The 139,440-nt window shown below is 49.4% G+C and overlaps 9 protein-coding genes across 13 annotated transcripts; 4 read left to right on the top strand and 5 right to left on the bottom strand.

Moving 5' to 3' along the window:
• Window positions 1–10,160: 10,160 nt before the first annotated feature.
• Window positions 10,161–12,126, bottom strand: LOC309816697 (antileukoproteinase-like; the record flags this gene model as incomplete). The annotated part of the gene is made up of 4 exons (XM_082644484.1): window positions 10,161–10,248; window positions 10,827–10,976; window positions 11,207–11,365; window positions 12,045–12,126. 4 exons carry the CDS (start codon window positions 12,124–12,126, stop codon window positions 10,244–10,246), a joined length of 396 nt encoding a protein of 131 aa, XP_082500610.1. The 3' UTR covers window positions 10,161–10,243.
• Window positions 12,127–20,704: 8,578 nt separating this feature from the next.
• On the bottom strand, window positions 20,705–33,339 carry MATN4 (matrilin 4). 3 transcript variants are annotated; one of them, XM_082643988.1, is made up of 11 exons: window positions 33,028–33,339; window positions 30,524–30,606; window positions 29,226–29,795; window positions 28,470–28,592; window positions 26,310–26,432; window positions 26,098–26,220; window positions 25,882–26,004; window positions 23,632–24,045; window positions 23,380–23,532; window positions 21,328–21,470; window positions 20,705–21,248 (listed from the first exon to the last, which is right to left on the bottom strand). In XM_082643988.1, the coding sequence occupies exons 1-11, from the start codon at window positions 33,174–33,176 to the stop codon at window positions 21,189–21,191; spliced, it is 2,064 nt and encodes a 687-aa protein (XP_082500114.1). In that variant the 5' UTR covers window positions 33,177–33,339; the 3' UTR covers window positions 20,705–21,188. The 3 variants fall into 3 exon arrangements, with proteins under 3 accessions (XP_082500114.1, XP_082500115.1, XP_082500116.1); XM_082643989.1 differs by having other exon boundaries at window positions 21,328–21,434; window positions 33,028–33,333; XM_082643990.1 differs by having other exon boundaries at window positions 30,524–30,637; window positions 33,028–33,160.
• A 26-nt stretch (window positions 33,340–33,365) lies between these two features.
• RBPJL (recombination signal binding protein for immunoglobulin kappa J region like) lies at window positions 33,366–44,277 on the top strand. The gene is made up of 11 exons (XM_082643991.1): window positions 33,366–33,555; window positions 34,390–34,515; window positions 35,708–35,778; window positions 35,948–36,063; window positions 36,333–36,507; window positions 38,737–38,874; window positions 39,281–39,390; window positions 39,670–39,822; window positions 40,791–40,946; window positions 41,079–41,182; window positions 41,293–44,277. Exons 1-11 carry the CDS (start codon window positions 33,383–33,385, stop codon window positions 41,564–41,566), a joined length of 1,596 nt encoding a protein of 531 aa, XP_082500117.1. The 5' UTR covers window positions 33,366–33,382; the 3' UTR covers window positions 41,567–44,277.
• A 4,475-nt stretch (window positions 44,278–48,752) lies between these two features.
• On the bottom strand, window positions 48,753–69,499 carry SDC4 (syndecan 4). Its single transcript, XM_082643534.1, has 5 exons — window positions 69,404–69,499; window positions 56,509–56,647; window positions 55,350–55,396; window positions 54,336–54,528; window positions 48,753–50,826 (listed from the first exon to the last, which is right to left on the bottom strand). The coding sequence occupies exons 1-5, from the start codon at window positions 69,470–69,472 to the stop codon at window positions 50,675–50,677; spliced, it is 600 nt and encodes a 199-aa protein (XP_082499660.1). The 5' UTR covers window positions 69,473–69,499; the 3' UTR covers window positions 48,753–50,674.
• Window positions 69,500–77,833: 8,334 nt separating this feature from the next.
• On the bottom strand, window positions 77,834–78,328 carry LOC309816696 (developmental pluripotency-associated protein 3-like; the record flags this gene model as incomplete). Its single annotated transcript, XM_082644483.1, has 1 exon — window positions 77,834–78,328. One exon carries the CDS (start codon window positions 78,326–78,328, stop codon window positions 77,834–77,836), a length of 495 nt encoding a protein of 164 aa, XP_082500609.1.
• A 4,504-nt stretch (window positions 78,329–82,832) lies between these two features.
• SYS1 (SYS1 golgi trafficking protein) lies at window positions 82,833–110,578 on the top strand. 3 transcript variants are annotated; one of them, XM_082644148.1, is made up of 5 exons: window positions 82,833–82,909; window positions 83,595–83,742; window positions 83,959–84,200; window positions 85,535–85,602; window positions 110,489–110,578. In XM_082644148.1, the coding sequence occupies exons 1-5, from the start codon at window positions 82,877–82,879 to the stop codon at window positions 110,493–110,495; spliced, it is 498 nt and encodes a 165-aa protein (XP_082500274.1). In that variant the 5' UTR covers window positions 82,833–82,876; the 3' UTR covers window positions 110,496–110,578. The 3 variants fall into 3 exon arrangements, with proteins under 3 accessions (XP_082500274.1, XP_082500273.1, XP_082500275.1); XM_082644147.1 differs by lacking the exon at window positions 110,489–110,578 and adding an exon at window positions 86,756–87,977 and having other exon boundaries at window positions 82,855–82,909; XM_082644149.1 differs by lacking the exons at window positions 82,833–82,909; window positions 110,489–110,578 and adding an exon at window positions 86,756–87,977 and having other exon boundaries at window positions 83,666–83,742; window positions 83,939–84,200.
• TP53TG5 (TP53 target 5) lies at window positions 88,878–97,344 on the bottom strand. The gene is made up of 4 exons (XM_082645765.1): window positions 96,242–97,344; window positions 95,911–96,041; window positions 95,186–95,228; window positions 88,878–94,462 (listed from the first exon to the last, which is right to left on the bottom strand). The coding sequence occupies exons 1-4, from the start codon at window positions 96,440–96,442 to the stop codon at window positions 93,950–93,952; spliced, it is 888 nt and encodes a 295-aa protein (XP_082501891.1). The 5' UTR covers window positions 96,443–97,344; the 3' UTR covers window positions 88,878–93,949.
• Window positions 110,497–113,008, top strand: DBNDD2 (dysbindin domain containing 2; the record flags this gene model as incomplete). Its single annotated transcript, XM_082644156.1, has 3 exons — window positions 110,497–110,635; window positions 110,827–110,964; window positions 112,337–113,008. 3 exons carry the CDS (start codon window positions 110,497–110,499, stop codon window positions 112,540–112,542), a joined length of 483 nt encoding a protein of 160 aa, XP_082500282.1. The 3' UTR covers window positions 112,543–113,008.
• A 5,982-nt stretch (window positions 113,009–118,990) lies between these two features.
• PIGT (phosphatidylinositol glycan anchor biosynthesis class T) lies at window positions 118,991–131,013 on the top strand. The gene is given in 13 exon segments (XM_082643748.1): window positions 118,991–119,202; window positions 119,754–119,931; window positions 121,713–121,840; window positions 122,143–122,243; window positions 122,398–122,484; window positions 123,012–123,099; window positions 123,208–123,305; window positions 123,407–123,572; window positions 124,261–124,461; window positions 129,120–129,285; window positions 129,402–129,485; window positions 130,339–130,574; window positions 130,577–131,013. Coding segments are annotated over 13 exon segments (1,791 nt in total). The 5' UTR covers window positions 118,991–119,015; the 3' UTR covers window positions 130,648–131,013.
• Window positions 131,014–139,440: the final 8,427 nt, after the last annotated feature.

Raw genomic sequence — 139,440 nt, 5'->3', positions numbered from 1 at the left:
GATATGGGTTCAAATCCTGCATCCATAGATTACTGGCTCTGTAATTTTGGGCAATGACTTTGTTCCACTGAGCCTTAGTTTTGTCATTTATAATGTGGAAACGATAACAACAATGCCAATTTCATAAAGTTATGAGGATTAGAGGTGATAACATGTGAAAGGAATAGCTCAGTGATTGTCACATACTAGGGGTTCAATAAATGCTAGACTTACCTCAGGGTAAGCAAGGCACAAGGAGTTAAGAAAATGACTGGTTAAATTTGATGACATCAGTATCAAATCTGACAAACACAAGAGTTGAAAGATAAATGATAGCTTAGAAGTAAATATTTGGAATGATTATCACAGACAAATAAACAGAATGAAAAATATGTGAAGAATTTTTGCAAATAAGTAAGAAAAACAACCTACCTCTTAGAATAAATGAACTATGAATAGAATGGACAATCAAATAAGAGATTATTATTATAACAGATGGTATATAGACATATAAAGAGCTTCATCCTCACTGGTTACAAGGAAAAAGCCAATTAAAACAACCAAACACCATTTTTCATCGGTCAGAATGGCAAGAATTAAAAGTTTACAATATAAACACTCAGAGACTCTTAATAGTTTGCTGATGGAAGTGTAAATTGGTACAACCACTTCGAAGAGTGATTTGGTTATGCCTAATAAAACTGAAAATTCACATAAGCTATCATTTAGCAATTATCCTTCCAGAGACATAGGAAAGACAAAATACCTGCCAATGGGAACCTAATACATGTATTAGGATGTTTAGTGTAAGATTGTTCCAAAGAGTCAGAAATCGAGACCAGTCAAGATGGCTCTCATTTGTGAAACGGTTAAATTTTCATACTTTGATATGCTTGCTATGCTATAGAAAAATAAAAATAAATTTATATGAATCAACATGGAGACATATCACAGAAAACTTACTGGGAAAATCAGACTGGTGATATAAATGTGTAGTATGAAGTATTCATATATATTTTTAAATTACACATAAAATATCAAGCTGGTTATGGGTATATACCAAAGAATACACACCAAATGCAGGATGATGTCTTCCTTCATAGAAGAGGAATTAAAAATGGGACTGGTAGTGCTGACTATGGAAAGTGATGATTTATCTTCAGGATTTAATACTTGAACAAAATAATGCCATTTGCAGCAACATGGATGGACCTAGAGATTGTCATACTGAGTGAAGTAAGTCAGACAAAGACAAATATCATATGATATCGCTTATATGTGGAATCTAAGAAAAGGGTACAAACAAACTTATTTACAAAACAGAAACTGAGTCACAGATGTAGGAAACAAACTTACGGTTACCAAGGGGGAAAGGGCGGGGGAGGGATAAGTTGGGAGATTGGGGCTGACATATACACACTGCTGTATATAAAACAAATAACTAATCAGGACCTACTGTATAGCACAGGGAACTCTATTCAATACTCTGTAAAGACCTATATGGGGATAGAATCTAAAAAAGAGTGGATAAATGTGTATGTATTGATATAACTGACCTTGTTGTACAGCAGAAACTAACACAACATTGTAAATCAACTATTCTCTAATAAAAAATTAATTAATAAAAAAGGATTTAATACTTGAAAACAAAATGAATATATAATGTCCCCACTCTAGGTATTTCTAGGATAAAACAAATTCTTTCTCAAGAAACCCAAAACAAACAAACAAAAAAAAACTTTCTCTTTTTTTTTTTCTTCCAAAAGCCACACCCAACAACATGGAGAGCAAAAAACGAAAACTCAAAAACCATCTTGGGTGAAACTAGAAATCATTTGTACCCACTGGCTACAATATAGAACTGGAAATCAAATTCTTAAATTGGAGAAAGGTGAAAGCTAATGGTTTGCAGCAGGAGATATTTATGGGAAGCCCTGCAGAATGTTTAAAAGGCTCAGAAATTAAGAGTGGGAAAGAGAGGGAGATTGTTTCAAGGGAGGTGTGCTGTTTTAATATCTGTACAAAGAACAATTAGACTCCCAGGTCTATGCCCATATCTTGGGCAACTCCTAAAGAAGTTAGAGGCTTTGGTCTCTGTAGAAATTGAAAGGGAGGAGCCCTGGGTTCAGCCATCCCTGGCACGGGGAAGGAACTGAGACATGGTGCTGAGAATAAGAATCGAAAAGCTCTTGTGAATAGTAAGGTCTCACAGCAGTCTTCCACTCTGGCTAGAACTTACTGTCAACTAGCTTATCTAAAATCAAGTATTTGGACGACAAAGTTAATTTTCCTCTGAGACCCTCCCAAGGTCTATATGGAGGAATCCCATCTTATTGCATGTGGTCCATTAATTCTGCCTTATTGTTTTAAAAGAGCGTCTGCCTGGGCTTCCCTGGTGGCGCAGTGGTTGAGAGTCCGCCTGCCGATGCAGGGGACACGGGTTCGTGCCCCGGTCCGGGAAGATCCCACATGCCGCGGAGCGGCTGGGCCCGTGAGCCATTGCCGCTGAGCCTGCGCGTCGGGAGCCTGTGTTCCGCAATGGAAGAGGCCACAACAGTGAGAGGCTTGCGTACCGCAAAAAAAAAAAAAAAAAAAAAGAGAGCGTCTGCCCTTCCAATCCTCTTGGTAAGTTTTGAACCCATCCTTCACTGACTGACGGAGTTCTGTGCTCAAATCGCTTCTTCCTAGTCCCTTGGTTTCTCCCTTTTTAAGAAGATTGGGGGCTGGGGGGATTTTCTTTCATCCTGACTCTTCAAATAGCTCTTCTTTCAGGGAAGTTAGCTTGAGGGGGTACCTCTTACTTTGAACCAAAACAAGCCTTGACTCAGTCTCTCAAAGAACAGGCAACGTGGGTGTTGAGAAACCACTTGACTAGGTTTCGGGAGCAGAGGTTGATTCCCAATTTTGCTGCTGACTCATTCTGTGATATTGGCCATGTTCCTTGACTCCTTTGTATAATAAAAGGATGATCCAGTTGAACTTTAAGATTCCACTTTGCTCTGCTGTTTTACGAATTAATGATTCATAGAAGCACCTTTGAGGGAAAGCCCCAGTGGTATGGGCCACGTCCTTGAGTTTGATGAACTCCCTGTGTCTACAGGGTCCCCTCTTTATCTTTCAGCCTCATCTTCTCCAGCTGTTGTGGTCAGCTTCCAGGGCACCTCCTTACCTGGTGATTGTGACTTACGAGGGTCCCAATGAGTCTAATAACACCGTCTCAGTGTACAGATGGGAAAACTTAGGCCCAAAGAAAAGATGTGCCCAAGATCATAGAGTAAGTCACTGGTAGATCTCAATATCTTTATCTCCAAGCCCCATATTCTTTTTCTTTATTTCGAGTTTACTTTTTTTCAGATTACATAGTGGATACTGTAGTGGGCTGTCAGATTCCTTTAGGATGAAGGCACTCATGCCATCAGTTGCTGGGGTGTTGCTGGCTGCTGACACTGAGAGCTGAGTCCCTCCCTGGGAGTTTCCCTGGGCCATAGTGAGCTGTTTCAACCAAGGTTACACCCATTCCCAGGGGCAACCTGTATCCACAGACTGGCTGATGTTGGGGTACAAAGGCTCAGCTCCATAGTTTGATTAGGGGCACCTCTGAAGGACCCTCCCAGCTCCACAGCTCCCCAGGGGATTGGCTGAGCCTTTTTGCAGTGAATCACAATTCCACTTCTTCTCCCCAGCTGTGGTTCTCTTACTTCTCACAGGTGTTGCTTCTCAGAATACTCCCCAGAAAACCTCCTACACATAAACATCTGCCCCTAAGACCATTTCCCAGGAAATGTGACCTAAGGAAGATTATACAAGGTAATCATTGCCAAAAAAAAATTAATATGAAAAACTGCTCTGCAAAAGACAATGTTAAGAGAATGAGAAGACAAGCCACAGACTGGGGACAAATGTTTGCAAAAAAACACACATGATAAAGGACTGTTATCCAAAATAAACAAAGGGCTCTTAAAACTCAACAATAAGAAAATAAACAAGCAACTCACTTTAAAAATGTGCCGGACTTCCCTGGTGGCGCAGTGGTTAAGAATTCGCCTGCCAGTGCAGGAGACATGGGTTCGAGCCCTGGTCTGGGATGATCTAACATGCCTCAGGGCAATTAAGCCCACGCACCACAACTTCTGAGCTTGTGCTCTAGAGCCTGTGAGCCACGAATACTGAGCCCACGCACCACAACTACTGAAGCCCGCACGCCTAGAGCCTGTGCTCCGCAACAAGAGAAGCCACCACAATGAGAAGCCTGTGTACCGCAAGGAAGAGTAGCTCCTGCTCTCCGTAACTAGAGAAAGCCCGCACGCAGCAACAAAGACCCAAAGCAGCCAAAAATAAATAAATAAATTTAAATTAAAAAAAATAAAATTAAAAAATAAAAATGGGCCAAAGACCTTAACAGACACCTCACCAAAGAAGACAGATGGCAAATAAGCATATAAAAAATGCTCCACCTTGCATGTCATCAGGGAAATGCAAACAGGAAAAACAGTGAGATACCACTACACACCTATTAGAATGACCAAAATCTGGAACACTGACAACACCAAATGCTGACGAGGATGTGGAGCAACAGGAACTCCCATACATCACTGGTGGGAATGCAAAATTGTACAGCCACCTTGGAAGACAATTTAGTAGTTTCTTACAAAACTAAACATACACTTACCACACAATCCAGCAATCATGCTCCTTGGCATTTACCCAAAGGAGTAGGAAACATATGTCTACACAAAAAACTGCACACAGATGTGTATAACAGCTTTATTCATAATTGCCAAAACTTGCACGCAACCAAAATGTTCTTTAGTAAGCAAATGGATAAATAAATTGTGGTGTATCCAGACAGTGGAATATTATTTGACTCTAAAAAGAAATAAGCTATCAAGCCATGGAAAGACATGGAGGAAACTTAAACACATATGAATTACTAAGTGAAAGAAGCCAATCTGAAAAGGCTAAATGCTGTGTGATTCCAGCTATATGACATTCTGGAAAAGGCAAAACTATGGAGACAGTAAAAAGATCAGTGGTTGCCAGAGATTGGAAGGGGGAGATGAATAGTCAGAGCACAGAGGATTTTTAGGGCAGTGAATACTCTGTATGATATTATAATGATGGATATATGTCAGTATACATTTGTCCAAACCCATAGAATGTACAACACCAGGAGGGAACCCTACTGTAAATGGTGGACTTTGGGTGATTATGATGTGTCAGTGTAGGTTCATTGACTGTAACAGACGCACCACTCTGGTGAGGAATGTTGGTAATAGGGGAGACTATGCATGTGTGGTGGCAGGGGGTGTATAGGAAATCTCTCTACCTTGTTAATTGTGCTGTGAACCTGAAACTGGTTTAAAAACGTTAAGTCTTTAAAAAAAGAATTGGAGAAACAAGGAATTTCTGGACTTCTTAAATATTTTTAAACTCATTGATAAGAGTTTCATTTTTAAAAAGTGATCATTGTCAAAAAAGTGGAGAAGTAGAAAAAAAAAACCCTATCACCGCTTATTCAGCATGTGTGTAACCTAGGAGTTTATCTCCTTTCAGGGCTTGGCCTCCTCCTCCTGCTGCAAGGTGATACATGGGCTGGACTGTATTTCCCTGAGCCTGGGGTCCTTAGTCTGGAATAACCCTTGCTGGAGGTAAAGGAAGAATACAGCAGGATGGTCTGGTGAGGTCTTTGGCATTCCATGTTTCCCAAAATAATCCAGAGTGGGCATTGACACAACATGGTTAGTACACCTGCTGTGAATTGCAGATAATTTTCTTGATTTGTCCGCAGGTCAGGTGAATATTGGGTGGATGAGATGAGAGACAGACTGAAGGATAAACAACTCTCAGATCGCGTACAGTCTAAATCTACACAAAGAGAAACATTTTCCGAAACTGCCCGTAATTTGCAAAGCCATCCTCCCAGCCAAGTATTGATGCTATTTCACAAAGCAACCCTTTTGTTCCTTTTGAACTGTGGCTCTTGCAATCTATGGGAATAAGAAACACTTTATACAGAAGAAGAGCCAAGGCTTTCACAGGACCACGTGTCCAGGCTCATCCAAGGTCTCAGGCGGGCCTCTTGCCTCCTCCCCACGCTTTGTCTAGAGGCAAGGTGTGGCTTGTTCTTTCTGATTCAAGTGCGTTTTTTCCTTGACTGTGATTAGACTGTATATGCAATTTCATATCCTCTTTTCTGGTTTACGTTATAACACAATTTCCCGATGTCGTACAAACTGCATCAATATCTTGACCTTCATGAGAGCGGGGGCGTCAGCTCTACCAACCTCAGGTACAACATGCGCTTGGCTGGGAAAGGCCACTCAGGAAACAATTGTTTAGCTGAACTCAGCTAATGACTACATTGTTGTCCACTTCAAGGCTTTGTCATCATTTCTGTAACTCCACTGGACAAACCAGTCATTTCCAGTTCTTGGTTTCTTTTATAGATTATGTGTATATGTAAATCCTTGTGCATGAATCAGTTTTTCTTTAATTCAGATTTCTCTGCCGGGTCAGATGCCTAGAGGTGGAATGTATCGAGTCAAAGCATTTGGATATTTTTAAGGCTTTCAACACAAATCATCCCTACTCTCTGCTTCTCCCAAGGCCTTCAACAAAATCAAATGAGACAGAGGATACAAATGATTGTGTTAAGAATTTACAGGGTGCCTGGAATATAGTCAGCCCTCAGGAAATACTCCCCTCATCATACATGTAAAGACACGCATAGGTGTGCTTGTAAACATACAGATCTGCAATCCAATGCACCCAGCCTATGAGTACTGACCCTCTCTCCTAAATAAAGTATAAGCTCTCCTGGGCAGCTACAAACAAGTATGCCAGACCTGTCAAACTTGACTGTGCATGAGAATCATAAAATGCATATTCTGATTCAGTACGTCTCAGATGGGGCCAGAGATGCTGTATTTCTCCAGCTCTCTGGTACGCCAACGCTGCTGGTCTGTGGACCACACCTTGAATAGCAAGCAGGTGTGCCACAAAGACACAACAGGCACATAGAAACACACATGCAGGCATAAGTGAAAACCCACATATGCACATGAATTTGCAATTTCTCAGAAATACGCTAGGTAATAGGAGTCGGATCTCCAAAGGCATGGACCCACATTTCATGGGAAAAATTTGATCTGTTGGCATCTGTCCAGAACCTAAGAAATGTTAGGCTCTGGGAGTGCTAGGGCAGTGCTAGGGTGGGGTGGGACAGAAAAGGACAGGACAGGACAGTCTGGACATTCTGTCCCTGAAGTAAGTGCTGCTCCCATGAAATGGGGGCTTGAAGTCCTCCTAAACTGTCCAATCTAGACCTCTTTGGTACCTGGAAGCCTTCACTTCCCCTTTGGTAGCAGCAATCTTCATCTGCCCCAGCTTCCCCAGGGTCAGAAAAGCAGGGAGTATCCAGTGAACTTGTGGTTCACCTTTTCCTTTTTCTAACAGTATCTTTTGTTAAACAGAATTTTAATTTTTTTTTTCCGGGAGGGGGAGTGACAAGAAACAGCCTTATTTATTTATTTTTTTCAGCCAATCATTTAAAGTGAACAATTCAGTATCATTTACTACATTCACAGTGTTATGTAACTGCCACCTCTATCTAGTTCCCAAACATTTCCATCACTCCAAAGGAAACCCCCTTACCATTAAGCAGTAATTCCCCCACCCCCAGCCCCTGGCTACCTCCAGTCTGTGTTCCATCTCTGGATTTAGCTATTCTGGATATTTCATATAAATGCAGACATACCATACATGACCTTTTGTGTCTGGCTTCTTTATCCATGTCAGAGCATGTATCAGTATTTTAGTCCTTTTTATGGCTGAACAATATTCCATCATAGGGACACACAACATTTTGTCTATTCACCCACCGATGGACATTTGCACTGGCTACTATAACTAGTGCTGATAAGAACATGTATGTGCATGTACTTTTTAAAAATAAATTTATTTATTTATTTAATTTATTTTGGCTGCATCGGGTTTTTTTTTTAACAACTTTATTGGAGTATATTCGCTTTACAATGGTGTGTTAGTTTCTGCTTTATAACAAAGTGAATCAGTTATACATATACATATATCCCCATATCTCTTCCCTCTTGCGTCTCCCTCCCTATTTTACATTTGGTAGTGTATATATGTCCATGCCACTCTCTCACTTTGTCCCAGCTTACCCTTCCCCCTCCCCGTATCCTCAAGTCCATTCTCTAGTAGGTCTGCATCTTTATTCCCGTCTTGCCCCTAGGTTCTTCTGACCATTTTTTTTTTTAGATTCCATATATATGTGTTAGCATATGGTATTTGTTTTTCTCTTTCTGACTTACTTCACTCTGTATGACAGACTCTAGGTTCATCCACCTCACTACAAATAACTCAATTTCGTTTCTTTTTATGGCTGAGTAATATTCCATTGTATATATGTGCCACATCTTCTTTATCCATTCATCTCTCGATGGACACTTAGGTGGCTTCCATGTCCTGGCTATTGTAAATAGAGCTGCAATGGACATTTTGGTACATGACTCTTTTTGAATTATGGTTTTCTCAGGGTATATGCCCAGGAGTGGGATTGCTGGGTCGTATGGTAGTTCTATTTTTAGTTTTTTAAGGAACCTCCATACTGTTCTCCATAGAGGCTGTATCAATTTACATTCCCACCAGCAGTGCAAGAGGGTTCCCTTTTCTCCACACCCTCTCCAGCATTTATTGTTTGTAGATTTTTTTTTTTTTTTGCGGTACGCGGGCCTCTCACTGCTGTGGCCTCTCCCGTTGCGGAGCACAGGCTCCGGACGTGCAGGCTCAGCGGCCATGGCTCACGGGCCCAGCCGCTCCGCGGCACGTGGGATCCTCCCGGACCGGGGCATGAACCCGCATCCCCTGCATCGGCAGGCGGACTCTCAACCACTGCGTCACCAGGGAAGCCCTATTTTGTCTTTTTGTAAATCATTAATCTAATTAAGTTCTCAGTTTCCTTTAGAATCCATAGAGCACAGAAAAACTTCGAGCAAAGTTCCCTGCTTGGCTCCAGCTCTCGGAATTCCGGTTCTTGTTACTCTTTCCACTCCACTGAGACAAGAACAATATCACTCTCCTGTGGTTCTGGCCAAGAACATGTCATCAACATGACCTACCATGACAATACTCCTAGTGTTGGGAAAGGCAGTCTCATGCATGCATCCCCCACTACAAAAGAATGGGCCTTGGACCTGGAATACTTACTTACCAAGACATAAGGAGCCCATACAAGCTATGCCAGGCTTATTGTCATGAGTGGAAATATCTTTCCCTGTTTTAAGCTCAACACATGCTCCTTTGTTTTGTGTGTGTGCCCTCTGGCATCTGGTTAACCCCACTGCTGTATCTGCCCTCAGTGGGGAAGGGATGGGGTCCTTCTACCGTGTCGTGAAAGGAGTGCCTACACGTAAATTGCCCGGCATCAGCTGCCAGGAGAGACTCCCTAGCCATGGGAAATCGAAGCCCGCTGTGGAAGCGTCTTGTGTAAGTGAAGCCTTGTTTCATCCAGTGCTCGACTATGCTGTGCTTTCCTTGGAGACTCTGATACCAATATACAATGGACAGACAGATGTGTTTGGAGTCCTCCCTTGGGCCTGATAATCGGGTTCTGTTCTGTTCAACACTTATTTTAAGATAGAAGAAATAGTGTCTTGGGAGAGAAGAGAAACGAAAGAGGCTCAAGATCACCACAGAAGGAAAGTATCCACCATTTTTTGAGAACCTGCTATGGCCCCGTAACATTGCTCTTCATTTTGCATTGGATACCCCAATGCTCCAGACACCAAACACTGTGAGAAGTTGATTTTTATCATCACTTTGCAGGTCAAGAGATTAAGATGTAGGAGATAATGTCATTTGTCCCAAACCACAGAGCCAAGGCTTTTCAGACTCATGATGTAAATTCTGGTCTGTCCAGCCCCTAAGCCTCTTCCTTCCACTCCATATCTGTAAGAGGGAGGCCTCTTATTCAGACATTCCCTCATCGTCTCCCACCCAACTGATATTCCCCAATGAACCACAGAAGCAGGATGTACGGAGAGAAATATGATCATTTATTTATTGACCAATCAACAGGCATTTGCTGGCAGCCTACTGGGTGCCAAGCCTTTCTGCAAAGAAGATATTGGTGATAGGACCAAGGCTTCACCGCGGAGTGCCCCAGTGATCCAAGTGTGGGAGTAGAAGGGAATTCCCAGACTACACAGAGTAGGAATCCAGAGCCACTTCCAAGTGGCAGGAATCAGGCTGTGAGAGAAAATGAGATCAGGGCTTCAATATAGGAACCAGCCAAGTCATCTCCACATTCTCTCCCCAAGAAACCCCTTGAGATAGAGAAAATAGCAAGGTGCTGATATAGTTGTATGAGTCTTGGTATCAGGAGGCTGATTTCAAGTCTCTATTTTACTAGAAAACTCTAAGGTCGGAGCACTGAGCAAGATTATCCTCAAAATCCACTGATCTTTTGGGCTTTGACCCTAGACAACATCTTGGAAATAGCCTTAATAATACATACTTAGTGCACAGTGCTTTTGACAATGCACTTTCAAGTTCATTGTGTCCATTTTACAGATAAGGAAACTGAGACTCACAGTCACTTGCCCTGGGGCCCTTATTCAAAAAGGCTGGGATAGAATCAGAGCCATGAGCCATCCTATGGAAATCCTTGCCCTGGGAACAGGGCTCTTGAAAGACAAGGGAGTCAGGCAGAGGCTTTCCTTGGGGTCCGGATCAGGAGTCCCCCTGTTTATATGCCTGGAACTCCAGAGGGTTGAGACTGAGAGAGCCGGAGGGAAGGAGGTCAGCCTGCCCCAGCCCCTCCTTACCTTTCACAGGGGAAATGCAGGCTTTTCCACACGTGCCCTTGCAGCACTTTAATGTACCCAAGCACTCGCCGTCTTTCTCACAGTTATTGGGGGGGTTAAACATCAGACATTGACTGTCGACCACTGGACACTTCCCAGCCTTCTCCTCAACTGGTTAGAGTAGAGTCATGGGTTAGAAACCTTGTACCTTCTGGACCCCAGCCCCGGCCCCAGGCCCTGCCCCAGCCTGAGCCTCCCATCCCCATGACTACCACATCCTTCCTCAGGCTGGGATACCCTCTGAAGGTAGGCTCTGGCTCTCTTCTGACATTGGGTCCCCAGTCAGTGCAGGTGGCCAGTTGTCCAGTGCTGCGTGGCTGGTGGCTCTCCCACCTCCTCACCTGGGTTCAAGGTTAAGACAGGATCCATGCATTTGATTCCGCAAGTATCAGGGCAACATATCTTCTTCTCTGGACACTGCCAGTCATTCTTGCACTCGGGTTTCTCATATCTAAGGCACTGGGCAGATTTTCTGGTAGGGCAGGCTCCAGCTTTCAAAGCTTTGGAAGAGAAGATCAGGAGTTGGGGAGGAGGCTGGGTGTTGAGTAGCCTTCACGGCTCCTGGACAAAGCACCGCTTTCCAGTAGTGACCCTCATTCAGGTGACCATCCACAAAGTCCAAAGTGAAGTCCCTGTCTGACCTCCATGAAGTGACAGGCTTGATGAAATCACACACGTGGTCAGGAGAAAGGCATAGGGTTCCCAGCCAAGGTTTCTTTCCCCAGGGAGAAGCAAGGCTACACACAGGCAGATAGGCAGGCTGAGCATGATGGAGATGGAGGGAAATAAACAGAGATAAATAGAACCGACAGAGCAGGTGAAGAGCTGGAGCCAAAGACAGGAAAACAGAGATTAACGGAAAGAACCAGCAAGAGTCAGACTGATGATTGGAGAGCCACTGACCAGGAAATGAGACAGAGAGAAAGAGGGAGAGAAGAATAAGAACAGAAAGGGAGTGAGACCTGGGCTGACAGATGGCTGAGTAAAAGAAGAACTTCCAGATGCTCAGAAGCTTGCACAGAGACCTTGGAGCCCAGATGGACATGAACACACCCCCAGGGACGTCTTCTGAAACTAAGCTGAGAGATTACAGTCTAGAGAAGGGGCCATCCCCACACCACTACGAGCCCCCATCTCTGACCCTGCAGCCAGGATTATACCACGGTGACTCCAACTCACCATTTACACTACCTTCCACAGCCCAAGGTGCCAGGGTTCCCAGGGCAAGAAGCACGAAGGGGAAGAGGCCACTGTACGTCATGGTGAGGGCAGGGGCATCTCTGCTGGCCCAGCCGCCCCAGTTATACCTTCCCTAGTGGGTGTGGCCTCACGAGCATTTCCTCGGCCCCTCCCAGTTTCAATGGCATAAGCAGGAAGCTCGGCCAGAGACCAGGAAGTTTGAGACGGGAGAGACAGTGGCTCATTCCTGTCCCGAGCAAGACTGCTAGACCAACAGAGTAAAGGCCAGGGAAGAAATAGGAGAGGCTGGCCTGGGAGATGTCGCCAGGCTGATAAGGAAACCATTTCAGGTGTCCGTCTGAACGCTGAGCATCGTAGGGGCCCCAGGTTCCTTAGCCGTGTTAGTGGAGATGGGGGGTAAAAGGTCAAATGCAAAAATGCTATTTAGACCTGGATTCTGAGCTGAGACGTTGGGCAATGCACCCCCTAGTTCTCCCACTCCTGGAGGCACTATGCCAGGCCCTGGGGATACAAAAGCTAATGGGACACATAGATGCAGCACAGTGTAGTAGGCAAATGTATGAATGTTAGTGTTAACCTAATCTGGATTCAAACCTTGGTACCACAACTTACTATCTGTTGCCTTGGGCAAGTCAGAAGACCTTCTAGTGTCAGTTTCTGTAAAGCAGGCACCATTATACTTTTTCTTCTTATAATTGTCACGGGGAGTAAATGCACATCTGGCCCAAGGCCTGGGATATAGTAGACACTTAAAAATGGTAGCCATTATAATTATAATTATTATTATTATTAAAAAATAGTCTCTCTCTGATACACACACATGCGTGTGCGCACGCACGTATGCACACACACATACCTCGGAGCTCACAGAAATTTATCAAGTCTTCTGCTAACTCAGATTATTTATTATATCTCGAAAGATCTTAATCCAATTGACTGTCAGTGTAATCTACTTCTGTATTCTAGAGCCTCTGTCACTGACTCGCTGTGTGACCTTGGTCAGAACACTGCAGCTCTCTGAACCTCAATTTCCCCATCTGTACAAAGAGAAGGTTAAACTACGAGGTGAAGTTCTCATCTAGAACCGGTACTGCCATGACTCAACAGCCCAGCACAGACTGAGGGCACTGCTGGTAGGCTCTCCTATTCTCAAGGTCCATCTTGGCTACGCTCACAAGATGGCTTCTTAAGATCGAGGGTAGGAAGAGAGACCAGGAGAAAAACTGGTGGCTGTTCCTTCTTAAGGAAGGCTACCATACCTCATCTCTGGTTCTTGGCTGTAAGACTCATGGTCATGCCTCTGATTGGCTCTCTCTCTTTCACTCACAAATACCATCTGCCTTGCCATCCACTGGTGTTGGGGGAAGGGAGAGTAGGGGGTCTCTGACATCCTTTATGTTACATGCTCTTCTCTGGGCCTCGCTTTACCTACTTCTTTGCCTATTGATTTGTTTCCACACAAGACTATGATTTCTTTGAGGGAGAAAACATGTCATTAAAAGATCACAGACTTTGGAATTACACTGACCAGGTTTCAAATCCTGACTCTCCCACTTAATAAATGTTCCTTTACATAATTATAGCTAATAATTACTGAGCATTTGTTATGTTCCAGGCACAGTGCTGAGTACTTTGTATGATTCATTACCCTTAAACCTCATAACAGTATATTAAGTAGGTAATATAGTCATCCAGTTTGGCCTGCCATACAAGGTGAGAGGAAGACAAAATACTTTGGGTGAGGTTGATCAGGGACTGCCTAAGAACTGATGCTCCTTGCCCAGACATGGAAAGCAGCCAAGAGGTACCGTGAGTCCAAAGCTGGGGTCAGAGGAGAGAACCCCTGTGAGGGTCACATCTATAGTTTGTGCAATTCATGTGCCAGATGTGCAGATGATAAATGAGCTCCAGAGAGAAATATCAGTTAGCATAAACTCTGTTTTTGGTGTCATCTTTTAAAAAGGATAGGGAAATCTCTGGTGGTCCAGTGGTTAGGACTTGGCACTTTCACTGCCATGGCCCGGGTTTAATCCTTGATGGGGGAACTAAGATCCCGAAAGCTGTGTGGCATGGCCAAAAAAAAAAAAAAAGGATATATATTTTTATTTTGATGGAGTCAGTTTTACTCATCTGTCCTTCTATGGATTGTACTTTTTTTTTTTTGCAATATGCGGGCCTCTCACTGTTGTGGCCTCTCCCGTTGTGGAGCACAGGCTCCGGACGAGCAGGCTCAGCAGCCAGGGCTCACGGGCCCAGCCGCTCCGCGGCATGTGGGATCTTCCTGGACCAGGCCACGAACCTGTGTCCCCTGCATCGGCAGGCGGACTCTCAACTACTGCGCCACCAGGGAAGCCCTGGATTGTACTTTTTATGTCAAACTATCCTTACACATTCCCTTCCATTTTGTTTAAATATTTTCACAAGTTTTGTCTTCCACATTCAAGTCATTAATCCATCTGGAATTTATTTATTGTGAATGGTTTGAATTAGGGATCTTGTTTCCATTTTATCCTGATATGGAATGCCAATTGTTCCCCCGTATCATTGATCCCTTATTAATTTATAAAACCACATCTACTGGGGGGGGTTGTTTAGCTAGAAGACCTTATCAGTGGGAGCAGGGTGGAGAGGGGACCCTGAGGTTAGGACATTCCAGGTCTCCTCCTATCTTACCATATGTCAAGGCAACGCATCATATTGAATCCTAATTTGAAGTGTTGCATCACAGCTCCCTCGTACAAAATTGTTAAAGTGATGGAAGAAGGTGTTGAAGTTAGAAATGTCAGGTAGATGCTCTCCCTAAGGGTGAACGGGCAGGTGATCTCTTATCCATGGTCCAGGGCAACAGAGGTTGTGCTCACAAATGGGTTTTGTGTGAGGTCAGCCTCCTTTGATCTTTCACAATGGGGATACATGGGAAATACACACCCTTGCAATTGTGTGGGGGTTTGAGCATCACATACTGGCCTCTGGATACATCTAGGCTTGCATCACAACAGGGGAGCACAAAGCCACAGGTTATCTCCATCACTATGCTTCTACCCAGCTACTCCTGTAGGTGCAGTAGAGCCTGAGGATTACTTTCAGGCATGGGAAACCTAACTGTTGGCCAACATTGGACTTGCCCTGCCAGTACAACCTGTAACTTAGTCAGCTTCTGGCCTGTTAGCTTCCAATCAATGCCATGGACTTGCAAGCTTCTGGAAAGCAGCTGAATTGAGAGCACTCACCCCAGCCCTTCCCCCAGTCTCCTCTCTCCTCCCAGACCTCTGCCTTTTGGCTGCTGGTACTAAGTCAGGGGAAAGCCTCCCAATTTCACTCCAAACATTCTCCCCATTACTGATAAAGTGGAAAGAGCCCTGGACGTAGACGTGCTCCCAGAATGGCTTTGGGAACATCTCTTCCCCTCTCTGGCCTCAGTTGCCTTTTCAGTGAAATGGAACTGGTGATACCAACCTCACAATGTTGCCATAAAAATTACATGGGATCGTATAGGATAAAGAGCCCATCACCATCCCTGGAACATAGGATGGTCTCTGTTCAGGTATGTGACCCTGGCTGCCTGAAATCCCACCGTGAACAGTGTGCCCTTTGGGTGAGCCTTACTCCCTTCCTTCCAGGCTTCTTTTAAAGTGCAGATGCCCCTGGGAGGGGGACACAGAAGTCACTGGTCCCTCAAGGCATCAGAGGCTGTGCAGATGTTTCCTCCCATGCTGAACTGAGATGATGAAGACCGACACGGGGAGGGGAGGGGTCTGGGTATGAGGGGCCCAGGCTGGCTGCCCAAACACACCTGCCTTCCCAGAATCATCTGCCACTCCCTTTCTGGCCCACTGAGCTCCCTGCTATTCTAAATGTTTGGCCAATCCTGCCTTGATCAAACAGGCAGAGGATCACAGCCACCATGTGAGCCTGTGGATGAGGTTACTCCCCACCCAACTGTGCGCCTGTGGGGGTAGGGAGAGTGAGAGATGAGGTTACAAGGGCTGGAAAATAGGTTCTAAGAAGCATGTCATTGTGTCTGTCTGTGGAATGTCAAAGAGCTGTAAATTACCCAGATATCCTCCAATAAGGGATGCTGAAATGAAATATGACACGTACACAGAATGGAATACTATGCAGCCCTTACAAAGAATGAAGCAGGGCATGGCCAGAGGTCTTGGGAACAAGCAACAGACACACCAAGCCTGGCCCACTAAGCAGAAAGGGCTCTATTGGAAGGCTAACAAGAGGACCATTTCACAACGCTAGGGGGCACCATTCACATTGTGTTCTGAGTATATGCCTCTCTCCCACCAAGACTTTTGAAACCGTGCAACTTGGAAGCCTTGCCAGGATATCAGGTAGTTCGTGGAAATAAAAGTCAGAAACCAAGAAAATCAGCCAAGGTCACTAGCAAGAATCATCGGGTTAGGGTTCCATCAACGGACTCTCAATACAGTAAGTCCATACATACGAACAAGTTCCGTTCTGAGAGTGCATTCCTAAGTCCAATTTGTTCGTAAGTCCAACAAAGTTAGCCTAGGTACCCAATTAACACGATCGGTTGTATAGTACTGTACTGTAATAGGTTTATAATACTTTTCACACAAATAATACATAAAAAACAAACACAAAAATAAAGAAAACATTTTAAATCTTACAGTACAGTACCTTGAAAAGTACAGTAGTACAGTACAACAGCTGGCATACAGGGGCTGGCCATCTAGGGAACAGGCAAGGAAAGTTACTGACTGGAGGAGGGAGAGGAGGTGGGAGATGGTAGAGCTGAGTGATCGTCAGCAACAGGAGACAGAGGGCAAGCTGTAATTTCACTCACGCCTGACGTTGATGGCTTAGGTTCTGCTTCCTTGCTGGATTCAGTTCTATTTACCCTCTTGAAAAAACGATCCAGTGATGTCTGGGTGGTAGCTCTTTTTTTCTCGTCATAGATGACATGGTAGCAGTGGATTGCATTCTGAACGGCTGCTGCGACCTTTGTGTACCATTCTACGTTCGGGTCCTGTGACTCAAAAACTAACAGTGCCGGACTTCCCTGGTGTCTCAGTGGTTAAGAATCCGCCTGCCAATGCAGGGGACACGGGTTCAAGCCCTGGTCCAGGAAGACCCCGCATGCCGCAGAGCAACTAAGCCCGTGCGCCACAACTATTGAGCCTGTGCTGTAGAGCCCACAAGCCACAGCTACTGAGCCCATGTGCCATAACTACTGAAGCCCTTGTGCCTAGAGTCCATGCTCGGCAACAAGAGAAGCCACCGCAATGAGAAGCCCGCGTACTGCCATGAAGAGTAGCCCCGGATGGCCGCAACTGGAGAAAGCCCATGCACAGCAACAAAGACCCAACGCAGCCAAAAATAAACAAGTAAATTTATAAAAAAACAAAAAACAAAACAAAACAAAAAAAACTAACAGTGCCTCCTCAACTAAAGAAAATTCCCTTGCCGCTTCCTGTGTTGTGAATCTCTGGGGTTCTTCAGTTACTTCTTCTTCCTCTTGTCGCTCCACTCTCTCAATTATTTTCACTTTTGTTTCCATCATTATCACTTGGCACTTCTTAGCAGTACCAGCTACAACCCTGCTGCTTTTACGCTTGTTTCCGGACATCCTGGGCTACTGTACAATAAAGTACACAAAAGCACAACCACTTGTACGGGATGCACGCATGTGACAATGTGCGCCAGACGCGTGAACTGACTTACGTGATTAGACTTGCGAACACACGTTCGCATCTTTGAAAGTTCACAACTTGAAGGTTTATATGTAGGGGACTTACTGTACTATCACTGCACTGTCTTGAATGACTTCCCAACTGTCCCTGAACCTTTGCCTTGTTCCCTCAAGACTCATAGCCCAAGGAGAAAGCATAGAGTTTATTAAACCCCAGCTGTGCATTTTTGTTTTTTACATTTTGTACATACTATGTACCAAGCAGAGTTCTAAGAATATAAAATGGATTATCTCATTCAATCCTCACAAAAACCCAGTGGCATAGAGAATACTATCATCTCCATTATACAGATGAGAAAACTGGGTCTCCTTTGACAGAAGCACAGAGAAATTCAGAAACTTGCCTAAGGTCACACAGCTCATGGCAGAGCTGGGATTCGTAGAGGCAGTCTGGCTCCCATGTCTGTGCTCTTAACAGCTGCACTGTGCCATCATGCCCACATTCTAGCTTCCAAAGAATGGATAAAGGAGTTCTGGCTCCTGCAGCCTCCCCAAAAGAGAATCAGGAAATGGACAAAGGAACCATCCCTTGTTGACACCTACACACAGTTAGTAAATAGCAGGGCTGGTCTTCCAATCCAGGAGTGTGTGGTTACTGCCTAGGAAATGAAGCAGCTTCTCGGCTGGGGTGGTAGGGTCCGCCAGAGTGGGTGGAGGGGTGTGAAGGGGAAGGAGGGTCTTTCGGAGAAGGGCAGGCCTGGCTCAGCACAAGTGCCAGCCCCCAAGACCTGCAAGGGCTCTGGGACCCAACTCCAAATCAGAGGTCCAGGCGCCATCCAGTGGCTACTGTGGAGATTGCAGGAGAAGAGCAGGCGAGAAAAGAAACCTCACAGAAGACAGTCCTGGCCAGCACCAGGGAGGAGGGAAGCAGGAGGCCTCACCTTTGCCTCAGTGCCACCCCCATCGTTGAAGTCCCTGTTACAGTCAGACCCCCGGTTCTCTCACTGTGATCTTGGGCAGACAACTCTGCCTTCTAGGCCTGGTTTCCCGGCCGTAAAACAAAGGGGTTGGACAGACACTTTTGCTCATCTGACCCTCAGGTCCAGGTGAGACCTCAATCATCCTGTCACCCTGTAGGTTAAGGTTTGGCTGGAAGTCACCTCCTCTGTGATTTCTCCCTCCTTACCCACCCTTTGCTCCATCCCTTCACCTGAAGGGTCCTCTTTCTGTTATAGTCAGGTGGACTTTACCCCCTCCAGCCCTGGGCTCCCCCAGCTCGGGGACTTTTCTCAATCATCTTTCTCCCTCCTCACCATGGCCAGTGAGGGGCCAGGCATATGCGTGCTTAACAGTGCCTGCTCTGAGCTCTGTCCTCCTGGCTTCAAGCCCTGTGTGGTAGGCAGAATAATGCACACACACACACACACCCCAAAGATGTCCACATCCTAATTTCTGGAACCTGTGAATATGTTACCTTACATGGCAAAGACCGTTTGCAGATGTGATGAAGAGCTTGAGATGGGGAGATTATCATGGATTATCTGGGTCAGCCCAGTATAATCACAAGGGTTCTTATGCAACAGAGACAGGAAGGTCAGAGTCAGAGAAGGTGGTAATGATGCCAGAAGCAGAGGTTGAGGTGATGAGAGGAATTCGGGTAGTCTCTAGAAGCTGGAAAGGGCAAGGAAACAATTGTCTCCAAAAGGAATGCAGCCTTGCCAACCCCTTTTAGACTGCTAACCTCAAAAACTATTTGTGTGTTTTTTAAGCCACTAAATTTGTGGTGATGTTACAGCAGCCACAGGAAATGAAAACACACTGGTTCAGCTTTTTTTTTAATCATTTTTATTTGTTTTATTTATTTATGGCTGCATTGGGTCTTTGTTGCTGCACGTGGGCTTTCTCTAGCTGCGGTGAGCGGGGGCTATTCTTCATTGTGGTGCGCGGGCTTCCCATTGCAGTGGCTTGTCTTGTTGTGGAGCACAGGCTCTAGGCGCACGGGCTTCAGTAGTTGCGGCACACGGGCTCATCAGTTGTGGCTCATGGCTCTAGAGCACAGGCTCACTAGTTGTGGCGCATGGGCTTAGTTGCTCTGTGGCACGTGGGATCTTCCCAGACCAGGGCTCGAACCCGTGTCCCCCTGCATTGGCAGGAGGATTCCTAACCATTGCGCCACCAGGGAAGCCCTGGTTCATCTTCTTACTTGTCATGTGACTCTGGGAAACCTAACCTCTCTTTGACTCAGTTTCCTTGTCTGTAAAAGGGAATAATAAAGGTAATAATTCCTACCTCACAAGGTTGTGAGAATAAAATGAAAATACCTGCAAATCACTTTGAATAATGCCCAAGACTAAACATGTTAGCTATTAATAGTTAAAAGCTGCCATCTGAGAGCCTAATACGTAGTACCAGGCACAAGGTCAGATGCCTTAGAATAATTTCCTCCATTCTCACCATCACCCTTGGGCATAACGATTTCAATCACCATTTCACACATAAGGAAACAAACCCAGGGTAATTTGCCCATAATCACTCTAGGACTGGAAGCATTTTCATCTTTGCACTTGGGAAATTGTACCGGTTTGTGCTCTTTACCTAAAGGGGGTTCGTTTTTATTTTGTTTTTTTGGAGGTAAAGCACAGGCTGGGAGGGCTACTCTGGGCCAGAGGTCCTGGCTGACACCCCCTCCTTTTCCTATCTAGTGCAGGGAGATAAAATCCAGGCGAAACTCACCTATCCTCCCCTCTCCCGTCCCTTTAGGGGATTCGATTACTGCCTCCCGCTCCTCACCAACACCCCCGCCGCCGCCCCGCCCAGTTCGAACAGTTTTTGAGCCAGACTTGGGGACACCAGTAGATAGGCAAGGCCAGAGAGCGAGGAGTCCGATCCGCTGGGGGATGGAGGGGCGCAGACTTGCCCAGACCCCCAGTGTACCCGTGGAGCCCCCTCCCTTCCCGCAGCCTTCATAAGGAGCCATCTGTTCTCAGCTGAATAAACAAGCGGGGGGAAGCAGCTCCCGGTCCCCCGCCCCCCGGCCCGACCCCCGCACAATGCGCCTTTCTCCGAGGAGACGCCGCCCGGGCGCCGCCGGAGCGCGCTCCGTCTGGCCTCCCCTCCGCCTGGCGGCACAGCAAGACACGCACACCGACCCCGTGGAAACCAGATTTTTTTGTTCTTTTTTTTTTTTTGTAAGAAAAAGAAAACAAAAAAAGAAATCCTACAAAGAACTGAGCGCAGCACGCGTCCCCCACATCCCCTCCCACGATCCCCCGCAGTCCGGCTCCTGGTCCAGGCGAGGCCAGCTCGAGCGCAGCGCTGGGAGCCCGCCAGCGACTCCTCCCCGACAGCCCAAGCCTGGGGGACCCAGGTTCTGCCCGGTCCCAGCGCACGGAAGGGGCACGAGGGGGCCCAGTCCGCGGGGCCGCCCCCCTTGCCCGGGTCCGGGCCACCCGCGGCCCTCACTTCTGGGTGGCCAGTTGGTTCTCCACATCCTCCAGGCGCGCCGTCAGCTGGGCCAGTGAGCGGTTAAGGAAGCCGCCGGGGCTCGCGGGGGTCCCTTCTCCCCTCCAGCCCGCGCCCCTGGACCCAAAGGATATGATTCTGCGACAGACTCTCGAGCGCCCCCAGCGTGCGGCTCTGGAACTCCACAAGACTTTCGCACTCGCAGGGGCTCCGAAGCTCTGTCCCCGCGCTGATGCCCTCCTCTGGCAGCCGGGCACAGAGAGTTGGGGAGTGAGAAGCTGGAGGACCAACCAGCCCTGGCTGAGGCTCTCCGATACCCCTCCACCCGGCCTACGGCTGAGTGTTCGGGTTTGGGATTCAGACAGACCTGGGATGAGTACCAGCTAGGTAGCTGTGAGATATTGGAAAACCCCCTCAACCTTTCTAAGCCTTAGTTTCCTTACCTGTAAAAATGGATACAATGAGAACACCTATTCGTCCGGCGGTGCTCAGGATTCAGTGATTTTCGTGTGTGTATGTGTGTACACATCTTAGATGGTTTCTCAAACCTTGATGCTCATTGGAATCACCAGATCTTGTTAAAATATAGATTCTTGTTCTTAACAGGGAAGGGACTGGGACACTGCATTTCTAATAAACTCCCAAGTGATGCTGATGCTGCTGGTCTGTGGACCACACTTTGAGTAGCAAGAGTCCACAGCAGCACTGTCCAAATGAAACTTTATGTAGTGATGGAAATGCTCTGTATCTGCCTTGTCCAGTGTGGTAGCCACAAGACACAGGTGGTTATTTAACACTTGAAATGTGGCTAGTGCACCTGAGGAACTAAATTATTTAATGTAATTTAATTTAAATGGGCGTATGTAGCTAGTGGCTACCTTATTGGAGGGTGCAGATCTAGAGCATTTCCTGACGCAAGGAAACACTTTATAGGGTATTTCAACTAGGCCAATGGTTCTCCAAGTGTGGTCTCTGGACCAGCAGCATCAGCATCGCCTAGGAAGTTATTAGAAATGCAAATGATCAGATTCCACCCCAGACCTACTGAATCAGAAACTCTGGGGTCGGAGCCAACAATTTGTGTTTTAACAAACCTTCCAGGTGAGTCTGATGCACACTAATGTTTAAGAACCACTGATCCAGGGGACTTCCCTGGTGGTCCAGTGGTTAAGAATCCCCCTTCCAATGCAGGGGGCATGGGGTTAGATCCCTGGTGGGGGAACTAAGATCCCACATGTCGCAGGGCGGGGGGGGGGGGGACTAAGCCCGTGTGCCACAACTACAGAGCCTGTGTGCTGCAACAAAAGATCCCATGAGCCCCACGCAGCCAAAAATAAAAAATAAATATTTTTTAAGAAGACCCACTGATCCAAGTCTATTTCCTCATACATTTCAACATCTCTGAAATCAAAATAGTTGCCTTACAATTAAATTTGGCATCCTTTTTTTCTTAGCAGTATAGAAAATAATGAATCTTACAATGGATGGTATCTTAGATTCACTGAATTCTGTAAATGTGTGCCATTTTTAATATTGCAGTACAATGCCTGGCACTTGGCCTTCAATACAGAGTTGCTGTTATGATTTAAAAGTTATATCTTAGTCTGTATGTCATGTTTATCAATGATATTGATAACAGTTCCAGAAAGTCTCCTAACTTTGCAGATGGGGAAATCAAGGAAATAAATATATATTAAATATATATACTTAATACACATCTTTGTGTACCTGAAACACACCCAGTCCTGCCACTTTGCCAGGTCTGTAAAGTTGAATTCCAACAAGGTAAAGGGCTTATGATGTGGCTCCCCTTACCAATGCTGAGTTGGGCGTGCCTTTGAAAAAATTCCCCCCAAATTATTCTGAACGCCCACTAATTTGGGGAACAGGTAGTTTAGTCCAGTGCTTCTTACACTTTAACATAATACTAATCTCCTGAGGGTCTCGTCAAAGTGCAAACTGTATTCGGTAGGCCTGGAGAGCACTGGAAATGCTGTCGTTTTAACAAACCACTAGCTGACAGCCCTGCCGCCGGTCCCCGGACCACACTTTGAGTAAAGAGGCTCTGTCCAGCGAGCCCATCCCCTAGCTGTCACTCAACGAAGGGGGCGGGAACGAATAGGACCGGGAGATCTCGGAGGGTGGGCAGTGAGAGAAGGGGAGGGGTCCCGAGACCGACGTGCTCACCCGGGCAGATGCTGCCTTTGAGGTTCTCCAGCAGGTGCGTCATGGTGCTGAAGTCGGGGGAGTAGGACACGTGCAGCTCGGCTGGCTCCGAGGCGATCTCTCGCAGCTCCTCCTCCACCGCCTTGCCTACGCCCACGGCGTACATGACGATACCTGCAGGGTCGAGGGACTCAGGGGGCACCCTAGGCCTCAGGAAAGCCGCCTCCCCGCATCCAACCCAACCTCAGGCCAGTGGGCCCGCGCCAAGCCCACCTTCCTCCTTGGCGCGCGCCGCCCACACTGAGACGTCATCCTGGGAGCGGCCGTCGGTGAAGACCAGGCCCACGCGGGGCACGTTGAGCGCCCGGGGCCGCGCGCCCTGCGCCTCTGAAAAGCTGTGCTCCACCATGTGGCGCAGTGCAAGGCCGGTCATGGTGCCACGCTCCATAAACTCCACAGCCAGGACCGCCTGCTTCACCTCGGCCGCCGTGCCGTAGCGGCCCAGTGGGAACTCGGTGCGCACGCGGCTGGAGAACTGCACCAGCCCCACGCGCGTGCCTTCTGGGGACACGTCCAGGAAGTCCACGATCTGGTTTACGAAGCGCTTCACCAGCTCGAAGTTCTGCGGACGCACGCTCTTGGAGCCATCGACGAGGAGAACCAGGTCCACGTGGCCTTCCTGGCACCCTACACCCACCCGAGGAGAAGAGCTGGGATTAAGGGATCAGATCCTTGGCTGGCAGCAGCCACCTGCTCATTCATTCACTAGCAAACATTTATTATATAACAGATACTATGTGTGAAGTCCTTCCTATGCCAGGCACTGTGCTAAGTAATAATAATTATTATTATCATCAGTGGCATCATTATAATCTTTGCCATTTATTAAGTGCTTACCACAAGCCAGGCAATCTGCTAAAAGCATCTTTTTTTTTTTTTTTTTTTTTTTTGCTGTACGCGGGCCTCTCACTGTTGTGGCCTCTCCCGTTGCGGAGCACAGGCTCCGGACGCGCAGGCTCAGCAGCCATGGCTCACGGGCCCAGCCGCTCCGAGGCATGTGGGATCTTCCCGGACCGGGGCACGAACCCGTGTCCCCTGCATCGGCAGGCGGACTCTCAACCACTGCACCACCAGGGAAGCCCTAAAAGCATCTTTTTAATCATCATCATCACCACAATAGCTACCATTTATTGATCATCTACTATGTATCAGACAGAATTCTAAACACTTTACCACTACTAACAATAATAAATAAAAACAAAAACATTACTATTTGACAGCTTACCATGTACCAGGCACTGGGCTAGGTGCTTTATATATTTTTTCTCAATTCTCCCAATAACCTTGGGTATTATCTCCATTTTCTAAGAATCTGAGATTCTGAAGGATAAAGTCATTTATTTGCTCTGGATTCCACCACTAGTAGTGGCTGAGCCAGGATTTGAAGCCAGGTCTGTCTGACCCCAAAACCCAAGCTCCTAATCACTCTACAAGATTGCCTCCCCTGTTCTGAGACAGGGACCTTGCTAGGCCCTGAAGGAGGTTCCCCAATAAATGAAACATAATCCTGATCCGTAGGATATCAGGACAGAGCAGAGCAGTGAGGCATGCCATTTGCTACCATCAAGGAAAGTGCTTGAATAGAGGGGCTTGCAGGGAGCAAGGTAGGGGTAATTCATTCTTCCTGGAGTTAGTGAGGAAGGCTGCATGGAGGTGGTGACATGTGATTTGATCTTCAGGGATGAGTAGGAGTTCTCCAAGGCAGGAAGGGACATTCTAGATGTTGGGGGCAATGTGTGTGGAGGCATGGAAGCTGGGAGCCCTGCACACGTTTGGGAACGGCTCAAATGTTCAAGTTTGTCAGGAGACAGGCTGATGGGGTTGGCTCAAGCTAGATTATAATGACCTAAGGCGGTGGTTTCAAAAATTTGACCACAACCAACAGTAAAAAAAACAATAATAATAATTAATAATAATAATGTAACGATACATCATGATGCACTTATACTCACATATAATTAAAATTAAGTTTGGTGAAACAATACTTTTTCTACATCCACGCAGTAAACTCTATTTTCTCTTTTTTAAAAAAAATTCTGGTTTTTAACCCACTAATTTGATTTCGTTACCCACTGTGGTTACACCCACCATTTGTGTATCCACTGTGGTTACACCCACTATTTGTGTATCCACTGTGGTTATACCCGCCATTTGAAAAACTCAGGGGTAAGGCATTTGATCTTTATTTTGTAAGTACTGATGAGCCACAGAAGGCTTTTGAGCAAGGGAGAAATGTGATCAAATATGTATTTTTGAAATTAACCTTGGCAGCAGGGTAGAAGACTGAGGGGAAAGACATGGAGGCAGGGCATGGCACACCCTCCAACTCCACCACCACCAGCGTGCACACACACACTCATACCACATTCTTGGGCCGCAGCAAGGACAGGACAGAGTCAAGGATACTCAGAATGTGGGCTGTGGGTCAGAGGCAGACAGAACCCCCTCCCACCCATAACTCACGGCTGCAGCTCTTGCCATCTGCCTGGAGCTGCCACCGCTCAGGGCACAGGCAGCGGTAGGAGACGCCCTCACTCACGCACTGGAACTCGCATCCATGGTCTACGCCATTGCAAAGGTCCTGGGCTTAAAGGAGAGACAAGACAGAACGAGTCAGGGTGGACTCCACCAGCTAAGATCCCTCGTCCCTCTGCACAAATGCAGGAGACCCCTCCTCACCCTGACAGCTCCTGCCGTCGGGCAGCAAGTTGTAGCCCCCTCTGCAGCGGCACCGTGGCCCACCAAAGGTGTTAACACACTCATGCTGGCAGCTGTGGTTCCCAAAGCTGCAGTGGTCAATGGCTGGTGGGAAGGAAGAGACAGCAAGATGTCACTTCTGACTGGAGCCATCAGAGACCTTGGTCCAGGTGCTAACTGGGGGGTTCGCTCACCCCTGCAGCTCCTCTGGTCCTGCTGGAGTACAAAGCCAGCTCGGCAGCGACAGAAATAGAAGCCCGGGGAGCTGACGCAGTGATGCTCACAGCCATGGGTCCCTTCAGTGCACAGGTCGAGGGCTGAGGAAGAGGTGAGGTCAGGCTGTGCCCTGGGGATGCCCTTCTCAGCCCTGACAGCACAACCACCTGGGGAGCTTTTTAAAAATACCTATGCCTGGACCCCAACCCCTCAAAATCCTGACTTAATTAGTCTGGGGTGGTACCCAGGCATCTGTGATTCCTCCAAGCAAAGGCCCCCTTCCTACTAAGCCAAGCGGCCCTCCCACTTCAAGCCCCAGATGTATCCCAGTGGGCCCATGACTGAGCAAGGCATAAGAATGGGAATCCACAGTTGTAGAAGACAGGACCCCTGCCCTCAAGATGTTCACTAACCCACAGAGGAGGACCAGAGTTAGTGAGGCTCTGCCACTTTACCTGTCTGAGCCTCTATTTCCCCATCTGCAAAATGGGGATATAATGGAAGAGAACAGTTGCTATTTACAACTGCCTTCTGAGGAGGGTGAACTATTGCCCCGCTGAGTATCTTCATGGTTTTGATGTGCAAATATGTCCTAGAGCTGAGCTGGGGAATAGGAGCTGGAGAGAGACGAGATGCCCTGCATAAAAGTGTGAGAAAAAAAAAAAGAAAGAAAGCCATTCTTTCTTTGGGCTTCCCTGGTGGCACAGTGGTTGAGAGTCCGCCTGCCAATGCAGGGGACACGGGTTCGTGCCCCGGTCCGGGAAGATCCCACATGCCGCGGAGTGGCTGGGCCCGTGAGCCATGGCCGCTGAGCCTGCGCGTCCGGAGCCTGTGCTCCGCAACGGGAGAGGCCACAACAGTGAGAGGCCCGCATACCGCAAAAAAAAAAAAAAAAGTGTGAGAATGTGGGGTTCCTAGAAAAGAGATGGGGAGTGGAGAGAGGAAAAAAAGAACAAGAGAGATGGTGTGGAGATGATTTACTGTGGGTTGAGTTTGCCAATGGAAAATCCCCTATAGAGGGGTGACTGAGGACTTTCGGGATCAAGGGTGCCTAATATTCAATTATAAATAATGGGTGTTTCTTTTTCTGTGTGTATGTTTGACTTCACTTAGATGTAAGTCACACCTCTGTCCACCCCCCATCTTTAGTAAAATAGATGGATGCACGACTTAACATATACACACACATGCCCTTGTGTGCACAAGTGTGTCAACGAAGGAAGAGGCTGATTTACAGGCACAGGACAAGAACAGCATGTGTGGATTGAGAAATTGCGCGAGGACCCATAAATTGAATTCAGCAGAAGCACTTGGGGAATTCCCAGAGATCTTGGGAAGGGTTTTGAATGTTCACAGGTCATCAAATGGGGCTTCACGCCAGCCTTTTCTAAGCCCCAGAAACAAGAAGACCCCAGCTGACATCTGGGTTATTGGAAACACAGGACCTCTTTTTCCAGAATGCTGTGAGCTTGAGAGATGATGCATGTAACGCTCCTAGCTTAATGTCTGATGCTAACCTGGCATACAGTAAATGGCAGCTGCTGTTATGATCAAAGGATTGGACATATATACACAGGGGGAAAAATCCCAACTGTATAAGCAAGGCATTGTGTGTCATAGCTTTTCAGAAAGCAAAAATGAAGAACCAGGCCTTGAGAGATCTGCAGGTGCAAAGAGGAGTGGCAAGAGCAGCCCAGGTGAGCAGCCTGGAAAGAACTGAGATGTAGGAGCAGGAATGAGCAGCGTATATGGGGGTGGGGAATGCAGGGGATGTATGGAGACCCCAACTCTGTCAAGTAACAGAAGCAGTAAGGATATGCCTGTGAAATTACACCCGTTTGGGAGCTGTTTTGGAGCCAGGTAGGAGATGAGCCTGAAAGAGGGGGAGAGAAGGCTATAGAAAATATACTTAACTGTATTAACTGTATGACCTCTGTGAGGTCAAGATTTCTAGCCCTGGTCCCACCAAGGACTTACATGACCCCAAGCGACACCTTCCCTTTCCTAGACCTGTAAAGTGAGGGAGCTGGACTTTGACCTCCAAAGGCCCTTCCAGACTCATTGTACTGAGGCTAGGCCAATGGGGAGCCACAGAAGGCTCAGGAGCAGTGAGACTGAAGGGTGGGGGTAGTTCTCACCCAAACAGCTCTTGTCATCTGCTGCTAGCCGGTAGCCGGGGTTGCAAGCACAGTGGAACGTGCCGGGGGAGCTGACACATTGGTGCTGGCAGCCGTGTCCCCCCTCAGCACACAGGTCCTTTCCTGAGGACACACAAGAGTAGAATCAGCAGGGGACAGATGGGGAGAACCCTCCAACAAGAGAGAGCTGAATGCGGTCAGAGCAGACCCCATGCTCAAGGATGTCTTTAGATGGAATATGACTCAGTTGAGAGGGGCCAATACAGGTGGAAGGGCTTAGGGAAAGTATAGGGCCTCAGTGGCCCCTGTGAATAGGCTCGGAAGACCGGAGCACGGGGCCAGAGGTGTCAGTGGGATAAGGGAGGACTACACGGTGTAAAGTAGAGGAAGAAGAGAGATGCTAAATCAAGGTAAGCGGCATAACTCAAGGTGTGACGAGAACAGATCTTGCAGCATTATGGGAGGAGCTAAAACGAGAGTGGGAGGGGGTCACCCCAAGTGGGCGGGGCTTGACTCTCGAGTGGGCGATGGCTCTCAGCCTTGAGGGGTGGTGCTTGCCGAAGCCTGGAGCAAAAATGGGCAGAGCTGGAATTCCACACACCCCGCGGTAGGCCAAGGCAACTCCACGGCCTGTTGGGCGGGGCTAAAGATGGCGTGGGCGGGGCCAGCCGGGAGGGGGATGGGTTCACTGTGGTGGGAATGGGAATCGGAGCGGTTGGAGAGTTCGAGTCTCGCTCCAGCGCTCCCCTCACTCACGACACAGCCGGCGCTGGAACTGAAGGCCAAACTCCTGGATATGGTCGAAGGACTCGACGAGGAAGACGTGCTCGTCCAGCGGGGGAGACGCCATGGCGCGCAGGGAGGCCACGTCCGCGCGCTGAACCCCCACGGCGTAGATCTCGATGCCGCGGGCGCGCGCCTGCGCCGCCACTTCGGCCACGCGGTCCTGGGGCCGCCCATCGGTCACGATGACAGCGACTCGCGGCACGCGCGCCTCCGGCGGGCGCGCGCCCTCGGCCACACTGAAGGCCACGTTCATGGCGTACTGGATTGCCAGCCCGGTCATGGTGCCCTGCGCCAGTGGCACTAGAGTGCGGATGGCGCGCTCCATGTCCTCGCGGCGTGAGAAGGTTCCGAGCGGGAAGACGCTCTGCACTTGACTCGAATACTGGATCACGCCGACGCGCGTGGCGTTGGGCCCCACGTCCAAGCTGCGGAGGAGGCCCACCAGGAACTGCCGCATCGTCTGGAACTCGAAGGGGCGCACACTGCGCGAGCTGTCAATCACGAACACCAAATCCAGGGGCCCAGTACGGCACCTGGGACCTGCGAGGAGATCAGGGAGGACTTTCCTAGGTTAGCCAAGCCTCACCTCCCGGGAGAACCCCACAGAAACCCAGGGCGGAATGGGGCTCTCACGGTGTAACAGCGCCCAGCACAGTCTTAACCTACCAAATGCAGGTTAGCACTATCCACTCACGCAGCATTTGAGGAGGGCCTGGGCTGGGAGACTGTACCAAATCTCTATCCTACAGCTCTGAGGGCTATACTGAGGAGGTGTTATCCACTTGGGAGGAGGGCGAGGGGACGTCGCAAACTCAAATGCCTACAGGAGCTAGGCAGGCAACATAAATAAATGAGTGAATGTCATGGGATAGGACGGAGGACCCAGAGAGCCTGTATAGCTCACAAAGTGGGCAGCTCCAGACAAATGTTGCCTTGCAGCCGTGAGGACCCCATGTTGGCAGATCTTTGGTCTTTGCAAGAGAAGCCCGAAATTAGGGTTTTTATGTGAAATCTCCTGATGTTTTCCAATTTACTTTAAAAAATTAAACACCAACTGGACAGTTCTGCATGAGCCCAACTTGGGTACCTCCAAGCCACATCCTACAGATGGGAAAACTGAGGCCCAGAGAGTTGAAGCTGTGAACTCGAACCCAAGCCCTATGGTTCCAAAGCTCTTGTTTTTCTCTCCCCAGCAGGCAGTTGGCTGCAGATGGAGAACCTGCTTTTGCTCCCCTCCCCCTGCTTCTGAGGGCTGGGTTCTGGCTCACCTGCGAACTGGAGCTGGGTTTCCCAGGGTTGGAGAAGGAGCAGCAACATGGGCAGCGGCGAGCATAGAAGCCCCCTCATTGCCCTCGGGGAACAGAGAACAGAAGTATCAGAGCCTGAAGGGAGGAAGGAAAATAGCAAAGCAATAGAATTTGCAGAGCTCTTATTCTAGGTAATGGGCATTTTTACGGGGAGGAGGGTCATGGGTTTATTTTACTAATCTCTCTAGTTCTGTGTATGTTGAAATTTTTCGTAATAAAAAAATTTCATCACGGTGAGATTGCTGGAAACACAAGGAATTCCGCTTTGTAGAACTGCAGAATAGTAAATAAATAGAAAGTAGATTAAAAAGATACAGAATTTAAAAAGGAAAAGCCTTGGAACTTCCCTGGTGGTCCAGTGGGTAAGACTCTGCGCTCCCAATTCAGGGGGCCTGGGTCTGATCCCTGGTCAGGGAACTAGATCCTGAATGCCACAACTAAGACCCAGTACAGCTAAATATATAAATAAATATTAAAAAGAAAAGAAAAGAAAAAAGAAAAGCCTTTCCTTAATGCCAGCCACGATGTGAAACATTTTTCATGCATCGTGGCATTCATTGAACCCTCTCGACAATTCTACGGGTCTAAGGCTGTTGTTGTTCCCATTGCACAGATGAGGAAACAGGCTCAGAAAACTTCAGCGCTAGTACCCAAAGTCGCGCGGCAAGAAAGTGGCTGCACCAGGATATAATCCTACGCCTGTGGGGTTCCGAGAACCAGCCCGCGTGAACCTTTGCAGAAGGAAACGATTCCCCACCGCGCCCCCTCCTCTCTGCACACAAGGCGCCTCTGTGTGACTGTCCTCCCGCCCACCCCACCAACCCACCCCACAGCCAAACAGGCACCGTCCCAATGCAGGCCAGCATCGCGTTGGCCTTAAACCCTCCACGCAGATGAAGTCTCGACTTGGCGCCGCCCCTTCCCGCCAGCTCTCAGGAGAGGCCGCCAGGGGGCGCCTTCGCGCGTCTGGCTATGTTGGCTAGGTGGCCGTGGGAAGCCCACATCTGCCCAGCAGGTGCCCCTGCCCAAAGCAAATAGGGGGCTGGGAGCCCCAGGGCCTTGGAGATAAGGCCCGGGCAGAATATATCCGGCGCTAGGGCCAAAGAGCAGAAGTGCGCAGGGCTCCGGGGACAGTGGCATTGGACGCGCCCCGGACGCGAGCCGGCCCGGGCCTCGGAGCGCAGCCATGGACCCTGTGGGGGCAGGTGAGCGCTCACTCTCCCGCGGCCCTTGGCGACGCCCCTTGAGAGTCATGAAGGACTCCCATTGTACAGATGGGGAAAGTGAGGCCCAAAAAGGTGGCCCGCCGCGCTGCAAAGGAACCTAGGACTCCTGGCTTCCCTTCTCCCTTCTGAGCTGTCTGGCAACCTGGCCCCTAGGCGTCACCTCTTTTCCTTCCATTCGCTCCCTGGGGTCCCTACCCCACGCCCACCCCCGCACCCCCTACTGAAGCTGTGTTAGCCATTTTTCTGTTTCTGTTTCTTGGCAGAGGGGGCCAGCTGACCCTAATCCAACCGCAGCCCCGCCCCCCGCCCCAATTCCGTGAATGGTCCTATTCTGAGCAAGGTCGGGTGCCTGGAGGGAGCGACAGGCGCCCTTCCCGTCCTGGATCCTCACCGTCTTCGCCTTTCAGGCCTGGTAGAGGAACAAAAATCCCTCTGGCAGGACCCATCGTGGGAGGGTGACTAAGCCAGATGTGCCAGCTGGAGGTGGGAGGGTGTGGAATGCCTTCTCCAGCTTGGGCCACAGTCTAGGCAGGCGAGCACCCTTGCGGAATATGAGGGTAAAGGCACAAGGGGCCTTTGCTGCCTCCCATCCGTTCCTACCTGCAGAAGCCTCTGAGCCCCCAAACCTTAAGTTTCCCCTTATCCTGCTCTTGGCCTGAGCCAACATCTCGCCTGGCACCCCACCTCCACCCAATCCTAGAAAGTCGAAATAGCGCTTGCCTCAAAGTTCGTCACCTTTCCAACCCCTCATTCTACAGAGGAAGAAAGCAGGACCAGAGAGGGTAATGTCTTGCCCAGGTCACACAGCAACGTGGCAAGGTGACAAAGCTGACACTAGAACCCGGAGCGCCTCTGAGGCGGTTAATCATAGCTTTAAGAAGAAATGCCCTTAGGGTGGGGAAAGTGGACTCTTGAGGGAGGAGAGGTCTGCGAATAATTCCTCAAGAGTTGGCTGAAGAATAAACACTTTGAGGACGTTCCGGGGAGTGGCGGGGGTCGGGGGGAGCCTGGGGGAGGTTCCTGGAGGGAGGAGGTCAGGGAAAAAGTACCCCCCTCTCCATTTGGCGGCCGTGCTGGTGGGGCCTCAATTTGGAAAGGACCCTACATAGGTGGGGAAGGGCACAGCAGGTCGGACGGGGGCATCGTAGGCGGTGCAGCCACGCTTAAATACGGTCGCCTGGTCTGGCTGGATGCCTGCTCCCCGCAGACCCCTCAGCGCACCCAGGCCCTCTGACTCACCTAAGCCTGCCGGACAGCTCGGAGGCGCGGCCGCAGAGCGGAGCCGACGGGCGGAGCCTCCCGGGCAGTTGGACCAGGTAACGGCGCGGGCAGCGTGCCCAAGGTGCGGACGGCCAGGCAGCTGGAGCGAGCGGAGGCGGCGGCCGCATTTAACACGGGGGCTGGCGGGTGGGGAGGGGGAACGCGGGCCGCGACCCCTCCCACTGGTAGGGAGCGACCCCCCTTCCTCCGAGGGCTGGGGCGGGGCCAGCGCGGCGCCCCCTGCTCCCGCCACCCCTGGAGCCGCAGACGCCAGCTGCGGGGCCGGAACCGGGCTACAGTTGGAGGCTGGGCGGCTACGCTCTCCGCAGCTGGAATGCGTTGGAAACCTCCGAGGCCCTTCCCCGGGGAGAGCCCCAAGGGGCGGAGCGGGGCCTGGCTCGGCCGCCGGCTGTTTGGCTCCGCTTCCGAGGGCGCGGCCCTGCTCTTATCCCCCGCTGTCCCCTCCAGGGGTGGGGAGAGGTCCCGCACTCCGATCCTGCGAAGAGGGTAAAGGGTTCAGATGGACAGCCTCAGGGTTCATTGCTCTTCCCAGGTCCCACCTGGTAGTCCCTCAAATTCCGCCATCACCGACGCCTTTCCACGGTCTCTGCAATTACTTAGGTCTTGGGTCCATCACCCTCACCCATCAAAACTCCCAGGCAGAGACGCCACCAGGCCCCTAGGCTCTAACTGGCCCACTCCACAGGGCCGATGGAGGCCCTGTAATCAGGAGAAGGAAAGCTAAGACAGCAACAGGCGCCTTCTCTTGGGAGAAAGGGGGCTGAGAGTGTGGCTTTAACCTGGAAAAGATGAAAATATTCCCCCGGATCCCGGGCACACCGTTTGGGGGCCCGTCCATTTTCCCAGGCATCCGCAGGTAGGCAGGAGAACACTCTGGTCCAGGGGTCCAGCAAAAGCTCCCCCCCCATCACGACTGCACCGAGGTGGGTCCCCCCAGGGTGCAGGGAAGCCAGGCGCCCTCACAAACTCTGCCTCCATCACAAGACCGGCACAAGCGGGGCCTTTGTGCCTCTGGGGCCTCTCCCCAGTACTTCAGGCTGCAATGGGCATGGAGCCAGACCTGCGGAATGGCGCCTGGGTGGTCCCGGGTGGGCTCCAGGCAGACCTCAGTGAGCACCACGCAACCCAAATATTTAGCCCAGAGCTTGCACCCAAGTCCCCTCCCTTGCCTAAGGCTTCTTCTCTTTGACCCCCAAGGGGGCAGACCTAGAAAGGTCCCTTCCTCCCATTCATTGCATTCCACCTGCCCCCTTCGGGCGCTATGCCACCTCGCCCCTTGACGCTCCCTGCTGCGGGCGGCCGGTCTGTCCCCACTCCCAGGTCACCCCCAGAGCCCGCCGCGGTCCTGAGGGAAGGTGTGCGCCAGTGCCTACAGCAACAGTGCGAGCAGACGGTGTGGATCCTGCACGCCAAGGTGGCCCAGAAATCATATGGAAATGAGAAGCGGTAGGTCCCTCAGTGGCCCTCCAAGGTCCCTGCGACCCGACCTTTTGCCCTATGTGCCCCTCCCTTTTTAGTGTCTTTTAGAACCTGGAGAGGACTCAGGGCTCAGCTATTGGCCAATCAGGGGCCTTTTCCTTCAGCCACCATCAGCCCTCACTTTGGTTTATAGCAGAACCTCCCTGTGAATCTCTAGTCCCCATTCACTCACTCATTCACCCATTCATTCATTCCTTCATTCCACAACTACCTACTGAGTGCTTATCATGTGTCAGGCTCTCTGGCACTGCTGGGCACCGGGCATACAGTTGAACAAGACAGCTATGGTCCCTGCCCTCCTGGCATCTTCACTCTAGTGTGGGAGAGACAGACAATAAACTCCTCACAAATCAGTAAACAAGAGGCTTCCAGATTGTGATGAGAGCTAGAAGGGACACAGAACGAGGTAAGGTGATAGAAACTGAGGAGGGGGCATGTACTTTAGCTAGCAAGGTCAAGGTGGTAGAAAGACCCTTTAAGGAGGTGACACCTGAACTAAGACTTGAATGCGAAAATGGAGCCAGACATGAGAAGATCACGGGGAAGCGTGTTCCAATTAGAAGGAACAGAAAACACAAAGACCTTGACACAGTACTAGCTTGGCCTGCTCCAGGACAAAAGAAGTCAGAGTGGCTGGGATTAGAGAAAGAGGTGGGCATTGCAGGAAGTAAAGTTGGAGATGTAAGCAGGGGCCAGATCATGTGAGGACTTTGGATTTAAACCACTGGAGGATTTTAAGAAGATGAGTAACATACTCTAAAAAAAATTTTTTTAAAACACATCTGGCTGCTGTGTGAAATACAGGTTGAAGCGGGTAGGAGTGGAAGCAGAGAGACCAGTTGGAAGGCTGATGCAGAGGTCCAGGCAAAAAGTAATGGCAGTAGGGACTAAGGTGGAGGTGGTGAGAAGTCAGTGGATTCTGGATATGTTTTAAAGGTAGTGGATAGGACTTACGGATGGATTGAATGAGGAATGTGAAAGAAAGAAAGATTCGAGTGTTAATGGGGTTCACAGTCATGGAGAAGCCTGGAGAGAGCGGTGAGAAAGGTGTGTGTGGGGGGAATCAAGGATTCTGTCGAGTCTTTGCTACCTTTGAGACGCCTACAGGACACTCAAGTGGAGATGGATACACGAGTCCAGCGCTTACATGTCTCCGCAGGTTCTTCTGCCCCCCACCCTGTGTCTACCTCGCAGGTCCCGGATGGAGGGTGAAGCCAGTGCAGGGCCAAGGTGAGGGCGGACTCCAGGGATGCCGGGCGCCTCCCTCTGTAAGGGGACCCTCAGTAGGGCTCGGGAGCGGGGCGGTTCTCAGTCGCAGTCTCAACGCGCCCTCTGGCGGCGAGAACTAAGCTTGCCTGGCACTTGAGTCCTTCCAGACCCCACTCGCGTCCCTTTCCAGCCCACCAGGCAGGGGAGACCGGGCCCATCGTCTGCGGTTACATGGGACTGGACGGCGCGTCCGGCAGCGCTGCCGAGACGCAGAAGTTGAATTTCGAAGAGCAGCCGGACTCCAGGGTGAGAGCGCATGGGAAGGGGGTTCGATTCTTGCTCCCATCCTTGCCTCTCTCTTTGGTGCAGGGGGGCTCGTTTACTCCCCTGCAGAAGCCAAAAGATAGGTGGGGATGCCGAGAGACCGGGGTTCTGCCTTGAGAGTGAGCCCAAGAGCTTGGACGTGCAGCTTCATGTCACGTCCGACGGGGCGGACGTCAGATAACTGGGGAAGGTCAGTTCATCCAGGGACTGAGGGCTGGGGTGAGACAACCCCATCTCCGCCAACCCTGTAGGAATTCGGTTGCGCCAAGACCCTGTACATCTCGGACGCAGACAAGAGGAAGCACTTCCGGCTGGTGCTGCGGCTAGTGCTCCGAGGGGGGCGGGAGCTGGGCACTTTCCACAGCCGCCTCATCAAGGTCATCTCCAAGCCCTCGCAGAAGAAGCAGTCGCTGAAAAACACCGACCGTGAGCGGGGTGGAGCCTGGCCGCTGGGCGGGGCGGGGAGGTGCCCCTGGTCTGGAAGCTGCTAGGTTTGGGAGGGGGGAGGGGGAGATGCCTGGATTGTAGGGGTGGGGTCAGAGTGGGAGAGGTGGAGTTTGAGTCGGAAGGGGGCGGGGTCTGGGTAAGTAGGTGTGGCTTAGGTCGGGGAATGGGAAAAGTTGGAGAGGCAAGAGCAGAGGAAAGGAGACAGAGGCCGACTTCAGGTTGGGGGGTCCCCAAAATGGCCGTCAGGTGCTGAGCTAAAGATAGATTAAAAGTGATAATGAGGGCTTCCCTGGTGGCGCAGTGGTTGAGAGTCCGCCTGCCGATGCCACGGACACGGGTTCGTGCCCCGGTCCGGGAAGATCCCACATGCCTCGGAGCGGCTGGGCCCGTGAGCTATGGCCGCTGAGCCTGCGCGTCCGGAGCCTGTGCTCCACAACGGGAGAGGCCACAACAGTGAGAGGCCCGCGTACCGCAAAAAAAAAAAAAAAAAAAAAAAAAAAAAGTGATAATGAAAGAGCAGGGGAAATTCAGTTAAAAATATTTATCCAGTGCCTGATGTATATGCAAGTATCTGTTCTGGAGGAACGGACAGCCTAGCAGAGGAGAGAGACACACAAAGCTGATCAAGGAGACAGTTTGAGATGAGTACTGCCCTGGATGCCAAGTGACAAATCCCAGGGCTGATGGCTTTGAAAATACGAGGAAACAAAGCCTGAATGACAATGACAACATCACTGCTACCCTCGCTGGAAGATGGAAGGGAGAAGTAGGTGATGGGGGACATTCTTGGCAGGTATATACATACATCACCCTGTTTGATGCTCATCCTTGTAAGGTGAGTCGTAGATGAGGAAAATGAGGTTTGGAACATTCATCCATTCATTTAAGAAATATCTGGGCCTGGGACTTCCCTGACGGTCCAGTGGTTAAAACTCTGTGTTTCCACTGCAGGGCACGTGGGTACAATCCCTGGTCAGGGAACTAAGATCCCACATGCCATGCAGCGTGGCCAGAAAAGAAAGGAAGAAAGAAAGAAAGAGAGAGAGAGAGAGAGAGAGGGAGGAAGGAAGGAAGGAGGAAAAGAAATATTTGGGCCTGTCACCTTACAGGTGACTTGCCTAAGTTTGCCCAGCTAGAAAATGGCCCACCCAGGGTTTGAACTTGAGTCAATGTGACTGTGAAGCCCAGCTCCCACCCCTACACCTTACTGTCTGTTAAAAACCTTGAAGAATGTCTCAGGTCCAGGCAGTGCTCTGGCTGGCCCCTGGTGTCAGGAAAGGGCCAGGGAGGGGTAAAGTGGTATAGTGTGATGGCTTTGAGTGCAGATTCTGGAGCCAGGCAGCCTGGGTTTCAATCCTGGCTCTGCCACTGGCTAGCTGTGTGATCTAGAGGGAGTTGTTCTCTTGAGTAGAGATAATATTATCTACCTCAGAGGGTTGTTAAGAGAAGCAAAAGGACTAACACATTTGAAGCATTTAAAACAGTACCTGAAACACAATATGCATTAGCTGTCATCATTATGCAATGGATAGGAACTTGGGTTAAGTATACATTGCACATCAACAGTATGCCTAGCACTGTGAGGCGAGAGAGGGAGGTGAGCCAGTGCTTTCTCCCCAGGTGGTCAAAATCCAATTAGAAAACAAAGTGGCTGCTCTGAGCCTGTGTTAAAAGGCTGGAAGAGATCAACGTCAAGCCCTAGAAATATGCTGCTGTTTCACACCACGCAGCCTTTGCCTATGCAGCCCCCTGAGCAACTCCTACCTACTTCATGCTTCCCAGCTGAGAGTATAACCTCCTCCAGGAAGCCCTCCTTAACCCGGCCAGCCCTCACTATATCGTATTGAAATTTTATGTTTATTTCCCGTCTCCCCTCTGAGACTGTGAACTCCTCTAGAGCAAAACTGGGTCTAATTCACCCTTTGGCACCCAGTACCCAGCACAGTGCCAGCCACCAAGTAGGCACTCAGTAACTACTTGATAAAATTCTATTTATTGAACTGAAGGATGCCCAGGCAGCAAAAAGAGCCAGACAAAGGTACAGAAGCAGGATTACAGCAGGTGCTAGATAAATAGCGGTGACATATGAATGCCCAGTGTGTCTGGGAATTTGAGCCAGACAGGCTCAGGGGACAGAGGATGGGAACTTACCTGGCAAGTCCAAGGGACCAAGCCAGGCAGGGGCACTGATTCCACCTCCCCTCACAGTGTGCATATCCTCGGGCTCAAAGGTCTCCCTCTTCAACCGCCTGCGCTCCCAGACGGTCTCCACGCGCTACCTCTCTGTGGAGGATGGGGACTTCGTGGCCAGTGCACGCCAGTGGGCTGCCTTCACTCTCCACTTGGGTAATCCCACCAGCAGGCCTGGGGCTGGGCACTTCACACGCATTCCCTTTTTAAATCTTCATCACAACTCCTCAAGGAAAGTAAAATTTGCCCCATGGAACAGAGGCTCAGAAACACAAAAAGACTTGCCAAAGGTCCCCATGAGTTGGTGACTGATCCAAGCTATTCAGACTCCAGTGTCCAGCCCCTTCCCTCAACTCAGCCCCCCACCCCAGGGGGCAGACATTCACAAGGATGGCCACAAATGACATCTCCAGGCTGAGAATCTTCAGCCTGAGCTGCCTTCCTGTGTGCCAACCTTGCCCATAAGACCCATGTGCAATGTGAGGTGGAGCCAGAGGCAAGAAGGGTGGGATTTGGGGCAGAAGCTTGGGACCCCTGAAACCCTCCTTCTTTTTACTCCCAGCTGATGAACACTGTTCCCAGGGAGACTTCCCGCCTCGAGAGGGCTATGTCCACTACGGCTCCCTGGTGCAGCTGATCTGCACAGTCACGGGCATCACACTACCTCCAATGGTATGGGAAGGAAAGGTACAGCTGGAGGGGTCCCCCCAGATCCACACAGAAGGTGTGACCCACAAGTGCAGCGCTGGAGAGTGAGAGCCCAAAGCGTGATGACACCTCTCCTCACTTGGGATACTCAGTGCTTTGTGGGGCTGCATGGAGGTCGAGCGCTGGCGGGGGGGGAATATGCCAGTGTCCTGCCTGGCTATCGAAGTAGCAGAAAGAGAGAAGGGAAGCCTGTGGGCACCCAGGCAACTTGCTGCCACGTTTCCTCCCACCCTTTTGCTATAGATCATCCGCAAAGTAGCTAAACAGTGTGCACTCCTCGACGTGGATGAGCCCATCTCCCAGCTGCACAAGTGTGCATTCCAGTTCCCAGGTGGTCCTCCAGGAGGGGGTGGCACCTACTTATGTCTCGCCACAGAGAAGGTGGTGCAGTTTCAGGTGAGAAGCAGAGAACGTCAGCACCAAGGCGTCCCAGAAAGTCAGAATGCAGAGAACGTAGAATGTAAGGTCACCATCAGCATCATGGCTACTACTTACTGAGCAATACTGCCTCCTGTGGAATGTTAGAAACGTAGACTATCGGGACAGAATCAGAGAATGTAGAAAAAATAGTGATAATGGTGTTGAGCGATACTCCTTCCCAAAGGATATTAAAGTCATAGAATGTTGTGATATAAAATTGTAGAATAGGGCTTCCCTGGTGGCGCAGTGGTTGAGAGTCCGCCTGCCGATGCAGGGGACGTGGGTTCATGCCCCGGTCTGGGAGGATCCCACATGCCGCGGAGCGGCTGGGCCCGTGAGCCATGGCCACTGAGCCTGTGCGTCCGGAGCCTGTGCTCCGCAACGGGAAAGGCCGCAACAGTGGGAGGCGCGCGTACCGCAAAAAAACAAAAACAAAATTGTAGAATGTAAATTAAAATAATAATAAGTAATAGTATTGAGTATTATTGAGCAAAGACTATTAGAATCGTAGAATGTTAAGACAGAATTGTGGAAAATTACTATTATTATCATAGTAATAATATATTACTATAAATATAAATAAACTATTATATTATCATAAGAGAGAAAACCATAACATGTAGAAAATGACATTATTATTGAGCAATAATCCCTCGCAAAGAATTTGTAAATTTTGGAATGTTAGGGCACAGAATTGCACAATGTTTCAAAAAATGGAATTCTAGAATTCTAAGAAAATACACCTTTAGAAACCAGCTAGTCCGGCGAGCTGATCTAACTCTAAAGAGAGAACTTAAGGGTTTTGTCCAAGCTCACACGGCAGGTAAACCGCAGAGCCGGGGACCGGAACGCTAGGAACGCGGAAGCCTCTGCACCGCGCTGGATGGACGCGCTGACAGCCACCATCCTCGGTTTCTGCCCCATCCCTTCGGCTCTCCCCCCAGGCCTCCCCCTGCCCCAAGGAGGCGAACAAGGCGCTGCTCAACGACAGCTCTTGCTGGACCATCATCGGCACCGAGTCAGTGGAATTCTCCTTCAGCACCAGCCTGGCGTGTACCCGGGAGCCTGTCACTCCGGTGCCCCTCATCAGCACCCTCGAGGTGAATCGGGCGCTGGGGGGCGCTGGCGGGCGTGGATACCGACTGCGCTGGAGGGTGGGAGTGCAGGTGAGGGAGGGCTGCGGGCTCTCGGCCACCGCTTCGCTCACACCCCCTGGTCTCACCCTCCCCCAGCTGAGTGGCGGGGGCGATGTGGCAACACTGGAGCTCCACGGTGAAAACCTCCACGCGGGGCTCAAGGTTTGGTTCGGGGAAGTGGAGGCCGAAACCATGTACAGGTATGAGGAGGGGGGACTCCCATGGGTCCCAGGGAACGGAGCAGGTTAGGGGTGGGGGCGTGCATGCCATCAGTATCACTGCAGCCCTGACCTCGATGCCCCACCCCCAGGAGCCCGCGGTCCCTGGTGTGCGTGGTACCAGACGTAGCCGCCTTCGGCAGCGACTGGCGCTGGCTGCGCACACCCATCACCGTGCCCGTGAGCCTCGTGCGTGCCGACGGCCTCTTCTACCCCAGCGCCTTCTCCTTCACCTACACCCCCGAGTACAGCGTGCGGTCCGGCCCTCCGGGCGCCTCCGCGCCCGCCGCTGACGCCGATGCACTCCTGGAGAGCATCCATCACGAGTTTACACGCACCAACTTCCACCTCTTCATCCAGACGTAGGAGGCGCGGCCTGGACGCTGGGCCTGACCCCCGGCCGGTTTTCTGGGGCCTGGGCCCTGCCCTCTGCCCCTGTGCTGCGGAAGTGAAGGCTGCAGCCCGAGCAGCAGAAGCCTCTCGCCCTAGAAACCCGTCCCTGTGGGTCTAACACGGGTCACTCACTCGTCCTTTTCCAGCTAGGAAGACACGACCTGAGTGACGCTCCCTTTGTGTCCAGTCAGGAGTGTGGCTTTCCCTGTCTTTGTTTCTGGTTCACTCTCTAAATCAATCACACACTCCCTCTCCCTCAGTAACTTTGTAAATCTCTCTTATTTGTGCATCCCTATCCCTCCATCTTTGTCTTTCTCCATCTCTCTATGTGTCTTGCATACAGTTTCACACACTCTGAAAAGTGTGTGAAATTCCAAGCCTAGAGCATTTCCCCTCCCCGCAGCTGTGTCTCCCCTAGAAGAGGAAATCCGTAGTTTTACACATCCGGGCAAGGGGCAATGGGCTCCTGAGGCATGGCCTGCTTGCCCTGATGCACCAGGTCTTACGTGGAACACTGGATCCCACTCAGAGCACTGAGTCCCTTCTGGAGCATGGGGGCCCTGCCCTGGAGTACTGGGTTTCACCCTGCAATACAAAGCCCTAACCCTCCTTATTCTTCCTATGGCTGGAGCCAGGCACAGGAGCCATGCGGGCTGTTTGGTCTCTGGTCCACAATTTTGGTGGCTGGTTAGGTCCCTGGTGTGGTGGTCAGGTCTTGCCATCTTAACTGTCTACCCAGGCATTTCTCTCACAGGCCCAGTAAAATACAGTCCTGAGGGTCAGAGATTGCTCTGCTGTGCCAGCATCAACTCCTATCCAAGGCAGAATCTGATCTGTATGACCCATCTCCACACAGAGGGAGGTGCCCCAGTGTACTTCGCCCCCCATACACACAGAGGAAAGGACCACACGTGCAATGGAGCACATAGCTTACATTTGTGACCCTTTCTGGAGGAGGAATGGGGATTCAGAAGCAGCCAGCATCCCTGAGTCCCTGTCCCTGCCCTGGGGACCACCTGTTGCCTCTGGGGATAAGTTACCCTACTAACTATCCCTCCACCTCAAGCAAAGTTGCACCCCAGGCCCAGGGGCAACCACAGGACACAAAACAAAACTTTCCGAGGACAACTCCAGGCAGAACTCCTGGGATCGACTGGGCGATAAGCCAGCCAAGAAAGTAGCTTCTTTGCTTGGAGCCCAGAGACCAAATCAAAATTCATCCCTGCCCAGCCTTCCCACCCTCTGCCAAGTCCACGCTCTACAGGGAGGGTCCTGGCTCGGGCTGTTGGAACAATGAGACAGATCTCAGAGGTGCCAGCTACTTGTACCAGTCCCTGGGGGTGCTGAATGGGAAGAACTGGTCTGAAATGTGGGTTGAGAGCTCTCACCCCTCTGGGTCTTCCTTTGAACTCTAAGTTCATTTCCTGTGACACTCTCCCTTAGAACATGGAAACCCCCGTGAAAAAGAATAAGCTGACATTTCCCAAGGGGGCGAAATGGGCTTTGCTCTTAGGCTCCCCAAAGTCTTGGCTAAGTTCTGTCCTCTGCCATCAGCAAGCTGAAACCCATGATGATGGGAAAAGAGAAGCTTGTTCAAAGCCTGGCATGGCCCCTGAGAGTGGATCCTGGCTGAGGAACGCAGAGAGCAAATTGATAGGAAATGTCCTCGACGTGAGTGCCCGCCCTAGGAGAGTTTGAGCTCGCTGCCCCGTGATGCTGTTGAAGCAGGAAGCCACTTGTAAAGAGGCTAAGAGGAGTTTCATAGCACATCACACGGGGAGTTAGGGCTCAAGGGCCTTTCCAGCCCTGCCCTCAAGAACTTCCTCTACCACTCCACAAGGCAGGAGTCCTAGAAGCCAAGGACCTAGGTTGGCCTGAAAGCCCAGGCCCAGCCATGCAGCTCTGTCTTTTTTTGCACTCCCCTCAGGGCACCCCAGGACACTTGGTTCCACCTACGCACCCACCTGAAAGTCTGTGGCCTCAGAGCTCCAACCCTGGCCTGTCTTCTGAGTTCCAGCTGCTGGACTGTCCTTGGACGTCTTCCCTGCCGCGAGCCTGAATCCACCTAACAGCAAACTCCCCTCTCTCTCCCCCTCCCTTTGCTAGAATAGGTTTCTTCCTCTGCTCCACTGCTGCCCTGTTCTCCAAACTCAGCTCACAGAGTAACTTCTTCAAGATTTCCACAAGGCAAGACTGGCTACATAATTTGTAGGACCCAGGGCAAAATGAAAATATATGGCCCCTTGTTCAAAAATTATTAAGAATTTCAAGACAGCGATAGCAGAGCATGAAATCAAGGCAGGGCCCTGCTAAGCACAGGGCCTTGTGTGACTGCCAAGGTCATAAGCCCACGAAGCTGGCCCTGGCCCCAGGCTTTCCACCTCTTTTTCCCATAGAATCCCACTGGGACCATGTACTGCCCACCTTGGATCAAAGGGCTTTATATATGCGTCAATTGTCCCGTCTAGACTGTGACCTTCCTATGGAAAGGAGCTCATTCTGGTGTGTCTTAGGAGGTGCATTACAACGCCTTGAACACTGAGTCGGCGCTCAATAAATACCAAATTGCATGGCATTGCATTGGCAGGTATTTGGATTTTGCAAGTGCAAAGTGAAACCAGCAGATGGCACTGTTCTCCTCTCAAGAATTGAGTTTTTTTGGTTTTGTTTGGTTTTGTTTTTGCGGTGCGCGAGCCTCTCCCTGCTGTGGCCTCTCCCATTGCGGAGCACAGGCTCCGGACGCGCAGGCTCAGCGACCATGGCTCACGGGCCCAGCCGCTCCGCGGCATGTGGGATCCTCCCGGACCGGGGCACGAACCCGTGTTCCCTGCATCGGCAGGCGGACTCTCAACCACTGCGCCACCAGGGAAGCCCTGAATCCTACACTTTTAATGCTAAGTCTGGGGCTCTTGGGATTCTTTTAGCTTTCTACTTAATACTCTTAATTCCCTGGTACATGTAGGTAGAATGTGTGTGTTACAAGGGGCGGGGGGTGGGGGGATGGGGTAGGGTACATAGTGTACTCTCACTATGAATAAGGTCAAAATCTCCGTTCCAAAAATCTCCCAATTTACCAGCTCTCATGCTGCCTGAGACCCCACTGGGAAAAAGCTAATCTTCCGGTTTAAGCATTGACCTTTGGGTTTCTCTCTCTGTTCTGTTTCTTTTCAGTTGTTTCCTCAAGTAGAAAGTCATTATATAACCAGTGTGGGTAAAGTTCTCAGACCCCTCCTCCCTGAGGAGGATGCTGACAGCTGTGGGCACAGACCGTGAAGATGGCAAGGGAGAGAGGAATTAGCTTTAAGGGGAACGAAACCAGTAAGATGATATATATTAAGTTTTGCAACTGTCAGCCATGACCATATTCACCCAAAAAGGCCCCCCCAGGCAGACCTGGCTCTGTTCCAGACTCCGAGGGACAAAGGCAGGCCGGGCAGCGGTGCTACAATAATGATTTCTGTGGTTAAGTGGTAAACACCTGTTACGGCTGGCTGTTCGCCTCCTGGGGGGACGGGAGGGGCAGGTAAAGTTCAGGGATGGGGACGGGGGGTAAGGCAGATCCTTGTGACCAAGTTCTCTATGGACTCACTCTGGTTATAGGGCATCGAAGTGGGCCTCACTTTGCCAAGCTCATCCCCAAGCCCCCATCTGGTTCTAAGCATCCTCCTCCCGACCCTGGCTGGGGTCCATAAGTACACCAAGAGCACCTCATCCAGGGTGGGAGTATCCTGGGCTCGGCTGGTTGTGTCCAGGTATATACATATACAGACAGTCCCCAACTTACCATGGTTCAAATTACGATCTTTTCACTCTGCGATGGTGCAAAAGCAATACGTGTTCAGTAGAAACCGTATTTTGAATTTGGATATTTTTCCGGGCTGGCAAGATGCAGTCAGATTTTCTCTCCGGATGCTGGGCAGCGGCAATGAACCCCAGTTCCCAGTCAGCCACGTGATCGAGAGGGTGAACGGCTGATACACTGACAACCATTCTGTTTCTCACTTTCAGTACAGTATCAATAAATTACATGAGAGATTCAACACTTTATTATAAAATAGACTTTGTGTTAGATGAGTTTGCCCAACTGTAGGCTAATAGAAGTGTTCTCAGTACATTTAAGTTGGGCTAGGCTAAGCTAGGATGTTTGGTAGGTTAGGTGGATTAAATGCATTTTCAACTTATGATATTTTCAACTTAAAATATTTTCAATGTATGATGGGTTTATTGGGACATAGCCTCACTGTAAGTCGAGAAAGTATATACCTACACTATATGTATATACATACATTCCCTTCTCCTCACACTAATGACTCGTATGTATTTTCAGAGAAGTCACCTTAAAATGAAGGAATGCAGAGCTAACAGTGACATTTCAGATGACAGCCAAGCTGTATGTACTAGGTGGGTGAGTTTGTCTAGTTCAAGGCACTTAACCTCTCTCTGCCTCAGCTTCCTCTTCTGTAAATGGGGCAAATAGGACTGGTTTCATAAGATGTCATGAAGAATAAGATAATACATGGGAAGTACGTTCAACAGTGGCCCAGAGTTAACCACTTTATATGGGCTAGTTGCTGCCATTGTTACTCCAGAGGCACTTTTAGAGACGATCCAAACACTGAAATTTTCCTCCAACAGATGAGGAATTTGATGGCCCAGAGGAGGCAAGTGACCTTCCTGTATTCGTGTTCCATGTTACCTAACTAATTACCACAAACATAGCAGGTTGAAACAACATGGCTTACTGTCCCACAGTTTCCATGGGTCAGGAGTCCACACACGGCTTGGCTGGGTCTTCTGATGAGGGGCTCCCAAGGCTGTCATCAAGGTGTCAGCCAGGGCTGCAGTCTCTCCGAGGCACAGGGCCCTCTTCCAAGCTCACATGGTTGTTGGCAAAATCCATGTCCTTGTAGCTGCAGAACTCAATGGCAGCTTGCTTCTTCAGGGCCAACAGGAGGGCATCACTCTCAACAGGAAGGTCCCAGACCCTCTTATACATATCTTCAGCTGATTAAGCCTGGCCCACCCAGGATAATCTCCCTTTTTACTAACTCAAAAACCAACTACTTCAGGACCTTAATGGCATCTGCAAAATCCTTTCACCTGTGCTACCCAATGTGCCCTTACCATGGGGGTGACATCCATCATATTTAGAGGTCCTGCCCATACTCAAGGGGAGGGAATAGACAGGTTGTGTACTCCAGGGGGCAGAAATCTTTGGGGCCATCTTGGAATTCTGACCATCCCACTCCCCAAAACCACATAGCAAATTATTGGCAAGGGGGAATCCATTTGGCCTGTAGGCCTCCCTCTGCCCCAGGAAGGAACTGCCCCATACAGGGGTCAGTGCTTCGGGTGCTTCAGAAGATTGGCAGGATCATGAACAAAACTGGCCCAGTACTGTCCAAAACCACTTTGCATCCCCTGCCCGATTCTCAGAAATGATATTATACCAAGCTCCACTCAGAGGTAGCATTCCACATAAATTAACCCCTGGCCAGAGGTGACCAGCAATGGTGCTGTAAGAACCAGCCTTTAAGGTGGCTTCTGACGAGTCTTGCCTCCTGGTATTCCTGCCCTTCTGTAGTTCCCTCTCACAATGAATAGGGTTGACCCCTTTGATCAATGGGATTTAGTGGAAATGACACTGTGTGACTTCTGAGGTTCGTCCATAAAAGGTATTATAGCTTCCACCTGTCTCTCTTAGATCACTCTTTGGGAAGAGCCAGCTGCTGTGTCATGAGGACACTCAAATCAGCCCTATGGGGGTCCACATGGCAAGGAACTGAGGACTCCTGCCAACAGCCAGCACCAACTTGCCATGTACATGCACTATCTTGGAAGTGGATCCTCCAGCCCAGTCAAGCTTTCAGATGACTGCAGCTCTGGCCAACATTTTTTACTACAATTCCATGAGACTCCAGAACCACCTAGCTAACTCCTGACCCATGGAAACTATGTGAGATATTTACGTTGTGATAAATCCCTAAGTTTGGGGGTAATTTTACACGACAATAAAAGATACAGGGCCTTCTGGAACTAATACCTCACCCAAAAGATGCGTTTATGATGAGAATAAAGTGCCACTGTGGAACACTTCCTATGGACTAAGGTCTGACCTACCTCCCTGGAGCCCATTGGAGTCCAAAGTAACAGTTAATGAAGCTGAAATCCAAATCCTGGGATCCTGAGCTAATCTCACACCATCCAACCTAGCCCCACCATAGTCAATATGTTCTATATCTGCTCTATCCAACAGAGTAGGCACCAGCCACATGTGGCTATTGAGTACTTGAAATGTGGCTAGTGCCACTAAGGAACTGAATTTTAATTTTTTGAATTTCAATTAATTTTAATTTAAATATTCACATGTAACTAGTGGCCACTGGATTGGATAATGTAGATCGAACAGATGGGAGGGACTGGGACTTCCCTGGTGGTCCAGTGGGTAAGACTCTGCACTCTCAATGCAGGGGGCCCAGGTTCCATTCCTGGTCAGGGAACTAGATCCTGCATGTATGCCGCAACTAAGAGTCTGCATGCCACAGCTAAGAAGTCCGCATGCCGCAGCGAAGATCTCGCGTGCCACAACTAAGACCCAGCACAGCCAAAATAAATAAATAGATAAATTAAAATAAATTTTTTAAAAAAGGATCTTACCCACCTCAGAGGGTTGTTATGAGAATCGAGAGGCATCAATGGTATCTGACCAGAGCCCACCAGCTTCAATGCCCAGAGGCCAAGCAGGTGGACAGACTGTGGCAAAGCAGAGAACCTGCATCTAAACAGGCACCTGCCCATCAGCAACTCCCAGCGGTTGCCATGCAGCCTGAGTTGCCAAATCTTGACTTTTTCCCCCGAAGAGAAGTAGGGAATCAGTCTGGATTTTTATGGGAAACTTCCTCACTTCCATAGTTGGCAACTAATTCAAGGATTTCTGTGTTTGTTTTTTAAACACGGTGCCGCCTAAACAAAAGTCCGAGGTAGGCAAGACATGGCCCACAGGCCAGTGTGCACGTTCTGACTTTCCTCCCTCCTTTCCAGGCTCTTTCCTGGCATCTTACATCTCTGCCTCTGGTGTCTGGCAGCAATTACCTCAGGCTCCACTGAGATCAAGGGAAAGGATGTCTGATGAACTTAAAAATGATAGAGGCAGGCGATCTAGAAAGTACCAGGTTTTATTATCTTTTTATCAAAAAAATCAGTAACAGACAACAGTGTGAGGTGCTCACTCCCAACATGGCCAGAGGAAAAGGACACCAGGGGAGGAAGAGGACCCAGCCAGCTGGGACCCTGGGGTTATGGTGATGAAAGGTGAGGGAAGCAAGGGTAATATCCCCCCCTGCAACTCCAGCCAATGGGGTCAGGAGATGTGGCCTGCCTAAGCCACTAGGCCTCTCCAGCCTCTCCTCTCTGGAGAGGAAGGGTCACAGATAACAGGGCCCAGAGCCAGGGCCTGATCAGCCCTCCCCCGTCCCCCTTTGTCTAGGGAGACAAAGGTCATCTCAGCAAAACTGGGGCCGTGACTTGTTAAACCAGCTTAGTTCTTGAGCTGTGCTGTCCAACAGTTGCCAGTGGGCTCTGCCTACATGTCTGGTACACCAGCCACCAGCCACATGTGGCTGCTGAGCACTTGAAATGCGGTTACCATAACTGAGGAACGAATGTTTAACTTCGTGTAGTTTTCATTGATTTCAGTGTGGCTAGTGGCTGCCATATTGGATAGCACAGCTCTCCAATTTTCTCTTAAATTAGGAGACAGCAAATGAAGGAACCCCAGCTAAGCTCAAAGCAAATGCTAGAGAGAAGGTTTCCAGCCCAATCAGGAGAAGGCACCAAGGAACAGGACCAGAGAAAGAGGCAAAAATCCACTCAGCCACACAAAAATTCACTCACTCAACCACCCAGCCAGCTTTACATGGGAATATCATATCACACTATTTCCTGAAAAAATATATTTATCTATTTTGCTAGAACCAAGGAAGAATAATAATATATTACATGAAAAAGAGACACAAATATCCCACCATCCCCTAGGTTATGTTTTGGGATCTGCTAGAAAACTATATTTCAGCAAAAGCTTCTTAGAGGAAGCAGCTTTAGAAAGGGCCAAGGTCATAAGCAGGGAAGTATGAAGAATTAAAAAAACACAAAACACGGGGAGGGGATTTAAAGAAAAAGAGGCAAGAGGAAAGGAGAGGCCCTGTCTGAAGCTATAAATAGTAAAAAAAAAAAAAAAAAAAAAATTAATAAAAATTATATCTCCGACTCTTCTCTCTTTTTCGAGTAACAAAAACAAAAAAACATTAAATACAAACTTAGCAGGTACTGTGGAAAGGTGCAAGAGGGAGGAGAATGCCTCGGCTTCTGTGTACTCTTGCCCAGGTAGAGAGGCTCTGTACAAAGGAATGAACCATTAAAAAAAAATCCCACTAAAAATAGACTTATGAATATTCTACAAGTCCATTTCACAATGAACTTTCAGCTCTTCTCCCCACCCTCCCCAAATAAAAAAGGTTGATTTCCAAAAGTCACTTGGAAGAGCCTAGAATGGCCCAAGGTGTACCACAGACTCTCATAGTGTGGTTGCAGGTGCTCTTTGAGGGACACATCTCCAGGTACAGATAGATGGTTCTGGTTCCTTCCCCCAGCTCCTGGCAGAGGAGTCAGGCTGTGGAAGGAATGGAGGGAGGGAAGAAGGCCGGGGGTGGGGGCCGACCTCCAGCAGGATTCACATAATAGCTTAGAAAGGCTCTGGATGAGGCCTGTTCAGTACAGGCTCTCAGCTGGGCCTCGATTCTAAACCGGAAGATGAAGAAACGATCCAATCCCAGACTTGGCCTTGAGAAAGGCCAAGTTTAACCCTGTTTTTCTGCTGGGACAATGGAGGCCCAGAGAATCAAGAAGAGGCAGGCAGGAACAGTAGAAGATGATGTCTCTTCTGACACTGAAACCCTAATCGGAGCTGGAGATGCTGATAGATCAGGACTGGGTTGCCCTCCCCCTCCCCTAATGTCCACCCTTCGAAATCCTTCAGCGGCCCTCGCCCGTAGTAAAGTCCAAGCAGGTGCTCAGGAGGAAGCTTCAGGCGTAGAACTCGTTGGTGGGGGCTTTTTTGTAGATAGGTTTCTTGCCCAGGTCGTAGCTGCCTTCATCCTTCTTCTTCATGCGGTACACCAGCAGCAGGACCAGGAAAATGGCAAAGAAGATGCCCACGCAACCGCCCACAATCAGAGCTGGAGAGGAGAGAGGGGAGCGGTGAGGTGAGAGCTGGCTGCCCGTCGGGACCTCAGGGTACACTGGCCACTTCCGCCTGGTCGGTTCTCCTACCACTAGACGTCCTAGCCACCCACCCACCCCCGCCGGGTGTGCTCTGCTGGTGCCTTACTGAATTGGATTCTCACAACCTCATTAATGAGAAGGGGGTCACTGTAAGTCACCGAAAAAACCATAGAACCAGAGTGACAAAGGCACCATTCCAACCCACATCTGCTTGAGTCCAAAGCCAGGTTCTTTCTCAACACCAGGCCAACTCCCAGCTCAGCCCTGAGCCAGGAAGAAGAGAAACTGCAGGCTGTGGAAATCCCCCTTAAACCTACTTACCCCATGGTCCTTAGCACAGCGAGCTCTCTAGCTGACCCCGTGTGCATGCATCCCTGTGCAGACCTACATTTCTATAGACTGGTATATACATTCTATACACACGCAGGTATATGCTACCATACACAGTTACCACATGCGAATGTGTCCACACTCCTACCTTATAGATAATTATATATGTGGTTTGGGACTTCCCTGGTGGTCCAGTGGTTAAGACTCCACGCTTCCACTGCAGGGGGCACGGGTTTTATCCCTGGTCGGGGAACTAAGATCCCACGTGCCGCACGGTGCGGCCAAAAAAAAAAAATTATACATGTGGTTTATGTCCCTACATACGAACTCAGTGCTTAAGGCCTACGTTCCACTGCCCTCTCTGCCACTTAACTGGCTGCGGGATCTAAATAATAAAATTCCTTCATCTCTCTCATTGCAAAAAGGACACAATAATACCTTTCTCATAGGTTTGTCCCCAGGATTAAATAAATTAATCCACTTAGAGAGCTCAGAACAGTGCATAGCATATGCTCAATACTCATTAATGATGAACCTTCGTGGTTTATGTCTGTGTTCCTAGCACCCTGAATCATTCTGGCACAATAGTAGGTGTTTCATATATGACACAGTTTGGCTCAGAGAGGAACACTGGCTGAGGGCACCTGGTTAGTGTCAGGCAGATGTGGGCTTTTCAGGTGAACGTTATGTTCTCTGTACGACACCAGGCTGTCCGGAGGGCTCACTCCTGTTTGTTGAGTGGGCAGGGATATCTCCCAGAATCCTTTCTGTAGCAGATTGAGTCCCTTAATTCAGTCTTAACCTAAGAAGATTAATTTTCTGCCCCTGCACACACTCCAAATCCATGCACAGAATGGGGAGAGAGTGGCAGAGAACCAAATCAGGCTCTTTCTTGACTAAAATGATGAAAAAGCAGCAACAAAGTACCCCCAGGAAATACCAGAAAAAGGACGTGGACTATCAGGTATCAACCCCCTTCCCGTGTCTATTGCCTTTCCCTCTGATGACTCCTCTGTTAGACCCTTGGTCTGTGCTGGGATTCCCCACAAGGTCATGGCTCAAGGACTGTCTCAGAAGTGCCTGTGGTCCTAGGTTCCAATGCCAGGTCTACCACTGTCTGGTCTTGTGCCTTTGGACAAGTGACTAGGCTTCTCCAAGCTTCAGTTTCCTTATCTGTAAGAGTATAGATAACCATACCTATCAGATATGGTTGTTATGGGGACTCAATGAGGCAGGTGCATGAATCACAAGGCACATGACAAGCACTTGATAAAGTCCCAGGTGCTGTTTAAAAGCTACTGGAATGGAGGGTCCCACCTCAGCTAGCTCAACAATATAACTTTTCAACTGAAGATCTCACACTTGTGTAATTCTCCGTTGGAAGTATTGAGATGACCCGGTTCTCTCTTGCTATGCGACCCAAAGTAAGCGGTTTGCTTTCTCTGGGTCTGAGTCTCTCTATGTATAAGAAACAGTTGTTTGGACTAGATCAGTGGTTTTTACGTTTTTCTTTAAAAGCAGTAGAACGCTTAGTTGGTAAAAGCCAAAACCTTATGCTTATCCCACATCCACCAGATAAAAGTGAAACTCTGTGGGTGAAGAAAGATGGGGCAGGCTTTACCTCTGAACCTCCACCAGATAGTCTGAAACTTACAAAGACTAAAAGGTCTCTAAGGGCCCCTCTAGTTTCGACAGCATCCCTCACCCCACCCACATCACACGTAAAGTTCAAAGAACACTGACTCAGGGACCCGTGGGCCAGGGTCAGCGCTGAGCTGGGCCCAATATCCCCAGGGGTTATACCCTGCAAGATGCAGGCAAGATCCTTTATCTGTCCTGGTTGCAGGCAGCGCACAGGGCTCTTTCCTTGTACCTCCAGCTTCCTCGGAGCTGCCGGCCCAGCTGCTTGCCAGAAGACAGGAAAAACCCAGCCTGGGCCCAGGGTGCCCCTTCACCAGGCTGGTTCATCCAGGCTGGCCCTCGGCCTGTAGAACCTGGCCAGAAAGGGAGTTCCCTCTGACAAAGCCCCCCACCCGGCTTTGGAGACGCCCACAGCTGCCAGGGAAGAAGAGGAGCCAAATACCACCCCAGCTGAAGGCCCCATAGCCAGGCTAGACGGAGCCACTCCTGAAGTCTCTCCCCGGGACAGAGCTTTCGCCACACAGCACGTTATAGTCAAGAATGCTACAGCTCTTGCCAAACATGTACTCTCTCTAGGCCTCTGTTTCTTAATCTGGCACATGAAGTTTCCCTGGGTGCCACCTACTACTAGAATACTATACTATACCATCTACTATTGTGAACTATACTAACAAACCAGAACAGCCCTTTACAGTTTGCCAAGTTATTTTAGATTCTACTTTTTTTTTTTTTTTTTTTTTTTGTGGTACGCGGGCCTCTCACTGCTGTGGCCTCTCCCGTTGCGGAGCACAGGCTCCGGACGCGCAGGCTCAGCGGCCATGGCTCACGGGCCCAGCCGCTCCGCGGCATGTGGGATCTTCCCGGACCAGGGCACAAACCCGTGTCCCCCGCATCGGCAGGCGGACTCTCAACCACTGCGCCACCAGGGAAGCCCTAGCTTCTACTTTTCATGAAGTCATGAAACCCAAGGGGATAGCACTGTACCCATTTGCAGACAAGGAAGCTGAGGGTCACTTCATCAATTGAGGCTGGAAAGCTTCTCAGCCTAGGTCACAAGGCTGCCAAGTGACAGCAGGGGGAGGGGAAGACAGCCCAACCCAAAGGAGCCTCTGGGCTTTCAGGGGAAGTTTTCAAGGGAAGTTTTCAAGGGAAGTTAAACTTTTAATAATTGACTCCCCAGGTGCTAAACTCAGGCTGGGAAAGTGCTTTGTAAGTAAGAGAAGGACTTATGGCAAGTGAATGACTCAACATCTTTTTTTTTTTAGCCCTTGAGATGTAATTCTTCCTCTCTGTCCAGCAGGCTGCACACAGAGTCAGAGTCACCTCTTAAGGGAAGTGTCATCCTTCAAGGCTCCAGGGCACCCAGGGGTTGTAAGGAAGGGGTACCAAGTTGCCTAATGGGCTAGAGGCATCCTTGCCTGAAGCTCTATTCTGCCCCCATCTGAAGCCCTCTCCCCCTTTTGGGTATCTTGTGGGAAGCATGGGACCTTACCTGCCAGAACCTCTGTCCTCTCAAAGATGCTGCTGCCCTGGGCTGTGCTGGACATGGACACCTTGTTGGACACATCCTCGTCCCCATCAAAGGGTGACATCCTCTTGGGGATGACCTCATTCTCCTCCAGTTCCTTGGGTTCGGTGGGGACCCGGCTCCCTGTCTTTTCAGGGATGTGGTTATCTAGAGGCACCTGGATAGAGGGAAGGAAAAGAGACCAACACTCAGCGTGGTTTGGGGAGGGACCCAGGGCAGGGGACAGGGACATTCAGCCAGGTGAGGAATCTGGTTCTGCATCTCGCTGGCCCAACCACGTGGTCCTAGAGCAGAAATCAGCAACAACCTCTCAACAATTAGGCTGTCAACTTTTCTAGTAAATCTGTCCCAAAAGGGGAATGAATAATGTGACCAAGGGCACAGGGAAGCAGGTGTTCTAGAATATTCTAGAGTAACAGAATATTACTATTCTATTCTGGAGGGTGGTTTGGCAAAACTGCAGAAATAGCTTCTCCATTAAGGCAGCAAGTTTGCCTCTGGGACTCTGTCCTAAGGGGCTAATCAGAGATTTGTGTAAAAGATGCTTGCTGTAGTTTTGTCATTGAAGGATCAAAAAATCATAAACCTCTTTTCCATCAATGGGAAACCGGGTGAACTCTGATTACGCAGAGGCCATAAGAATGAACAGGAAAGACATTTAATTACGTGGGGAAATACTCATGATCACTTTAAGTGAAAAACGAAGTACATAGAACTGTATGTATAATTCGATACTCATGTTGGGAAATACCTAGAAATGCACACCAAAAAAGAGGCTGGAAACACATCTAAGTGTTTATCACTTACTGATTACCCCTGCAGAGAGGATGGCCTGCCCATGACCCACAGTTGTGCCTGTCCCAAGAGTCCAAGGCCACAAATAGAAGCCTTCTTGCAGAGTGAGGTCAGACTCCCACTTATTCTGCTTCACTCAAGAGGTACTAAGAACAGGAGAGGCAAAAGTGTGTAGCTGCTTACCAAGGGATGGATCACTTCCGGGAAGATCGGGGTGTCCTCTGAGTCATCTGTAAGGACAGAAAGGCCGTGTGAATGTGAGGTCGGTTACCCCCAGGTCAATGACCCAGGGCTGGTGGGAGTTCGAATTCACAATCGGCCCCCAAATGTTCAGTGTCCAGCAGGTGATCATTCCCACCCCAGCCACAGTCATCTCATCTGTAAAATGGGGGTCCTGAGACCTGCCTCCCTGGCTCTTTCACAGGAATGTTGAGCTGGTAGCTGGGCAGATTTTTTTGTCAGCTCCAAACTCTTGCTCCATATAGATCCCAGGACCAACAGCATCACCCGGTAGCTGGTTAGGAATGCAGAATGTCAGGGTCCACTAAATCAAAATCTGTATTTTAACAAGATCTCCAGGGGATTCATTTGAGAAGAATCTAGATTGCAATAGTAAATATTAGAAATTGCAATGTTCGTGTATTTCCTGAGTGTGTGGTAAATGCCGAAGGCTTTCACTCAGTCCCAAATCCACAACACAGACACCAATGCACTGTCTTTTCTATTCCCATCTTACAGACGAGGAAACCAAGGCTTAGAGGTCACCGAGTGGCAGTTTGAACTCGGGATTACGTGTCTCCAAAGCTCAAATTTCAAATTATTACACCACCTCACACATAGGAGGGATGCTTCTTGCAGCTCTGTCTAGCCTGGCAGCCAGAGCCAGGAAGTCACAGAAGACCAGGAGAGTTACCGGCCCCTGGTCTGGGCCCCTTCACTACTCCCAACCCCCTCTGAAGCAGGGGGTTTGTTCTCAGTTCCCACCCACACCTCTCGTCACCTTGCCCCCAGGCTTCTGAGCTGCTCCCTTTCCTTTTCAAAGGAAGAAAAACACTCAGCAGTCCTCCTCCCCACGCCCACCCCACCCAACCCTGTCCGAAGGTGGACAGGTTCGGGCTGGCGCAAAGAAAACGTAGAACTAAAATTGAACTCAAAGCAACAAACCATTTGCCCAGAGAGGGTCTCAGGGATGGGTTGATCCGGCAACTTTTGTTTCCTCCCTTTTTAGGGGGAGGGGCACGATAGGAAAATCCAAGCTTCAAGGTGGGGTCACCCTTGTAGGAGGAAGAGGATGGGTTCCCTCCAGCCCTGGGCCCCGGCCTGCCCACCACACCCTCCGTACCCAGATCTCCAGAGCCAGACAGCTCAAAGTCATGGGGCTCCTGCCCAGGTACCCCAACATCCTCGTCGTCCGGTAAGTCTCCGGAAAAGTGTCGGCCTTCTAGGAGGTCTCGGGGGTCGATGACCTCAGTTTCTCTGATCTAGGGTAAAAACAGGAGACACATCAGCCAGTCGCCCCCCAGTGCTCTGTAGCAGCCCCTGAACCCTGGAGAGGCAGTGAAGTGGGCGTTCAGGAAGGTGAGCTGGGATGCTGGAAGAGGATCAGGCCAGAGCCTGGAGACCTGGGTCCTGGCCCCCTCCTGGCCCCTAACTTGCTGTGTGACCTTAGATAAATCCCATTCCCATTCTGGGCTAATAAAAATATAAAGGTGGTCATAAACAGAATATAAATGTCTTAGGTGCCCTGTACTGAGGCACTTGCTATATGCCAGGCTCTGTTCTTAATAACTCTAAAGGCCAGTCTTTAACTCCATTTTATAACTGAGGAAGCTGGGTATCAAAGATATTAAATCATTTTCTCTTGGTGACGGGAGTAGCAGATGGAGAAGTGAGGACTCCACATAGGGCTGCCTGCCTTCAGAGCCAGTGTTCCCCATCCACACTCCAGGGCGCTATGATGCTATCACAGCTGAGTCACCCATGGCAGGGAGAGGGCCACTGGTGCTGGTCTCGTCCTGTCCAGGACAACTTTCCCAGCTGAGTCGGACTGGGCTGGGACAGGCAGGGCTGGCTCACCCACACCCCAGGACAGGTTCGGGTCAGGGCTCTGCCCGGAGCTAGGGACTCAAGAGTACATGAGCACACTCATGTATTCAGCCTTGCAAACATCTCCCAGAGTCATTCTGCGGTGTGCCAAGTAAGCCCTGCCTCTGCCCTCACGGACCATCCACTGCAGGACCCATATCTATCATTCAGCTGCCACCTATTGGGGCCCTAGCTGTTCACAGCAGAATCTTAGGTCCATCCCCACTGAGAAGCTTTCAGAGAGAAAGTATGAAAGATCCAGGAAGGCGAAGAACTTTCCCCAGGTCCTACAGAACATCAGCTACCCTGCTCCCATCCCCTCAAGTTGAGCTGAGTGGAAAACAAAGCTTCTTCAAGAGAGTCAGGAAATATTTGGGATGCGCACCACCCTTCCCCCTAGCTTCTGGGCTAAGCCTTCCTCTGCCCACTGAAGAGCAGCCCTGGGCAAAGTTCATTCTTTCACTAATGAACTCAAATGTTAAAGTGCCTACTATTTCCCAGAAGCGTCAGGGTTTCGAATACGTTCAGTACACACCCCTGCCCAAGACGTTCTACTTCCCCCAACCCCCTAACTGCAGGGGGTGGAAGGTCTCCTCAGAACCAGGAACACCAGCTGGAGCCCAGGGAGGTCCTGTCCTCCCATTTCACAGAATTTGCAAGATGAGCCCTGGACACAGCAGTGACTTGCCCAAGGCCACACAGTGAGTTAGCTACATAGCTCAGAGAGGAAAGAGGCCAGGGGCCTGCTTCTGACTGCCCCAAGCTGTCCTCCACCCAGCGGAGACTTGCCAGTGACACAGGGGAGAGCCTGAGAAGGAACATCCGTTCCTAAGACAAGGTTACCATCTGTGGGAGGGGCCCAGGCTTCCGGGGAGAGGTGGGCGGAACCGGACTATCATATCAGGTCCCCTTCCACCCTGTCAAGGGCAGCTGGATTCCCGGAAGGGAGCAGGGTCAGGCCGGGAGGAAGGCAGTGGGCAGGCAAGCCCCTCCCACCGCCAAGGCGAGAATCTCTGCTGAACACTTGGTACACGTTGGGGTGGGGAGCCAGAAGGGGTTAAGCCCTGGTGAGGGGTGACTTCATGACTCGGGAATCAGGAGCTGTGGGGTTGCCGCGCTGGAATTCCAGCCCCCGCACAGCCCCATGCCTGTGGCTTCAGTTTGGCAGCTCCTCCATGGTTGCGCAAGCTGCCTGTACCTAGGGTGGGGTCCCTGTGCTCAACCCCCATCTCCCGCTGCAAATTCCCCTGGGGCCCAGAATCAGAAACAGCAGGACCCCGGCAGCTTACCAGACTAAGCACTTAGCGTGAATGAGCTCCTCCTCATAACCCTGATTTGCAGAAGTATTAAGAGGTGGGGGGCGGGGAGATGCTCAGAAAATTAGTCACTTGCCCAAGATCACCCAGGCAAGAAAGGGCCCACACTGGACCAGAACCTAGGCATGGGTCACCTGAGCCTTTAGCCACATACGGATAAACACATGCATGAACACACGTGTACACAGAGTGCCCACCTACCTCGGTTAGGAGGGAGCCCTGTCAAGCGGAGGTCAAACCCAGCCCAGGAGGGAAAGAAGGTACTTTGACCAACTTGCTTATCTGGCCTGGAGACCAGTCAGAGCTCAAAGTCCTCAAGACGGGGGCTGGGGTCCCAACACTGTGTTGTTTCAGGCTGAGACCTTCCCCTACCTTCTCATTCCCAGGAGCCACGACTGGTTATTTATGAATCCTGCCTTTCTTTTAGTGGGTGAAAGTGCTGAGGAGTGTTTCAAAACAACCCATGGGATCAGCACGCTGACTGGTTGGTAATAGCTCTGTTTTACATCAGGAAATGAAGACCAAGTCTGCAGCAAAACCCAGGCTGAACACTAGATTGATTCTCAGTTCAGCCATCTTGGGGGTCACCGGGTCATCCCTAACCCTTCATTTTTTGTTGTTGTTCTTGTTGTTTTTGCGGTACGCGGGCCTCTCACTGCTGTGGCCTCTCCCGTTGCGGAGCACAGGCTCCGGACGCACAGGCTCAGCGGCCATGGCTCACGGGCCCAGCCGCTCCGCGGCATGTGGGATCCTCCCGGAACGGGGCACGAACCCGCGTCCCCTGCATCGGCAGGCGGACTCTTAACCACTGCGCCACCAGGGAAGCCCCTAACCCTTCATTTTTATACCAGGTTCCTTGAGAGCATGAATAACTTTTCTTAAGGTCAGGAATGGCCAGAATTAGCCAGGATTAGATCCCATCAGATACCTATCTCGGCTCTAAAAGGACAGGGATTGGGAATTCCCTGGCAGTCCAGTGGTTAGGACTCTGAGCTTCCGCTGCAGGGGGCACGGGTTCGATCCCTGGTTGGGGAAGTAAGAACCTGCATGCCATGTGGTGTGCCATAAATAAATAAATAACCAAGCGGACAGGGATCCCTAAAGGAACCTGCATGGCGTGTGGTGCGCCATAAACAAACAAACAAGCAAATAAATAAATAACTGGGCAGGGATCCCTAAAGGCTGCATTAGATGAGCCCAGATGCCCTCCTACAGCAAGTCAAAGGGCTTAGGAGGAGCTCTGTGGGGCGTACTGATGGAGGACACAGGAAATTAAATCCTGTCAACTCCAGAAGTGGCCCCTTCTCTGCCCAAGACCCCTGACAAGAGGGAAATTCCCAAGTGGGCAGAATCCCTAAGACTAGGCCAGCAAGACTCAACCAGGCTCCCTGGGATTGTGGGCAAGTATCCCTTTCTGTGTGTGTGTGGGTGGGGGGATGCCAAGAGACCTCCCTTCCCCCACCCTCTTTTCAGACAAGGCCCATTCAGTCTGAGGTGGCTTTGAAGAACCAGGTCCCCCAGCAGCCAGGCTGAGCCCTGACCAGAGAGGGACTCCACCCTGCACCTGGCTCACCCCATCCCTGCCCAGGGAGCGTGTGGTCACACGTGTGTGCACGCACAGGCACCCTCTCTGGGCCCTCAGGTCTCTCTATATCTTTGTCCTACTCATAGACACAAAACAGAAATCAGCAGCTGAATAAGCAGACCCTGGTGGGCACCTGGGGGTTGCTGCCTGGAGGTTTAGAGATACCGGATGCTTCCCCAGACTCTCCATAGAAAAGGTAGGCGCTATTTTGTGCTGTAAAGGCTAATGTCTACCTACAGAAGGTGTCTGAGGCCCAACCATCTCACTTTATTACCCAGATTAAAAGATAAGGGCCTTTGCCAAGGTCACCCAAGCAGAACTGGACTTAGAACTTAGGTCCCTAAAAAAAAAAAAAAAAAAAAGAACCTAGGGCAGAAATAGAGACACAGATGTAGAGAACAAACGTATGGACACCAAGGGGGTAAAGTGGTGGTGGGGGGTGGGGGTGGGATGAATTGGGAGATTGGGATTGACATGTATACACTAATATGTATAAAATGGATAACTAATAAGAACCTGCTGTATAAAAAATAAATAAAAATTCAAAAAAAAAAAAAGAACCTAGGTCTCTGGGCTCCTGGGCTGGACTTGTCTTCCTTTCCCACTTCTAGGGTCTGGGCTGCCCCTAAAGGTCTCAACAAATCCACGGGCAGCAGCTGTCACTCCAGATATAACCCACATCCAGTCCTTAGGCGATTGGCATGAAGCTAGGAAAAGTCACCAACCCTACTGCGAAGTCCTGCAGCTTCAGTCACACAGGAAAATCATGGGGCTAGGCACTAGTATCCACGACATGCCGGGCACCAAGCTGGGTTTTTCTCCGTTTGAGCTCTTTTTATTCGCACAACAGCCTTGTAAGGTGTTCTACCCATGTTGCCGGAAAGAGAGCTTCAGTTGGGTCATTCATGTAAAGTCACAGAGCTAGAAAGCGACAGAGCTGGGATTCAAACCTAGATCTTTCTCAAGACCATGTCTTAGCCACAACCAGACTTCTCACTGCCACCCACAATTTACCTCTCCACCCCAGTGCCACAGCCCAGAGCATACAAATTCCAGGCCAGGGCTCCAGGGCACCCCTTCCCCTGGTCAGGGAGTAAACAAAGGTAAAAGTGATATTGCTTAAACAAAAGAACAGAAACTTGGCTGGGACGCCGGGGAGAAGTTCAGGGTCAGAGCTTGCTTAACTGTGAACTGGTGGGAGGAAAAGAGAGGTGAGCCTTCCTCCACCTGGCCCTTCCCCAGGGGAGGAAGCCACCCCCAGGGGTCAGGGACACACTCGACCCTTCTTTTGGGGGGTGAGACCAGAAGGTCAATTGGGCAAGCCAAATTTGGGGGGAAGCTGGGACGCTGAGTACCCTGGGCCCTAACTGCTGAACCCAGCACAGTGGTCCTGGCAGGAGATCCCCAGAAGGGGCCACTGATACAGGCATGGTCCTCCCCCATCCTCCTTCTGAAGGGTCAGATACCCCCTACAATGAGCAAAACCTGGGTGCCACAATCAGGACTCTGCATGTTGGTAGAAATGGAAGGATCCACCACCAGAGTGATGACCTGTAAAGGCAGTTGCACCAGCAAACCACAGCCCTATCCCTCCCTAACTATACGAGCCCGGGCATTTATTTCACATCTTAAAGCCTCAGTTTCCTCTTTTTGTAACCAGGGCTAGTAGCACCTTGCTGAAGGATGAGGATTAAGTGAAACGCATTGGGGTGTGCAAGGGACCCAGCACGTGGCCTGGTACACAGCAGGTGCTCAGTGAGTAGCAGCTATTATTAATCCCCATCTGCCTTCCTTCTGGCTAAGGGGATTAGTGCTCAAAGGGTCAGAGAGACCTGGGAAAAGTTGTAGAAGCAGTTGCATTGCTAGAAAAGTGGTTGGTGGGTGGGGAGGTGCTTTGCAAACTGCGCAGGGACATACCCTATAACTTGTATTTATTTTGCTTCTGAGACCAGAGACTCTTTAACCACCAGTCAGGCCCCCTGATAGAAGAGAGAAAGGCCCAGAGATGGGCAGAGAGCTGCACAAGGTCACATAGCTTGGAGCACCTGTCCTAAGCAGATAGAGGCAGAGGAGAGACCAACAGCATTTTTCCAAAAAGAGCAAACGGCAGTGACCAGAGACACTTGAAGCTCTACTTGGGGACCTGTATCCCCAGGGTATTTCCTGACCTGCCTTGGGGATGAAAAAAATATCTAGAAGGCCAGAAGAAACCACACACAAATCCAGGACCTGGTGCGCTGGTATGGGAAGGGTTAAGCCAGGTCTGGGGATGGGGGTTCGAATGTCAGCCCTGCCCACTCCAAGGTCGGGTTACTAGGAACACAATCGCTCAGGAGAGAAGCCAGGCCTGGCATTGCCAGCAGCTTTTCACCAATCCCCCCTGCCCATCCAGGGCAGCTCCAGGACCCAGGGGTGCCAGCTAGTAATAGAGGCTGGAAGGGGAAGGGTGGGGGGAGCTTCTGGAGCCTCTGGACATCCCCCTGGCCAAAGCTGATGCGGCATCCTTGTCACTAACACCCCGGATAATCGTGGGAGATTCTCTCTCTGGGCCTCGGTTTCCCCACCTATGAAAGGCGATTCTCAAAGAGACAAGCCTTCCTCTGTCTGGAGGCCTGGTAACCAAGCTGGGGACTGCTCCGATTACCGGTGGAGACAGCCGGGAGGGGGCTGGTTCCCTCAGGGCCGCAGAGACAGAGGTGCATTGAAGCTGGGCTGGTAATCTAGGCAGCGGATCCGAGGTCCCTGCTGGATCCGAGGGCGGGGTATAAACAAGCCTCCCGTGTTCTCTAGAGCAGAGTCGATATAGCCTTGTCTCGGCCGATTAGATCAGCCCTGGGTGCTGGCTTCCTGCCCCTTCCCAGCCTCCCCCGCCACTCGGGGAAGCCACAGCTCCAGATCGGGTCAGTCTGTCCCACAGACGTTTCTTGGCCGGGCTTCCCCAGGGCAAGGAGTCTCCCAGCCGTTGGTCACCACTGCCCCCATGCCCCGAGGTTGAACAGTACAGCCAGTCCCCGCAGGCCTGGCCACCACCAGCGAGGCCCCACCAAGTCACTGTTTCCACACATACCAGCCTCTCCCTGCCTCCCCTTTCCATTACCCCAGGTGTCACCTGACTAGCAGCCTCTGCTACTGTGCCAGAGAAAACTGGGGCAGCCGAGCTCCAAGCCTGAAGGAGGGGGAGGGGGGGATGCAGAGTAAAGCGGGGGGAGGGGCTGAGTAGGAGGGCCTGGGGGTGGGGTGGGAGGTAGGGAGTCACAGGGGTGGGTGGGTGGGACCACAGAAGGCTGAAGCTGGAAAGAACTGTTAGGATCACAGAGTGATCTTTTGGGGGACTCCTGGAGCCCTGTGAGAGGGATAAAAAGTTCTGAACCCCAAGAACCATAACTACTGGTTTACGTTTCTCAGCGCGCACACAGACAACCACCTCCCCACGCCAACCTCTGGCCAGGTTAAGAACCCTTGTCTAGCCACTAATAATAAACTAAACTTAAACCAGAACTTCACAAGTTTGCCAAACACTGATGACGACCCCGGAGTATTACAGGTGTTTTATAGAGGACGCTGGGGCTCACACCGGCCAAATGACTTATTAACGAACTGCGTGTCCCTGGCTGAGCAGCAGAGCTGAGATGGGAACACAGGTTTTTCTGACTGTGAAACGTACCCATTTTCCAGTCACCCAGCCTCCAGGGGACAGGGCCAGAGGGGACCACGCCCAAAGATCACCAGTGAGTTAATAACAAACCCGCCCAAGTCAGGTGGCTTGAACTCTTAGGGTTAAATCAGGCCCCAACTGTTGACACAAGCCTTCTCCTCTCTCCCTCGGCATCACACGATGAAAATATCTGAAAACTGGCATTCCAGAACACTGTACCTTTTCTGTCCACCAACACACTCCCTCCCTCCCCCAGAGCCCAGGGCGTTTTTTTTTGCAATTCCCTCGGCCTCTGGACTGGAAACACAGGCCCTCCCCCTACTGCACAAGGCTCCTCCAGCCTGGGAGGCCAACCCCTGAGGCCTGGGCAGTGTCCTGGTTGTCTGGTCCCCCTGCCCCGTCTCTCTCCAGGCTGAAAAATTGCCCAGCAGGGGGATTCCTACCGATCCCCGCAGGAGGGGTGGGGCTGCCGGGAACTGGTTCTTGTTTAAATATCAACCCATCCAGATAATTAACAAACTTCTAAGACAAACAGATAGGAGATTTGGGCTCTGTCAGCCCCACCCTAGACTCCTCCCTTCCCACCTTGCAGCTGTTGGGGGGAGGGGAGAGAGCTCTCCTGGGGCCCCTGAGGGTGGGATCCTTTAAAGGATCAGGGGCGGGATCCTTTAAAGGAAAGGACCATCTGGCATCAACGCAGCCTGGGCAAAGCTGGGAACCTTCACTAAGAAGGCCTCCTGCCTACCAGGCGGGATCCTAAGAGCTTCACTTGCGGCCTTGTCATCTCCTACAAGCCTCCCCACAATCTCCATCTTCTTATAGACCAGAAAGCAGAGGCTTGGAGCGGTCCAGTGGCCTGTCCCAAGCCATGGAGCTAGTAAGAGGGGGGGCTTCACATCTCTGGAGTCAGGTCTGCCTAAATTCAAATCAATGTTCCAATCCCAAGAAGCAAGAGAGAGCGTCAGAAAAATCAGAATCCTGGGATCATATCTGGACTGTACCAGCTTTGCTCTGTAAACTCAGACCAATTGCAGCCTCAGTTTTGCTTTAAGGGAGCGGGGGAAAAAGCACTATCTGCTCTGCAGAGGGTAATTATTTTTTTCTCTTTTGCTCTAAGTAATCTTTTTTTTTTTAATTGAAGTACAGTTGATTTACAATGTTGTGTTAATTTCTGCTGTACAGCAAAGTGATTCAGTTATATATATATATATATATATACAATCTTTTTTATACTCTTTTCCATTATGGTTTATCAGAGGATATTGACTATAGTTCCCTGTGCTATAGAGTAGGACCTTGTTGTTTATCCATTCTATGTGTAACAGTTTGCATCTGCTAACCCCAAACTCCCACTCCATCCCTTCCCTACTCCCTTTCCCCCTTGGCAACCACAGGTCAGTTGCAGAGGTCAATTTTGAGGACTGGCTGAACTCTATTCCGTCAAAGGCCACACACAGGCAAGGCGCTGTGAAGGTCTGAGGCCTAGTACTAGTATTTCCTGTATGTCCCTTCAAGGCCCTGGACACTAGTTGACTATCCCTAATAGGCCCCCAAAGGACAAAGTAAAACTCTGGAGCCCATGCCAACATGCCCACTGCAGAGCCACCCTATTAGCCAAGAGGTTGAAAGGAAATGGGTGACTCAGGCAGGCCAGCTACCACTCTCCTCCAGTGACTCACAGAGCCCTGTCCAGCCCCTTCCCCCAATTTTAAGTCGTCACTTGGAAATCACACCCACCAGTCCAGGAGGCTGAGGACAGCTAGAAGCCAATTCCTCCCAAGAGGGACCTGAGGCGGGAGAGCCAGGCCAGTCTTCCCGCCCCCTCATTCAGGCCAGCTCAGCACTCCAAGTACTTGGGAAAGCCCTGTTTCCAGGAGCTGGGGATGGCAGGAGCTGAATGTCTCCACCACCTGCCTCCCCAACGTTGCCTCTTGCGCAGGCTCTTAACCAAGGATGCCAAGAAAGTTCCCCTCCTCCCGCCAGAAAGGACCCTTTAGAGGGCTTTGGCCCAACCTCCTCATTCCAGAGTTGGGGACACTGAGACCCAGAGGGCATGTTTGCTCAAGGTCACCCAGCGATTCAGAAGGAGGACCCAAGGCATCTACTATCGAACCCAGCCAATTTCCTCATCTGGAATGTTCTCCGAGGACCTGCAAATCAGACACCTTGTGTTACCTGACAGACCTGGTTCTGGCCTTGGCAAGCCCCTACATTCCTCTGAGCATCACTTTCCTGTAAAAAGGGAGATAATAATACCTACCTCACAGTATCACTGGGAGGCAATCATGTTAGTAATAAATAACCTCAGTGCACCTTTTAGAGTGAAGTTACATGCATACATTTATTTGTTCATTCATACTAACATTTCCTGAGTACTAACTACGGGCCAGGTATTTCACTGAAAGTGAATAGAGCAGAGTTCCTGGCCTGGGTGTGTCGGGCTGGAAGAGGAAGGGCTCAGAATTTGATGGGGTATGTTAATGCCCTCATGAACCATAAGTTTCTTCAAGGGAGGGAATGCCTTAGATGTCTTTATGGTTTCCACAACCCTTTCAAAGAGTAGCTACTTAATTATTAATAGAATATCCGAGCTGGAAGGGGCTCTCTATTCTGTTCAAACTCCATTTTACAGATGGGGGATGTCAACCCAGAGAGAGAAAGGGACCCAGTCTCACAGAGTCCTCCAAAGCATGGCCCAAATATTTTCCTTTGGTAGCTCTCTGGGCTTCTAAGAATTCCAAAGAACTCTCTCTGGCCACTCAAGGGTCCTAGACCCCCTGGGCTTCCGTCCCCACCACTACTTCTGTGCAATCAAGGAGAGAATTCTCAAGAAGACCAGAAACATCTCTTAGCTAAAGTACACGGGGTGCATGGGGGACACTTCCCCAGAACTGACTGGGCCTGGTGCCACGTCTGTGCCCCTGGGCAGCAATACCACGGGGCGGGGGTCCAGCTCCCAAAACAAGGCTGCCTTTAATTGGCCAGGGAGGGAGTGGCAGGAAGGCAGATCAGGGGAATGCTTCCAGCTGGACAGGAAGAACTGGTTTAGGAAGGCAAGCCCCACCAAACAGAGAAGAGTCTGGCTCAGCCTGGGTTCCCTTCCCAAAACCTGTGGCACTGAAGGGGCAGAAAGGAGGGCACTACCCACGGGGAGGACAGGCCTTTGGCTTAAACTTAAAATTTGGGCAGTGCCCCCAATAGCATTATTGGAGGAGGACTACAGGACAGAGATTCTGATGGCCTGGGAGCTCTCTGCTACCCCAAGATGGTACCATTTTACCTCATCTGTAAAGTGGGCATAATATAATCCCCACATGCTAGGGTTTTTATGAGAATAAAATGCACCAGACCTGGTATATGGAAAGCACTCCATAAACGACAACTGTTATTACCAAAACCCTTCTCTCTGGGCCTCAATTTTCTCCGCCTGCAAAAAGAAAAGGGTCGACTGGATCATCTCTGTGGTCTAATCCAACTGTGCCTAGGTCTGATTTTTCTGGCCACAACCTTGGGAGGAAAAGTGCTGGGAGCAGGGTGCGGGGGAAAAGGGGGGAAGCCCTGTGACTCAGTTCAAGGTGGAAGATCTCGTAACATTAGCCAGGAAGGGAGCGCTGAGGTCAGGCTGAGAGAGACGGACACCCCTCTCAGGAAGCAGCTGCCTAGGGCTCACTTCTCCAGCTGATGGGTCACCACATACCCTCCCCCAAACCATATCCTTCTGACTGTCCCCAGGCACAGCTGCCTGCTCCTCCCCCGCCCCCCCCAAGCACCTGCAGGCTTGGCAGCCCCTGAACCGAGACTGGCATGTTACCTCTCAACCACCAGGGTCTTTCCCCTTTTCCCCACACCACCCAGGCCGATGCGACATGCCATGCCATTCCTTCGGATGCCTCCACAACTGTGACGCCAACACATCCTTCAGGGGCCTAGTTTAGAGCACTGCACGGGGAGCAGCAGGCTTGGGTTCGAGTCCTAACTCAGCCACTCACCTTTTGGCAAGGTTGCCCTTCTTAGTTTGGGGAAGTCATCACCTCACTCTGGCCCTCGGTTTCCTTCTACTCCACAATTCCTTGTGGCTGGCCCACCCCAAATCTTTTATGGATTCTAAAGAGTGACTCAGGGATGAGACATAAGAGCAGCCACTCAGAGTAGCATCAGACTACACGTCAAGATACGTGCAAAAGAGAAAAAGAAAGGGAAGCCTGTCTGCTTCATTTGCATCTGACTCAGCCTCTTATCAGCTGTGTGACCCTGGGCAGGTTAGTTGACCTCTGTAGCCTCAGGACCAGTTTAAAACAGTAAACAGAAGGGCTGAATTAAACTAGCTGATGGAGCCATTACAACAGCTATTAGAAAGTTATTAGAACAATATCATAAGCACTAAATGTTTGCTGTCATCACTCAGGGCTGCAGTTGTATGTGGGGATGGGGTCGGGGGTGGGTATAGCTCAGGGTCTCACCCATACCTCAGATGAAGCCTGCCAGGCAGAAACGAGCGCCCCTAAGTAATCCCAGAGGAATAGGAGCCCCATAAAGAATGGACATTAATGATTAGACGCCACTGGACTTGCTCTCCCCAAAACCGAGGTTTAAGGGCACCAAGGAAGCACAAAGCCCAGGCTTTTTTGGAGGGCAGGGGTCAGATTGCCTCTCAGCAATTCCTGCACCCCAACTTCCCAGATGTGACTGGCTCACTCCTTCCCAGCTGGCTGCTGGGACGAACGGAGCTTCTGGTGGGCCCCAGGCTTTGTAAACTACAGCAGGGACCAGTAAGCGGTGAGAGGGAGGCTCCTCGGGGCTCACTGAGACCTTCTCTTCCCCCAGCCCCCCTTCACCCCACCCCAAAGTGGGAGCTTTAGGTGTCCCCAGCGCTAAACGCTCTCCTGGCGGAGAGCAGAGGCTTGACTCCTGGCCAAGTGGTGAGCCTAAACCGTCTCCTCCAGTCCGCCCTTGAAAAATCAGCGTCCCAACTTTGTAGGGACCCTAAAGAAGCACTGGTCACCTCCTGTCCCAGTCCCCCATACGTTTTGTGCCGATGGGAAAATCGAGACTCAGAAGGGGCAGGGCCTTCCTTGCCCGGAGCCACAGGCCAGTGGCAGGGCTGCGGCCAGAACGGAGGTCAGGGCTCACTCCTTGCCCCGGTGTGTGAAACAAGGCCCTGCAGAACCCTAAACCCCTCCCCATTCCTAGTACAGGCAGCCCCCTTCACTCCCAGGCCATCTCGGATTCTAGAGGGTGAGAAGGGGCGTCAGGGCTCCGAGCCTGCCCCAGGATCACCAGGGAAGGGGCGAGAGGGTGAGGGGAAACGAGGTGACACCAGCTTAGTCACGTCCGAGCCTTGAGCCCGCGGCGGGGCTGAGGCCAGAGGGAGACGGGAAGCGCAACAGGCTGGGGGCGCACGGCGCGCGAGGGAGCCCCCCACCCCCCTCTCCCCGGAGCCTCCCTGGGACCCTGGAGCCAAGTTTCCAACAAAGTGTCCCTGGCCTCTGCGTCTAGCTGGGGGCGGCGCATCCCCCTCCCCATTGCCCCCGCATCGCAGGATCCCAGGAACAAAGGAGGCACCAGTCCGCCCCCCCGGGGATCTCCCAGGACCCACCGACTCGGCGGCGACGGCAAGGGCGCCTACGAGGAGCCACAGCAGCGCGAGCAGGCGGGCGGGGGCCATCGTACCACTGTCCGGAGAGAGCGCGAAGGCTGGTGGCCAGGGCTGGCGCGCGTTCCCTCTTATAGGCGGTGATCGGTCCCTCCCCGGCCCCGCCCCGGCCCGCCCCCGTCGCCCGCACCCCTCCCGGAATTCCCCAGCGAAAGCTGGGCCTCCGGGGCGCTACGCCTGCCGGCCCAGCTGGAAACCCGAGGGACCCGCCCCGTGGACCGGGCCGCTCAGTCCACCCGAATCCCTGGCCTCCAGCAACCCGGATCCCCGATCCCCTGCTAGGCAGGTGACGGGAGATCACTGTGCCTAACCCCATTTTACAGCTGGGCAACTGGGGAAACTGAGGCCCACGGAAAGGAAGGACTTGTCCAGGGTCGTGAATTTAGATTAGCGCCCTTCCAACCGGGTACGCTGCCCTCTGAGGGACAGGAGACTTTCCAAATGGGCAGTGAATGCGGGTTGTTTTAAGGCAGGGGTCAGCCATCATTTTCTGTAAAGAGCTAAATATTTTAGGCTTTGCGAGCCAGATGGTCTCTGTCACAATTACTCAAACTCTAGCGCTGCAGCTCAAAGGCAGCCTTAAATATTAATACTTAAAAGAAGGACAGTGGCTGTGTCCTGATAAAACACTATTATGGACTCTGAAATTTGAATTTCATATAATTTTCACGTGTCACGAGATATCATACTTCTTTTGATTTTATTTTCCCCCAACCATTTAAAGATGTAAAACTATTCTTAGTGGGCTGAACACAAACAAGCTGCAGAGCAGACTTTTTAGTCTTAGGGTGGCTGACCTCTGTTTTAAGGGATTTGTTTTCCAGATTTTGAACTTCTTAAAAAGTTTGATCTCTTTGAGAACTGGTGGACAAGTTTATCTTAATTCTGAGATCTGCTCCCACCCTTTGTAAAAGATAGTTTCATGTTCTCCTTTTCCCCTGACTATCCTCCTTACAGTGTGTATGTGTGTGTGTGAGTGTGTGTGGGTGGGGGGAGGGGTTTGGTAAAATTCTCTGAGGCCCCAAGTACAAGTACTGTTGGAATTATTAGGGGAGAGTATTCTATGACAATCAATCAAAGTGCCCAAAGTGCCTAGACTTGTCTCTTTCTGATTTAATTTTGTGTGTGTGTGTATATATTATATATATATATATATATATATATATATAAAATATATACACACACACACCTGTATATGTACCATAAAGATACATAAAGATATATGTACATATAATACATATATATCTATCTTTCTAAGGCTGAAGCATGGCTTCAGAACCAGGGTATTTGGCCTCTGTTGGCACATTATGAATTCATACACAAAGTGGAGACTTGGGAGTAACTTTCCCTCTTCCATACCTTAATTATTATCAAAGGATGAAAATCTTTTGCGGCAGTGAACCTTGACAGTAAAGCAAGCTTCCAACCCTGATCATGTTTTCCCCTACAGGTTTACAGATGAGCAATTATTTTCAGCTCTTCTCAATACTCTTCCTTAGGATTTGGAAATAAACTGAGAAAATAAATGAATTTCAGGTCAGAATAAGAAATCCTTTTGCAAGTCAGATGGTTTTTGCAATCCTTGATTTCCACAGAATGGAAGGAGGGTCTAATCGAGTTGTCAGTAGATAGATCATTAAAAATAATTTTTGATGATAGGTCACTATGCAATTTCAGTTATCTGTCATCACATCACTGTAACAACACTCCTTTTGTTCCCATCAACTTCATTAACTGAAGAAGGTTTCTCAGCACTTACAGCCAGCCCTGTGCTGGTAAATGTGTAACAATAGGTTGGGGGAGGCGGGTAGTGCTAATTTGTACCATTGGCCAATTTCTGTGGTGTAAATACTCCCCCAGGGCTGATTTCAAGCTACCAATGTGATGTCACTGAACGCAGAGTTGGTTAGAGATGAGCAGTATTTCTACCACACAGACACAATAGTTGAGATAATATCAAGAGCATAAATAACAGTAAAATGTAGGGAAATAACGAGTAAGTGATGAGTTTTGAGTACTTATTTCCTTTGTTTTAAATACAGTTCATTTAACTGTAAGTTTATATGATTTAATTTTTAGTAATCATTATGTGTTACAACTACCCACAAAATTTCCCCAAATTGAACCAGTACAAGCTGGCTTTGGCACACCACTGTTTGACGGCAAGAAAAAAAGAAAAATGGGCATAAAATTATTGCTACAAACCTGTCTCATTCTAGCACAAGCAATATTCATTCAGGGATATTTGACTCATGGAGCGGGGAACCTTACTTTTTGTGCTAATTATCTAAGTTTGTAGGACAGGTTTCACAAGTGTATACATATGTCAAACGGTATGCTTTAAATACATATCGTTTATTTTATGTCAGTTATATCCTTATAAACAGTTAAAATTTTTGTAAAACCTTTTTTTGAATTTTATTTTATTTATTTTTTTATACAGCATGTTCTTATTAGTTATCCATTTTATACATATTAGTGTATACATGTCAATCCCAATCTCCCAATTCATCACACCACCCCCCACCACCACTCCGCCACCACTTTCCCCCCTTGGTGTCCATACATTTGTTCCCTACATCTGTGTCTCAATTTCTGCCCTGCACACCGGTTCATTGGTACCATTTTTCTAGGTTCCACATATATGCATTAATATACAATATTTGTTTTTCTCTTTCTGACTTACTTCACTCTGTATGACAGTCTCTAGATCCATCCATGTCTCTACAAATGACCCAATTTTGTTCCTTTCTATGGCTGAGTAATATTCCATTGTATATACGTACCACATCTTCTTTATCCATTCGTCTGTCGATAGGCATTTAGGTTGCTTCCATGACCTGGCTATTGTAAATAGTGCTGCAGTGAACATTGGGGTGCCTGTGTCTTTTTGAATTATGGTATTCTCTGGGTATATGCCCAGTAGTGGGATTGCTGGGTCATATGGTAGTTCTGTTTTTAGTTTTTTAAGGAACCTCCATACTATTCTCCATAGTGGCTGTATCAATTTACATTCCCACCAACAGTGCAAGAGGGTTCCCTTTTCTCCACATCCTTTCCTGCATTTGTTGTTTGTAGATTTTCTGATGATGCCCATTCTACATAGTTTTTCAATAATCATTAGCGAGTAACTAGCAGAAAGGATTGAGGAGTGCTAAGTTGAGACAGTGAGTGGAAACTCTTCTGTAAATCTATCCTAACTTTCTGAAATTAAGAAATTAATCTCAACTAACCATCAAAAAAAAAAAAAAAAGAAAGAAATTAATCTCTGCTTGTCCAAGTTCTGAGAATCTCTCTGAAGGCATCTAGCATGTTTGAATGTAGTTATTTGTGAATTTGTGGGATTTTAAACTGTGCTCCTTGAATTGGGGATAAAAGTACGTGGATGGTCCCTACTTCTGTTGGGTATGTGTCTCTATGTAAAGTTTTCTGGGGCATAAAATTTGAGTCTCTCTTCAGATCCACAAAGAAGTCCTGACCCCCGAAGAGTTAAAAACAATTTGACCGGAACCTGGGCCCCTTTAAAAAGTTCTAATAGGTTTTTTCTTGGCTCTCACAAAACAAAATGCAGTAGTCCAAGGTTTGTAGAACTGAACTGAAGTCCCCAATTCCCTGCACCAGACTGAGACGCCAAGCTCAAGAAGCTATGACCAATTCTGTGCTTAATGACCCACCTCCAAGGCCTCCTCCTCCAGGAAGCCTTTGCAAATCCCTCATTCTTTCCTTCTACCTCTCATCTCTCCTTCCCCTGAGATAACTTGTATTTCATCTGTCCCTCTCCTTTGGCAGACATCCCTTTCTCACTCGTGTTAGAGTTAGAAATTAAGATCCCAGGCTTCAGGGTCAGAAAGATCTGGGCTGTAATCCTGGCTGTGTGACCTGGGGTAGGATACTTTACCTCTCTGTGTCACAGTTTCCTCATTTGTAACTTGGGAGTTGTTATAGTTCCCATATCATGAGTATTGAGAGTATGGTTCTTAGCACATACCTTGCACATAGATGTTACCCGTGGTTATGATAACAGAGGTCTACCTGTGAGAGTCTCGAGTTGGGAAGCTCCCTCCCCAACAGGTCTTCACACACAGTAAACAACAGGGAATCATGTCACTATTTTCAGAACATCTGAGAGAGTGAGTCATGGGGCCTTCTCTCTCCCAGAATGGCACCAACCCTCTCTGGTCTTCTTTGCTCCATGCAAATCTCTCTTCAGCTCCAGATAATGACAACCTGGGGTTTCCAGAGGCTGTGGAATGTCCAGCCACTGCCTTGCATAACCACAGAAACTGGAAACACTGGGCTCAGAAGGATTCTCCCAGCCCATTCAATCCAACAGCACTCCCATTGTGAGACAGGAAAACCAAGGCCCCCACAGTGAGTCAGCATCCACAAGGTATTTTAAAGAATTCTCAAAACAGCCCTCCCCTCTTTCAGTCACTCTTTTTCCTTGCTTTGCTTTACTTTTTTTGTCATAACACTTCTCTTACCTGACATCATATATTGATCCTTTTTCTTGTCTATCATCCACGTCAACTCCAGACATAAGCTTCACAAGAGCAGGGGTATTGTCTTGTCCACGGAGAGATCCCTACCACCTTGCCCAAGATCTGGCACAAGTGGATATTCGGTGACTCTTTGCTCTTTGCTATGTGGATAAATGGATAAATGACATTTGAATGTTTTTCCACAGGGGCTCAGACATAGAAATTCACTCATTTGGTCATTTATGTAATAAACTTTTTTTTCTTTTCTTTTTTTTTGGCTGCGTTGGGTCTTCGTTGCTGCGCGCAGGCTCTCTCTAGTTGTGGCGAGTGGGGGCTATTCTTCGCTGTGGTGTGTGGCCTTCTCATTGAGGTGGCTTCTCTTGCTGTGGAGTACGGGCTGTAGGCGCGTGGGCTTCAGTAGTTGTGGCACGCAGGCTTAGCTGCTCCGTGGCGTGTGGGATCTTCCCGGACCAGGGCTCAAACCCCTGTCCCCTGCATTGGCAGGCAGATTCTTAACCACTGCACCACCAGAGAAGTCCTGTAATAAACACTTGACGAACATCTTCTATGTGAGAGGCCTTTTGAAAAACCATGGTGGATGAGACCCCATCTCTGCTCTTAAGCAGCTCCCTGATTAGTGAACAGTAGCTACCAGGGGCCAAGAACATACTATATGCCAAGCTCAGGGCTGGCAACTTTATATGCATCTTCTCCGTGTTAGTGCAATGCTTCCAAGTGCAGGGAGCAATGTCTCACTCAGGACTCCTTAAGAAAAAAGGGCTTGGGGGTTATTAGAGGGATATAGGGGGGCCAAAGACGGAAACTGAAAGGAAGATATCAATAGCTGAGGTGATTCCAGGGGCTGGCAGACTTATCTTCAGCTCTTGAAGCCTGCCTGATCTTTATTTGAGGGTATCTCCTCTTCCTGGATGTGTGCCTCTGTCTCTTTTACTGACTTACTGGCTCTCTATTCTAGTCTGAATTTGGGGGACAGCCAGTCTGATTGGCTTGGCCAGTAGCCTTCATTGTCTCCTAGAGTGAGAGCTTTCAGGTCAGACCACTTCTTGGATTACTAGTGGGTCTAGAGGGTGAACATCATCTAGCTTCTAACATATCCTGAACAGAGGGTTTGTTTAGTTAAAAGGGAAGGTTGAACATCATCCTCACTCTGGCCCTGTAAAGTAGTATTACTTCTATTTTACAGATGAGAAAACAGGCTCAGAGAGGAGAAATGATGGCAAACCTGTAACAAAGCTGCCCTGGCTGACCTACAAACCCACCATTGAGAAATACATGCTGATTGCCCCTGAGATTTGAGGGTTGTTTGTTATGCAGCAACAACTGACTAATACACGATTGAAATCAGGTTTCATTGATTCTGTCTCACTGTGTTGTCCCACTGAGTTTGCAGCTCTCATTCCTGTTCTCCCCGCAAAAACATCTTTGAAGTATACTGTCCCCAAGGGAGCAGAGAGGAAGATGCTAGAAAAGAGGTTGAGAGATTGGTCCCTGAGAACCTCCTGCATACTGCTTCCCCTGCAGTCCCCTACTCTGACAGCTAAAGAAAGACACAGATGTTAATAATTCCAACCATTCACAGAGTGTTATGTAGTTCTTCAAAGAGATTTCATCTAGGTTATTGCATCTATACACCCCAAACAGTCCTAGAGGGTAGCCAGGGCTGGTGTTACTATAACCATTTAAAAACGAAAGCTCGGAGAGATGAAGTGAGTTTCCCAGGTTACAAAGCTTTCATCTAAACCCAGATCCCTTGGTTTCTATCCCTGGGCTCTTTCCACAACATCCTATTGCTTCTGAGTCCTTGATAGAGAGCATCCTCTGAGTACTTAGATGTGGTTGGCTTAGTGCCATGTGATTCACACCCGGCAGCGCCAAGGGCTGGAGTGCAGCGCAGAGAGCAGGGCACTTCCATCCTCAGCCCATCACCTCCCTTCACCAATCATTCAGCTCAACTTTCCATTTTCTCCCATCTCTCCTTGTTTACATGAGATCTTTTTCCCCAGCCTCTAGCCACATCTGGTCAAGGCAGAAATAGCACAATTATTTTCTAGATGCCACAGCAATCAGAATCTGCTCTTCGCAAACAGCAAAAGCTATTGGTGCAACAGAAGGTAACAGAGCAGGGAGGTAAAGAGCCTCGGTGGAAGCCTGGCTTGGCCATTTGATTTATCACATGGGCGATTTACATACCATGTCTCGAGTCTGTTTTCTCCTTTAATAAACGAGAATTATTGTGTGATGACATAGGGACTGGTATAAATGTGCGGACACATCCTTGTCCTGGCTAACTCCACTCATCTTTCAGGGGTACTCCTTTCATACTACTTCCTCAAACAGACCTTCCCCTGAGGCCAAATTATGTTCCTGCCCACATTCTTTTACATGGCTTCTTTTATCATATTCACTGCAATTTATCTTTACTCAATTATTTCTTGATTTTCCTGCTTTATTGTGTATCTCCCCCGCTAGATCAGAAGATCCCTGAAGGGAGGAACTATGTCTGTTTTGGATACCTATAGGCTAACACAGTGCTTGCTACATAGTAAGCACTCAATAAATATTTGTGGGGACTTCCCTGGCAGTCCAGTGGTTAGGACGCCAGGCTTCTACTGCAGGGGGCCTGGGTTTGATCCCTGGTCAGCAAACTAAGATCCCGCAAGCTGTGTGGCACGGCCCACCCCCAATTTTTTTGTTATTAAAAAAATAATAAATAAATATTTGTGAATGAGTGAATCTGCCCCCCTCTTCCCATCCCTCCCACCTACCCCCACCCAGCTACCCCACTCACCTCCCAGGGGTGTTGTAAGTTGAAAATAAATTGTAAGCTGTCAATTCTTGGTCAAGGGTGATGGTGTAACCTCTGTTCCCCGCTCTGTTCACTCAGATCCTGCCACACTGGCCTCCTTGCTCTCCCGTGAATATGCCAATCTCATTCCTGCCTGAGGGCTTTGCACTTGAGTTCCCTCTAACTGGAATATTCTCCCCAGATATCCAGTTGGCTTCATCCTTTGCTTCAGCCAGATCTCTGCTTAAATGCCACCTCTTCCGGGAAGGCTTTGCTGACTGCCATTTCTGAAGTGACAGCTCTCACCCTCCATCCTCTACTGCCTCTGTCCCCTGACCCCCATTTTTGTTCATAGTGATTCTCACTGCTTGATGTTCAATTTTACATTGTTGGTTGACTTTATTGTCTCTCTCCTCCATGAGAAAATAAATTCTACGAGGGCAGAGATTTTCTCTTTATTCTTTTTTGGCTGCACCGCACGGCTTGCAAGATCTTAGTTCCCCAACCAGGGATTGAACACACGCCCTCAGCAGTGAAATGGCAGAGTCCTAGCTGCCAGGGAATTCCCCATTTTATTCATTTTTTTTAATTCATTCCCCATTTTATTCATTTCTTTTTTTTTTTGGGGGGGGGGATAAGTATTATTCATTTAATACATAGCCAGCAAAGACAAGTCTAAACTAAGAAGAATTATTTTAAAGGTACTCAAATGTCTCAAATTTTAATAAGATCCTCTATAAACACATTTATTTGCTACTGAAAATTGAAACAGCACATCAAAAATTTTTATTGCAATTCAACACGCTGTTCTAACAATGCTGTGGCCAAGCCACCCAACCTGGTGTTCTTCACTTTCCTTCCACACAAGTTAATTTGTTTCACAAAGTGGAACTAAAATATATTCAAGTCATTCAAATGCAAGCTACATAGATTCCTTATAAGTTACTGTATTAAGGTAGAAAAGAGATGCAAGAAGAAAAGACTACACAGAACTTATAGGTTATCAAAATGTTGGTACACAATCTTTCCCAAGCTTCATAATGATCCTAAAATTACCAGCACGAAAAAATAGTACAAGGATAAAGTTTATGATTCCTTCGACTCCGTGTCATAATTACTGTAATACTTATTGTTGTCATAATTCTCATAATTATCCTCAGAAGTATCTCTATGAAACCGGCAAAAACGACAGCTACATCTAAATCTTTGCCCTCTTGACTGAATCTCAACATCATTCTGCCATGGTTCTCTTTCAGAGTCAGACCGAGGAACTCCTTTGCCGTAGCGTTTTTTAATGGATTGAATCAGCTGTTCCATCTTATCTCTCCGATCCGTTAACAGGGTCCTCACCCCTCTCCTATAGGGTATGTTTTCACCAAGTAACCGCCCAGTTGGTTGAGGTAGACATTCTGGTAGAATGAATGGCAATTTGATACTAGGGTTGAGCGTCAATTTACTGAGGTTCTTTATCAACACTTCAGACATAGGTTCAGAGGCAACTGGAATTGCCTGGGAATTTTCATCGATGGACATTTGAGGAGACTCCAGGGTCCAGGTTGGGTTAACCTCAGATGAATCCATTGGGAGTCTTTTCACAGCTTGAAGCTTCTCCTAGACCTTTGGGTTCCAGTGGAAGGTGATGCTTTAGACTCAAATTGCTACAAAGTAGCCTGGAAGAACTATAGAGCTGAGAAAGAGGGAGAAAAATCCAAGCTAACACCGTGGTGAGAGAAGTATCCAACCTCTTATTCATTTCTATCTGTATACTCAGACCGGTTCTTGGCACATAGTAAATGCTGAATGAATGTTTATTAAATGAATGATTGAATGACTGAGTGAATGAAAACGAAAAGGAAAGTGAAGAAAACATCTTTTCTTCTCAAAATAAAGCCCTGAATCCTTCAAGGTCAGAGTAAGGAGCAATTTCTAGGGAGGGGCAGAGAGTATAGTACACGGTGGGGTCAGAAAACCTGAAGGGCTGGGGCAACTGTTTCAGAAAATCTCACTTCTCTCCAGGGTTTCTTTGGCCTGGGTAACCAATCCCTGGAAAAGAGTTCTTGATTCAAGAGAAACAACACCCTCTGCTCGGAGGCCCAGCCACCCACTGGAATGCTTCGCATTGTCCATCCTCCACAGAGAGGTGATTTGTAGAAACCACTGACCACTGAGCACAGAGCACAGAAAACCAGTTCCTCGACCCCCTCTGGTGTAAAGAAGTGGGAGGCTGGAGTGGAAAGATTAAAGCTCCAGAGGCTTCTTAACTCTGATCATTCCAACTGACAAGACCAACCACACCTCAGCTGTATACTGAGCTGAGTCCCTTCTTTCTCTGAGCCTCAGTTTCTTCATCTGTAAAATGGGGAAAATGTATATATCCACCTCCCCAGAGCTGTTGGGATGATAAGATCATGTAGTTGAAAGCTCTATGTAAACTGTAATGTCCAGTGCACTTTCTATTGTGCACTGGGAAGAGGTATGTGTGGAGTCAGGCTAACCTGGGTTGGAGTTCAAGCTCTACCACTCACTGGCAGTGTGGCCTTGGGTAAACTGTCCTTTTCCTCAGCCTCAGGTTCTTCATCTGTTAAGTAGCACCATTCGTTGTACCTACAATTCACAGGCTTGTTTTGGAAATTAAATAAAGATTAAATGGGGACTTCCCTGGCGGTCCAGTGGTTAAGACGCCGGCTCCCAATGCAGGGGGCATGGGTTCCACCCCTGGTCGGGCTGCTCAGCGTGGCCAAAAAAAAAAAAAGAAAAGATTGGGCTTCCCTGGTGGCGCAGTGGTTGAGAGTCCGCCTGCCGATGCAGGGGACACGGATTCGTGCCCCGGTCCGGGAAGATCCCATATGCCGCGGAGCGGCTGGGCCCGTGAGCCATAGCTGCTGAGCCTGTGCATCTGGAGCCTGTGCTCCGCAATGGGAGAGGTCACAACAGTGAGAGGCCCGCGTACCGCAAAAAAAAAAAAAAAAAAAAAAGAAAAGATTCAATGAGATAATATGTGTCTGGCACACAGTAGGTGCTCAGCAAATATCCTTCCCCGGAAACAGAGGCACACGCAGCCCTTAAAGCAGTGGAGGTAAACAAGGGTTCTCAGTTCAGAGGAAAAAACAAGCAGGCAATGAATGAACTCTGTCTGGTTTCCCTTCTAAGAGAGTGACTCACTGGCCAGAGCCCAGGATGATCACCAATGCAGAGGACAGGCAGCCAAATGCTAGCCTCCCACGTGGAGTTTCCAAAAAATGTAAGCACAGAGTTGCATAAGCTGAGACACGTGTCTCCCTTAAGTGTTTTCCTGCAAACCTTCCCTGAAAAAGATCACGGAGCGAAGGTTGTAGGGCAGCCTTGGGGAGGAAGAAGGGAGAAGTGGGGAGGGGGGGAGTGTTGGAGAACTCAGGGGTGGGATGGGATTAGGAAGAGAAGGTACCACATTTACTGAGCTCCTATTATGTGCCAGGTAGTAGGAGCTCACTCTGTCTGTTATCTACTTAGATCCTTGCCATAAATCTGAGAGAACAGCTATTACCACTCCCACATTCCAAGGGAAGAAATAATAACAGTAATTAATATTGCTAATGTTTACATAACACTGACTACATATCCGGCAGTGGGACAATTCCCAACACACATTTGATTCTCAGGAAAGCCCAGGACATGGGTAATATTCTGACCCCCATTTCATAGAGGAGGAAACTGAGACTCAGAGAGATAAAGTAACTTCCCTAAGGTCACCCAGTAAAGACAATAGTAGAGCCAGTGTTCAAAGACAAGAAGGGTTCCAAAGTCCATAGACCTCTAAGAGGGCATTTCCCAAGGGATTTACGGGGGTGGATCTAGAACGTGACCCCAGCAGGAGTTGTCTTTATGTGCTCACAGTGGGAGCCCAGTGTGAGAGTGACGTCAATGACCAAGTGACCAGAGGCAGTCTCTTCCTCTGCGCCCAGAGGACAGTTTGTCCCAGCTTGTGGCTTTTTGTCACTCTGCCTCTGACACAAAGTTTAAAATTTCATTCATAAGTTTGAAAACTACAAACTTGGCAGCGTGGGAAAGGCCCTTGGAGATCAGATATTTTAGTCCAACCCACTCATATTACAGACAGGGGAAGAAAACCCTGAGGCCCAAAGAGAGCCTTGGACATGGCAAGGTCACAGCACAATTTTCTGTTAGCAGGAGAGTTAGTTTGAGGTCAATTACAGATCATCTTGTTCTGTAATTATCAAATGCGGATGTTCCTCTGAATCACTTGGGGAGCTCTTTACAGATTTCTGTACTCTGCTTCTGGAGATTCAGATTTCGGTTTGCAGCAAGGCTTGGGAATCTGACTGTATATGTTCCTCAGGTGACTCAGATGGCTCAGGGCCATGGACTGCATTTGGAAGTTGGAGTCCAACGAACCTCTTTGATTTTATAGTTTGGGATACTAAGATCCAGCGTGGGACTTGCCCAAGGTCACATGGCAAGTCGGCGGGGCCCTAGCACAGGCTTTGTGGTCTGAACCCAAAGCTCATTTTCCTTTTCCAGGCCACCTGTAGTCAAATTCTCAAAATGGGTCACGAAGACCGGCCAAGAGTATTACCGTGGTTTTCCTCAGCTTAGTTTCCTTCTTGTAGCCAAATTAAGACTTGGGACACTGCCCATTTCCGGGGTTTGGAAAGGTAGGAATTCAAGAGCTGAAATTCTACAGGGAATAGGAAACTGCTGTCTGGCAAGCCCATGGGGGTTTCCCAAAGCCGAGCTCCAGGATTCAGGGATGACTCAGACACCAGCTATCCACCAGTCCCAAAGCCTCAGGGCTACCTGCATTTTCCATTTCAGGAGAAAGGGGAGGGAACGTCTTCCTTCTGTGGGAGGAGATGGGGTGGAGAAGGCCCAGATGTGACTTGAGGGGGCCCAACTCAGGAAGAGACACACCATCTAGCACCTGGAAAAAAGAGGAAGCTGCCTGCCGAAACTAAGTTGAACCTCTCAAGCACTTTTCCTGAGCCTCTCTTCCAACCTCTCCTTAATCCCTCACCCTGAACAACTTAAGCCTAGGAATTCACTGCTCCTTTCCCCCTTCCCACTATCCCACACATATTTCACTGTCTTCTTCCTTTCTTTCTTTTTTCTTTTTTAAAATTCTGGAATGGTATCTTGGTGTTTGGAGTCGGGTGTCCTGGGTTTGAATCCCAGCTCAGCTTCCTATGAGCTCTCTGACCTAGGTAGAGTCACGCCCCACTCTCAGAGCCTCACTTTCCTCACCTTTAAAGTAGGGGATAATATCTATCTTCTCTGATGATGATGATGATGATTTTGGCCGTTGTGGGATCTTAGTTCCCCGACCAGGGATCGAACCCAGGCCCTCGGCAGTGAGAGTGCAGAGTCCTAACCATTGGACTGCCAGGGAGTTCCCATACCTTCTCTGATTATGAGGATGAAACAAGATCACATAGATACTTAATAAACAGAAGATGTTTTCTCAGAAGCACTAGATCATGTGAGTCATTAATACACCAGGGAGATTTGGTGAGCTGAAATGAGGTGCCAAAAGAACAGTTGAACTGGAAATCACCTCAGAAATCTTTGAGCCTTAATGACTTCCAAGCTGGAGTCCAAGTGAACTGTTTACAATATTTCCAAATGATAAGGGAAATCACACACTTACTCTTGATAGCGTCTCAGGTTTCTTTACCTTTGTCTGGAATTGTAACAACTCAAGGTGATAACATGGTTAACACATGCTGTTCAGAAGTTCTGACTGGCAAGTTACATAGGTCTTTGATAAGCTTTTTTTAATGGGAAAATAATTAGTGGAGGGTACATTAAATGATGGAAAACATTAATATTGTCTAACTCCTCACTTCATAAACAGGGAAGCTGAGGTTTAAAGAAGAAAGTGGCTTGCTAAGCACACAGCTAGTAGAGCAGGCTAGAAAACCTGGACTCTTCCTGGAACCAGTTACTTCCCTTCTTTCCATTCCGGAGAAGGGGAACCTAGGATCAAGGAAATCAATGGGTTTTGGTCGGCTGAGTCAGGAGTGAAATGACTCATCAATTTGCGGTTGCCCTTTCTCTATTCTTGACTCATTCAGCACATATTTACTGACTGTCCACACTATTTGGACTCAGAAGAGAAGGCAGAGAGAAAGAGCTATGGCGGCAGGCAGCATCGGGATCTGCTTCCAGGTATGACTTCAGAACCTGGGCTTTTTCCCCCCATTTTAAATATATATAGATATATAAATATAAATGGATATCCACATTATAAAACACCCACTACTCTGCCTTCTAATACAGTTAGGTTATGTCTGAGGGCAGGGGCTGTCTCATTCGAACGTGTGCAAATTTTCCTGGCACTCAGTAGGGCACGAAATCAGTGCTGTGGTATTGGAAACACTTGAAGTCTAATTCTGACTGCCACTAATTCTATGTCTTTGAGACAGTATATTCCATCTGTAACCCGGAAACGGTGGCAAAATCATGTGTGGAATTGCTGGCAAGTTCATTTCAAGTTATCCCAGGATTTAGCTAGGAGAAAGAAAACGTTGGGAATCTAGGCTGAAAACAGAGTCGACGTTATCACGTCCTTAATTCCCAAACATCTTTCCCTCGCCCTTAACCACTCCTCTATCTTCTACCCTAGCCGTCCTCCTTTTCTTCAAGATTTCCCTCTAGAGGGCACGCTAGCTCTACCGTTCTGGAGCCCCACTTCCGTTCGCCTTCATTCTTTCTTCTGCGCATGTGCACACTTCGCTTCCGGGCTTCCAACCCTCATTTAGGTGGTTCAGCCGAAGACTGCACCCGCTACGCCTGCGCAATATCAGCCCCTCCCCTCCACCGCTGTCCCCGGAAACGCTTCCTTCCTACGCAGCCGCTACAGTCGCAGCAGCAGCTGGAGCTTTGCCTCTCTAGGCCGGTAGGGCCTCTTCTCCATGGTCCTGCCTGTCAGCACCGTTTCGGGGGCCAGTCGGTGAGGCTGGGCTGCGCTCGGAAGCTTCGATCCTCGAGTCTGTCACCCGGTGAGTGAACCCCACAGGAACTCGAGTACGAGCGGGGCCCGAGCAGCTGCTGGAACGGGCAGGATTTCCCCTCACTCCGGGAATGGGTCTGTCCGCCCCGGCCTCCCCCCCACTCCCGGAATGGGCTCGCCCCCTCATTCCCAGTCCCTCCTCCCGGACGGGGCGACGTTGCCATGGTGACGGCCGGCGGGCTGAGGCCCGGCGTGTGTCCTCCAGGTGCCGGGGCGGCCCGGGGCCCATGGCGCGGCGGTGGCGCTGACCCAGGCCCGGGCGGCGGCCGGGCCCCGCGGGCCGGCATGGCGGGCCAGTTCCGCAGCTACGTGTGGGACCCGTTGCTGATCCTGTCGCAGATCGTCCTCATGCAGACCGTGTATTACGGCTCGCTGGGCCTGTGGCTGGCGCTGGTGGACGGTCTGGTGCGCAGCAGCCCCTCGCTGGACCAGATGTTCGACGCCGAGGTATGGTCCCCGGGCCGGCGCGGGCGGCGTCTCGGCCTCACCGGGTGGTCTGACACTACTGGGCTCTAGACCTGGCTGGGCCACCTTCTCGCTTTGTGGCCCTGGGAAAAGGATATCACCTTTCTGAGCCTCGGCTGCCTTATCCATAAAATGGAATGACAGGGAGGCAGATTAGTACAAAGGAAGCGGCCTGCGTTCCAGGCAACCTGATACATCTCCTTTCTGACACTGAAAAAGTGACTTCACTTCTCTGAGCCCCAGATTCTCGGGTGCCAAATTGGGGACGGGGGGATGGATAAAAGAGCATTCACGGAGTATAATGGGAACTCCCTGGACTTTGGAGTCAGGTCTCTAAGTTCCATGTACGAGCTGTGTGACCTGGGGCGAGTGTTGTCATCTCTCTGAACCCCAGTTTTCTTGTCTGCAAAATCATGAGACCGCTGGCATAGAGGTGGTGGACTGCAGTACAAAGAGCCTGGCTTTGGATTCAGAAATGCTTAGTGTCCAGTGTAGGCTGAAACATACCAGCTGTGGGATTTGAGGCAAGTTGCTTTATCTTTCTGAGCCTGTTTTCTCTTCTGGAATAGAATAATCCTCCGCAAAATGTTATGAGGGCCAGAGGGGCCTAGGAGTAAGAAAGTGCCTTATAAAGTGTAATGGGAGGGTGGAGAGGTGTCTTGCTTCAGAGAGGCAGCTGTGGTATATGGTAATAAGCACAGTTCTTGGAGCCAGGAGATCTGGGATGGAATCTTTCCTCCTGCTTATTCTCTATGTAGCCCTTGGGCAAGTTATTATCCAAAAAGAGGTAATAATAAGCAAGTTATTATCCAAAAAGGGGTAACAATAACAACTTTATGAGGTTGTTGTGAGGATAATATGAGATAACGAATGTCAAGGCCTTTGAAAGCCGAAAGTGTGCAGATGTTTGGTATTGGATAGTACCACATGGACAGTGGTGGAGGTCACTCACCCACCAGGTGCCTAGTATACTGTACCTTCTTAGGAGCCTTGCTGAACCCCGATCTCACTCTTTTGCTGTTTATTTACCCTGTCACTTTGGGCAAGTGACTTAACTTCTTTGAATTTTTATTCCTCCTTTGTAAAATGAGGATAATGATCCCTTCCCGGCTGCTGTGAGGGGTCAGATGGGATACAGTGGTGGATGTCTGTAAAAGCAGCTTGGTGGAAGTAGGCTGCCATACAGATGAAGAGGCCTATTGGCTTCTGTGGTCCTGGAATGATGTTTGTTCCTGAGCGGGGCTGCTGGGGTCCTGGAGCCTGGGGCTCTGCCAGGTCACTTCTCCAGCATATTTCCATTTGTGATTCCCCCTCAGATCCTGGGCTTTTCCACCCCTCCAGGCCGGCTCTCCACGATGTCCTTCGTCCTCAACGCCCTCACCTGGTGAGTATCACCAGTTTTGCTATCCAGCTTTTGGGGTCTTAGCACTGGAACTAACTTACTAAATTCGGACATGAAACAGGCTGGCACTTGTTCCTGGGCAGTGGTGGACTAAAATGGGTGGCAGAGGCCAGTTCTGGGACTGGCTCCACTATAGGGTTTCTTTGATTGCTGTTTTGATTTAGCTGGAAAGCTCTTATGTCACTCTGTGCATGCTGCCTTGGGACAGCTTTCATCTCAGATCACTTCCCTGATGTGGAATCAGATGAGGAAAGGATTGGACGGGGAGTCAGTCTATTCTTGGCCCATGTGCCATTGGCCAAGTTCCTTCCCTTCTCTCTAGGCCTTGGGTCCTCATCTGTACCCTGAGGGCTTTGACTGAGAGGTGGTTTAGGGAAGTGATTAAGAGCTTAGGCTCTGGAAGCCGACTCACTTGGCTTTGACTCTCAGCTTTACCACTAGTCTAGTGACTGTGGACAAGTTAATCTGTCTAAGCCCCAGTTTCCTCATCAGTAAAATCAGGCTAATAATATTACCCACCTCATAGTGGTAAGGGTTACATGAGTAAATTCACAAGAGGTGCTTAGAACGATGCCTTTCACATTACTGTTCTTGACCTTACACTGCAGGTTGAAAGCTGGTGGGGTGACTTTGACCTGAATTTGGCTCCCAGATATGTTCTGTTTGGCTTACACAGTTGTCAACCCATGCAGGGTGTTTAAGACTTTTTTCACTTAGTTGAAAATCAGGATATTTTACATTAAAAATACAGATTTCTGGCTTCTCTTAAAAAATGGGATGATCGATTGATTCCAGGCCAGCATTCTAGCATGGTGACTTGCCTAGCTGCAGGCCCCACTTTAGATGAAACATGTATGCTTCATGCTGCCCCAGTCCCCGCCAATCTCTGGGATCCCTTTGAGTGGCAGCTGCATTGATCATCAAGCTCGTACTTTTTTCTTCTCCCCAGCCTGATCCACTCTCAGCATTACCTGCCAGGTTCCTCTGGGCATCTGATAATGTAACCCCTGCCTCCCACTTCTCTCGCTTGCTTCTGACCACTATGCTGTCATCCTAATTGTCCCTGCTCCCCCAAATAACCTAATCTAAGGCCAGGACAACCCAGTGACAACTCACTGCTGTCCTCTCCCCACAGTGCCCTGGGCTTGCTGTACTTCATCCGGCGAGGGAAGCAGTGTCTGGATTTCACTGTCACTGTCCATTTCTTTCACCTCCTGGGCTGCTGGTTCTACAGCTCCCGTTTCCCCTCGGCGCTGACCTGGTGGCTGGTCCAGGTCGTGTGCATTGCACTCATGGCTGTCATCGGGGAGTACCTGTGCATGCGGTCGGAGCTCAAGGAGATCCCCCTCAACTCAGCCCCGAAGTCCAGTGTCTAGAGTCGGGTCCTTTGGACACCCAGCTGGGCACTTGACACCTTGGGCTGCTCCGACTGTCCAGATGAGGTCCAGCCCAGGCCTGAGAGGAACCCGGGAAATGTGAAGTCTCTGTTGGTGTGGGAGAGAGAGTGAGGCCCCGTCAAGAAGGCAGGTAGCAGGCAGGATCACAGCTGCAAGAACAGCCTCTGTCCACTGAAGCCTTGGTATCTGGGAAGTCGGCAAGGGGGACCTCTTTCAGGGTAATAACAGAATCAGAACCATGTCACTCTTGAGCCACCATACCTGTCACCAGCCTGTTATTTTAAAAAGGAAAAAAAAAAAGGATATCTGATCACAGCGAACCACTCTTCTAGCCATCTGTCTTACCTCCCTGGGCCAGCTGTTAGTTTTGCCATGCCGCTGAACTGCAGCTATTCTGTCTGGAGCAACACTTGGTTTCTGGATCCAGAGCCACAGAAAGAGACGTAGGCGCAAAGTAGCAGGCTGCTGTCAGGGAGAGGATGGCAGGTGGAGGCATCAAGCAGAAAGAAAACGCACAACCTGTGTCCTGCTGCACACATGTGTGTGTACAACAATGAACCCGTGACTGACTTTCTTCCGGTTCTCTCTACTGGGTCTCCACCCTGCTGCCAGCTTTCAACATAGCAGGCCGTAGGACCCAGAGAAGAATCTTAGCGTCGCTCCCCATCTAACCCTCGAACTAGAGTCACTGCCTGTTCTCTAGGAATGACTGGGCATCCCAGCTCCCACGACCTCCGTTTTGGCAATATTTCCCTTTTCCTGCCTTGTTTGGAATTACACAGTGGGAAGGGTACAGTGGGCGCCCAGACACAGGAAGCCCAGCCTTCCAGCTTGAGGTACACTTGATAGTGCCGAGGGAGATAGGAATTTGCTACTCAGATTTTTCTTTGGGGTGGAGTGGCCTCTGTGAGGGGCTTACAGCTGCCCTTCCTGTGTACATAAATACAGTGTTTTCCACGGCTCTGCCTGTGCTTATTTTGTAATGCTGTGCTCGGGACTGGGAGAGATCAGCATAGCCAGACATTCTTTAGAGCCAGGAGCTGTAAAGAAGGATTAGGCCACCTTCTTTTATTCCTGAACCCGAGTATTCCTCCAACTGGTTAAAACACTAAGTGCCGGGGACACCTGTGTCCCACCCCCGCCTGCAGCCTTCTCCGCCACGCCTTGGGCGAACTGCCATGACTCGGTACCTTTCCCGTTTGCCAGTGACTTCTGAACATGCCCAGTGGAATGCACTGGTCTAGACCCATTTCTGCCTGGAAACCGTTGGTGCTCCCCTTTGGGTCCTCCAGAGCCTCCCTGAGAGAGCTGTCAGTGTTCAGCTTTCAGTGTTAGGGCTACCCAGTTGGGGACTTTTGCCATCTCCCCAGGAAGCCTTTCTAGCCTCCTGGCTCCTAGCCCTGCAGAATAGGAAGTTGAGGCCAACAGGATGAAGGTTTAAGAGTGAACATGCCTGGGCAGAGGCTGGGAGAATGCTTGGGTGAGCCAAGCTGGGAGGAAGCAGGTTGTTAATGGGATTCTAATCCTGGCTGCGGGGTCCAGGAGGTATGACCAGCTGAAATGGCTTCCCCTGGGTGGATGGATTTCCCCCCAGACACCCCAGACTCTAAAGGCAGGTGACTGACTTTATTTTGAGGCAAGCCTCAGAGCACTCACATCATGTGGCCACAGGCTCCCGTGGCCACAGGCTCCCGTGGCCAGCTCTGGTGGTGGTAGCTCCAGCTGTGTTGGCATACCTCTTTGGGAGTTTCCCATAAAGGCTGGTGCTGTCCTGCACATCTTCGATGACAGATCTCTGCCCCTTGAGTGTCAGTTGGATTTATGAAAACTGCCAAAGGTCAGGGGAGCCAAGGTGGGGTTTTTTTGTTTTTTGATACTATCATGACTAAGCTGAATGACAGTTGGGGGTCAAAAGTATGTGAGTTTCCTGAGATTTTTATGAATTCTAAAGTGACAAAGCAGTGTCTAGTCTAGAGGCAAGTTCCAGAGAGGACTGGGCAATGGAAGTAATAAATAATATCCACTGAGTGCTTCATAAAGAGATGTCCAGCAGTAGACTAAGTGCTGTACATCTCCTTGCTCACTTAATCTTCACAACAACCCTCTGAAGCAGGAAATAGCATCATCTGTATCTTACAGATGAGGAAACTCTAAGGAACTTGCCCAAGGTTAATGTTAGGAGCTGGCAGAGCCAGGAGTTGGGTTCCGGTAGTGACATTAATAAACTCATTCTGAAGAGATTAATAGTTAAAGATGTTTAAGTTCTTAGTGGTTAAACAATCTGCACCTTATAATCATACTCTCTCATCCTACTGTATTGTTTTAAATACTAAGGATGTAAAAAGCTTTATAACTATTACTTGCTTTCCAAGAAAAACTGATAGGCAGTGCATTAAATATGGCCACAGATTTCCAAGTGAACATAGGAATGTTGGAAATATTTTTATTTCCAAAGGATAAAGGAAAGTACCTAGATCAGAAAGTTACCGCCACCCTACCACTGAGTTGGTGTAGCTCTTCACTTTCTAGGGGTCTGACGTCTAGAGCCACCCCCCCCCCCGCCCCGCCCCGCCCCATCCCATCCAGTACCATTTGGAGAGACAAGTGGGAGACTAGTGCATAGCTGGTACTCAGAATAGTTTATAACCCGCAAGAAGAACGGGAAAGGAGAAAGGGATGTCTAGCTCAGAGGGTGCCTCTAACCCCTAGTTCTAGGCAAGCCTGTCCAGATCAGAGCCAAATGGGGGCCAGAATGGCAGCCAGCAGGCACCAGTGAGGCGGGAAGCTCCAGGTCCCCGTGAGTCTTATGTGAGGCACAGCTCAAACAGTAGGTTCCCCTGGAAGCAGAGTCTTAGACTCTCTTCAGCAACTCCCAGATCAGGGTAGCTTCCCTCTCGCATTCCCGGGGGGCAGTCAGCCTGTAGCCCAGGGACTACAGCCTCAGGGGCAGGGGGAGGAGAGGCCAGTTCCGGGCACAAGAGAGGTTCTTTGTGGAGAGGGAATTAAGAGCTACTGCATGCTTGAGGTTTTCTGTAGGAAAGTAGCAAAGGATGGTGGAACAACATTGAAACAAGGGGAGTAGAGGGAGCTGGGAGTTTTAATCCCTGACCTGCCTACCCGGCCAAGCCAGGGAGAATTCTAGGGGCTTTAGAGAGCTGCAGTGGAGTGCGAGGTTAAGTCTTGGAGTCCCATTACCAGCTGTGAGACCTTGGATAAGCTACTTAACCTTCCCTGGGTTGAAGTTCCCTGAGTTTTTGTGAGGATTCAGTGAGATGTCATAATATAAAGCATTTAGTGCTGTGCCTGACCTATAGGAAAGTGATCCATGAATCTCAGCAGTTAGAATTATGGGACCACTGCCCTCTTCCCATTTTACAGAGGAGATATCTTTCTTCAAAGCCTCAACTGTTAGGTGGGGGACAGGCTTGCCCATGACCTAGGTACAGCCACCAAGTATTGAGCTCCTATGTGCCATGCACTGTAAAGTGATTTATGTTTCTAACTTAATCCAATGAGATAGGCACCACCGTTTTCCCTATTTTGCAGACAATGAAACTGAGGCTTAGGAGTAAACAGCTTTCCCCAGCATCAAACAGCTGATAAGAAGCTAGGCCTGTCTGCCTCAGCAACCTCATCCCCATTCATATACCAATCATGTTTAAGTGGTACATGGCCCAGATTGGGAGAGGGACAGTCTCTGGGATCCAGATGCTATTTTGTGAATGTGAACATAAGATTGGCTTTTTAGGGCTTCCCTGGTGGCGCAGTGGTTGAGAGTCCGCCTGCCGATGCAGGGGGACACGGGTTCGTGCCCCGGTCCGGGAAGATCCCACATGCCGTGGAGCGGCTGGGCCCATGAGCCATGGCCGCTGAGCCTGTGCGTCCGGAGCCTGTGCTCCACAACAGGAGAGGCCACAACAGTGAGAAGCCCGCGTACCGCAAAAGAAAAAAAAAAAAAAAAGATTGGCTTTTTAAACAAGCAGCTAGTTCCCTAAAGGTGGGCAGTTAGGCAGCTGCTCGTAAGTGAGAAACAGTGCCAGTACTGGCTTTATTACAGCAAGGAGGCCTGGAAAAAAGGCCGAACGTTCAACGTCCCACAAACTGGTTTCAACTACATCAAGCCTGATTTGCCCAAAGCCCTCTGGAATGGCTATTAGTATCCCTCTTTTAAGAAACAGATGGAATAGGCTCCGAGAGGTCGTGTGACTTGTTAAAATTCAAACATTAAAAATTTTCCCCAGTTAACTGTTAGGGAGCCATTTCTCCTGCGGTCTCTTATCCCTGAGATTATGGGTTGCAGCATCCTGCCCAAATCAGGATCTGACTGAGCCCTGAAGAGGGGCCTCAGGTTGAAGTGGTTAAACAATGGGAGGATGGTAGTGGGGAGACCCTAGTTCTGGGATTATGGGAGGCAGGTTGCCTGAGCCTAAATGCCAGGAGGTGGAAGGGATAAGGCTGGAAGGAGTGCACTGCTGGGAATCATTCACATCCTTGCTTCCCCAGCGGCACCCGGGCCACGCTGGGTTCCAGCCTAGGCACACAGGCTTCTGTCTGCTCACTTGATGGCATTGCCCATGGGCAGCTGGGGCCCAGCTCTGGCTTCCAATTGGGCAAAGCAAAAGTTGCCAATCTCGCCTAGGCTCAGGCCATTCGGGCCCCCACTTGGGGCTCCCCGGGGAAGGTTCCCATGAAGACTAGTGCATGCCCCCCCCCTCCCCACCACACACACACAGGGTTTGGTTTTTTGTTTGGGAGCGTGCTACCCTAATCGCCCGCTGATAGAGCACGCTGGACAGAAGTTTACTTGAGGGTTGATGGAACGGAAGGTGCTTGGGAGGAAAGATCGAATAGAAGGTTGATGTGATTGATGATGCCCAGCAAGGGAACTGAAATGGAGACGACCCAGGAAATGGGCTGGATTGTAAGCTTAGCGGGAAGACAGCTTGAAGTGAAGGTTACGGGAGTGGAGGTTGCGCGGAGGGGGCGGGGCGAGGTGCTCGGGACGGGAGCGCCGCGCCTGGGTGGCCGCAGGTAGGGAGCGCGCTGCGAGGGCGTTAGGTCGCCGTTCCGAGGCTGAGCTGCGCGGTGCAGAGCGGTCCAGCGCCAGGCCCCGCTCAGGCTGTTCTCCCGGCCCGGTTTCCGCTGGCGGCCGCTTGGCGGATGCACAGTCAGGGTGCTGAGCCCCATTGGAGAGGAGGGGTGCGAGCCGGCCGGTTTAGCGGGAGCCTTTCCCATCCTTCTCTCGCCCTCCCAATCTGAGGATCTCCATCAGTGCCCTGGCTCCCTGGGAGTGAGGGTGGAGGGCTCTGCGCCCCTCGATGGCTCTGCTGCTCTCCCGAGGGCGCCCGCTGCACACAGCCTGTCTCCAGGGGAATACGGAGGATCAGGATCATAGTCTTTGTCCAGAGAAAGCCTGGGCCCCCTCTGTTTTCCTCTCCCCAACTGCATATTCAGGGCTCTGTGGCTCCTATCGACAGAGGGTGACCCCGACCGGACTTGGGGTTGGAGGATGGACGCGCTGTGTCCCACGGGAGCAGTAGGACGAAGTACCAGTTCCCCGCCTGACTCGGTGCTTTCCGTGACCCAGGCGGGGCATATTTCACATTTCCGGTTGGCATTTATTGACACCCGGAGCCGTGATAATCACGGCGCAATGCACGTGCGTGACGGGCTGGATGCTGCGTTGCATCTTTTCCCCTTCTTCGGGAAATGGAACGGGGAGCAGCCAGGAGACCTAAATTAGAGTTCTTGCTGTGCCACGTCCCAGCGGCGTGAGCCTGCGCAAGACCTTAGCTTCTCGGCGCCGCGGTGGTTTCCTCCTCTCCTTGGCCTGCAGGGCCATTGTGAGGCACCTGGCACCCAGGAAGCGCACAACCAACGCCCCCCTTCTATGACTTCATGGAGAGCACCGCTCAGGAGGCCAGCTTGCAGAGGCGGGGGAGGGGAGCAGCCCGCTTGCTTCTTTGTTACTGCTTCTGCACTGACTGTAGGGACGGAGTAGAATTAACCTGAAGTGATTCACACTCTCCCCCCTGCCCCACCTTATCTCCGTGGAGGGCCTCTTTCCTCCATCCTTTCCAGCCCCAGATAAAGAGGCAGAGCCAGCGGCAGTATTCTTCCGCGCCATATGGGAGATTTTATTTGTAGACTCGCGAATTTTTCCGCCCACCCCTCCCGTTCAGATGGTTGCGCGATCTCCGCCCTCTCCGCACACCTCTGGCTCCCATCCAAGGTCGCACCTGCGAGCAGAGACCTCAGCGTCAGTTAGGAGCTAAGACCGCCCCCAGAGGGCGCTGGCGTCCAGGGAGAGGGCTCAGGGACCAGGGCGCTGCGGTGTCTGGCCGATTGGAGATGCCCGGTTTGCTGAAGGGGCAGCTTCCCATTCAGCTGGACCCCCAGGCCCACCACCTCCTTCCTTTCTTGGGACCTCAGTGGAGGGGCTGGAGTGTTTCTACTTTTTCTTTTGCTAGGGAACTTTTGTTCAGAGTAGGTCTTATTTGAGGCACGAATAAATAAAACAAATGGAGAGTTTATCTAAGAGGGGATGAGATGCAGAAGAGCCTTACTTGACCACGCCCCCCCCTTAGCCCCACATTTGGAAACCCCTAAACTCACTTACTCAGACTTCTGTGAGATTATGAGCCATAGCAGATGGCCCATCCTGAGGCCTCCAGGCAGTGGATGACCCACCTCAGAACCACACTCCCAGTGCCCTACTTCCCCAGAGCCCCTACCTGGGTCCTGAGAGGACCCAGCCTGGCCACTGCCCTGCTGTGTGGACTTGGTCAATGGCTTCCGCCTCTCTGGGCTTCCCTCTCTGGGCATGAAGGTAGGGCCTCCCAGCACTGCCAGCCACAGCCCCCAAGACTCTGGGCCCAGCTCAGGGCCTGGCTTGGGGCTTGTGTCTCACCCTAGCCTGGCAGTGGCATTTGTCACATCTTGTATGGACGGACCATTGGCAGCTCAAGTGACGCCGAGCAGAGGCGGGTGCAGCAGCGCTTGACCCAGCGCAGGGGAGATGATCTGCACATCACCCGGCGCCCTGGGAGGTGGACTCGTGTGGGCAGCCCCTCAAACCAGATCCGCTGGTCTGCTGTGTCCAGCTGCTTCATGTCCTCCATGGGAGGTCTGTACTGGTGGGTCTTCAGGAAGACAACCCTGGGGTCCGCAGTGGGTGATTGCCTCTCCTGGGCTCCAGGGCCGGTGGGCAGGCCGCGACCCTTTGACGTCACGGGGACCTCCCGCAGTGCCGCCTTGGGCCTTGACTGCTCCGGGTCCTCAGGCTCCCTCAGGGGCTCTAATTTCTTGGAGTCCAGTTTCTTGTTGGGACACCCAGCCTCCTGAAGATCTTTGTTATTTTGTTCTACTGTATCCCAGACATCTTCGTGCCTGGCAGGGAGAGGAACGGCAGTCAGCAGAGCAAGACCCAGGCCCTGGTCCTCCAGCTAGCCCCGAGACAGCTGTTCTGCAGTCAGTTCAGGGAACCTGTCAGGAAAGCTAGAGAGAGCCTGAAAAGAAACTTCTCTACCACTCAGAGGTCTTGTTCCTGGGGGCAGGGGATGTGGTGATAAGTACTGGCAGAAGGGACGTGAGAGGTTGGAAAGGCCTGAGGCAAAGGCTGGTAGTTAGGACACCTAGAAATATATATTGCCTGCGTCGGCCACTAGGTTAGGGTTCTGCCTCTTTGGATTTCAACTGATGGAGCGGACTGGTCCAGTGTTTTGTTTTCTGTTTTTTGTTTTTTTTTTTTTCAAACTGTGTTCCAAGAAATCTTAGAAAGTATCTCAAATGACCACCCCCCACCCCTGGAGGGGCAGGGTGAGGGGCAGGATAGCTTCCCTCCAACGACACAGTTGGGGCTTGGGGACAGAAATTTGAAGAGAGGCTCTGCTGCTTTAAAAAGGGTTGGAAATCTCTGGGACTAGATGATCCTGACCCTTCTGGCTCAGTGTTTCCTGAGCGCCTGCATGGAGGACGCCAACTCAGAGGGAGGAGCCAGAGGGGTGGAGTTAACTAGAGGGGTTAGGAGACTTTCCCCAGGGGTGTCTGTCGTAGACTGAGTCCCCTGCAATGTGGCAGCCCCTGTCCTAGCTGAGTGTGTGTGGAGAGAGAGAGGCCTCAGGCTCAGGATAATGACCATACTGAGGATAATAATGGCCACCGCTGACTGGGTGCCCACTGGGTGTCAGGCCCAGGACCCTCACAACAGTCCTGCAAAGCAGGAGGCAGGGAAGTGGCGGAGCGGCTTGGAGAGCACAGGCTTTGGAGACAAACTGGGGTTCAAATTGGCTTCTGCCTCTTAACCATCTGTGTGATTTGGGGCAAGAAACGTAACCTGTCAGAGCCTTAGTTTCCTCATCTGTAAAACCGGGGTAATTCCTTCTACCTAATAGGATTTTTGTGAAGAATAAACTAAGTGAGAAAATGCTTTGTATGGTACCTGGCCCTTAGCGGGTGCCTCATGTCAGCTTTCTTAGCATCCTGATGTGACTTGTGAGGAAACTGAGCCTCAGCAGAATGACTAGTTTGCAGGTGAATCTCTGCGTGGTGTTGACTTGGGAGAGGCAGAAGGGGTGGCCCCTCTCGCCACACTAACCAGGTGGCGGTTAGTCCCGTGGTTGGATGATTATGACCAGGGTTATGACAACAGCTCTGATATCAGCTGGGAACCGCTTCAAATCCTAGCTCTGCCACTTACCAGTCCAGTTAATGGGACAAGTTACAACATCTCTTGAGGCTCAGCTCCTCATCAGTAAAATAAGGCTAATAAATAACTACCTTTCTCCCAGAGCCTAGTCAATAGGCAGGTTTCGAAATTCCTTAGCATAGTGCCTGTTCCTAGTAAAGGTGGCTGTTGGGCCCATGATAGGGGCCATGGGCGGGCCATGCTCACCCAGAGGAGACCCTGAGGATCTTCGGAACTCTGAAAAGTGAATTCCAACACCTTTTGGCCAGGTTCTGCAGTTCTTGGGTCCGAGGGTTCGAGATCTTGAGCAGCTTCAAGAGCGACAAGTTTTTTAGCACCTGCCAGGGGTGAAGAGCCAGAAAAACTGAAGCTTCAGCTTTCCTGGGATAGCGTCCCACCCTGCCACCCGGACTTTGGCTCAGCTCAGCTCAGGGCAGGGCCAGGTGACTCCTTCCGGGTCACTTGGCCTGGCAGCCAGGAGAAGCACTGCATGGGGGCCCAGGCTCTCCTAAGCAGACACCAAAATGGGGCACCTCACCGCTTTAAGTCGGTTCCGCTCAATTACTTTGCTGACAGGCTGCTGTATCTTGTCCTGTGGTTCCTCATGTTGCCTCTGACAGAGAGAGAGAGGGGGCGGGGGGAGAGAGAGAGAGAGAGAGAGAGAGAGAGAGAGAGAGAGAGAGAGAATGCTAACACAGTAGGAACCACCCCCCCGAACGCCTCCATAATACCTCTCCATTGGGCTGGGCTTGGTGTGACCAACCCTAGACTGGGAGTTTTGTTACCTTGGTTTGGGGGTGGAAACAGGGAGCCCATTCTAACTCTCCTGACCTCCCTTCACCCTTCACCTCTCCCTCTTCCCCCCAGTCTGGAAGGCCCCATCCTGGGCATGGTTGGACTCTTTGTTGAGACCCCCACTGGGTCTAGTCCCAAATCCAACCTTGGAAACCACTCTATTCTTGAGCCTCTTCTTTGCTGATGGACTCATGCTGGAGCTGTGAGGCCTCAGAGACAGACGGAGCAAGACTGGTACCAGGCACCGCCTGCCCCCTGCCTCTCTCAGCTCAGCCAGCGCTCAGGCTGGGCATCAGGATGATTGTGCTGGGGCTCCCAGGGAAGGGACTGTGACATCACTGAAATGTGTGACAGTGGCAGGGCTGAGTCTCCGAGGAGTATGTGGATGGCAGGGGTGGAGGGTGAGGAGGAAACTCCTGTCTGTGGAGAAACGTAGTAGGTGCCAGGCAGAGACATATATTGTCACCATCTCCCTGTGAGGTAGGAAGATTCCCCTGTCTTTTTTTTTTTTTTTTAATAAAGAAGCCAGGGTTCAAAGAAATAAATAATTTATCCACACAGCTGGATAATGTTGGAGCTGGAAACGTAAGGTCTGACCGTCAACCCATGAAACATAGGTTCCCAACTATGCTCATATGTTCATTCATGTCACACATGTTGACTGTATATCTGCTATGTGTTAGGTGTGTTCTAAGCGCTGGAATAAAAAAAAGACAATTCCTACCATCAAGGAACTTACATTCTAGTGGAGAGTGTGTGTGCTTGTAAAGGTTTAACAATGGACTCTCTGAAACAAAGTGTGTATATGTGTGTGTGTGAATGTGTGTTTATCATAAATTTTACTGAAAGAAATCTAATAAAATTCTACAATACTCTTTATTGTGAATTCTGTATAGCCAGTTTATTCTTACAGTATACTTTTCTTGAATTTTGCCTAACTCTCGCATCCATAGTCAACCTATGGTTATAACTGATGAACAAGTGTAGTTCCAGCATGAATGTTGATGTAAGAAAGTGAAAAAGTGAAAGAACAAAGATGTTGGAATTCAACTCATTTCTCAATGACCTGATCGACTTACTCGCTGTATTAGATCACAGTTTTCAAATACCGGGAGTATATTTGCTCAGCTATTTTTGCATGTGCGTTGCTATTTACAGTGTACAGGCATACCTCAGAGATATGGCAGGTTCGGTTCCAGACCACTGCAATACACTGAGTTACCTGAATCTTCTGGTTTCCCAGTGCATATGAAAGTTATGTTTACACTATACTGTAGTCTATTAAGTGTGCAATAATATCATTATGTCTAAAAAAATGTACATACCTTAATGTAAAAATACTTAATTGCTAAAAACCACTAATCATCATCTGAGCTTTCAGCAAGTCGTAGTAGCAACATCAAAGATCACAGATCACCATAACAAGTATAATAGTGAAAAAGTTTGAAATATTGTGAAAATTACCAAAATGTGACACAGCGACATGAAGCAAGCAAATGCTGTTGAAAAAATGGTGCCTATGGACTTGTTCAACTAGGGTTTCCACAAACCTTCAATTTGTAAATACCGCACTATCTGTGAAGTGCAGTAAAGTGAAATAAAATGAGATCTGCCTGTAGCAGCTGTAGACAGGACATATTTACATTTAATCTACATTATTAACATTTCCTCCATTACTTTCTTCAGGCTAGACCGGGGGTCGGCAAATTTCTTCTGTAAGGAGCAAGATAGTAAATATGTTAGACTTTGCAGGCCATGTAGTTGCAACTATTCAACTGCTCTTGGGATGTGAAAGCAGCCACAGATATGGAAATGAGTGGGCCTGGCTGTGTTGCAATAAAGTTTATTTACAGAAAGAGTTGGTGGGCTGGATTTGGCCCATGGCCAACTGCTGGTCTAGACAATCAACAGAACAATAAGTCAAAACCTGACTTATCATACTTACCTATTTCTGTGGTGTAAATACTCCTACCAGGGCTGATTTCAAGCTACCAGTGTGATGTCACTGAATGCAGAGTTGAAAAGAAATGCACAGTAGCATGCCATTATATATTATATATTTGTACCATATTTCTACAGCTGTAAAGATTCTCAAGATCATAGATAATAGCAAAAGGTAGTAAAAATTAGAAAGTGATGAGTTTGAGCATTTTTCTCCTTTGTTTTTATCTTTTTAAAATTCATTTATTTTTTATTTATTTATTTATTTTTGGCTGTGTTGGGTCTTTGTTGCTGCATGAGGGCTTTCTCTAGTTGCAGTGAGCGGGGGCTGCTCTTCGTTGCAGTGCGTGGGCTTCTCATTGCGGTGGCTTCTCTTGTTGTGGAGCACGGGCTGTAGGTGCTCGGGCTTTGGTAGTTGTGGCACGTGGGCTCAGTAGTTGCGGTGCACGGGCTTAGTTGCTCTGTGGTATGTGGGATCTTCCCGGACCAAGGCTCGAACCCGTGTCCCCTGCACTGGCAGGCGGATTCTTAACCACTGCACCACCAGGGAAGCCCCTCACCTTTGTTTTTAATATCATTAACTTAATGAAGTTGGTATAATTTAATTTTTAATGATGGCATTGCTTAACAACCAGCCAGCCAAGTTCCTAAAAATGCCATAGGCTTTTGTAAGCCCTCAGTGTCGGTTCCAGCACGCTTCTGTTAACGTTGGATAGGAGTAAGTGTGTGGAGAAAAGTAAACAGTGTGGGCCGGAAAGGGAGAACAAAAGTAGAAGCTTTGCTGTATTAAAAAGGATGGAATGGGACCATTTCACCGACAAGATGAGATTTGAGGAGAGACCTGGAGGAGGTGAGGGAAGGGGGAAGGAGTGGCGTCAGGAGATGAGGGCGGAGGCGGAGTCGTGGTGAAGGGCTGGGGACAGATCATGGGAGATTTTAACAGCTCAGGCTGCTCTGAGTAATCTGCCCAGCTGGCTGCATCTGAATAATCAGAAGAGCTGGCGAGATCCAGCTTCTCGGGCACCACCTCACTCAGTCAGCCAATCTGGTACCTAACCCAGTGTGGGAGCCAAATCCACACCATACCCGGGCGGAGGGGTGTGCGTGCATCTGGGGTGCTTAGCTCTGCCTTTTAGGGGTGATGGACCAAGACCAGACTACCGAACAGCTTCTTACATGCACATGCCCTTTATTATTAGGGCAAAGATAAGCGGGTGGTAAAACACGCTGTGGACCAGGGGAGAAACCGAGGAGGTGACTTGGGAGGGAAGGCACGGAGCGCAGCCCCGCCCCTCTCGCTCTGTCTGCCTCAGCGCTCTCCGTGGTTCCTCTGCTTCCCCCTCCCTGCGCGATTTCAGCTCTTCCTGGACCCTGCTGGACTCTGGTGGGCTGCATCAGGGTCATCTACCCCCGCCACTCAGCACCTGGGCACCAAGGGCTGGGGCCCCGCTGTGCGCTCCCCACTGAGGATGGCACACAGGCCCAGGGGAGAGGTCCTTCTAGAACATGGGTTCCTCAGGGGCAGGGACTTTTGGCTGTTCTCTTCATTGCTAACCCCTCAGAGCCTAGAATAGTACCTGGCTGACAATAGGTGCCCACTAAGTATTTCGTGAAAAAGTGAAATAAATGGCATTACCTATGATAAGGGCTGGGGGGCGGGCGCTGCTGGAACACAGAGGAGCAGTGTGGGGAGGCCAGGGAAGTCTTCGCAGAGATGGTGACGAGGAACAAAGGAGGAGTATGGTCTCCAGGCAGAGGGCTGTGGGCTGGGCAGGGCACTCTCAAAAGAGGGGATTTTAAAAGTACAGGTGTGGGAGGGAATTATGAACTGGTGTGTGTGCTGGAGTAGAAAGTAGGAGCCCAGAGCGGCGGTGACCAAACCCGGAGGAGTGAGCAAGACACGGACCGCTAAGGGCTTGATCACAGGCTGAGGGGCTTGGAGTTTGTCCTGAGGGTCAGAGCATCCTGGGAGCGTTCCAGCAACCGAGGCAACGGGGCTTGATTGAGCTCCAGGGGCTGGCGCGCGCCTCTGCCGTTCTGTTCTAGTCTGTTCTTTTCACCGTCACTCACTTCCCTCCCTTTGGAAGCTTAGGGAGTTCATCCCCAAGGGGGCAGGGCATTCTCCCTGACCAGACATTGTACCCCAGCAATGGCTCCTAAAGCAAATTCCCATAGTCTGTCTTGTTTGTCTCTTCCGTTTACACAGGAAAAACCATTTATGGGAATAGCGACACCCAAGGACACACAGCTGGTCAGCCTTTTGGACCAAACCCAAGGCACTTGAGTGAGAAACCGCCACTCTGTTTTTCTTAGTTGTGGTAAATACACATAACAAAATTTACCACTTTAAACATTTTAAGTGGGCAGTTCAGTAGTGTTCACTACATTCAACTGTTGCGTAACCATCACCGCCATCCATCTCCAGAGCTCTTTTCATCTTGCAAAACTGAAACTCAATACTAATAACAACTCCCCATTCCCTACTCCCCCTCAGCCCTGGCAACCACCTTTCTACCTTCTGTCTCTATGAATTTGACTGCTCTAGGGACCTCATGTGAACGGAATCATACAATATTTGTGTTGCTGTGATGGCTTATTTCACTTAGCATAATGTTCTCAAGGTTCATCATGTTATAGCAGAATTCCTTTCCTTTAAGGCTGAATAATATTCTGTTGTACGTATAGACCATATTTTGCTTATCTACTCATCCATTGGTGGGCATTTGGGCTGCTTCCACCTTTTTGGCTACTGTGAATAATGCTGCTATGAACATGGGTGTACAAATATCTCTCTTTTTAAATTTTTTTTAAAATTTTTTATTTATTTTATTTATTTATTTTTGGTTGTGTTGGGTCTTCGTTGCTAAGCGTGGGCTTTCTCCAGTTGAGGCGAGCAGGGGCTACTCTTTGTTGCAGTGCACGGGCTTCACATGCAGTGGCTTCTCTTATTGTGGAGCATGGGCTCTAAGTGTACAGGCTTCAGTAGCTGTGGCACGCGGGCTCTAGAGCGCAGGCTCAGTCGTTGTGGCGCACGGGCTTAGTTGCTCTGCGGCATGTGGGATCTTCCTGGACCAGGGCTTGAACCCGTGTCCCCTGCTTTGGCAGGCAGACTCTTAACCACCGTGCCACCAGGCAAGTCCTGCAATTGCTTGACGAAGCATTTGTATAATGACTGTTTTTCAATCCCTGTCAGGTCATTCCAACAGCACTGTGACCCACGAGCATCTGTTGATTGTCTTTACTTGTCCAAGTTCAGATTTTCCTGGTTCTTGGTGTGGTGAATTATTTTCATTTATGACCTGGATATTTCAGAAATTTCGTGGTGAGACTCTGGATCTCATTTACCTCTTCTGTGTTGGTAGGCTTCTACTGTCCTGGGCCAAAGAGATAGGGGCACCAACTTTTTACCACCAGATGGGAGTGCAGAAAGTCCAGGCTGCCCACATGGCCCCCACTGACACCACCCTGTAGGGGGAGGGGAGGGTTGGAAGGTTGGTTGCCTCATTACTGCTGGGTGGAGGTGAACATCTAGGCTCCACACTTGGCCACCTTTACATTGAGGGAAGGGAGCGGTGCCTCCTTACTGTTGGATGGGGAGGGCAGCCTACCTCCCCACATGCCCTCCACTGACATCATGGAAATTGTGGGGAGGGGTACTTGTTACTGCTGAGCAGTGATGAAGCCCAGGCTCCCCCTTCCCCCTCTTCTCATATCACACCATCTGGAGGTGAGAGGGAGAAGTGCCTTGTTACCATGAGACAAAGACTGGGAGTGAGGTTTTTCCTCTAGTATTTTGCTGGAGGGGGCACTTCCTGTCAAAAGATTTCTGTCTTGCTAGGGTGCCTCTTTCCCAATCCTTTGACAAGAGAGAACAGGCTTTTCATGGGGGCGATTTTTGTCTGTGCCTGTTTGGCTTCTTCAGAGCCCTAGCAAAAAGAAAACCCAGGGACTCACTGCTGTGTCATTTGTGTTCTCGGGTTCCTAGCTCGTCTGCCAACTATGTTTACGTTTGTTTTATATATATAATGCCCAGCATGTTAAGCTGCACTTAGTGGGAGGGAAAGAGAGGAAGGCATCTACTCCATCTTGTTCAGAACTAGAAATCCTTTTTTCATTTTATACTCTCTTTATCCCTCTAAGTCCAAGTGGAGATGTTTCTGGATATAGAATCCTTTTAAGAACTTGTGGGTCACTCTGAATCTTATTCAGATCCACACTATTAGACAAAAGCCATGCCCCAAATTTCTCCGAGATAACCCCTTCTCTCTATTAGGCTTCTGCTGAATTGGCTAAGGGGCAACACCCTTAAGGTTTCTAGAATCCTTCTTGCTTGATTAAAAGGATCTGTGAGGCACACCCATCATTTCTTTAGAGGTCTTTTATCTGACTGAAGACTACTCTGATGCACTGTCTTGAATCTTCCTGAGATGCAAACAAAAGATTTGATAGTCACATTCTCGGACCATGTTCTTCTGGTAATGCTCTGGATTTGAGCTTTGCTAGGAAACCTTTTTTTTTTAAATTAATTTTTATTGGAGTAGGGCTGCTTTACAATGTTGTGTTAGTTTCTACTGTACAGCAAAATGAATCAGCTCTACATATACATATATCCCCTCTTTTTTCAATTTAGGAAACCATTTTTTAACTTTACTATCATTTGCCATTTAGAGAGAGTGAGAATTTTCTACCATGAAGTCCTGGCTCCTTCATATTTAACAGTCCTTCCTCTTAGTTCAGGATTTCTCAATCTCAGCACTACTGACATTTCAGGCAGGATAATTCTTTTTTGTGGAGGGAGGAGGTGGTGGGTGGTAAGAGAGTTTTGTCTTGTGCATTATAAAATGTTTAGCAGCATCCCCGGCCTCTACTAATTAGATGCCAGTAGCAACCTCTCCAGATGTTTTTTTTTTTTTTTTTTTGGCCTTGCCATGCGACATATGGGATCTTAGTTCCCTGACCAGGGATCTAACCCACGCTCCCTGAATTGGAACCACGGAGTCTTAACCACTGGACCGGCCAGGGAAGTCCCCTCTCCAGTTTTGACAACCAGAAATGTCTCCAGACGTTGTCAAATGTCCCTACACACACCCACACTCCCCCCCCACCCCCGCCTCCCCGCCCCAGGCGCCATCACTCTCATTTGAGAACTGCTGCTTTAGTTTCTCTTTCCCCTCTTGCGTTTTACTATAAGGAGCAAGACACCAGGTGGCACCTTCAACACTTGATTTGGAAATATCCTCAGCCAGATCCCAACTCATTGGGCACGTTTTCTGCTTTCCGCATTACCACAGGCAACAGGGTTGCTAAACTGTGCCACAGCATAACAGGAATTCCTCTTTCCCCAGTTCCCAATAGTGTTTACCTGACTTTCCTGTATACCCTGGCTGCAATCTTATCAAAGGCACGAGGCTTCTATGAAGAGCTTTTTCAAGGCATTTTGGGCTTTGGGTACACTCTTCCCAAGTCTATGGCCAGGCCACTGCCAGTCCCATATTTCAGAGTGCTGTGATAGTGGCACCCTGTTCAATACCAAAATCCCTATGTGTTATCTATTGCTGCATAGCAAATTATCCCCAAATTTAGCAGTTTAAAAAAAAGAAGTATTGGGGCTTCCCTGGTGGCGCAGTGGTTGAGAGTCTTGTCTGCCGATGCAGGGGACACGGGTTCGTGCCCCAGTCTGGGAAGATCCCACATGCCTCGGAGCCTGTGCGCCCGGAGCCTGTGCTCCACAACAGGAGAGGCCACAACAGTGAGAGGCCTGTGTACCACAAAAAAAAAAAAGAAGTATTATTGTCTCAAAGGTTTTGAGCATCAGGAATCCAGGACTGCTCTAGCTGGATGGTTCTGCCACAGTCTGTCGCGAGGTTACAGTCAAGCTGCTGGCCTGGGCTGCAGTCATTCCAAAGGCTCTACTGGGGCCAGTGAATCTGTTTCCATGGTCACTCATGGGGTTGCTGGCTGGCCTCTGTTCTTCACTGGCTGTTGGCTGGAACCTTCAGTTCCTTGGTACATGGGCCTCTCTGTAGAGCTGTAGACAACATAATAGCCTGCTTCCCCCAGAGTGAGTGATCCAAGCAATAGAGAGAACACACACCCAAGATGGAAGCTCTGGGTTTTCCAATTTTTTTAATCCTAATTTTGGACGTGATGTACCATCATCTGCCATGTCTTATTGACCACATAAAGTAACCTTGATACAGTGCAGAAGAGGACGACACAAAAGTATGAATAAACAGAAGGCAAGGAACATTGGGAGCTTTTTTGGTGGCTGGTTGCTACATTTCAATTTTATTCAGTCAAGGTATTTCTCTAATTTCCTTTCGGACTTCATCTTTGACTCATGGGTTATTTGGAAGTGTTGTGTTTTATTTCCAAGTATTGGGGTGTTTTCCAGATCTCTTTCTGTTTTTATTTATATTTTCATTCTTTTATAGTCATAAAACATATTTTGTATGATTTAAATTCTTTTAAATTTGTTGAGGTTTGTTTCATGGCCCAGAAGATGTATCTTGGTGAATGTTTTATATGCAGTTGAAAAGAATGTTTATTCTGCTGGTAAAGTGCTATAGAAGTGTCAATCAGAACAAGCTAGTTGGTAGTGTTCAGGTTTTCTGTATCCTTTTTTTTCTACTTGTTTTATTGATTACTGAGAGAGAAGCGCTGAATCCTCTAACTGTATTATGGATTTTTCTCTTTCTTATTTTAGGTCTATTTTTATCTCGTGTTTTTGAAGCTCTGTTAATAGATGTACACATACACATTTATGATTGTTAAGTCTTCTTGGTGAAATGAACAACCTTTTATCATTATGTAATGTCCCTCTTCATCCCTGGTAATAGTCCTTCTTTTGAAGTCTACTTTTTCTGATATTAATATCGCTACTCCAATTTACTTTGATTAGTGTTTGCATGGTATGTCTTATTCCATCCATTTACTTTTGACTCATATATTTCCTTATAGTTAAACTGGGTTTCTTGTAGACAGCATATTATTGCCTCCTGCTTTTTTTTCCCCAGTCTACTAACCTGTCTTTTAATTGGTTGCTATTCATTCACACAATTGGATAAAAATCTTCCATCGCACTATTTATTTTCTATTTTTTCATCTGTGCTTTTTTTTTGTTTTTCCTCCTTTTTCCCCCTTACTTTGGATTAATTGATTATGTTTTGTCAGAGAAAAACCTCATGGGTACCAAAAAGAGACAATAAGACTTACTGCATCCAATCAAGACAGTTTATTACTCATAGAACATCAAACAACATGAACATCAGCATAGTTTTGTGTTGATTCCTTCAGCCCAAAGTTCAACAAGTGATATGGTGGTCCCAGATGCACGGTACACACACAGTGGCTTTGCATCATGGCTGAGGAACCCAGGCCCAGCACTTTTATAGCAAGCAGTCAGCAAGCCTGCCTTTGTCTGAGAAAGACCTGATCTTATTTCTCAGAGCTGCCAGCTGTATGAATCCTGAGCAAGGGCCCAGGTGAAAGAGAAGTCAGGTCCTTGCAATCTTGACATGTTGAACACAAAGAGGCCCGGGGAAGATGCCGCCCAATACTTTTTTTATTTACCTGTTTGCATGGAAACCTTGCCTTCCTCCTACTTCAGAGGTGTGCTAGTGCCTACATCCTATTTCTTCTTGGAGGTGCCTGTCCTTCTTTGGAATTCAGGTTAATTGGTTGCTCTGCAGCCTTAGCTCGCTGATGGGTTTGACGAAAGTAATAATTTTATAATTACCTAACAGTTTTAAAAAATTGTTATTAGTGTGGTAATGATGCTCTTCCCAGCTTTTGGCATCCTAGATGGAACCCAGAAGTCTAAGCCATCTACTTTTTCACTGATCCTTTCAACTCCTTTTGCCATCCACCCTTGGGTCTGCTTCCTGGGCCTTTCTCTTGGTTGATACCCTTCCAGCTTAACCCTGTGAATTATTTCTAACTTGGATGCTTTTCCCCCTTCCACCCTTGTATGTGGCAAATATCTGGCAAAGGGACAGAGAGGTTCCTGATCTGTCACCATCTTGGGGACGGCTCAAAATAATCCATGCAGTCCTGTTCCCAGGGATAGGCCTGAAAAGGGGGGAGGTGACTTTGGGAGCTGAGCTGTCATCCACTGTACTTTTGACTTGGCCTCATTCCTGTGCGCTAGAAAACGGGACCAAATATCTACTCCATCCATTAATGAGGAATAAGAATCAGACTGACCAGAACATTTCTCGGATGATGAAAACTGCAACGGGATAAAAGCGGAGCAGGCTGGGAGCCATGGTTATAAGCACAGTCTCTGGAAGCAGCCTACTTGGGTTTGAATTTCTGCTCCATCACTTAGTTGCTGTAAGGCCTTGGACAAGTTCCTTCACCTCTCTATATCTCAGTTTCTGTATCTGTAAAATGGAAGTAAAAATAGTATTTACCTCACAGGATTATTAAGAGGATTAAAAGAGTTAATACATGCAAAGCACTTAGAACAGTGACAGGCACATAATAAGCTCTGTAGAAGGTTAGAGCCTACTTCCTATAATTTCAGAAATTCGTGGAAGAAAGCAGTTTTCTCCCTTTCTCAGAACAGATTACAGTCAAAACAACTAGTGTCTATTGTTTACTGAGCATCTTCAGAGTGTCCAAATCCTGTACTAAGCATTTTATATGAATTATCTCATAGGAGGTGGGGATTAATTATTCCTACCTAATAGGCAAAGAAATCAAGGATCAGAGAAATTGTTTACACAGCTGGCTAGACACCAGAGCTAGGTTTACCACCCAAGAGGGCCTGACTCCCAGGCCTGTGCTCCTAACCACTGCACTTTTTGCCTCCCACAAACTGGCTTCCTTGCTTATAAAGTAATGGGAAAGCTGCTTGCTGTACTTATCTTACAGGATTGTCTAGGGACCTCAGTAACAATAGAAGAGCAGAACTTTAGGTGTTTGTACTGAGTGCTGGTCCCCTGACAGGGAAGCCTGAGTATGTCCGGACTTTTCACACCTCTGTCCCTCTGTACATGCCCTTCCCCCTCTTCTCTGCTTGTTGAACTCATTTCTTTAAGACTCAGCTCAGATATCAGCGCCCGGAGTTCATTCTAACAAAGGAGGGATTTAAGCAGGGGGTGGCACATCGGATCTGCGGTATTGAAATGACTGATGTGCGGTTCCATGGTTAGCACTCTCGATTCTACAGTGACGACTAAGTGCTGTGGGGATGGAGCGCAGCAGGACCAGAGTACAAGAAAACCAGAGAGAAGGTTTCCGTAGGAGCCAAGGGAGAGATGGTGGTGGAAACGGAGAGGAACGGCGGATTGGAAAGATATTTAGGAAGGAGAATCGACGGTTAATGGAGATGTGTTTTAATGTGGGCAGCGAAGGACAGGGAGATGCCAAGGATGACTCCTAGTGTCTGGCTTGCTCGGAGTGACCCCACGGCAGAAGCATCTCCGACAGACGCCCCCACCCCCACCCCGCCACCCCGCGGTTTCTGGAGCTACGTACGGACACAGGGTGGAAGGGAGGAGGAGGAGAATGAGCACAGAGCCTCGGTCCAGGAGACTTCTGGCCCTGGTGTGAGCCAGGAGGCACTGCGAGAGGGGCAAGTGTTTCCCCTCTGGGCCCACAGTTTCTGCTTCGCTCCTCCACCCCCGCCAGCCGGGACGCGCAGCGCCCCTCTTGGCACCCCGGAGGAGTTGGCTCCCCGCCGGCGTCCACCCCCCAACCCGCCCCGTCCCCGTCCCCGCGCCCACCCCGCCCAGTGAGCTGGAAGGCTGGACGGCGGCCCTGTCCATCCCGGAGCCGGGAACCGGGGGCTGCGGGGTGAGTCCCAGGGTCAGGGGGCCTCCGCCGCAGTGCACCTGCCCTGATGGGCGGCAGCGAGTCCCCAGCCCCTCTGACCCTGCATATATGCCTTCTCGAGAGGTGCGCGCCTAAGCGTGCCGAGAGTGGCCGAGGGTGCTGGGGAGTCCGGGTGCCAGCGCGAGGAGCTTGCGTCGGGGCTGCCCGGGGGTCGGGGAGCAGCCGGGCGCAGGGGCTGAGAGCCCGCGTATGGGAGCGCGCGGAGCCAGGCGGAGCGCCGAGGGGCCCGACGGGTCGCGGGGAGGAGGGATGCGTGCCGGGAACTTTTTGCCCGCCCTGGAACTACGAACGATCGCGCCCGCAGGGGCTCCTTGCGGCCGCCAGGCGACCGGCAGAAGCGTCTGTGCCCGCCGCCGCCCCTCCCCCACTTCCGCCTCCCGCCTCTTCCTCGTTCCCGGCTCCCAGGGCCCGTCCGTCCCGGGGGAGACCCGGAGGCGCAGCCCCACCCCGGCCGGCGCGGCCCGCTACCACGCCCCCACCGCCGTCGCGCCGCAGAGGACAGCCTGAGTCAGCGGGGGCTCTGGGCGCGGCAGGTAGGGGCTCCGCTGGGCGGGCGCAGGTGCAGCGGGAGGCCGGGGGGTACCGGAGCGCGAGCGGAACGGCCGGGGGACCCCTCCGCCTTCCCCCCTTCCCCCGCGGTCGCGGCGTGTCCCCTTTTAGGGAATTCTTTCGCTCTCGCTGACTCCAGTGCGGGTGGGGCAGGACGAAGAGGGAGCGCTCCATCCCACTGGCCGGGCCCCTGGCCGCCTCCGGCCCCCCAAATCTCTTCAGCTCTCTCCACCCCTCTCCCCTGCACCTTCAGTTATGTAAACAACCCCCTTCCTCTCCCCGGCGCTCAGCTCCGCACCTCCCCAGGGGGCAGCCCCTCCAGTTTCCTGAGGTTGATGGGGTGAGGGGGAAAGAGAGGGGGCGTCCCGGAGCCCGTGGCCCCCTCCAGCTCCCCGACCCCGACGCTCTTTGTCGCCCTTCCCCGCCCCCAGACAGCCCCAGAGGCCCTGGGTATTTTTAGTATTGTGACCTGGGCGGCAGCGCTAAGAGCCTTTCCCAGGAATCGGCGTCAGCGCCTCCCTCCTCCGCTGCCAGCCCCGGCCACATGCTCTCCCCACACTTCCTTGGCCCTGCCTGGCCCACTTGGGTTCGGGTCTCTCGCGGCCCACCCCAGCGCCGGTGGAGCCGGCCAGGGTCTCAGATATGCCAGAGTCCAGATGAGGTGGGGAAGGCAGTAGGCGGAGGATGATGATCTGGTCCTCAAGCTTGATACTCCCTTGCCTCCGGTGATGGGCTCAGGAAGGGAATGGAGCGAATCCGAGTGAATGGTGTTCTGGAAAGCTCTCAGCACTGGGGCCCAGAAGGCCTGGTCTGAATTGCACCCTTCCGATTGCTACTCGATGCCTAGTGGGGAGATGAGTGAGATGTGTCAGAGGAGAGGAGCTCAAATAAAGAGCTGTGGGGGGCAGAGAAGAGATGATGTCCTCTAAATAGCACGGGGACCAGAGCTTTCCGTTTTACAGAGAACCTTCACCGGCTGTGTCTTGTGCTGGACGCAGGTAGGAGGATGATGCCATTTTCAGATGCGGAGACTGAGGCTGGAAAGCTGACTTCCTTAGGGGCAGAGCCAAGTCTAGAAGTCAAGTCTGTGATTAAAGAGCAGGGTTTGGAGGGGATGCTGGTGGGGGTGTGTGTGTGTGTGCGTGCGTGTGTGTGTGTGTGTGTGTGTGTGTGTGTGTGTGTAGAGAGGGAGAGTAGGGGAGGGGGTACTTTAGCTTTCGTCTGGGTTTTGAAGAACGGCCAGGAACCAGAGCTGCAGCCTGGAGGAAGGGACCTTCTTCTCTGTCCTCTTCCCCAGCCTTCTAAGGAGAGGCTGGGTCCATTAAGCGGAAAAAAGTGCCTCCCCCATTTGAGCTGAACCAGCCCTTCCAACCCTTCTCCGAAGGGCATGATGCTGAGACTTGGCCATTGACTGCGTTCCCTGAATACAGAGGAGCCTCTTTTGCTGTGCCTGGAACTGGCATCCCCTTTGTGGAGCTAGCGTCAGCCCCGCCTCTGCGTGAGACTTGAAGTTTGTAGTAATGGACTTTGTTTTAGGAAAGGGGAGGAGGTAGTCAAGTCCAGAGGCCCTAGTGCTGGGATGTTGGCTGCTGCGGGGCTCCCCAAGCCCAGGCCCCCACAGAATCCCCTCTCAACTTCATAGCTGTACTTGCTCTTCCAGGAGCTGACATGGACCCAAATCCGCGGGCAGCCCTGGAGCGCCAGCAGCTCCGCCTTCGGGAGCGGCAGAAATTCTTTGAGGACATTTTACAGCCTGAGACAGAGTTTGTCTTCCCCCTGTCCCACCTGCATCTCGAGTCGCACAGACGTAAGTTCTGAGTCCTGGGGAGAGGGACTAGGGTGGGGCAGGGAGGAAGTCCTATAGGTCCTGAATCTTGGTACCTCCCCCCTGGTTTTCTTGGCCCTCTAAACGTCTATCTCCAGACCTGACATATGTCTCTGACCATCCTATCAGCTCTGTCCTGGCTCCTCCTGACTTGCCCCCTTCTTGATCTGCAGCCCCCATAGGTAGTATCTCATCCATGGAGGTGAATGTGGACACACTTGAGCAAGTGGAACTTATCGACCTTGGGGATCAGGACGGAGCTGACGTGTTCTTGCCTTGCGAAGATCCTCCACCGACCCCCCAGACGTCTGGTATGCCCCTCTACTTCGGGCACTTGGGCACCGGTTAGCCAGAGCCAGATGTCAGAGCTCTGAAGTGAGGTTGCAAGGCTGGACTGGGGAAGTATGCATGTAGGGGCTGGGAGTGGGCATTTCTACCCATGAAACAGCTGTCTGTTCTGATTTTAGGGAAGTTGACCTTGAGGGAAGCTGGGTTACAGATTCCTAATCCAAAACTCTAGGAAGGCCCAACCCCCTTAGCCTTTGTAAATTTTATATTTGTGAAATTAATGTAGTTAATTAACATAATTAAAATAACATAAAAATATGATTTTTTAGGGCTTCCCTGGTGGCGCAGTGGTTGAGAGTCCGCCTGCCAATGCAGGGGACACGGGTTCATGCCCCGGTCCAGGAATATCCCACATGCCGCGGAGCGGCTGGGCCCGTGATCCATGGCCGCTGAGCCTGCGCGTCCAGAGCCTGTGCTCTGCAATGGGAGAGGCCACAGCAGTGAGAGGCCTGCGTACCGCAAAAAAAAAAAAAAAAAAAAAAAAAAAAAAAGATTTTTATATTAGACAACTTAAGCAGTTTTAGTCATCTTAATATTAATATTTATTTAGCACTTTATTAGGTTTCTAATACTGTGCTAAGGTATTTTACATATATTATCTCAGTCCTTACAATGTCCTATTAGGGCAGGTGGGATTATTCCCATCTTATAAAGAAGGACATTAGAGGGACTTTCCTGGTGGTCCAGTAGTCAAGACTCCAAGCTTCCAATGCAAGGGGCATGGGTTCGATCCCTGGTCAGGAAACTAAGTTCCCACATGGCATGTGGCCAAAAAAAAAAAAAATATATATATATATATATATATATATATATATGTATATATAAAAGAGGGACATTAGACTCAGAGAAATTGTTGTCACATAGCCAGAAAGTGGAAAAGCTGGATTCGAACCAGAGCTATCTGATTCCAAAGCCCACATCCTTAACCTATAAGATAGATATTCTCTTACTTAAAACTGCTATTTATTGGTGGTCTATGTGCCAGACAGTTTATGAGCATTCTCAGATTTCATCCTCAAAACCCTCTGGAATGTCGGGGTTCCTTTTTTACAGAGGAGGGGCAGAGTCCTTGAGAGGGAAAGTAAGTGACTTGCCCAAAGCTACTCAGTAGCAAGGAAGTGACGTAGGTAGAATTTGAACTCTGGACTTGATTGACCTGACTCTAGAGCCCAGATGTGATGCGGTGAAGTGGAAGGAACTGGGAGTCAGGAGCCTGGCCGGGTGACTGGTCAAGTCCCTGCTCCCCTCTGGGCCTCAGTGTCTCCTGGCCAGAACGCCTCTAAGGGTCCTCTGAAGCCCTGTTCGTGGCCCTGACGGGCTCTTCTCTCTGGGCAGGGGTGGACGACCGTCCCGAGGAGCCGAGCCTGCCGATGCCCACGGCAGACAGGACCACATCCCGCGCTTGCTCCTTGTCCTCTGACTCCTCCACCAATCCGCACAGCCCGGATGTCAGTGACAGCGGAGCAGACACGCCCTTGGCACAGTCTGACGAGGAGGAGGATGGGGGAGATGGCGGGGCAGAGCCTGGAGCCTGCAGCTAGCAGTGGGCCCCCACCTACGGACTGATTGAGCTGCCTATTCTCCACTTGAGACCCCAGGCCCAGCCAGAGCGCTTCGGAGAAGACCAGCCTCTTTACCTGCAGCAGGCACCAGAGGGAGGAAAGGATGGTGGGTGGTGTACCTTTCTGGGAATTAACCCGCTCCTGCTTTACTGCTAACCTTGCCCTGCTGCAACCTTCCTGCCAGGTTTTGGCTTACTCCTGAGGTAGGGCCTGCAGGTGAGGAGATGGAAGGTGAGATAGGACAAGATGCCACTGCTTTTCTTAGCACTCTTCCCTCCTCCAAACTATCCTGCACTCTCCTGATAGAGTCTCCTAAACCAGTGTCTCTCAATGGCCGTGAACTCCTTAACACTCGCAGTGAGGTGGTACTCCAGCCATTCCGCTTCCTTACATCCTCTTTGGAACAGGGCACGGTATGAATAATAAACAGATAATAATATGCCAACCATTCCACTTCATCTGTTCACATTGTACAGATATCAAACCCAATACATTTCTTTAGCTCTCTAACCAATACCATATTCCCATGACTCATTTACTCCATTTATTCAAGAAGTCGTTACTTGGAATTAGCTGCAGATTTGGAATACAGTTTTGAACAAGACAGGCTGCCTGCCTTCATGGAGGAGAAAATCAGGTAAACACCACAATTCACAGCATCATAAGTAGCATGCTGAGGAACTGTTCTGTTACCAGAAAATGGGCATCTTAACCGAGCTTTTATGGTCGTTGAAGAGCTGACTTTTAAGCTGGGATGCAGAGGATGAGTAGGAGTTAGCCAGGTGGGGCTGTAACCCAGGCAGAAAGAGCAGCTTGGAAAGACTTTAAATGGAGAGAAAAGTCCTGAGGAACTGAAAACCATTCAGCTTGACTGAATTGTTGAATTTGAGCAGATGAAAGGAGAGGCAAGATTGACAAAGGTCAGGTCATGAAATGCTTTGAAGCCTGTATCAAGTTTCAGTTTGCTAGTAAAATATCAGTGACTTAAGATATAAATTTGGTTTCCTCCTATAAAAGAAGTCCAAAGTACAGGACTATATGGTTGTTCCACAGTTATTGGACACCATATTAGAAAAAATAAATCACCAGGGTCCTTCTTGGCTCTTTTTGCTCAGCCATCTAAGGCCCATGGCTGGAATTCTCATTGATACCTCATGGCTAAAATGGCTGTTGAGGCCCCAGCCATCATGTCTCTGAAGCTGGTAGAAAGCAGGAGAAGAAATTAAGGATGGGCCAAAAAGGCACGGCCTGCTGCCTAGTCCCACTTCAACAAGCATTTTTGGAAGTTCTAACCAATAACGTCCACTTACATCTCATTGGCCAGAAGTTGGTAACCTGAGGGATGTTTCATTTACAGATGTTTTATAGACATAGGGACACAACATTATCTAGAAGAAAGGGAATTCTGGCGTTTGGAAAGACAATAACCCTTCAAGTTTCAATTACCAATGCGTCTGATTCCTATACTTCCTGTCAAACCTCTCAGAAGCACCCTGGCTACTGCAGAGGCTGGGGTAGTCCTTTGGTAGGGCACCCTGCTGTCTTGATAAAATCAGGGTTATGTTACTGAGAGATAAGAGGACAGCAGTCACTGGGTAGATAACTAGCAGTTTACACGTTTCGACTTTGAACTTTATTGGGAGTAATGAAGGATTACAAGTGGTTGATGTTGCTTGTTAAAGAGATAATTCTGGGGCTTCCCTGGTGGCGCAGTGGTTGACAGTCTGCCTGCCAATGCAGGGGACACGGGTTCGTGCCCCGGTCCGGGAAGATCCCACATGCCGTGGAGCGGCTGGGCCCGTGAGCCGTGGCCGCTGAGCCTGCGCGTCCGGAGCCTGTGCTCCGCAACGGGAGAGGCCACAACAGTGAGAGGCCCACGTATCGCAAAAAAAAAAAAAAAAAGAAAAAAGAAAGATAATTCTGGCTGCAGTGTAGAGAACATACTGGAAGAGGACAGGCTCCAGACAGACATAACACAGTAATCCAGGCAAGGGACAATGGTGGCCTAGAAGATAGTGGGGATGATTAGCTTAGCTGGGTTGAGGCAGGGTATGAGCAAATAAATGACATTCATTCAATAAATATTAAATGTCAGCGTTTAACATGTGTAAGACACTGCCCTTGGCCTTGGGAATGTGGTAGTGGCACAAAAAAAGAAAAAAAAGACCCCGTCCTGCTCTTGTGGAGTTCAGGGTCTATTGGGGGCCCAAGTGTAAAACTGCAGTTAGAACTAGTGCTAGGAAGGAGTTAATAGCCGATTAAGAGAGGTCATGAGGTGTTTGCCTGGAGGAAGTGGTTTTGAGCTGAGATCTGAAGGTGGAGTAGGAGTGGTTTAGGGGGAGAATGGCTGCAAGGACTCCTGGTAGAGATGTACTGATTGGAGGGGACCAGAATGGATGCCTGGAAGCCAGGAGATGATTGCAGCCATCTAGATAAAAATGGAATAGGGTGGAGGTGGGGTGGGTTGTAGAAAAGTGGAAGGAATGGAGAGAGATTGGGGAGGCAAATTTCAAAATATTCTCATAGGTGGGTGTGAGAGAGGAAGGGCTCAAGGGTGCCATCCTTGCTTCTGCCTTGTGCAGCAGGATGATTTGGAGGGTTCTTCATCCAGATGGGGAGTTTAGGACAGCACCAGGTTTGGGGAAGAGGCCATAAGTTGGGTTTTGGACATGTTGAGTTCAAGTTGCTTTTGAGACCAGGAGGACATTTTGAGTAGGCACTTGGACCCGTGAGAGTGGAATTTAGAGGATTGGGCTGGAAAATCAGTAGGTGAGTTTATCAGTGCATAAGAGGTAAGTTTAGGTATGGGTGCAAGTGAGCTTGCCCAGGGAGAGACTGGAATAAAAGGAGGGTTGTAGGACCTAGCCTTAAGGAACATCAAGTCATTTTTCATATTAGAAAAAATAAATCATTCCACCTCCCTTCATACATCAAACCATCCATGGAGTCAGTGACCTTTGGCCTAAATTCCAAAGCTCTTTGTACCATCCAGGCTGAGTGACAGGGGTGCAGTCTTCCCAATAGCCCCATTTTGCTTCCACCCCTGTAGGAGGCCATTGTAAGTGACAGTTCTTAAGTGCTTTTCCTAGCGCTACTGAAAAACTTGTGGGAGTTCTGTGTTCCTTTTGTCTAAAAGTGTCTGTGTCAAAGTTGAGATCATCCACTAAGCTGGGCCAGGGCCCAGCTTCATGTTAAATTTTGTTTTTTCTGGGTTGCCGATGACTTTGCTGCACACAGAAGACATGGTTTCTGTCCTCTTGTTCTTTGTCCCTTCCTTTGGAGTAGCGAGGCTCACCCTCCTGTCTGAGTACGGCTGAGCCTTCTCCTGGGGTGCACCCCATAATATCCACAGCTCAGCTCTGAGAACTTCTCAGCTCCTGGGATCTCCCCATTCTCCTCCAAGGTGAATGACGGGAAGCTAGCCTAGCTTGGTTGCTGTCAGCATGTCAACAACCCCAGGCATACAATGCTAAGATCTGTGGGGTCTGGGGCAGGGAGCCTGTCCGGGGAGACGGATCTGAAGCCCTCTGGAGAGGTGGAATTGTTTGTGAGCCTACGGGGAGCCTCCAGTTCAGCTGCTATGAGCCCCAGCCCTGCCTGGGAAAATCTAGGGTCAGCTGAGACCCCAGGACCACTTCCTGTTTGGACAATGACCTCTTCTTCTGCCAAACCACAGGGGCTTGGCTGGCCTTCAGAGCCAGAGCCAGCATCTCCAGCTGACTGTTTTATTTGAGGCCACACAGGGCCCTTGGAGATGGGGGATGATTTGGCTCCAACTCCAAGGCAAGCAGCCCAGCTATCAGTCTCCAAGCCACCGTGTGGTGTCTTCTGTCCATTGCATAGACTTGTCATAGACTCTGGAGAGGAGGGAAGAAGACAAACTCCTCCTGTAGAATCCTGTGCTCTGGAGGAAATAGGAGGGACCACATCTCAGGGGAAGATTCCCAGGACGGCTCACACTGTAGCAGTCCCCAGGGGTGCACAGAACTTGATACTGTGAACAGTATGGCGGTGTGGGGACAACATGGAACAGTGTTATGATGTTTTCTTGTTTGTTCATGCAAACATTACTGAGCCCCCACTATGTGCTAGCCTCCTTGCTTACGCAACAGAAACACTAAGGTGGCCAAGAGTTCTTCCAGGAAGAGACATGGCCACAGATAATGGAACTATAATGTGGGCTGTAGCACACTAGAGAGGGAGAAGGCAAGTCTTCTCTGGGGGTGGCTGGGTCTTGAGTGATGGGGACAGGCAATTTCAAAAGGAAACAAAGCATAGAAGTACAAGGCAATCATAATCATAACAGCAACTCCCTTAAAAATTTGTTTTTGAAGTTGATAGTGTGGACTCGAGTTCTGGCTCCATCACTCACTGTGATCTTAGGCAATTATCTCAGTTTCTGTACTCAGTTTACTCATCTGTAAGATGGAGATAATAGTGCCTGCCTCATAGAGCTCTTTGAGTAAAGGTTAGTAGAGGCTATTAAGCACTTACTACATTCCAGATTCTACATTCCAGCACTTACTAATTTCTGATCCTTACAACAACCCTGAAAGCAGGTTTATCCGTTTTACAGAGCAGGAAGAGTGGCACTCAGGTTGCTCGTGCTCATATGGATTAAAGGCTGGCGTGGGGATTTGAACCCACGTCTGTCTGACATCTAAGCTCATGGCCTTCCTTCTATTCCATGTCTAGTGGGGCAGGAACACTGGATGTAAGTAGAATGAGGGCATAATGAGACAAAGACATCTTTTTGACACTTCCTCTCCAGTTGGTCAGGGGTATATCTAGGCAGACCTGGCAGACACCAAATCTCTGGTTCTTCAGAGCCAGATGGTTGTCAGTTTTACCAAAAGACTGTCTACAAAATCCTTCATGAATGTGTACCCCGTTGGGCAGGTGGAAAAACCAAAGCAGGAATTGCTTGGAACTCCTACAACTCAAGTCAGCACAAAAGGGGAGAGGTGGAAAAAGATTTTAACAGATCTTTCGCAAAAGAAAATATATGAATGGCCAAGAAGCACATGAAAAGCTGTTCGACATCACTAGGTACCAAGGAAATGCAAATTAAAACCACAATGAAATACTACTACAAACACGCCCACATGGCAAAAATGAAAAAGCCCCCCAAATTAAATGTTCACCAGGATGTGGAGCAATGGGGACTCTCATACATTGTTGGTACAAGTATGAAATGACACATTTTGGAGAAAGATCTAGCAGTTTCTTGTAAAATTAAACATATACCTATTCTTTGACCACTCCTGAATATTTACCTAAAAAAAATGTAAGCATATGCCTACAAAGAAACTTGTATAGCAGCCTAGCTCATAAGAACAAAAAACTTGAAAGAGCTCAGGTGTACATGGACAGGAGAGCAGATAAACTATGGTATATTCAGACAATGTATGAATACTACACAGAAATGAAAAGACACAAACTGCTGATACATGCAAGAACATGAATGATTCTCCAAAACATTCTTCCCATGAAAGAGGCCTTTTACAAAAAAGTACACATACTATATGAAGATTTCATTTATACGAAGCTCTAGAACAGATCAATCCATTTTCTGGAGAAAAATCAGAACAGTGGTTGCATCTGGAAGGCAGGGGTCACAGACATTGACTGGCAAGGGGCATTAGCCAACTTTCAGGGATTTTCCAAACATATCTTGACAAGAGTTACACAGGTGAATCCATTTGTTGAACTCAATGAATGTGCACTTCAGAGTTGAGCATTTCATTGTTTGTAAATTTTACCCCAGAAGAAAAATGTAAACAACTATTGAACTCTAGTTAATGATATGCATGCTGAACTATTTAAGGGGAAGTGTCCTTATGTCTGAAATTTCTTTGAAATGCATCAAAACATAAGATAAACTGGGGGAGATAGAGGCTGATATGTGACAAAACAAGTGCAGTAATATGTTAATAGTGGAATCTAGGTGATGGGGATACAGATGCTCATTGTAACGGGTATTCAACCTTTCAACTTTGTTGTATGTTTGAAATTTTTCTTAATAAAAGGGTGAGTTATTCGAGGGTTTTGCAGGAAAGTTCTTGGCTAGGCTTAGGACAGGGCAAATAGAGACACGAAGCTCAGGGAGACAGGAGCCCGGCAGTGTGAACTTGCAAAAGTAATAACATTTTTCAGTCTGTTTCTTCAACTATCACGGAGGCACAATGGCGGTCGGTATTATTAAGAACTTTGTCGTGGGGAAGGGGTACCTCAATCCAGGTCCCAGCCACGCCACGTGCCCACTGCCCTTTGTGCCCTATCAGCAACCCTTTACACCCAGCAGCCCTTCAAAGGCCTATCCTGGCAGTCGCTGTGGTAGCCGCACCCTGGCTTCCGGGACGGCACCGGAAGTCGCTTCTCAGACGCTCTTCCTATTGGAGGCCGGCCTTTCGCGGGGGCGGGGCCATTGGGAGGCGGAAACAGCCGCAGGTATGGCGGCGGCAGCGCAGCTCTGTCTGCTGGTGCTGCTGCTTGTCGGGCCGGGCGTCTGGGGCCAGACAGAGCCCCCAGGCGACAGCCTGCGGGAGGAGCTCGTCATCACCCCGCTGCCTTCTGGGGACGTAGCCGCCACATTCCAGTTCCGCACGCGCTGGGATTCGGAGCTGCAGCGGGAAGAAGGTGAGGAGAGCACACTGACGGGAGAAAGATACTGTGGCACCTGCCGGGAGTGGGGTGGAGGCTAGCCTTGGGGGCGAGGACTGATCCCTGGGTGAGGTTCTGGTCCCTGGGCTTGGGGCCTGACAAAGATGGTCCTTGCAGAAGGATGGGATCGTTTTTGAAGAATCCCATTATACCAGTGAAGAAACTGAGCCCCGGAAAGGGGCAGTGACTCTTCCTGACTTCTAGTCCAGTGCTCTCTCCGCAGCTCCAGGCTGCCACTCTAAACCTTTAGTTAAAACCCTCTGTTGATAACACTGATGATGATGCTATTGACGGTTACGGTTTATCGTGGGTGCTGGGCACGGTGATAAGTTCTGTGAACGGTTACAAGGAAGAAATTGGAGGTATAGAGAGGTAAGGCACCTGTCCAAGATCACATCGCTTGTAAGTGACTGAGTCTGGTCAGGAATCTAGATTCTTCTGACCCCAGAACTGGGGTGTATTGTCTCTTTGGGGTGGCTGAGAACCCTCCCTCCAGGATCATCACTCACCTGCACCTCCTTCTCCAGTATCTCATTATAGGCTCTTCCCCAAAGCACTGGGGCAGTTGATCTCCAAGTATTCTCTACGGGAGCTGCACCTGTCGTTAACCCAAGGCTTCTGGAGGACTCGATACTGGGGGACACCCTTCTTGCAGGCCCCATCAGGTGCAGAGCTGTGGGCTTGGTTCCAAGACACCGTCACTGAGTGAGTGCCCACCTTGAGGCCTGTGGCAGGCCGTGGTGGGAACATGGCAGGGCAGGTGTTGTCCTCCTGCTACTGCCCTTGGGGGCAGCAGTTCCATGGGGGTAAATATGGCGTTGGAAGTAAGAAATATCATGACTTAGTGGCATTCTTTACTTGGCTGAATATACTTCCTTCCCCTAATACTTCCAGACCTGAGGTAGCGTATGTGTATATCTACAGAGGCAGATAACAAATATCTGAAGCTTACTTGGATGTAAGGCAGTAGGAAGCTGTGGCAAACTGGATAGCCTTTTAAAAGACATTCATTCACATAATAATAACAAAATGCCACAAGGGCCAAACAAAATATATGTGGGCTAGAATTGGCCTACAAGACACCAGATCTCTGTATTAGAAAAATTGCTTTTATTTGCGGGGCAGGGTCGGGGGGGCGGTTAGGTACTGCGGTTGGACCACAGTGTCCTCTTAGTCCGACTATGGGAAATCAGTAGCACATGTATGATTAAAAAAAAAATTGGAGTCAGAATAGGGAGTGATGGGGACTGTGGCAGAGCTTGGGAGGACAGCTGCCACTCAGCTCCTATGGATTGTTGCCACGTGGGAATAGGGGCCGAGGGTCGTCAGATACTCTCATTTTTAAAGAGTTACCAGCAGTCTGGATTTTAATGTGAAAATTGGCAAGTTTAAATATCAGCAAGTAATTTAAAAATTTAAGAAATGCCACATGGGTTAATGTTGTGCACGTCAAATGAAACATGGCTATGGTTTGGGTAGAGCTTTCAGGCTTCCAGTTTGCAGTCGTTTTTTGAGGCCTAAGGATTGGAGCAGTTGGAAAGCTCTGAACAGAGGACTATTGAAAACCCCCAGGACGGCTCTAAGGTGATGTCAGATGAGGAGCAAACCCCACGGTAGCCAAGGCTTCCTCTCTTGTCTGAACCCTGGCTTCTTTGCCTTTTATCCTAACTGCTCTGCTGTCTTTGTCTCCCTTCATAATTACCTATAATATGGAGGTGATGCTCAGAATTCTAGTTTTATTCTCTTATGAGTATAAAGAGCAAATCTGTTTTGGTATTTCTCTAAGAAAAAAATTAATTTAATTTGATGTTTCTGTGGGGTCCTAGAATGCTTGTTTTCCCTTGCTCAGTGAGCCTCGTAGATGTAAGAGTTCCCACCCCTGAGGGGAGGACCAAGACTCACCCAGGGTATTCACAGGGAAGTATGTCGTTTTGCCCAGCTGAGCACACCTCAGCGTGGATCAGTGAGCTGATCTCAGCCTCTGGCGTGGGGGGCGTTTTGCATAGCATTGTGGGAGGTACGTGGGTGACCCAGACTTGCTCCCTGTCCTCAGGTTGCTCACAGCCTAGTTGAGGAGAAAAGATGCTTAGGATGCGATGCTATTGCCACCCAGCCATTTCCCAGGAGGACCCTGGTGAGAGGCTCGGATGGTCAGAACTGCAGCAGCCCAGGAGGAGGCTGTGGTTGAGGAGGGTGGGAAGGCTTCCTGGAGGAGGGAACCTCTTCGAAGGGGAGCCGAGAGGAGTTAGGAGGGCATTACTAGGTGGGAGGAGGAACCACCCAAGGACAGGCCTCTGGGGATGCAGGGGTGTCCAGAGGGGAGTGAGGACGAAGGGGCTGATTGGGGCGACCCAGGAAGCAGGCTGAACGGGGCAGTTCCAGCTCCAGCAGCTGGCCGGCCTCGTGGCTTGGCAGCCAGCTGCAGGCTTTGAGGGAGGAAGCAGACGCAGCCCCGGGACAGTGAGCGGGTTTGTGTCTCCGTTTAGCGTGGATAAGTCCTGGAAGGAGCTCAGTAACGTCCTCTCGGGGATCTTCTGCGCCTCTCTCAACTTCATTGACTCCACCAACACAGTCACACCCAGCGCCTCCTTCAAACCCCTGGGGCTGGCCAATGGTGAGACAGCCTCCGCGGCCCCTTCCTTCTTCCTGTTCCTCCTACCCAAGCCTTTGCCTCCCTTCCCCTCTGCTGCCTTCTTCCTCAGCGGGGCCAGGTCATAAATCCCCTGGGTGTGCAGGCCCCAGAGGAAGGTTTCCCGAGACTCCGCTGTCTCCGCATTGCCTTCTCCCAAAGGGAGGAGGGTGTCCTCCCCACTTCCCCCTGAGCTGACACTGTTAGGGCGGTGGTGCTAGAGAGTATGTGTGGGTCCTGAGGAGGGGCGCCCCGAGAGCCTCCCCAGACAGGCTTCCATCTCTCAGGCACAGATCACTCCTTCCTGCGCTATGCAGTGCTGCCTCGGGAGGTCGTCTGCACTGAGAACCTCACCCCGTGGAAGAAGCTCTTGCCCTGCAGTTCCAAGGTGAGGCCAGAGGGACCTCAATGTAGGTGGGAGCCCCAGAGAGTGGATGGAGTCGGCAGATGCCCCCTCACTGCCTGACAGATAACCTCGGCCCCATGCCCGGGTGCCCTGCCGTGCGGGGCACTGACCTTTTCTCTCTTGCCACCTCCTCCAGGCAGGCCTCTCCGTGCTGCTGAAGGCCGATCGCCTGTTCCACACGAGCTACCACTCCCAGGCAGTGCATATCCGCCCTGTTTGCAGAGTAAGTCACAGGGAACAGGTGATGGGGGCCATCCAGAGGCTCTGAGAGAAGGTGCAGGCAGAGCACATAGCCCAGTGTCTCCCGAGGGCTGAGCCGGTAGTCAGTGGCAGATGTGATGATGATGATTCAGGGCACTGGCCACGCACCAAGGAAACCGAGTGGTTGCCAGGCAAGCATTCACTCAGTCTTCGTCGTGGTTAAGAGTGACAGCCGTGGGGGTGCAGCTGCTAGCTCAGCCACTCGCCAGCTGACTTGACCTTGAGTGAGTCATTTTAGTTTCCTGGTTTTCTCATCTGTCAAATGAGAATAATAGTAGCATCAGTTCCTCTGGTTGTCGGCGATGGTTCATCCCAGTGATGCGCATAAAGCTGCTGGCACGAGGGCAAGTGCTCGGTAGTGGATGGTAGCAAATTGATGCATGGGGAGATACAGAATAGACAAGGGACTGAGTCCGGGTAGTAGTCCCTGGGGCTGTGTGTCTGGGGGAGTGGTAGGTCCTCACTGCTGCCTTCTGGCCCTCGTGGTAGGATGCACGCTGTGCCAGCATCTCCTGGGAGCTGAGGCAGACCCTTTCTGTTGTATTTGATGCCTTCGTCACGGGGCAGGGGAAGCAAGGTAAGCTACCTTGGCAGCCCATCTCTGCCCACCCACTGTCAGCTCCACCCCATCGACGTGGAGCAGGCCTAGTCCCGCCTCTGCTCAGCGCCTCTCTCTGCTCCTCAGACTGGTCCCTCTTTCGTATGTTCTCCCGAACCCTCACGGAGCCCTGCCCCCTGGCTTTGGAGAGCCGAGTCTATGTGGACGTCACCAACTATAGCCAGGTACTAAGACTAAGGCCTCCAGCCACACACATCGTCCCCCCCGGCCCCCAAGGCCAGCCTGCCCCTCTGCTCGCTTCTCAGCCCTGCCGTTGTGTCCCCAGGACAATGAGACATTGGAGGTGTACCCGCCCCCGCTCACCACATACCAGGACGTCGTCCTGGGCACCCGGAAGACCTATGCCGTCTATGACCTGCTGGACACGGCCGTGATCAACAACTCGCGCAGCCTCAACCTCCAGCTCAAGTGGAAGAGACCCCCAGGGAATGGTGGGTGGGAGGTGGGCGGCCGCAGCCCCCATAGGCTACAGAGGGTTCAGCTACTGGGGGAGACTCACAGTCCTGCCTCTTCACCGCGAGGTAACAGGCTTGTATTTAGACCCAGAACTCTTGAGTCAGACGTCCTGGTTCTAACTCCACCTCTTCTAAGCTCTGTGCCCTTGGCAGGTTCCTAACCTTACTGCCTGGTCTTGAAAGTGGGGACAGTAATACCTAGCAGATCAGATGAGGTAATTAATGGAAAACATGGAGGTCACTCATGCATTCATTCATTCAGTCAACAAAATTTTTTTTGAAGACAGAAGTACCCTGCTTTCAAGCAACCTTAGCATATGATAGTTGAAGCAGGCATCAAACAATTGTGATTATGTTCAGTGTTACCAAGGAAAAATGTGGAATATCGTGAGGAGCACTTGGTTTGGGTTGGAAGAAGCTCGGCCTGTATAAGTACTTAGTAAATATTTGTAATTCTGTTATCACTGCTGTGGGTTGGGGAAGCCAGGGATGGTTCCAGAATGCAGGTTTCCTAGTTCTGATGGCAAAGCATTACCCCCTCCCCTCCCTGGCTTTGAGACTCTGAACCTGGCCCAGGGAGTGAAGGTGGGGAGTGATGCTTTTTTTTTTTTTTTTTTTTTTTTTTTTTAAAGGAGTGGTTAACTGTTGACTTTACTCTGAACAGAGGCCCCACCCACGCCCTTCCTGTACACCCAGCGGTACGTGAGCGGCTACGGGCTGCACAACGGGGAGCTGAGCACGCTGCTGTATAACACCCACCCATACCGGGCCTTCCCCGTGCTATTGCTGGACACTGTGCCCTGGTACCTGCGGCTGTACGTGCACACCCTCACCATCACCTCCAAGGGCAAGGAGAACAAACCAAGTGAGTGCCGAGTCCCGACCCAGCCCCCCACCTCCCCTCCAGGTCCCCCAAAGCCTCAGTTCTCAGTGTCATTCCGGAAGTGCCTCAGCAGTCTACACAGGCATCACGAGTTAGGAATAGTTTGAGAAATGGAAAGGGTAGCCTCACCAGTGCCAGATCTGGAAGTATTTATAAAGCCAAAAGAGTTAAACCACGTAGTTCTGGTGACTCTTAATAGGACTTGATAAGGGCAGGAGTTTCCATATCTTTTTCATTTGCTTCCTCCTGCTTCCTGGTGCTCTGGGCACATGTTTTTGTTTTCTGATGATTCATAGGCTCTTTCAGGTGGAGAACGGGTCAGCAAGAAAAACAGAGTACTGGAAACGAAGAAGATAACAGCTGGAATAGATGGTTTTGCTTCCTTGGGTGGGGTAAAGAGGTGTGATTTTTAAAATTTGTTTTTATTTCCTATTATTTTTCTAAGGAGGAGTTGATATTTACTGAGTGCTTTCTAAGAGATGCCAGGCATAGCACCAAAGCACTTGTTTTCCTTTGGAGTGGAGGGAGACTAGTAATACAGAAGACGACTTCCTAGGAAGAGGTTAAAGCACATCCCAAACAGCTAGACTTACAATCTTCTCTAAACCCCTCTGTTGTTTCCCATATTTTCAAGCCTGTGGTTAATAGTTTTACTTATTTTCAGCCCCACTATCTGTACCACCTTCAAAATCTCTACTTCGAACATCCTACCTATGTATTTCGTAGGTTTTTTGGTTTTTTCTGTTTGTTTCTTTGGTTTTTTTAACCTTTCGCTCTGGAAAATTTCAAACACATACCCATATGGAATAGTGTAATGAACCCCCCATGTACCCATTATCCAGCCTCAGCAGCCTCCAGCTTCATCTACTATTTTTTGTTTGTTGTTGTTGTTGATGTCTTTCTTCCAGTTTTATTGAGATATAATTGACATATAGCACATTATAAGTTCAAGGTGTTCAGCATACTCATTTAACTTACATCCGTCATGAAATGATGACCACAGTAAGTTTAGTGAACATCCACCATCTTGTACAGATACAAAATTAAAGAAATAGAAAAAAAATGGTTTTTTCCTTGTGATGAGGACTCTTAGGATTTACTCATAACAGCTTTCATACATAATGTACAACAGTGCCTATTATATTTACCACGTGGTACATGACATCCCTAATTCTTAGAACTCGAAGATTGTGCCTTTTGACTGCCTTCATCCAATTCCCCTTCCCCCTACCCCTCACCTCTAGTAACCACAAATCTGATCTCTTTTTCTATGAGTTCATTTATTTCTTTATTTTTTAAATTTATTTATTTATTTATTTATTTATTTGGCTGCAGCGGGTCTTAGTTGTGGCATGCAGGATCTTTGTTGCCGTGTGCGGGATCTTCATTGCGGCATGCAGCATCTTTAGTTGCGGCATGCGAACTCTTAGTTGCGGCATGTGGGGTCTAGTTTCTAGACCAGGGATGGAACCCGGGCCCCCTGCATTGGTAGCGTGGAGCCTTAGCCACTGGGCCACCAGGGAAGTCCCCTTTTTTGTTTATTTTTGAAGTATAATTGACCTATAACACTATGTTAGTTCCTGGTGTATAACATAGTGATTCAGTGTTTCTGTACATTTCAAAATGACCATCATGATGAGTCTAGTTACTGTCTGTCACCATACAAATATTATACGTAGTTATTGACTATGTTCCCCACACTGTGCATTTCATACCTGTGATTCATTTATTTTGCAACTGAAAATTTGTACCTCTTACTCTTCCTCACCTATTTCTCTCCTCCCCGCCACCCACCCCCCAGCCTCTGGCAACCACCTGTTTGTTCTCTGTATTTCTTACTGTTTCTGTTTGGTTATGTTTGTTCATTTGTTTTTATTTTTTAGAGTCCACATATAAGTGATATCATACAGTATTTGTCTTTGTCTGATTTCTCTCACTTAGCATAAGATCCTCTAGGTCCTTCCATGTTGTTGCAAATGTCAAGATTTCCTTCTTTTTTATGGCTAATATTCCATTATTTATATGTACCACATCTTCTTTATCCATTTGCCTATCGATGGGCACGTATGTTGTTTCCATATCTTGGCTATTGTGAATAATGCTTCAGTAAACGTTGGGGTGCATACATCTTTTTGAATTAATGTTTTCATTTTCTTCAGATAAATACCCACGAGTGGAATTGCTGGATTGTATGGTAGTTCTATTTTTAATTTTTTGAGGACTCTCCCTGCTGTTTTCCATAGTGGCTACACCAATTTACGTTCCCAATGCAGTGCACTGGGGTTCTGTTTTCTCCACATACTCACCAACACTTGTCATTTGTTTTTTTTTTTGTTTGCGTTGGGTCTTTGTTGCTGCGTGCGGGCTTTTCTCTAGTTGTGGTAAGTGGGGGCTACTCTTCGTTGCGGTGCGCAGGCTTCTCATTGCGATGGCTTTTCTTGTTGCGGAGCATGGGCTCTAGGCACATGGGCTCCAATAGCTGTGGCTTGTGGGCTCAGTTGTTGTGGGTAACAGGCTTCAGTAGTTGTGGCACCTGGGCTCAGTAGGTGTGGCTCGTGGGCTCTAGAGCACAGGCTCAGTAGTTGTGGTGCACGGGCTTAGTCGTTCCACAGCACGTGGGATCTTCCCAGACCAGGGCTCGAACCCATGGCCCCTGCATTGGCAGGCGGATTCTTAACCACTGTGCCACCAGGGAAGTCCCTATTTGCTGTCTTTTTGATGATAGCCATTCTGACAGGTGTGAGGTGATAATCTCATTGTGGTTTTGATTTGCATTTCCCTGATGATCAGTGATGTTGAACATTTTTTTGTGTGCCTGTTGGCCATCTGTATGTCTTTGGGAAAATGTCTATTCAGGTCCTCTGCTCAGTTTGTAATTTTTGTTTTTTTTTTTACGTTGAGTTGTATGTGTTCTTTGTATAGTTTGCATATTAACCCCGTATTGGATATATCGTTTGCAAATACCTTTCCCATTCAGTAGGCTGTCTTTTCATTTTGTTGATAGTTTCCTTTGCTGTGCAAAAGCTTTTTAGTTTAATGTAACCTCATTTGTTTATTTTTGCTTTTGTTTTCCTTGCCCGAGGAGACATACCCTCCAAAATATTGCCAGGTCAAAGAGCATACTGCCTATGTTTTCTTCTAGAAGTTTTATCTTTCAGGTTTTACATTTAAGTCTTTAATCCATTTTGAGGTTTTTTTTGTGTGTGGTGTGAGAAAGTGTCCAGTTTGATTCTTTTGCATGTAGCTATCTAGTTTTACCAGTACCATTTATTGAAGGGGCTGTCTTTTCCACATTGTATATCCTTGCCTCCTTTCTCATACATTAATTGCCCACATAAGTGTGGGTTCATTTCTGAGCTCTCTATTCTGTTCCACAGCTTCCTGTCATTTTTGTTTCATCTCTCCCTTTATTTATTTATTTTTTGGTTTGGTTATGTTTCTGCTGGAGTATCTTAAATTCTAGACATTGTATCAATTCACCTTTAAATACTAAAGTACACAAATATATAATCTATCATTGTCACTCCTGTTTCCCCAGTGTTCTTGAAAATAATTTTATAGTTGGTTTGTTTGAATTGGACCAAAGTAACCTCGTCACATTACATTTGCTTGATATGCTCTTAAGTTTCTTTCCCTCTCTTTAAGGTAATAGACTTTATTTTTTTAGAGCAGTTTTAGGTTTATAGAGAAGCTGAGCAGAAAGTACAGGGCTCCTGTATACACTCCCCGTTACCCCCATTTCCCTTGTTATTCACGTCTTGATTAGTGTGGTACTCTTAAATCTCCTTTAACCTATAAAACAGTTCCCAGGCTTTTTTTTTTTTTTAAATTTATTTGTTGGCAGAACTGGGTCATTTGTTGTATAGGATGTTCTACATTCTGGATTTGCCCATGTTTAACACGTTCGTCTGTCCCTTGTGTATTCTTGAGTTCATCAGTGGTTAGATTTAGAAATTTGATTAGATTCAGGTCTTATATTTTTGGCAAGAAAACTTCCCAGGTGGCTCTGTGGACTCCCTTTCGCATCACGTGAGGCACCTGATGTCTGGTGGCCCAGTTTTCATGATGTGAAGATGGATTAGTTTGAACACGTCCTGGGATGGCTGCCCTGGAAACACCTTTTCCCTTTTCTGTGATCCTCCTCCCTCCTGTGAGCCTGCCTGGCTTCTGTGATCCAAAGCCCTCCTTCTAGGCACCCCGATCCAGGCCCCAAGGCCTTGATAGGTAGGGATGAGAGGTGCAGATAGTCTGAGCCCAGGAAAGAGCTATGGGTGGGATTTCCCTGGTGGCGCAGTGATTAAGAATCCGCCTGCCAATGCAGGGGACACGGGTTCGAGCCCTGGTCTGGGAAGATCCCACATGCCACGGAGCAGCTAAGCCCGTGCGCCACAACTACTGAGCCTGCGCTCTAGAGCCCACGAGCCACAACTACCGAAGCCCGCGCGCCTAGAGCCCACGCTCCGCAACAAGAGAAGCCACCTCAATGAGAAGGCCATGCACCGCAACGAAGAGCAGCCCCCGCTCGCCGCAACTAGAGAAAGCCCGCGCGTAGCAACAAAGACCCAATGCAGCCATAACTAACTAACTAACTAACTAGCTAACAAAAAAAGAGCTATGGGTGGCCCCTACCTGTCCCCCAGGTTACATCCACTACCAGCCTGCCCAGGACCGGATGCAGCCCCACCTCCTGGAGATGCTGATTCAGCTACCGGCCAGCTCGGTCACCAAGGTCTCCATCCAGTTTGAGCGGGCGCTGCTTAAGTGGACCGAGTACACCCCGGACCCCAACCACGGCTTCTATGTCAGGTGGGCTCCCCCGACCTGCTGCCCCCACCCTCCTGACCCACCCTCTCTGCCACTTACCCTTGATGGAGGCACCGTGAGGAACACGGCTCAGAGAATATCTGTCTGCTTCCCTGCAGCCCATCTGTCCTCAGTGCCCTCGTGCCCAGCGAGGTGGCCGCCCGACCCGTGGACTGGGAAGAGAGTCCCCTCTTCAACACCCTGTAAGTGTGACCTCAGCCGCTGGGCTTCGGGGTGACACCAGCACAGAGGAACAGGTTCCTGCGGGCTGGGCTGGGGTTAGATGCTGCCTTTTCCAAAGTAATGAGTAGGTTCCCTCGGTCCTAATTAAAATCCTAGTGGAACAGGTTCCTGCGGGCTGGGCTGGGGTTAGATGCTGCCTTTTCCAAAGTAATGAGTAGGTTCCCTCGGTCCTAATTAAAATCCTAGAGGAACAGGTTCCTGCGGGCTGGGCTGGGGCTAGATGCTGCCTTTTCCAAAGTAATGAGTAGGTTCCCTCAGTCGTAATTAAAGTCCTGGTGGTCTCTAATATTTGTACAGTCTTTATGGAATGATCCTAAAGAGCTTCTAGGAGAATCAATAGGTGAGAAGCGCAGTACATGTAGCCCAAGTTTACTCATTATTTCTCCTAACAAACATTTCACTGAGCGCTTATCAGATGCCAGGCACTTCAGAGAGCACCGTGTGTAGTACAGTAAACAAAACAGACTCGCCCCTGCCCTTGTGCTCAGTCTAGAGGGGAGCTGCTAGGGTCACTGGGGAGTAGTCTGGTGGGTAATTCAGGAAGGCTGCTTTGAGGAGAAGGCCTTTAGGCTGAGACCAGAAGGCTAAGGAAAAGGCAGCCAAGCGAAGGCAGGGCCCCTTCCCTCTCCCTCAGCACACCGGAGCTGCTCTCCTGTGATCAGATTTCTGTGCTGAGCTTTAAAAGGCTTTGAAGCTAAGAAGGCTTTGAAAACCCTTACTGCCAAGACTGGCCCAGTGCGGCCCGAGGCGGGGGTGGCGAGACGGCGTGGGGTAGCAGCCGGTCCAGCCTCACCTCTCCCTCCCAACCCCCAGCTTCCCAGTGTCCGACAGCTCCAGCTACTTCGTGCGGCTCTACACGGAGCCACTGCTGGTGAACCTGCCCACGCCGGACTTCAGCATGCCCTACAACGTCATCTGCCTCACGTGCACAGTGGTGGCCGTGTGCTACGGCTCCTTCTACAACCTCCTCACCCGCACCTTCCAGATCGAGGAGCCCAGCAAGGGCGGCCTGGCCAGGCGGCTGGCCAACCTCATCCGGCGCGCCCGAGGCGTCCCCCCGCTCTGAGGCGCGCCCTCCTCACCGCTGGGCTGCTGCTCCTGTCCGAGGTGGGTGGTGACTGACCCCCAGGGCTGCTTCTGCCGCGTGCCCTCCCCCGAGGCAGTTTTTGAACCAAGCTGACTCCTGGATTGGGCCAGGGCCTAGAGTGGCGCTATCGGGACAGTAGCCACGAGCCAGGTGTATGTTTGAATTGAAATTAATTTAAATGGAAAGTGTACTTCCTCAGCTGTACTAGCCCCATTTCAAGTGCTCGGTAACCAGACGTGACCAGCAGCTGCAGGACTGAGCAGCGAGGACAGATGTTTCCGTCCCTGCAGAAGGTTCTGTCACGTGGTGGCCTGGATAATAGGATGTGCTGAGGAATTCGTATTGCTCTGCGGTAGGTGGAGTTCACTGGGTGTGGAATAAAAAGTGCCTAATTCCTTGGTTCTTTGCCTCCTGTCCCTGAGGCCTGGGAAGAGCTGGGGACTAGGGCGTGTTTGCTGGGTGCCTGAACAGGACCTCCTACCCCATCCCCTACTCCCCACCAAAGAAACAACCAACCAACCAAATAAAATTCCCCTACCTCCTCCCACCCCTGCCAGAAATTCCTTCTCGTCTCCTGCTTCCCTCCCCGCCCACCATCGTCTGACTGTAATTCCCAGAACTCCCTGGGTTTGGCTGGGAGTGTTTTATGTCAGCATTTCCATGACCATGAAAATGAATCATCCTGTGCCTTTGAGGAGCCCTGAGAACCAGTCCCCTATCACCAAGGGTAGGGCTGGAGAGATGGAAGAACTCTGTGTGGTGGTTTTCCAACCAGACTGTGTATTAGAATCATCTGAGGCTCTTGTGAAATAGTGCAGATTCCTGGGGTCCAGACCCTGTGAATTCAGTCGTTCTGGGTGTAGCCTAGCCTTCGAGTGTTTATGTTATTTATCAGGCTCCTCTGGAGCTTCTGTTGCAGGTGGTCCTTAGACCACCCACAGGCTTTGAAGCCCACCCCTGCCTACCTCTCCTGGTCGTATAACCCTGGATTCCTGTAAAACAAGTCCTTAGGCAGATGTCTGCCCTGCCCGCATCGTCTGTTTCTTCTTCTGACACGCTTGGCATCAACTGTATAAGCTACTTGTGGTCTGCCCCTCCCTCCCCCAGTTCTCCCATCATAGTGGTTTGGTGGATTGCCCATCAAACAGAATGCCCTGCTCCACCAACCACACGCCCCCCTCAACTGCTAGGTTCACTCTGACTTACAAAACCAGGTGGGATGTTGCTTCCCCCAGGAAGTCTTCCCTGATACCCCGAGCTGCTGTGTGCCCCTCCCCTCCTTGGACTTAGCTTTCACATTCCTTATCACCCTGGCTGTTACTGTCCTTTAACTTCCATTAGACTAGGAGCTTCCTGGAGGCACAGGGGCTGTACTCCATCTGGACCTGACTGCACTCAGGACAAGTTGTAAGTGCTCAGTCAACAGATGTAAATGTATGAATGGGTGTGGGCTATTCTGGCTTGGGGTCTGGGATCTAGAGGTAGGGATGGGTAGGGTGAGGGGCTTTCTAGAAACCCCACAAGTATGAGTGCAGAGTCTTTAACACAGTAGGATTGGTCATGTCTGTACAGCTAACATAGATGGGGCTGTTCAAGTTACCTCTGAAGGTTTCCCAAGAGCCTCTAGAACATACAAACGACGTGTGTGTGTGTGCGTGCGTGTGTGTGTGTGTCTAGGAAGGGAGGTGATGTGAGTGAGCTAGTCCAGACCCTGGGCAAAAGCAACTGGGTCAAGATGCTTTTACTCAAGTTTACGTCCAAGCAGTAAATATACAGGGTGTAAGTGAGATAAGAATGCAGGTGGGTAGACAAGGGAAGTGGTCTTGGCTGCCTGCATGGAGCAGGGTGTCTGCCAAGTCAGAAGAGCACAGAGTTGTGGCCTGGCTGTCTTTTATACCCCCAGCCAAGTCAGCACCTAGAAGTGCCCTCCACTACCATGTCTTATGTAATCTGTGTACAGACAGCACCCCATATCCTTAGTCTAGACCTCCTCCCTGAATTCCAGGTTCATTTACCCAGCTGCCTACTTGCCATCTCCACTTGCATGTCTAAAGGCATCTCAAACTCAATATCCCCAAAACCAAACTTCTGATAATCTCCACCCCCACCCCAAACATGCTCACCCGTCGTCACCTCGTCTCTGCTAATGGCAGCTCTCATCATTCCAGTTGTCCAGGCCAGAAACCTTGACTCATCCTTGATCCTTCTTTTCATTCCCCATTGTGCTCTGTCAACAAATCTGTTTGCTCTCCCTTCAAAATAAATGCAGAATCCAACTCCTCTCCACCACCTCCACCATCAAGTTATTGATGAGGTCTTCCTGGCCACCCCGATTTTAAATTGCTGCTCCAGCTACCAGCTCACCACTTGCCTATCTTGTTTTCCTCTGTAGCCCTCATCACCATCTAACGTGCTGTGTGTCTTATCTTGTTTATTAATGATTACTCTCTATAAGGGCCAGGATTTGTCTTTTGTAGCTGCAGTGTCTGGAACACTGCCTGGCATGTCGTTAAGGCTACCCTCACTCTTATCTTCCAGAGCTCAGTCTCTGGTAACAGTTCAGAACACAAAAGAGAGTGGGGAAATAAAGAGAAAAGCATGCCCTTTGTCTCAAATATATATGTACTCATGCCTATTTAATTTAAGTACTTCAGGCCTTGGATAAAGCCCAAGGGTCCATTCAACTTTTTTTTTTTGATGTGGACCTTTTTTTTTTTTTTTTTTTTTCAGTCTTTATTGAATTTGTTACAGTACTGCTTCTGTTTTATGTTTTGGTTTTTTGGCCGTGAGACATGTGGAATATTAGCTCCCCGACCAGGGATCAGACCCGCACCCCCTGCATTGGAAGGCGAAGTCTTAACCACTGGACCACCAGGGAAGTCCCGGTCCATTCAACTTTGGATCCCCACTTTGAGCCTAGGGCAAGGCTGGCTACTCAGCATGTCCTTCCTGACGTGATTTCACATGATCTAGATTGGCTCCTGGGCAATAGGATATCTGAAGGGGATGGAGGTGGGAAGGGCACACCAAGGGTACCAGTGACATCACCAGGACAGGGATCTAGTCTAGGGATTCCAGGTTCTGGCTTCTAGTATTGCTCTTTGACTTTGGGCAGCTTTCCCTTTCAGCAAGAGGAAGTGGTTAGATTAGATGCAGGACAGGAGGAGACAGTTACAGGGGGTGGTGGGCATGGTGGTCAGGCAGGCCTGTCTGGTTTTCAAAAATGTATATAAGAGTGGAATATTATTTAGTCTTTAAAAGGAAGGAACTTTTGGGAATTCCCTGGCGGCCCAGTGGTTAGGACTCCGCACTTCCACTGCTGGGGGCACAGGTTCGATCCCTGGTTGGGGAACTAAGATCCCTCATGCTGTGCGGAGCAGCCAAAACAAAACAAAAACAAACAAACAAAAAGAACAAAAACCAAAAAAGGAAGGAAATTTTGATACAGGCTACAACATGGATGAACCTTGAGGACATGATGCTAAGTGCAACAAGCCAGTCACGAAAGGACAAATACTGTGTGATTCCACTTAGATGAGGTTCCTAGAGCAAACTCACAGAGACGGAAATTAGAGCGGTGGTGTCCGAGGGTTGCGGGGAGGGGGAAAGAGGAGTTAATTTTTAATGGGTACAAGTTTCAGTTTGGGAAGATGAAGAAGTTCTGGAGGTGGGTGGTGGTCATGTTAGCACAACAGCGTGAGTGTACATAATGCCACTAAGTTGTACACTTAGAAATGGTTAAAATGGTAAATTTCATGTTGTATTTTACCACAATTTAAAAAAATATGTAAAAATTTCATTTTTCCAGTATCCCCCTGGGTGGAGAGGGGACTGCCACCCTAGCTGGCCAAGATTCCCTGAATTTCCACCCCTCGCCACACTCCTCCAGGCCATGGTTCCTGCTGGACAGGAAGGACCTTCTGGCTCGTCCTGCAGCCCCGGGCAGGAAACAGCAGCAGGCCAGCATCTAGGGACAGACACTCAAGGTCCCCGAATTTCCATTCAGTCTGGCTTGCGTGAGGACCCCTGGCAACAGGGGGACTTGTGTCCTCTGTCCTCATCTTCATTCTGGGGACACAGGGCAATGCGGGTCTGAAGGAGGTTAGGGGTGGGGGTGATGCAGGTTTGATTGCCCCTGTGGCCGTGAGCAGTTTTGGAGGACAGGCCCAGGGCCCTTGTAGGAAGGCTTCAGGTCACATCAACTTTGAACACTTTATTGACTCAGTCCCGGAGGGTTACAGGATGGGCTCAGAACAGGGCCTCTGCGCAGGAATGGCCGCCGAGCCAGCTTTCGGTCAAGGCCTGGGAACGTGCAGGTATCACCTTCAGCTGCTCTTGACCTTGGTCTCTGTAATGGAGATGACAGCCAGCTCCCTATTTGGCTGGCCTTTTGGCGGCCTAGAGCCAGAGCCGTCAGGCTGGACTCCTTGCCCAACCCCTTCAACACCCACGAACCTGGGGGCCTCCCCATTTCCATCACCTCCCACCGTGATCAGTGCTGCAATCCCGTTCATCACCTCTGTCAACAGGATCACCCCTGTGAAAGTTGCATTGCCGTCTTCACCTTTACCAGCCCCACCATGTATTTTAAAAGGGCTTACTGCAATAACCAAGCTTCCTTTCATCTTTACTATCCATGCCACCATCCACCACAGCCTTACTGTCTACACCTCGTTACCACCATCACCAGCCCATCTCTTACTCCCATTATTCTCATCATCACCAACTTCCATATTTACATGATCATCTGAATCACTGCCAGCATCCTCACCAACACCACCTCCCTTCACATGCCCAGCATGCTGTCACCTCCATTACTCCTCCTGTTTCCATCAGAGGACTCACCAGGGGCTTTGCAGACCCTCAAACAGATCTCTGTGGTCTCAAAATTGTTGGCATTGCCCTGATAACCACCATAGGTAAAGGGCTCACACTCAGTGGACGTAGAGTTGTAAAAGTATCGGTGCAAAGAGGCTTTGCAAGGGCCCCTCACCGGGGGGAGCTGGCAGAGGGCAGGGGGAGTCTCTTGCTAAAGATTGGCTGCAAGGTAAAGGAAGAACAGGATTGTCACATATGTGTCCTTTTAAAGAACTGATAAGTATTTTTTCCCCAGTATTTATTCTACACCAAGCACCTCCTAGGTGTTTGCTATACTTGCCATTATTTAAATAACCTAATGGAGAGGGTATTACTGTCCCCACTTCACAAGTGAAGAAACTGAGGCTCGGAGAGGTTTGGTAATTTCCCCCAAATCATAAGACCTGTAAATTGAGAGAGGCTTGGGATTTAAACCCAGATCCAATTTCAAATCCCAAGTGCTGTGTCCTACAGCCTCTCATAACTTGACATCAAGATGTTTGTTGTAGCTTTGTTTATAATTGCAAAGAATTATAATTTGGAAAATATGTAAATGTTCACCAACAGGGGATCCATGGGCCATTATGCAGTCACTAAAAAGCATAGTGTTGGGACTTCCTTGGCGGTCCAGTGGTTAAGACTCTGGCTTCCACTGCAGGGGCACTGGGGAAGTAAGATCCCGCATGCTGCACAGTGTGGCCAAAAAACAAAAGCATACTGTTGATCTATACGCATCAGCATGGAGAGAGGTCCATAACTTTTGTTGAATAAAAAAACCAAATTACAAAATAGGAGATCTAGTATGATCTGTGGATGTAAAATATATGCATAAACCAGTAGAATGATGACATGAAAGTTGTTCAATATATTTAGAGTAGTTATCTCTGGGTGGTAGAATTTGAAGGGATTTTTATTTTCCAAAAAAAATTTTTTTTTTTGGCTGCGCCATGTGGCTTGCAGATCTTACTTCCCTGATCAGGGACGGAACCCGGGCCCATGGCAGTGAAAGTGCCAAGTCCTAACCACTGGACTGCCAGGGAATTCCCTAAAAATTCTTTTTAGTTATCATTTGAATGCCAGTGAACAGGTATCAATTTTTATAACTAGGAAAAAGATATTTACATTAAATAATCTTAAATATCCATGAGTAATCAGCAAATAAGGAAACTGGCCTCTTTTACTGAATCACTTGTTATTTTAACTCCTAACTACATCTAGGTCCAGTTATCACACAAAGGAATTTATCAAACACTCACACACACCCTCCCTCAACCATTAGCCTTGGACACTCAGGACTTTTTATGGGATGCAACAAACTCCACTTTGATAATTACACTTTCCCTAATAAGGACAGCATCCCTCAAACAAATAAGCACATGGGTCCACTCACCTCTACCGAACCATTTTGTGAATCTTCACTGCATATGACACTGACCATGCTGAATATACTGGGAGAAACTTAACCCAGAATAAGGAAGAGGCCATTCTAGGAAGGGAATTCGAGACCTTCTGTTAGGCAGCAATTCTCAATCTTGGTTAGAATATTAGGATCTCTTGGGGAACTTTTAAAAAATGTCCCAATGCCCAGGCTTCATCCCAGACCAATCAAATCAGAATTTCTGAGTGTGGGACCCAGAGACTCCTCAGGGCACTTCAGTGTGCAGCCAAGTCTGAGAATCTGGCCTCATCTTCAAAGAAGTATGAACATTTATTTTCTTGCTTAAGAATTCTAGGGAGTAGGATTCTGGAGAGCAGGATGGTTGGCTCTGTGTAAAACAGGGGACCCACTTTTTAAACTTCGTACATTTACATATGGTTTGTCTTTAACACAAACGTGTATTGCTTTTTAAGAAAAATTAGAATTCGGTGAAGATGTCACATAGACACTGGGGAGGTCTGGTCCCACATTTTCCTGAGACCAGATGGTGACCCCATGGGAGCCCCTTCCCATACCTAGGCCCTGGTTTCCTCCTGAGGGGGAAGAGACCAGGTGGCCTCTTGGATCCAGCATCCTCCCAACCCATAGGCTATGATCTCAGGGACCCTTTTCCCAACCCCTCAGCTCACCTAAGGTCTTTCCTGAGCTGGCCAAGCCCACCAGGCAGAGGGTGAGGCAAAGGGCAAGGAGGCGGCCGGGCTTCATGGTGTGAGTAGCTGCTTGTTCTGGGCTAAGGCTGGGAGGCGGGAACTTATATCTGCAGCTGAAGGAGAAGGGGTCCTCTTCCCCAGGGCTGAGGGAAGTACTCGCTTTTCATTACTTGGAATAGGAAGCACCCTGGGCAAGGGGTGTGGGCTGGAAGAACTGGACTTCTTACCTGGAGGCTGTGCCACTGGCCTTGGATGGGCTCTTCATGGCTATTGAGCAAGTCCCCTAAGACGGTGCTTGTGTAGCATCCGGAACGCAGTCCCCAGCCTCATCTACTGCAGACTCGAGTCTCTGTGACCTTGGACTGAAAAGGGACCTTGGTTTCCCTCTCTGTAAAACGGGTGGGCTAGACCACACGGCCTAAGGGCTCAGCACAGATATTCTCCATTCTGTTATTATTGGTTCCTATCCAGAGCCTCCCAGCTAGTGTCAACATCCCAGGAGAGAGAACATAGCTCTTTGTTCATTGGCTTATTTATTTAATTTTGGGATAACGAGTTTATTGTTTAATAGAAATCATCATATTTATTTTTAAAAGATCAAGCTATACTGAATAGCATAAACAAAAGGCAAAATCACTCCCCACAGATTCTACCATAGTGCTGTGCAGCAGAAATATAATGCAAGCCACAGAGAGAATTTTAAATTTTCTAGTAGCAGCATTGTTTTTCCCACACTGCATAGCCTGTGGGATCTTTGTTGTTGTTATAAATTTCACTTATTCATTTATTTTTGGCTGCGATGGGTCTTCGTTGCTGTGCATGGGCTTTCTCTAGTTGTGGTGAGCGGGGGCTACTCTTCGTTACCGTGCGCGGGCTTCTCATTGCGATAACTTCTCTTGTTGCAGAGCACGGGCTCTAGGCACACAGGCTTCAGTAGTTGTCACACACGGGCTCAGTAGTTGTGGCTCGCAGGCATAGTTGCTCCACAGCATGTGGGATCCTCCTGTACCAGGGCTCAAACCCATGTCCCCTGCATTGGCAGGCGGATTCTTAACCACTGTGCCACCAGGGAAGTCCCAGCTTGTGGGTTCTTAATTCCCCAACCAGGGATTGAATCCGGGCCCCCGGCAGTGAAAGCACTGAGTCTTAACCACTGGACCGCCAAGGAATTAGCAGCTTTTTTTTTTAGCAGCAGCATTTTAAAGATTAAAAAGAAAGAGGTAAAACTAGTTTTAATAATAGTTTAGCTCAATAGATCCAAAATAGTATAATTTTAACATATAATCAACATGTAATAAAGATTAATATGATATTTTACTTTTCTTCGTACTAAGTCTTTGGAATCTGAGTGTATTTTGCACTTAAGGCACATCCTGATTCATACTAGTCATATTTCCTGTGCTCAGTAGCCACATGTGGCTAGTGGCTACCATAGTGGACAGTGAAATTCCACTACGTGAAATAAATATCTCTACTTCAAGTTATCCTCATAAACATTTTGTTAGGTAGATAAAAAAATAATAATTCTAAAAAACAAAGGGTTTACAGGTATTGTTTTCCCTGAATTTTTGCATATTGCCTTTATATTTCAAGGACAAGTTGATGGGATAAAAAATCCTGGATCAGACTTTCTTTTCCCAGAACAATTGTGGACCTGGTTCCACTGAATTCTGCCATGGAGTGTCGCTGTGAAGTGGCCTGAATGTTTTTCTCCCTTAGGGGTGACTTTTTTCCTACCTGCAAAGCTTGAAGACCTCTTTGCTTATCCTTGAGATAACATATTTTGGTATCATTCTGCATCTTTTTTTTTTTTGTGCTGGAACATGGAATGCTTTTTCCAATCTACAGATTTTTGTAAGGGAAATTTCCTTGCATTACATCTT

Source organism: Mesoplodon mirus (assembly GCF_964341445.2).
Source record: "Mesoplodon mirus genome assembly, chromosome: 15".
In the NCBI taxonomy this organism is placed as follows: domain Eukaryota; kingdom Metazoa; phylum Chordata; class Mammalia; order Artiodactyla; family Ziphiidae; genus Mesoplodon; species Mesoplodon mirus.
Note: the sequence above shows the minus strand (reverse complement) of the source record. Positions and strands in the feature narration are given on the sequence as shown.

What these genes read in the sequence shown, in the direction of transcription:
- MATN4 (XM_082643988.1), bottom strand. Translation starts at nt 33,176, where the DNA reads ATGCGGCCGCCGCCTCCGCTCGCTCCAGCTGCCTGGCCGTCCGCACCT. An exon ending in GTTCCAGCGCCGGCTGTGTC is followed by an intron (nt 28,593 to 29,225) that starts GTGAGTGAGGGG and finishes GTGTGTCCTCAG; the next exon opens with GAAAGGACCTGTGTGCTGAG. An exon ending in TCGAGAGTCTGTCGCAGAAT is followed by an intron (nt 21,249 to 21,327) that starts CATATCCTTTGG and finishes CTTAACCGCTCA; the next exon opens with CTGGCCCAGCTGACGGCGCG.
- RBPJL (XM_082643991.1), top strand. Translation starts at nt 33,383, where the DNA reads ATGCGTTGGAAACCTCCGAGGCCCTTCCCCGGGGAGAGCCCCAAGGGG. An exon ending in TGCCTTCACTCTCCACTTGG is followed by an intron (nt 38,875 to 39,280) that starts GTAATCCCACCA and finishes TTTTACTCCCAG; the next exon opens with CTGATGAACACTGTTCCCAG. An exon ending in CCCTCATCAGCACCCTCGAG is followed by an intron (nt 40,947 to 41,078) that starts GTGAATCGGGCG and finishes ACCCTCCCCCAG; the next exon opens with CTGAGTGGCGGGGGCGATGT.
- SDC4 (XM_082643534.1), bottom strand. Translation starts at nt 69,472, where the DNA reads ATGGCCCCCGCCCGCCTGCTCGCGCTGCTGTGGCTCCTCGTAGGCGCC. An exon ending in GTCTGGCTCTGGAGATCTGG is followed by an intron (nt 55,397 to 56,508) that starts GTACGGAGGGTG and finishes CTGTCCTTACAG; the next exon opens with ATGACTCAGAGGACACCCCG. An exon ending in CGGAAGTGATCCATCCCTTG is followed by an intron (nt 54,529 to 55,349) that starts GTAAGCAGCTAC and finishes CCCTCTATCCAG; the next exon opens with GTGCCTCTAGATAACCACAT.
- SYS1 (XM_082644147.1), top strand. Translation starts at nt 82,877, where the DNA reads ATGGCGGCAGGCAGCATCGGGATCTGCTTCCAG. An exon ending in GCATCGGGATCTGCTTCCAG is followed by an intron (nt 82,910 to 83,594) that starts GTATGACTTCAG and finishes CTTCCTACGCAG; the next exon opens with CCGCTACAGTCGCAGCAGCA. An exon ending in ATCCTCGAGTCTGTCACCCG is followed by an intron (nt 83,743 to 83,958) that starts GTGAGTGAACCC and finishes TGTGTCCTCCAG; the next exon opens with GTGCCGGGGCGGCCCGGGGC.
- TP53TG5 (XM_082645765.1), bottom strand. Translation starts at nt 96,442, where the DNA reads ATGGAGAGGTATTATGGAGGCGTTCGGGGGGGTGGTTCCTACTGTGTT. An exon ending in AGCGGAACCGACTTAAAGCG is followed by an intron (nt 96,042 to 96,241) that starts GTGAGGTGCCCC and finishes CACCCCTGGCAG; the next exon opens with GTGCTAAAAAACTTGTCGCT. An exon ending in TGACACCCAGTGGGCACCCA is followed by an intron (nt 94,463 to 95,185) that starts GTCAGCGGTGGC and finishes TCTCGGGGCTAG; the next exon opens with CTGGAGGACCAGGGCCTGGG.